At 41.1% G+C, this 144179-nt stretch overlaps 1 protein-coding gene and 1 long non-coding RNA gene across 10 annotated transcripts; one reads left to right on the top strand and one right to left on the bottom strand.

The window, feature by feature from the left end:
• The first annotated feature begins 25583 nt into the window (after nt 1–25583).
• Nucleotides 25584–57791, top strand: LOC309706981 (serine/threonine-protein kinase pim-2-like). 7 transcript variants are annotated; one of them, XR_014276844.1, is made up of 11 exons: nt 50105–50194; nt 50288–50361; nt 50847–52323; nt 52714–52950; nt 53076–53201; nt 53325–53419; nt 53558–53908; nt 53998–54178; nt 54265–54435; nt 54525–57499; nt 57583–57791. XR_014276844.1 is itself a non-coding variant. In XM_082534042.1 (11 exons), the coding sequence occupies exons 3-11, from the start codon at nt 52263–52265 to the stop codon at nt 54614–54616; spliced, it is 1230 nt and encodes a 409-aa protein (XP_082390168.1). In that variant the 5' UTR covers nt 50106–50194; nt 50288–50361; nt 50847–52262; the 3' UTR covers nt 54617–57791. The 7 variants fall into 7 exon arrangements, 3 of the variants coding, with proteins under 3 accessions (XP_082390167.1, XP_082390166.1, XP_082390168.1); XR_014276845.1 differs by having other exon boundaries at nt 54525–57488; XR_014276846.1 differs by having other exon boundaries at nt 54525–55646; nt 57367–57791.
• An 87-nt stretch (nt 57792–57878) lies between these two features.
• Nucleotides 57879–94326, bottom strand: LOC309707241. Of its 3 annotated transcripts, XR_014276964.1 has the most exons (5): nt 93993–94326; nt 92987–93160; nt 90353–90477; nt 67543–67675; nt 57879–58775 (listed from the first exon to the last, which is right to left on the bottom strand). It is a non-coding gene; the product is annotated as an uncharacterized lncRNA (long non-coding RNA). The 3 variants fall into 3 exon arrangements; XR_014276963.1 differs by lacking the exon at nt 67543–67675; XR_014276965.1 differs by lacking the exons at nt 57879–58775; nt 67543–67675 and adding an exon at nt 85326–86894.
• Between the last annotated feature and the right edge of the window lie 49853 nt (nt 94327–144179).

The following is a 144179-nucleotide window of genomic DNA, read 5'->3' on the forward strand; positions in this document are numbered from 1 at the left end:
GAGCACTAATTGAACATGATTATAAACTTCTTTCCTCCTAATAAGGAGGTCCTCAGAGATAATTAGGATCACAGGACAAAAGTGCCACTTAAGAGAAACTCAGAGGGAGACTCCTCATTACCGTATTAAAAAAAAAAATACAACAAGAACACTTTACTACAAATAACTGTCAGGTTCACATTATCACAAGCAATATTTTTCATATTAACACTTGATCAAATTACTCGGTGTTTTGTGAAAGGGCTGCAGAGAAATCCATTTGCAAACAACCTGCAAAATTGCAGCTTTGTTTCACTTTTGTGTTGTTCAGCCTCAGCACTGAAAGCACAGGCTGCTCTTTACCTACAGCACCGGTTCATGATGCGCACCGGTGAATATTAATTCAGTAGTTATTACAGCAGCAGGAGGAGACCAAAACAGGAGCTCACACCGATCGGGAGCCTGAAACACAACATCCGTCACATAAACATGTTTCTTTATGTCCACAGCAGCAACTAAACATTATATCTGCCAATTTTCTCTCTGTTGATTGACTGGACTGGAAAATATCAACATTAATGGGGTGCAAGCTGTAAATATTTGGCATGCTTACTGGAAAAAAATGACTGAAATCAGCCATTTATTAAAACAGCACCCAATTAATTTTCTGCCAGTCGGCTAATTATCGTTTCAGCTCTAGTTTACACAAGCAACAGCTTTACCTGTGTGTGTATATAACTCTTATTTCTGTCAACCATACGTATTTAAAGAAAACACCAAATTTTAATGTAGCTAATATATTACATTTAATAAACTGGATTAGCTGAGACAACTTAATTCGCTTGCAGTAGAGTTCACAGTCCCAGCCAGAGCTCAGCTCAACAAAACTCCTCTGTATGCCACAAGATCAACATTGTAGTCTTTCATAGTCACTACGTATATGTCTAAATGTACAGTCATGTGGAAAAAAAAGTTTTCACATGACTCTCTGCAGTCCTTTGAACAACTTCCATAGAAATTAAGGGGGTAAGTAGCAGCCTGGTGCTGCTAATCAGGCACGGGCCTGATTAGCAGCACCAGGCACTCGGGCACTCGGGCCTACAGGACTACTACGGAGTAGTCCTGTAGGCCCGAAACTAGGTTATGTAACAGGACAATGATCCTGAGCAAAACAACTTTTCTATGACAAGTGGAAAAAGATAAGAATCGAGATGTTCCAGTGACCCAGTTAAAGTGTAGATCTCAGACTGTTTGAAATGCTGTGGAGCGACCTGAAGAGAACTATGCATAAACAGATGCCCACAAACCTCAATGGACTAAAACAATGTTGTAAAGAAAAGTGTGACACTGATGTGAGACACTGATAAAATCATGCAGGAAAGAATTAGTGCAAGTTACTGCTGCTGAAGGTGGCTCTACAAGCTACAATCATGTTTTTCACAGGCCTTCACAGTTCTGTCAAACACACACGCATGACTGTACGCATTTGGCAAACTAGAAGATGACACATTGATTACTGGAAACTGACTGCATATGTCTAAATCAGGGACGCCCTACTCATTTTACATCGAGGGGTGGATGCTGAAAAACAGGAACTTTTCTGTCATTATTGTTTATTGTCATTTATTTATTGTTTATATATTAATTAATTAATTGGCGTAGTATGAATGAGCATGCTGGAGAGTCTTTGTGAGCAGGAAAAGCTGTAAAACCCATGAAAACACAGATAAAAGTCCAAAAATTGTGGCCCTGGGGTCTTATGTTTGACACATCTGGTCTAAATCTTCACTGCCAGCTGTTATTGTAAATAGTTAATATTATTTTAATCACATTCATCCAAAACTAGATGAGTTGGTTCATAAAGCATAATGAGAAATGAGCTGCTGAAGTCTCTTTGAGAGGGAACACGTCTGATGAAGTGATGGATCTTTGTGATCAGTAACAACTTATTTATAGAAAACAAAAAGATCACATTTTAACAGATGCACACAAAAGAACAAAAGATTGATCTCTCCTCGACAATGAGCCGGCCCTTAAAGTATCCTCCAACATAAATGAAGGTAAAAGCTTATGATGAGGGAGGAGTCAGACACAGGTGTTACAGTGTGTGTTCATGTCGCTTGAAGATGACGACGGCAACCTTGATTTTGTGTGAAACAGACCGCATTTGTCCCTCTAATGGACTTTTTCTTCGTGGCAACAGCAACTGTGTGATCCAACAGATAGGGCCCACTGCCCCACTGCCTCCATGTATATACCTCGACCCTCCATAATCACTACAATTAATCACTACAGCGGTGTGTCTGTGTGTGTGAGAGAGTGAGCTGCGACTGAGCACAGTGGCCGTCTGTCCTCGGTGTTTACTTGGCCTGTGTGACCACTGATATATCAGAAAAGCTCGACCTTAACGCACAACTGACAAACACACTCACTCATTGCATTCCAAGTAAATAAAGTGAACGCGGTGCGAACACACACAAGCTTCCTCAGTCTGCCCTGCACCTGCACTCGTCGTTTCTCCAAACAGCAGTAGCTGTTGCATGCCGTGTCGGCCTCTCATTAAACCCAGTAAGCTTTGTGTATTTACTGGAAGGTGGTAAATATATCTGCCTTTGTAGTAGTTATACATGGTATCATTCAGGTGTAACCGGTTAGAAAACTTCTCCGAGCTTTTCTGCATATAAGTTGTTAAAAAGGACATTTTTGAAAGAAAATGACAAAAAATGCAGGAACATCTTTAAAACTATGCTTTGATCTTTGATTTATATGGAGTTTGCGTGTGTTCTTCAGGTGAATGGGATTTATTTACCACCTTTCACTGCACTGGACTGGAGTTTAAAAATAAAGTGAGTTAGCTGTCATAAAATCTATGCGAAAAAAACATAATTAATTACTTTTAAGTACTGAAGTAACTGCTAGAAGAGAACAAGGGAAACGAAGGCTGAAGGGAAGGTTACAAGAGGTTAGAAGAGAAGCGAATTGAGGCCGGAAGGCTGACGGGGAGGGGAGGAGGCTTTGTGCTGAATGAACAGGTCATTTGTTTGGGTGGGTCACAGTGGTTAAAGAGCCAGAGGAAAGTGAGGTGCCAAGTTAATGTGACAGGCAAATGACTGGGAGCCTGTTCCTGGGATTTCTATGGGCTTTATGCAAAGTGAGAGGCGAAAGGGGAAACTACCCATTCAGTGTGGCTGTCAGTGGGGCGGCAGAGCGGAGGGAGGAGGCTGCGACCGACACCAATCCAAAGCAGCGGACGCAGGACCACACTGAATGCATTGCTACTTTGAAAACTCGGTTTAATCTGTGAGATCAGTCACATAATCAGCAAACTCTGGTGCTGATAACCAAGCCTGGCAAAGTTGGATGCTGTTGCGTTGAATGCTTATCTTTCAGCGAGTGTTAAAACCGCCACGATTCCTGAGAAAATTCAAAAAACCTTATGAGTGGACAGCTGCACGATCCACAGTTTGCGTTTAACCAACCTAACTTACTTGTGCAAATCTTTAGCTTAATAGAGGTGATGAGATTTGTATAGATTGTATAAATGCATCTCTCTCTTGGTGTTGTTCTTGCCACATCATAATCATGTTTGTCCAAGACCAACATTGTAACTGGCCAATCACGTATTTGTGATGTCAAAGCGTCAAAAATCCTTTTGTTTACATAATTTTCTCTTCTGGAACAAATGGTAAGCATTTCAAGTGTTTTCCTTACCGATTTATGCAATATAATGAATATATTATCAAGCTAGTTTTGCTGTTAGCCAAATTTATTCATGTTAGTTTGATTTCGATCATTTTTAATAGCAATAGCCAACGTCTTGGCTAACGCTAGCTGAAGGCTCAGACAACGTGAGTGGTCTGTTACACTGTCGAGCCTGGGCCAACACTGTTATGATGATGATGCAGGAACAACAGCAAAACGGAGATATTAGACCTCTTTTGAAAAGCGAGGGATGATGCTCAGGCGCCTGGATTTGGAAGCAGGGCTTTATTGACCACGTCCAGCATGTTTAACATATAACTGAATTTGTAGTCATCAAAGAGAAAAATCTTTATCTCTATGGTGACGTGATGATGAGATTGCAGGAGAAAATATGAGCCAGTTTTACTCCGGTTGTGGGCCGAGAAGCTTACAGCTAGCGCCTTGGCAATGGAGCTAGCTGTTTAGGTAACAAGTGCGCCTGTTATATCTCCTCAACCATTTTCAGAAATGAAGGAAATGCTGCTGCGACTTAAAAGCAAAAGAATTCACAGAGATTCTTGGAGAAATCTGGGCATTTCTAAGCGTTCAAGTAAGCACTAAAACACGCTATTAGCTGTGCTCGTGAAAGAAACTGCCACATGCTAACATGCAAACTGGCAATTTCAGGAACAGCAGAAACACAAGCACATCCACTCTCTGCCATGTTTCTGAGCCTGAGTTTATCCCTGTCACACACACACTCACAGACACAGCATATTCCCTCTCCCTCTCTCGACCTGTCTCACACACCATTACCCCTGTGAGGCGAGGAGACAACCTAGCCGCGGGGTGGAGGGAGAGGAGGGGCAGCATCATGGGTAATGTCAGTAGACACATGTCAAAAGTACAGCCTATGTCCTGAAAAAGCTGTGTGTGGTGTGACAGCGGTCCGCCTGCTGCAAGCCCCGCATCCCCACCACCACCAACCCCGACTCTATCCAGCTGACACAAAAGCTTCCTGTGTAAGCCCGGAGGGAGAAAGAGAGCAAGAGAGAGCAGGAGAAGAGCCAGCAGGGAGGGTCATCAGCACTACTCCGCTAGGATAAATGCTTTTCCTCTTGCAGTCTCACCTCGCTGCACAGCTATTGTCCTCAGGAAGAGTGAAAAAGGGTTTTGTGTGTCTGTGTGTGTCACGGAGAAGCAAAGCATGAGGGAGTAGTTGTGTGTGCGTCACCAAATAAAGCAATTCATGTATGTGTGTACGTGCTGTGTGTTCGTGTGTGTGTGTGTGTGTGTGTGTGTGGGTGTTAGGGTGGCTCTCTACTCGACAAATCTCTAAGCCTTTCTCTATGACTTTCACACCGATGAATCAAATAAGTGGATTTTTAATGAGATGGCACGTCCCTTGTCGACACATCTTCCTGGAATTTACCCTCAATAATTCACTCGTTACTAAACTACACGACAGGACATCAAGCACCTCATGATCTGCAGGCTTCTCGTTTTTCACAAGCTTCTTTCGACTGCATGGATAAGTCCGGATTCACTGTTGATTTGTCTCAAATGTGCCTCAGGTTCTTACAGTTTGTCATTTATCCAGCAGAAACTTGATTAATAATTTTTCCTCTCATACAAAAAGACAGTGGACTTTAGATTTATAACAGACTTTGTTTAGTGTTAAGACAAAAAGGATAATCCCCAAACAGCTTGGCAACACAATATAGTTAAAGACCTATATTGTGTTTACTGTGGTTTATGAGGATTATGATACCTTAAAATTAAATTAAAGGTAATCGGTTCTTCCTTTTGGCATAGGTGCCCCCAGTCCTACTTTATTAGAGCTAAAAAGCGGCTCAGTTCCAACTTTATCCCATGAGTGGTGGTAGAGTGCTTGAGGTGCAGATATCTAGAACTCCTGAATCAGCGCGACCAACTTCGAAACTGATAGCACACAGGTCTAGAGGTCGTGACTTCAGTGGCAGAAGAAATAAGAAGCAATACGGGGTTATTGCTACTGAAGATATCAATGATTAGCAAACGAACTTTATTCCAACCTTGTGGAAAACTGCAATTTTGGCCTCCATTATTCTTTAGTAGCAGAAGTTCTCAAACATACAGCCTGCCCAGACAGTTGCTGTCATGTTTCATTTCATGGTCTATCTCTACTGCTGAAGTTGGATTTTTGGAAGCACATTCTCTATAAGGCAGGTGAATAATTGTTGTGCCAGCGATGTGTTGCTGTACCTAGTCACAATGCAAAAAAGGGATATGATCAAGTTTCATCACAAGACTTCTCAAGAAGTCTCCCCTCCAAAAAACACAGGGTACTTTCTCAAAGCTGAAGATATTCAGATTCTTGTTCTTGTTCAGTTCCACCAGAAATACTGCAGAAAGAATTCAGTAACTTTACACATGTAACCAAAATCATAAAGCATTTTTTTTTTTTAGCAAAACAAAGAATAAGCAGCCCCGTGGCCCCCACAGAGTCCGGATATGAAGACCATGGAGTCATTCTGGGAATACATGTAGAGCCAGTGGGAGATTCCAAATCAGTGGAAGTGCTGTAGCAAGTTCTCAGAGAAAAAACCTGGCATCAAAGTACCATGAAAAACAAGCATACACAGATGAACTGGTGCTGTTTCGAAGGAAAAGTGTGGTGACTACAAATGGCAACTTATTGGCCCTTTGTTGTTTAGTTGTTGCTTTGTGTTTAGTGCATAAAGCTTTTGTAAGCTACTGTGTGTTTTTATTCTAGTGACAGAGCCGTGCGTAGTAGTATGACAGGAGCAAAGGCCAAGTGATATAATATGGAGTGAATGTCGGGAGACAGAGGAGGTTAGAGTGGATGGACTTGTCAGTAAAACTTCTGACTTTAATATGAGAGACAGTGTTGGGGTCCATGCTCAAAAAGTCATGTATTACACATGACTTATTACTTATTTAAAAAGTAACGCATTATGTTATTTAATTATGTTCCAGACAAAGTAATTTGTCACACTACTTGATGCATTACTTTTATGTTTAATAGTATAATTACCAATTGACTATATAAACCTTAGGCTCCATAGTGGCACTAATCCCTATCCTAATGAGGACATAAATAATAGGCTGTTTTAGTGTTCATAAAGGAAACAACACAAAGCAAAGTTCAAATTGTTCCAAAGAGGCGTCGAAGCTCACTACTGTGATTCTGCTGTAAAGGTAAAAAACAAGGCTACAACCATACAAGCGCAACTCCTCATACTGTCTTGTTTAGCGGTTAAAAAAAAGGCTCTGGCTGCAGGGCCAAGGTCAGCATGCACTCACCCGTAACATCACTCTGGGTTCTTTGCTAGCTTGGTGCTAGCATGCTGTCTGAGCAGATGTTTGCACAGTTCATGCTCCGTTAGCAGGGTTGGGCGTAACCTGTTACACATGACATTTTTCTTTACTAAATTCAGCAGTTACATCACAGCCACAGTTATGTTGTTACTTGCATTACAAAGGTTCTTTATCTTCTGATGTTATCTGTACAGCAGGCAGGTAGAAAGAAAGAAAACATCAAACATTCTTGCTACAATCAACTGATTTCAGTTTCTGTGCAGGCTGAATGACACATTGTCTGGTCTCAGGCATGTTTTGTACATGTGTTATTGTTTGGAGGAGTTGATGGATGGAGGACAAACCTGCTGTACAAGGAAGGCTTTTGTTTCAGATGTTCCATGTACATAAGCTAATAGCACTGCCCCACTGTAATTGCAGCATGCACGCAGTACAAAGACTAATATTTACAGCGCTCAGATTGTGAAGCACTTTTTCAAAACTATCAATGACTGCTAGCAAATCCTGTGAAGGATTTTTTTGGACTGCAAACACTTTTGCACATTTACCGTTTGCAGCAGCTACACAACCGTAGCCTATACAAATGACTACAGGTCAGTGCTTTAACAACACCAGCCTATGAAACAATTTCCGCAGGCAGCCAAAGAGGAAAGAAAGGGACACATCAATGTTTAAATCCTCAGCTGAGGATCACCTTGATCTCCATTAGTCTGCCGCGACCAAACAGAAAACTGCTTCATGTCGTGATGGAGTTTGGATGTGCTTAAGTAACCCTTCATGTTTTCCTTTCAGCCTCTCCACAGCAAGATTACAGAAGATGGAGAGCATTATAAGAGGCACAGGTAATTGCCCTCATTTCTGCTGCAGACAAAAGCCAATGTTCTGACTGCTCTTATGCAAACTGTCGAGTGTCATTCAAGAAGGCTTCAAGGCTGGAGAAAATGGCATGGCTCTTTTTTTTTCCATGACAACTACCAATCTGAGGATATTATGAGTTTTTCGTTCGGTAGTCTGCTGCTATTTCATAGACAGAACCCCCCCCCTTCTCTTTCTGAAACAGCCAAATGATGATTTTTTGCCTAATTTTTGACAGGGCTCACATTGACGTCAAAGCGTTGCACTGGATGATTATAATTTCTTTGCCAAAATGAAAAGGGAGATGAGCCATTTTGTTGACTCTTGTGGCCAGAACGCTTGATGAAAACAACCTGGAAATGCTGGTTTGGATGGAAATCATTTTCACATGTAAACAGTATTTTCCGGATTGATCCACCTTAATGTGTAAACTCAGAATAAAATGGCTGTTTGGGAGGCTGAGCTCTTGGTAACTATAGCCTTGAGAGAGCAGAACCGTCTGGTGGCTTTCCACTTCACACCAAAGTCACCACAGATAGTATGCCTGTGCTCTGAGCGTGCAACCCACTTGGGAATATAGAGGGCATTAGTCGGTGATTTACGCCTTAATGAATGAGTTGCCACAGCTCGCACACACACATAGCTGTGTCCTCATCAAACACACTCTCGCACACAAACACGCTAATCCTTCAGTGAACTGTAACTAAGCATTACTCTCACCACAAACCCTTCTTCCTGCTGCAACGCTAAACACCAGTTCATGGGACACCATCTGGTCTCCTCCCACCAAGAAGAAACGAGATCTTGTCAAACCAGCGTGAGTAAGCACACAATGCTAAAACCTGAAAAGGAGAATCTAAGGCTCCACAGGCTAACTGAGGATGAGAAGCTTAGATTTTGCCCCATTACTCATCCTCTAATCTTAAATGCGATGTCCATTATAGCACGCCGACCCACTAGGGTATAGAACCAATCCTAACCCAGCTGCTTTTTGCATATGAATAGCTTCAGCCTCAGAATATATCATCCAGAGAGGTAGCTCTGGCTCTGATTTCAAGGGATATTTAGCTCCCTATTCAGCTATCAACAAAGAATGGGCATTCAGACAGGCAAGGAGGGAGGCAGTGCTTGCTGAGCCGTCACAGAGCTCATTTGTTCTCTTCTGTTTACTTTAGGCTCCTTCTCTTTTTTCCCTCTTTCCTCCAGAGGCTTCAAGCATGGATGGGTGGGTGACTGGTAACCCTCTTTCTGTCGCTCCAGCCCAATGGGAGAGATAAACAGCAATTCATAACGTAGTCAGAGAAAGGTTTTGATTTGCATGCATTTATCGGACAATCAGCGCCACTGACAATCATCATTAAACCATCAGAGGCCAGAGAATTATTTACAAATTTAACTCCTTCATCCTCTGTGTAGCTCTTCGTAGCCTGTGTCTGTGTATCTTCCCGGGAGAAAGACTGCACTAGTGTGTGTATGTGTGTGTTCCCTTTTAGTCTTTGCATAGTTTAAGTCTGTTTAGCCTCCGCTACGGAAAACTTGATGAGCTGAGAGGAATTCTAATCTAACCTGCAGCCTGTATTTGCTGTGAGAGGAGGGGTATTTGTAATTGTATAGGTGGATTAAAAGGTAGAGCGGAGGCCAAATGGACTAGCTTATCAGAGATGTGGGTGAGCTAGAGTCGAACTGCACATCCCTCAGGTATTGAACGACGTGCTCGTAGCTGGAGGAGTGGAGAGGGTTAAGCGGTCGGCTGTAGATTAGCTGGGTGTAGAGTAGCAGGGTAGGAGATGAAGAAGTGAAGAGAGGGAGACAGGAATCTGATGCTGCCAAGACACACGTCCTATTTGAAATCTATACAGAGGACTGCTGCAAAGGTAAATCCAGATAGATGAGGTTATAAAGGGACACTGTATAGAAACAAAGCACTTTTAAGCAAGGCTTCAAATACAGTAACAATCTGACCTCCTGAGACTTAAATTTAAGATGTTTTACAAATTTCTTGCTAATTCCCAGTTTATTAACATGTGGTTCAACCACATGCTGAAAAACATGCTAAATGTTTACAATGTTTTCTGTTAGAGTAAGACCAGAGTGATACCATCTTCAACTTATTAAATAAAGCCTGGAGATTTATAACAAGGTAACTCACTGAAAAGCTCTTTATTTCTGACACTTAGTAACTAGATCATGACACACAATCTTCACCTGGCAACTGTATTTGCTGCCTTGTCGTGACATGTGTCATACCATGCTAATATCACACAAGCTAAACTTATAGGAAAACACACACAGAGCATTTTAACCTCAGACGTGGACAGGAAAATGAATTGCCCACCTTTTATCTAGATGATAGCGGATTTAACATGGCTAAATCTGAAATATCCAGGTGCACGACACACTTAAAGTTTGTAAAAAAAAAATCATGTAAATCCACCAAAGTAAGAATATTGGCTGTTTTCTGTAAAAAATATATAAATGTCTTCTTAAGTTATCTAATATTTCTATTAGGCATTACCGCTGCTTAAATGTGATTTATCTGCGGCGACAGCAGCAGCAGCGTAGCCGCTGACTCTGACTCTTTCTGTGATACATACACTGCACGCTTTGATGCAAAAGCTCAGCAAAAGTGAGATGGAGTAGATTGTTGTTTATTGTTCACAGAAGGTTCTGGAAATTCACATCAATTAATTCGACTTCTACGAGCTGCTAAGACAGCTCATTTGTTTCTCTGCTTAACTGTCAGAAGGATACAAGCGAGCAGAAGACAAAGTCAAATCGTCTTCCTCTACATTTTACCTTTAATTTGCCCCCACCATCATTTACATCTTCTTTTCTTTAAATTATTGAAAGTGCAGCAGCTGCATGAGCGGTTGTGACAATTGTGACTTAAGCCATCAGACCTGCAGACATAATTTTGCCTGTTTGTGGGTAAACAAGTCACTTCACACGGTCACAGCTGATGCTTCTTGTTTGTCAGAAATGACACGTTACAAAGCATACAGACCTAACCAATGTCCATGGTACCATTTTGACTTTAGCATATAAATCCTTCAGCTTGTTGTAGTCCATACCGGTCCTTAGAAAAACCCTGACGCTGGTTAGCAAACAGCAGTTTGTTTCAGACAGCTCGGCTACATGTAGAGAGAAAATCAGTTTTCGTAGACTATGGCTTGGTTAGACATTTCAAATGTTTAAAACTGTGGGATGAAGTTAAGCACTTGTTCGGCTCATCTTAGTTTGAACTGGTTTTCTACAAAATGGACAAAGGGGGGCCCAGAGCGTGCACTTTCTGCACGAGCAAAAAGGGGTACTGTCCATGGTGCTGAATGAGGTCCTCCTGCTAAAGAAAAGCCTTCAGCAACATTGGCATTGTGAGTGTGAAAGAGCACATGCACTGTCTCTCTCAGGAATTATGCCTCGAAAGTCAAACATGACCTGAATGGCTCCAAAAATCTCCATAAGAATATTTCCTTAACACACAGACTGACAGAATAGTGTTGATTACTGTCAGTACCAACGAAGGAGTAAAACTTGTGTTTGCTTTGTCATCGTTTGTTTTGATATAAACAGTTTCTTAAGGCTACCATAAAGAAGGGACAAACCCATATTACGAGAAAAACTGAATCTCTTAATATGACTAACCTTTGCTACCTTCCTCTCTTGCACTGATGCTAAAAGTTAAGTTGCAGCCTCCCACATTAAAAAGCTTCATTTTTGTGGCTCTCACTCCTCTGTTATCAGTAAGCGTTTCATAGCAAGCACATTTGATTCCAGAGTACTCAAATAGAGTGCAAACAAGTGCAAATCTTGTGGCAAAGGGTAGAAGGTTTGTAGTCAAGCCTCTTGTCTCTGTGCCTCAATCTCTTTATCCCTGGACTGAGCCACCTCTGGCCCAGGGCCCGCTCCCAGGCTGTGTGTGTGTGTATCTTTATCCTCCCAGCAGGGAGTAGTCTGGGGGTAAAAGGCTCACTACTGTTTTTACATAAACAAAGACTTTGGGATGAAACAGAGAAAGTGCCATGGCCAAATCCCTGTGCCTGGCTGTGGTCCACTGCTCCATGCTGATTTCACCTTGTGGACACCAAGCTGGTCCTGGTAATTAAGCAGCACAGACAGGCACCGTGATTAAACTAAGTGACACTGAAGGCCGAGGCAGCGCCACCACACAAAGACGTCACTGTGGTTTTTTATTTGATCAGACTCTCCTTCAAAGAGCAGATTACAGTTACTAGGACTGACAGAAATGCAATATATATATGATATATTCATTCAGTGAGGGGCGGTAGCTTGAGATTAAGCACAAAGGTCAGATTCAATAAGCAATCAAAGCTCATATTGTTTTTTTTGTTTGGGGGGGGGGGGGGGGGGGGGGTCTTTATCCAGTGTGAAATTGATGTGCTATTAATATTTATTATTATATTTAAAAAATGATGGCTCTAACATCACTGATACACAGTACGAGATTAACACGAGACGAAGGTGAAGTCAGAACTTGGTGATTTGCCTTCACTCGGCTCCCACACGGAGTCTGGCCTAAAAACACTATAATGTTCGCCAAGTCCCAAATGTTTTACTTTTGCAGTCAGTCAACGTATTTATGTGATGCTGAACCAGATTGTGACTTCCATCTGCAAGCAGGAAAATAACTTCTGCTGAACTGAACTGTGTAAAATGGGACCAGCACGGTCAGATAAACGCAGTTTAAAACTTCATACTGTACAGATGGATCCAAATATTCTTGGATGCCGGCACCAGTGTGTACAAAAATATATACAGTTATAACATAGCAACACGATGTGCAAGGGATTAAGTTGGAGATTTTCAGATTTAATTCCAGAGGGTGAACAAAAATATACGACTGCTGCTGAATTACACTATTTATTTTTATAAGCAGTGCCTGAATTCTAAGAGGCTCAAACAGTGTGGCTGTAAAGAGACAACAATTTGGTAGGCTGTGGAGGTTAAATGATGCTCAGTCATTTCTAAGGGGCCCAAAGTGTGCCAAGAAAATATCCCGTACACCATTACACCAGCAGCAGCCTGAAGTGTTGATACAAGGCAGGATGGATCCATGCTTTCATTAAGTTACAAGAGAAATCAAGACTGATCCAGTCCAGTTTTGTTAAACCTGAGTAAATCATAGTCTCAGTTTCCTGTTCTTAGCAGACAGGCAGGCACCCAGTTTGGTCTGCTGCTGCTGTAGCCATTCTGCTTCAAGGTTCAATGTGCTGTGTGTTCAGAGATGCTCTTTTGGATAAACAGTAATTAATTTTAACTTAATTTATTGTTGCCTTCCCATCAGCCTGCCTATGACCTCCCTCATCAACAATGTATTTTGACCCAAAGAGCCCTTCGCTCACTCTGTATTTTCTCTTTCACAAACCAGGCAGTGACATCGGAGTGACGTCTTTTATGTTATTTTTGGTCAACAGTTTTGGTCCACTGAAGGGGCTGTTTTGTAACGGCTAGCAACGTCTTTTTTTCAACGTCTGCTGAACATCTAGTGTTGACATCCATACCTCCGTTTACGGGCTATTTGTAGTCCAAATGTGGTCCTTGTGGATGTCTTCTCAATGTCAAACTAAGACTTATTTTAGACTTCGTTTTTATACGGTTCAGTAGTCCCATGTTTCCAGAGGGTTCGATGACATGTTTAATATAGACTACAGCTTTGTTTACACCTTTGTATGCGTGTCCAGTTATCATCTGACAATCAGATTAAGTGATTGGAACATGATCTGGAACAGTATGCCACCCTCTGAAATGGGATTAGATGATAACAGTTATGTGTGAACGAATGCAGAGTGATCAGTGGACATATCCAAGATGTTGTGGGCTCTAAAACATACTTCCCGTCTGTTCCTGGACACCCTCATGTACTGAATAAATCAGACTAACACATAATAAATCATGTTTGCTTATAAATAATCTGTATTCACAGGTATCATGTTGATAACAACAATGTTGATGTTTGTAAATAAAAAAAGGCACCGTGCAGCAGTCCTACATTTATTAATCGTGTAAATTTCCTGGACTTGTCATAGATGTCCACAGTTCGTCTAAAAAAAATTACCCAATCCAAAGTCCAAATGTTCAACTTCATTATGACGTCCAGGTTGGGTCGTGGTTGGACATCTCTTTTCTCTGAAAACCTTTGAGATGGTTGTGTAATAGATCAGTAAATCAGTAGGTAGTAGTTTCTGAATTACTTACACTGGTCTGTCTGGCACCAACAACCCTGTCATGTTCAAAGTCGTTTTCTTGTTTCTTCATTTTTCTGATGCCCAGTTTGAACTTGAGCAGCTCACACTGAACACGCCTACATGCTTTAACATGTTGGGTTGCTGTCATGTGATTGGCTGGTTAGATATTCATAGTCTAACAGTTAAGGAAGTGAGCGTACTACTATATTTTGCTAAATATATGTTTCCTGTCACTTTAGAAAGCTTTTACTCTTCATGATTTCACGATGACAGCATATGCTCTCTACTACACTCAGTCCTATCTCCATGGGAATTAAAGCTATTTATTAAATGGCGCATCTATTTCCAGTAAATGCACCAATTATTATAGCGAAACACCTTAATTATTTAGTGAGATTCAGTGTGAACACTCTCTCATTTCCCCCAATATGTTTATAAAATTCCCATTTGGATATGGAAATTTTCTTCTGTAAGTTTGAAGTCAAAATCCTGTCTGAAAAAACAAACTTATCTTTCACCTCTGTGTGCTCACCCACACACTAAATACAAGCACACACACACACACACACACACACACACACACACACACACACACACACACACACACACACACACACACACACACACACACACTGAGCTGTCTGTCAGGATGAAATTGTGCCAGCTAGCTCCCACTAAGGAAATGGTAGATGATTGACAAACATGGGTGGGAGCCATGGAAACCAGAGACAGATTATTGAACCACTAACAGCAATGGCAGACATGAATGACTGTTAGTGGGGTTATTGTGAGGTCTGCATGCACTGTTGGAGACATTGCACTTCTCAGTGTGCTTTCAAAGCCTGGGTTTCCCACTGTTTGCTCATGTCTGTGTGTGTGTGTGTGTGTGTGTGTGTGTGTGTGTGTGTGTGTGTGTGTGTGTGTGTGTGTGTGTGTGTGTGAGAGAGAGCATGTAGCTGTGAAATGTTTATTTGCAATACTTCCCGTCTGTTCCTGTAACAGTGTCAGCTACATCCCGCTGTATTTAGTGGCCGTTTATGTGAGAATCTACCAGCAGCCATCTGTCACCTGCTATCTATGCAAATAGGAGACCAGCACCACCTTTTTCATTTTGCATTCAAAGCACCGTGTTTGCATTTGTCACTGATCAAATAAGTGTGACGTCATAACTGAACATCCCATAGGTCTGGGGTCTGGAAAACAACACTGGCCTTCACTTACACAGCACACGTGCACTTACAAGCACTTCAGAAGATTAAGGCAAGAACGTTGTAGGTTCCTCTTACAGAAGAAAAAACTGCAATAGATATTTTATCAAGCAAGTCTTTGCATGTCGATGAGAGGGCGTGTGTGCATGTGTGTGTTTATATAAGCGGGACTGCTTTACCTGATCTAACTGCCAGTGCTGAAACAGAGGATGCAAATGATGTTAGGAAAACTCTGCAACACTAGATGTTTGCAATAGTTGCTGTTTGTGGTCTTTGTAGATGCTTGGTTTATTGGACACACCTAATACAATGAACTGAATTCCACTACAGCAGTCCTATGATAAAACTGTATCTTCAGTCTCTCTGACGCTGAGAAAAGTTTAGTTGGTACTGTGGTAATTTAGCGTCATCATGAAACTGTGGTCTGTGGTTTAGCTGTGACAGCATTATAATGAACGACGTGAAGAGTAAAACCAGTTTTTATCAGAAGAAGGCATATATCTTTCAGAGATAATAAAAACAGTCAGTCTCTGTTTAGGTGCACATACTGAGGGCAGGAGGAATGTGCTATGGATGTTTTATAGTAAAATCTCTGAATAAGATAAGCTTTAAAAAAATGTGGCTATATAACCCACATTATTTTCCAAAAAGCAGGTGTTAAAGCAGTTAAAATAAGCAAGGAGCTGGTCTTTGAATATTCATTAGACTTTATGATGCATTTCAGCAAAAGATGGCCAGTTATTACCAAGTTAGTCATTTAATATCGGGCTCCTTTAAGAGCCTTTTATCTTACTTCGGTTTAAGTTCCCAGTGGTAGTGCATTTTATGTGTTTTTGATTTTCTTCTTGTAACCAAGCCACAAAGCACAGGAAATGATTTGATAGGTTTAGTTCACCCTGCTGTGTGCACAACTTTGCCCTAGAGATGATAATGGTATGCTAAAACCACTTTGCTTAAAGCCACAATAACACGGCCTCCCTTCACATCTCATAGATATACAAAAAGATCACGTTCAATATGACATTCATTTATCAGGCTGTACTACTCAAGTCTTGGGTCAGGAATCATACTTTCCTCTAATTCCCTTTTGGCATCTTCAAAAATCCCCCCCACTTTTTTTCTTCTCGCTGATCTTGTTAAATTAAGTATGATGGCTCAGGGTGAGGAAAAAGGAAAAGAATTGAACTGCCACTCAATTTCCACCTCTTTGCAGCAGAGAGCTCTGTGTGTGTGTGTGTGTGTGTGTGTGTGTGTTTGTGGCTAAATGTGTGGCATGAAATATGCTTCTGCAGTGCTCTCTGATCGAAAGCAAATGAACAGACATCACCAAGTAGTTGACCTGATATCCTGTAAATAGAGGCTGGATTATGGAAGGTACACACACAGAGGACCTTACACTGTGCAGCTAAAGTACAGTAAATCCTCTCAGCAGCTAATCGCTCACAGACTGCTTGTCTGTAGGCGCTCTCATCCACATTGTAGGATGCTACTGACAAGGGGTTGCCTGGGAACAAAAGGACGGGATCTAGTTAGCCAGCTCTGTATGGCACAGTCGTACTGGACAGAAAATACCCGACTATTTGGCGAGAACACTCTGCCTCCGTCTGCCTGCTTCTGTCTTTTCCCCCCCTCTCCACTGAGTTTTTTCAATCTCCAGCCGACTCCTCTTGTCTACAAAGTGAGAGACAGAGTGAATCATCCAGGGGATTACTTCCCTCTCCACAGAGTGCCAAAAATACCATCTTTCACATGCAGTCATTCTCTTTCACTCTTTTGTATGCTGCATCATCCATATAACTAGACGCCGTCGCCGCTGGGGAGGGGGGAGGGATATCTCGCATTTCCAAAGTTTTTAGAGGCAGAAAAGAGCAGCTTAATTTTTTTAGCTTCACACAAAGCATTATTCACTTCATCAAGTAGAGGATTAAATGGCTGCGTAGCAGAGAACTGCTTGTGAACGGCCACGGCTGGTTTTATTTGACCGAAGTGAACACTACATACACCAATGGTACATCAGCTTCATTCACTCATAAACACTATTGTAACAAACATTGAAAGGAGTGTTAAAAGATTTCTGAAATTTATAGTTGCAAAGAGCCTTTTGCTTTCCAAAAGTCGTTACACTGTACTCGACTGATTCAGCCTCACAGTAGAATCTCTCAAAGACATCAATGAAACGACACAAGGAACAATCATGAATAAAAGTTTGGGACTGTAGCCTGAAAAATAGTGCTAAATCATCCTCAGACAATAGCCAGTTGTTTTGATATTGCATTTCCTCCACTGCGATCACCCTACGTGGACTGTTTACCTACATGCAACCAAATCCTGCTCAAACCTGATTGGTCAAGGTAACAGGCAGGCAACTTGCCATACTAAAGAAAAAAAAGACTGAAAAAAAATCCTGCCCACTGCCTACAGACTCTGTTCATATGCAGAAAGATACTGAAGTGCGACATTCCTCCTATGACGTGGATAAGTTGTATCATGGAGCTATTACCGGGATCAAAGCAATCGCTCTAGATGTGACGTCCTCATATAAACCAACAAAAACACTTGGAAACGGAGGCCGATTTTCCAAAATGTGCGTATTCCATTCCTCATCAGGCAAGACGAGAAGATTTGGCGGGCATCAGCGCTTAATCTCGGGGTAAAATAATCTGTCTCAGAATGTAATAATTCACATGGTATGTCTTTTGATTTGGATTAGTGGCCTGCAATCCTCTTAGCCCAATAGCTCAGCAGAACTTCTCAGTGACAAGTTCACAAGTCCACATAGCTCGCACAGACTCCCTCTCTTGGCCATTAACTCTCAGAGCTTATTGGTAATCTCCTTATATCTGGCTCTGACAGTTTTTACATACATCCTGGAGTGATACTGTAAACACGTCCACTTGTATGCTGAGTAAAAGGAGTCGATGGACACCGTGTTGTTCTAGATTGCAGGATTTTAAGGATCTGGACTGGTGCTTGCTGGTTGAGCGAGAGCACAAAACCCCCTCAGCTCGTGCTCTAAATTTAATTTTTTCCTCATGTCACCATTTGAAAGTTGTCTCAGGGATCAGTGACACTCAGGATTACTACCATGTGGGAAACGCTTTACACATTAATACCCAAGAATCAGAGCCCGGCCGAGGCTGAGTCCGTACTTAATGCAGGTTTGCACTTAGGAGAGAGAGAGAGCTCCATTTGTAAAAACAAAGTCTGCCACAGCTCTCGCCTGCTGCCATCTTTAAACATGATCCAGTGCTATCAAATAACTCGCGCTAAGACAGGAGGGGAAGAAAATAACCCCGAATCATTTAAATCCACGACTCAATATTCTTTATCTTTATCCTTTAAGGTTCTTTATAATTTAATAAACAGGATTAAAGTCATTGGGTAGAACAGAGCTAAGCGAGGCTCGTTCCACATTTTCTGTTTTAGCCTGCACTCCGCATACTGAGTCTTATTAAGCCCTTGCAAGATTACAGGGCCTTAATCTCTGGGAACACATGTTGTGAAGAATAAAAGCAATTTTATTTGGGAAACCAGAGTCCAAGTTTAGCAGGAAATGAGCTTTCTCTCCATAATCTCATCTTTTTGCGTTTTTTCCCTCCTTGGAGTAAATGAAAAGTCGCCTGTTACAGAACTGAGCTCTCTCTCGCCTTCTCTCTCTCTCTCTGAATGTGTGTTGAGGAATTAACCGTGTATTGTGTGCAGTATGAATCTGTATTCCCTTTCTCTGACTCTTTCAATGCCCGCACACACACACACACACACACACACACGCACACACACACGCACACACACGCTGTGTTCACTAGTTCATAAATACCACAGCAGTAGGCCAGGTTTTACCCACCAAGACAGCTTTGATTTCTGAGGAATGTAAATCCACCTGTTTCCGAACAGACGGGTTTTCAGATGAATGTGTTTATTGTCGCCATTCTCCCCCAACCACCTCCCTCCTCCTAATCACCTCCCTCCTCTCCCCCTCTCCCATCATGCCCTGTAAATTCTATGCAGATTGCTGGCCCATGCTTACTGCACTTTGCAGAGAAAGCTTCATGAAGATGACGATAAGCTAAAGCTCTAAATCCCAGACTTAGCTTTCTTATCAAGAGCTGCAGGAGCGAACGGGGCGCTTTAATAGAAGACGTGTGCGGCTGCAGTTTGTGTCTGCATGAGAGTGCATGCGGGTGTGTTGTCTGGGTAGTAAATGCAAATGCATTAAGACTTCTTTATTCTCCCCTCCCTCCCTACACACCAGCAGAATTTCATAAGCGCTGCAAAGGCCTTGTTAAGCTTAAACCATTTTAAAAGAATTAAGACACTCGACTCTAATAAATTTGACTGAAGATGCACTGCCATTCTGCTGTCAGTGGTGGAATTGCACAATATGGAAATCCATCATTCCCAGATTCAGAGTCTGTATTTACTCATTTTGAGCTATAAATGGATGTTTACACAAACTTTATATGACTTAAGCGTATATTTTCTGGACAGCACCTAATGTCTGTCCTTGCACGGATGAATAATTTCGGGACTATTTTTTCAATAATGCATAAGAACTTTTTTCCTTTTTGTACCCTGTGTTGAATAATAGGACTGAAGGATGATGAGTATATAGGACTTGCTGCACAATGCTTTTTACTACAAGCCTCGTTCACCTAATCATATTAGCACTTTTTGCTGTACCCAGGCTTTGCCTCACATTCATGCACAGAGACGCATTATTGGCAATTTGAGGTTGACAGGAAACCGTCAAAGTATCCTTGACAGTCACAGTTAGCCGGGGCAGTCTAGCCACCAACCTTCTGACTGGTAGCAACACCTCCTCCTGAGCAACGGCCACACCTGAAGAGAATAAATATCTCTGGTAATGGGTAGTTCTACTTTTGCAAGAACCAAGGCCGTTAATAATGCTGGACTGGTGTATGTTTTTTACTCCTTGTCTATTGTGGGATTCCCTAAGTATAGAGGTTGTGGAGGTACACTTGCACAAATTCCTCCAAAAAGCCACCAGCATGCTACCTGACAGAGATGATACTATGTGCAGGTGTAATGCTTATTGGCTGAATAGTTTGTTTGGGCAGAAAAGGAGCAGACAGAGATCAGTGCAATTTTCCTTGTTTTTAGCACTTGGCTTCACATCACAGCAATGATCTTTGTATATATTATCACTTCTGTCATCCCCTTATTGGAGGTTAAGCTAAAGGACCAGCAGCACAAACATAAACAGAGAAAGCCCACGCATTTCATGCCCCACATAACTTTGACACCGTCCTCTGATCACAGTAGACACCTTCAACTTTACTTCAAAGCAGACTATAGACATTCAATTGTGCCAGGACGTTACATCTTCAAAACTAGCACACATAAAATATGCACATAATCCAAGTGCAGTTTGACATGTAGATGTTTTCTTAGCAGCAGTAGCAATCCTTGAATAATTTGATTAGTAATACAATACTATACTAAACTATACTTTAAGTCATTTTCAGTTGTGGTAGCAGCAGTTGCAGTAATATTTTGGACACTAGTTGTTTAAGCCTTCATGAGCAAAGGCAACAGCAGCCATAATGTGTAAAACAACAGTGCCAAAAAGAAGTACCAACATTACGAATTTTGCTAGTTTCAGTAGCATTTGTAATTGCTGCTGCAGTACCAGTAAAAACCGAGTGGTAGAAACAGACGATCTTGTCTTGATCAACAACACACGAGGGAAAAAAAGCCCTGTTTTAAAATTATTATTATTAATAAGAAATAATGTTTTATCCTTCTTAAAATGAGCTCAGCAGGCTCAGCTGCCTCCAATGTCTCCAAAGTCTACTTGAACAGTGAGCTTGTGTTATTAAGTGATGAGTGAGCAGGGAGGTTTGCACGTCCCCGTCCCTTGTGCCGTCTGCAGAAATGCGCATTAGAGCAGATGCCTTTTCACTTGTGGATATTGTTCTGTGTGTTTGTGTCGTCTGCATGAGCCTGATCTTAATGCATATGGGATTTGATACTAACATATCAATTATTAATGCCTACACAATTTATTGTCAATACATCATGCTACCTTATCAGCTGCTAACAGGGTTCCTGAGATCAGGTGCTGCAGAAAGGCGGCCGTAAAGAGTTGGGTTTGCTTACTCTATGCCCTGTACACTCTTCGTATTGTAGAAACAGCAAGTTTATAAAAAGCCCCGGTACATTTTTGATGATGTTCAAGTCATTGATGAACATCTGCAAAAGCCACTTCCAACAGGTTGAGCTTGTGTTTCCTCTAGAAGATCTTTGCAGATTTGGAAGTCTGCTTTGTGCTTGTATCCTGTTGTGGCATTTCATGATCCTCCCTCTATCCACGTGGCATTTCCTGGGCCACTATCAGCACCATCACAACACCAAAGCAGAGTATTTCCTACTCCCACACTTACAAGCGGACAGTAATTTCTTGTAATCAGATGCTGCTCCCTTCTTCTGAAAACACAGCTTTGATGTTGATCTACCTTAGGCTCCCGATATGCCTTCCACCATCTGCATGTAACATCACATGATCAACAACTGCATGTAAACAGCTGTTTAATGAAGTTCACATTTGAAACCTTGCTAACATATACATATGTTGTTTATATGCTTAAACGCATGAACAAAAGAAGCAGTAACTGAGACGAGAGGGAATGACGTCAAGTTCATCTTATAATCCCAGTACATGAGCAGATAACTGAACTAAATCCAGAAAACATCAATTTATGTCGGATTTCTTTCTGCGTATCCACGGGCAGATTCTATACAAGCCATGCTATTTAAAGTGCTTTAGCCTGCATAGCATTGCTACATCTCATTTGCAAGCCACTTTGCAACCCACCTCCTCCTTTTATGATGTGTCTGGATTAAACAATGTCATTTGTTTTGTGTGCACATGGAAGTCCAGAGATTTAGCAGAGCAGAGTCATACAGCAAAAATACAGTGCTTTAAATTTATTGAAACAGCTGTCACAAAGTCAATCAAACAAACAAAAAAACAAAACACACATTTCATTCACATATTTTACTACTTTTCTTCTTTTATGTAACACTTTAAATTCAACAATAATTATATTTTTTGCACTAAAATATTTTTCTTAAAGAGTTTGTGCATACTGGTGGAGTAACCATTAGAAAAACATAAAAAATATTTTGGTGATTATTAATACTTTTAATTCAGGGCAGCTGTGGAATAAATTGTGCGCTGGTCTACATCGAGTAAGCATCGTCTAACTTGGCTCCCACACGTGGATATAAAAGAAGACGTGCTTGTGGTAGATCAAAGAAGCGTTATACACTTTGACCAGCTTATTCCAGATATAGTTTTTCCTGGTGACCTGAATGGACCTTTCCCTGTTTAGTAAATCTGGCCCTATATCTACATTACCTGTGTTGTGTTGTCAGGTCAAAAGAGCTTCTTCGCATTGTGCAAAACAACCCATTGTTTGTTTTCTCAATAATTCAACCTTTGGCTTACAGGTTATGATGTGCTACTTCTTTTCGGGAGACAATGATTTTTATCATATCCACTCAGGATTTCCATTCTTGTTCTTTTTGTTTGTTTAAGGACTACATACAAGGAGAAAGGCATCCTTTTTGCCTTAGAGAGTTTACAAACCTACTTTGTTTGGAAATCACCTGTCATCTGATAAATGATTTACCATGTGGACTCTCTCTCTTGCTACCTCACACAGACAGGATGTCATCAGTTGTTTTAGGATTCACTGCAGTGGAGCATACACCTCTGCATTATTTAAAGGTATTCATTATGTATTCTTCCTCTTAATCCTTCTTTATTCCTTCATACTCATTAAATGGCATTTGTATAAATATCCAGGGTTGATTGTGGTCTGTGCGTCGGGGCCAGAATGATAAGATTTTTGTTCCAGCCAAGCCTCTGAGTAGTTAACGTTGTGATCTGGCTCTTTTTGCACTAAAATGCTCAAATGGAACTTTTTCATTTAATTTTTTTTTTTACTGAGCACTCATCCTTTCTCATTAGAAGCCATTAATGATGCTTGTGTATCTTCTTGCTGGGAAAGATTTCCAATAGGTCGGCCTGTTCCCTGAACAAAAAGACTGTCAGACAGCTGCAGCTTAGCACTTGGCACATGTTGGTCTCTTAGCCTGGCAGCATCTCAGGGGTCAAAGCTTGTTGCTCTGCCAACCAGCCAGTTAGAGAGGCAGCCAGACAGCACTGATGTCCGCTGCCATGCTATCTGTGCTGGCACACATGGCACCTCCCTGTGCCCCACACCCCCCACCTGGGTTCCTGATGCCTGTCCTGTGCACTCAGGTGCACGTACATCTAGCATAATGAACTCCAAGGTAGACTTTACCACTTGACTGGCTCCTTACAAGACAAAATGCCAAAACAAATCTTGTCATAATTAGGCATAATCCAGCTCATTACCGTCTGCTTAATTATCCTATTAATAACACTTCCTAGGAGAGCTTGTTTGCGGCAGCAGCAGTGCGCTCGGGCAAATGTTTGTTCCTAAATGAGCAAACACAGAGAAGACAACAGCACTGTTCAAACATGGCAGCTCTGACAATGGAGGAAAAAAAACTGGGCCAGGATTAATAACATAGCAAAGGGCTTATTGTCCCTAAGAGCCCTTGCTTTACCACCAGGGCTTTCCAGTGCAGGTAACAGGCAACTTCAGGTGTTTATGGATATGGATTTTATAGGCTTTTATGTGTGAAATGATTTCAGGGGAACTAATGCAGTCTAACATGGAAGCAGAACTCATTACTTTATTCAGCTAAATTCATAACCAATCAACACACAGTTGAAATTCACAGCAGTTAAACCTCGCTATAAACTATACGGTCTTTTTTAATCTCATAATGAAGCACACAGAAGGGATTTTCAGATGGTAAAAGGCACATAATTATTTCAGGTCACTGCCTGCATTTAGACCTGCATTCAGTTAGAATTGCAGATGGAATACGTTAACGCTGCTTTTATAGTTGTGTTCGGCTCAGATAAACAAATCCTTGTGAGAAAATAAAAAGTATAATGGTGTCATTAAGATGGCATTATGCTCGCTTGTGCTTCATGCTTACGTTTTTTAAAAAGTTTGCCACAGTTTGTCGTATTTTGATGGAGTAATTCGTCACAAGTGTTGAGCAGTTCATTCAGATACAGTTTATACTGGTAAAGCAATATTTTAGGGTTTCCTCAGTCTGTGTCTGTTCTCTCTTTCAGATTTTACACAGCTCAAATTGTAAAAGCTGTAAGGTAGATTTGAAGTATTTGTAGTTTGTTTGTTACTGTGTCACCAGCGTCGGTTTTTAGCCTGTTCAGATCTCAGATATGTGGTCATTTACTCAAAGCCTGCAGCTCATGTCCCCAGCCAGTCAGCCTACAGAGCCTTCATATCACATAAGATATAATTACTTTTGGAAGGTAAACTTAGGTCTCAAGTCAAAACTGGTTCTCCCAATAAAAATCTTCATCTTTTTAGGTGAATATCTCTTTGGCAGAGTGAAATAACAATGTGAAATGCTGTTACAGACTGCACTTTAGGCCTCTGTGTTGTAGCCGTAATTTAGAGGATAATTTTCGTCATAGTTCAATGACTTTCTTTTTTCTGACTAAAACAAGAAAGATCATAAACTGTGGGATGAGTTTATGATCCAATCAGACGTAATCTGCTCCTGAGAAACAGGGTGGTGGGGCTCAGCTAGCTGTTACGCTCGTCTCATGAGAACACGACAAAATGTCAACGGTTTGGAGGAAGAAGAAGAAGAAGAGTAGACAGGAAAATAAGGTGCTTTGTTAACCGTGTGGAGCAACTCTCACACAAGCTTCACACTTCATCTTTTAGTCAACTGAATCAACTTCAGATTTGTACTTTTTTAGTACTCTGACTAAAACCAAAGCTTAATTTGCTGACAAAAGCAACGCTGCTCTGTTGGTTACATTGCCTCACTGTTAACTTGAAACAAATGTTGTCCTTTTCTCACAAGTTCTAATTTCCAAAAGGGAACAAGTTTATACTTGCTGCTGTCACCATTACTAGATGTCATTTCTGGTAAAACGTCTCCGTCTTTCATAGCTTTAGAATCATATTGTTGACACATAGTTAGCTAAATAAACACCAGTCCTTCTTTGCAAGTCATTAAATATAACTGATCTCAACGTCTCGGCCCGGGCTTGCATCTGCAGATTTTAAAAAGGCACCGCTGGCACTCGTTTTCCTGTTTCTCTCACTCGTCTTGCTTTCTTGCTGAACTCTGTGCACACCTTGCAGAAGCTGTGTCAACAGAGTGAGGTGAAAAAGTCTGCCAACCTCTGCAGGCAGATGCCAGCTGAGGCAACCCAGACCACATCCTGCTTGGCTACGATTGATGTGTCGGTGTTGTCTCTCAGAGTCTTCTGTGTAAAGAATTTATGCAGGTAGGCTGTTGATACGCACAAAATCCAGCTGTATGTGCACAGACTGAAGGGTAAAAGAATTTCTCAAACGGTTTATACTTATCACCAAACTCCACCGTAACACACACACAGGCGCACAGAGTGGCTTCTCTTATCATCGTCTCGAACTCTATCCTCAGGCTAAAGTTTCCCCTCTTTGTGTGTAAAGCTATAGTTTGCCCTCTGGGAGCAGAAGGTGGAGACAAAGCCCTGGCACACCAAACCATCCTGTCTCTGAGCACATAAACCCACTTTCCTCATCAACATTTAAATGCACTTATCACAGCAAAACAAGCATAAAACTCAAAAAAAAAAAAAAAAAAAAAAAAGCAGTTAAAAGCCGAGTTTTCCCAAAGTATACTCGGTGATGTTATCGTTGCCAGGCTGGAAAACTTCCATCACTGAAAAAGGGTATTCAGCAATATCTGTAGGAGATCATCTGTATTATAATGTAGCACGTTTATGCTTTTGATGTAAACTGAATGGGAAAGCATGACAGGATGCTGTGTTTGGGACGCCTGCTTTATTTTTTCCCCTCTGATCTCTGGAGAAAGAGGGGAAGAGAGAAATGGAGGCAGACAAACAGCGAGAAGAAAGAAGGCTTCCAGTGGATACAGAAATGAGAGATTGGGTGAAGGGAGTGACAGCAGTGCCATATCAAAAGAATAAAGAGAATGAGTTATCAAGGAAAACGGATCAATGAATTCGCTTCATGCAAAAAACAGCAAACAGCAGACGCACTGAAATCCTATTATGGGGAGAAAAGTGAATAATTGATGCCTTCTTCTCTTTTTTAAATTCTGATTCAGAGATTTTTCTTACAGATGGATTTACAAGTGGTTTAGAAGCACATTAATGATTTATATGTGAGTTCGAGAGCTTGCTTACCAAAAAAAAAGAAAGTATAATCCATCGGCACTGAGCGGCACAGACTCTACAGGTTCTAATGGTGTGCAAGGAAAACAAAGGCATATGTAGTAAAATAATCACAAAGGACGCATGTAGTCGCAGATTCACACTTGGAAGCTCCAATTTTTAACTTGAAGTTCTATCCCGTCTTTTAAATTTGAATCTTTTCACTATTTACAAGCAAAACAATCACAAACTTGCAAAAAGCTGTTATTAAAAGTAGTTCTGTCAAATTAGATCTGCAACCAGACTACAGCTGCAGAACAGACCAGAAAACAGATAAATACAACTTTAGGACCTGGACCCTATGTCAAAATGATTAGTGCAATAAAAGAAACAAAAAGCAAAGGTAAAGAACAAATCACACACACACACACTCCTAATAACACCAGTGGAGAATTTCCAACAGTTGCAGTCTGGTCACATCTAAGGTTCAACGGTGAAGTCCTTGCAGAGGACACATCCTGGATTGATGCCATGTAGCGCACTCTCTTCCCCCTGTTCAGGAGGACACCATCTTCACGGTCAGATGTATGAGAGCAAGGGGACAAGAGCAATCTGACACCATGAACATTGCACTCCAGTCATCTACCGAGTTAAATATATTTTCCATGAGAAACGTAACCATCCATACATCCATTTATTTTCTTCAATTCAGGGTTGCAGAGCGGGTGTGGTCTGTTGCAGGGCTAATAGACAGACAATCATTCACACTGAAATTCCCATGTATGGCCAATTTAGAATCACTTATAAACCTAACCTCACTAATGTCTTGATTCTTGCTCAATGAATCAAGGAAATCCCAAAAAGTTGATTCTGTTCATGTGGCCGTAACGTTTTCAGTGAGAGAAACGTTTCATTACTTATCCAGGTGACTTCTTCAACCACATGGATGAGGGACGAAATGTGGCTGACTAACTGCATGTCTTTGGACAGTGGGAGGGATTCAAACCCACTGTGCTGTGAGGAAACATTGCTAACCACTGCTGCCTGTTGCTTAAATCCATTAAATCCATGTTTATCCACTTCACAGTGATAAACATGCACACTACAATTGCACATTGGCACAAAGTTTTCCTGGCATATCACCAGCTTATTTGTGTTTAAAAGGGTGAAAGGGGGGAGTAGGTGTTTATAGCTATTGAGGGATACGTGGACTAAACAATGACTCCTTGTTGCCCTTGGTAGCTGCCACCAGAAATACTGGTTTCTTAAACTATTGATCTGTTTATTGTTGACTTAGCCAGGCGTACTACCCAGGAGTGCAGTTGATTTTGCACTATGTTGCTACCCCTGCGCTAAGAGCCATAATGTAAGCTGTAAACGAGCAGAGTGGAAGGGGACATCTCAGGAAATTAAATTTAACATTGCATGAATGCTGTGACGGAATAAACTAACATAAAACCCCTCGACCACAGCGCTGCACAACCACGCTTCGTAAAGGCACATGGATAATAAGCCACTACCAGCCCTGCTAATGTTAATGACATTTTGTTTTCTTAGCTTTAGACATGGTGATTAGCCTAAATTTCGGTTCACAGAGCGTAGCTGGAGGACTCGCTGGCACTGTTGCCACACTGGACACAGACACGTCACCAGTAATCCTACGCAGTTAGCTTCTTACTATGTTTTTTTTACTAACAGTCGTCATGTTTCACAGCTCACTGAGCTCATTTGAATGTTCCATCATCAGCAGTGACTTCCCTCTCGTAGTGTTTTTATGCAACACATGACATCAGTAGATCACTTAATAAAAGAAAATTATGTTAGAGACTGGTTACCACCAATAATCCATGTGAAGAGAAATGTAAAGTAAGAATGCGATTTCGAGGAATGTTTAGCAAAACTATAAACAACGAATAACTCACAGGTTTCTTTTTAACCACATTTTAAAAAACAGAGTATTGCAAATAGGTTTATGTGCACGTGCCTTTACGAAAGAAACTGACCAAAACATTATGCAACGCAACTATATACTTCCTCTGAGCAGGCAGGTGGCAGACCACACAAAACAACACTTGGCACCAAGATAGCAGTGAGTTGCTCACTTGGCATCCCCACCAACCTTAACTGGCACAGTGAAGAAAATAACCTCCACAGGCCAATAACAGCTCACGGGTCTAACACTGCATTTGGCACCCTGACCCACACCAAAATAGCTTCCTAACTTGTGCTGTTGTTATACAACTTTCTTTCATCACTCTTGCCTGTTTTTTGTATGCATGTAAAATGTATGATATTAATAAACTGTATTTTTACATATTAAGAACTTCAAGTAATTTTTTTTCATTATCTAATGTTATGAGAATGTCAAGAGGATTCTGTCTGAACTTTTTAAGGTAAAGAAAAATGTAATTCAAAACTTAAATAAACAAGTTAAAATCAGAAATAAAGACCCGACCACATTTTCATGCTTTCCAGCATAATTTATTCACTTTTGCTGTTTTACAGACATGGCTGCAGCTGAGACCACCACCAACAACAACCTGACATGAGCCAGTTAAATCTTTTAACCCGGCGAGGCGTGATTGCCGATGCCCTGCAGGTGCGTTCGCCTACCCTGCAGCGGCACTGCTGACCACGCCCCGCCACAAAAGTGCTGTGCAAAAGTCTTGAGCCACCGCTCATTTTTTGCTTCTAAAGACCATCTTGTGGTCTTGAGCATTAGCTCTCCAGTTTTTCTTTCTTTCTTTCTGCTTTTTCTGGTCCGAGAGATTCATCCAACCCTTCCCCTAATCCATCTGCTGTTCACTTGTTATGGTCTGATGAATCCAAATTCAAGATTTTTAGCTAAATTATCATCACTATGTACGGAGGAGATTAGGTATAAAGTCAGTATCTACAGTCATCTCTAAAAATATGGAGGGTCTGTGATGGTTTAAAGCTGTGGTGTTGGGGATCTTGTCAAAACTGATACGATTACCCAGAAAAGTACTGTCAGATATTAATCTATGTGAAAAGCATCTGTTTGACAACAGCTTCACTTTTCAGCATGACAACGACCCCAAAGACGCTGCCATTGAAGTAAAAACACACCTGGATAGAAAAAAACAATCAGACACTATCAATCGAGGTCTAAGAAGATAAGATAAGATAACCTTTATTAGTCCCACACGTGGGAAATTTGTTTTGTCACAGCAGAAAGTGGACAGTGCAAAAGTTATATAGCAAAAATTTGAATACAATACGAATAATATACTGTACACAACTGTACAGAATAGAATAGAATAAAATAAAATACTATATACAGTAGAATAAAATAGAATAAAATATACAATGGGATAAAAATAGAACACAAATTCTATATATAACTGAGTAAAAATACAACTTTGTCAGAAGAGAGTATTGCATTCTAAGAAGCTTGGAAAGAAAAGCATCTGGACCTCTTCAAGTTGCTTGAAGACGTTTCACCTCTCATCTGAGAAGCTTCTTTAGTTCTAAGGTCAAATGGTGGAGAGTCCCAGATTTAAGCCCTCTGGGAGTGTTCTCCCCCCAAGAGGGACAGTGGACCCCCTAATGATCCTCTACCTAAGCACACGAGTGTGAAAACGGCTATAGGTCACAATCAGTCAAAATTTTGGGTGAACTTATTGTGAAATCTAGCCCCACCCTATCATTTGATTTCCTGATATCAGACGGCCCAGATGCTTTTCTTTCCAAGCTTCTTAGATTAAGATGACTGAGAACCTTCACAGACACTATCAGTCATGGATTGGCTGATAGATCCCACACAGCTTTATTGAAGCTGTGTGGGATCATCTTAAATCATCAGAGAACAGAGCAAAAAGGCAGCCAACATCTAAAAACGAGCTTTGAATGTCCTTCTAGAAGCCTGGAGAACTAGTCCTGAAGACTACTTAAAGAAATGACAAGAAAGCTGCAAGAGAGTTCGGGCAGTTGAAGAGTAAAAGTAGCCACACCACATATTGAATTTCAAGCTCATTAGAATTATATAATCTCTGTTTTTGCCCAGTATATTGTATGTTTGTACAGGTTTCAATAAATCACTGTATCATGTATTTTCCATTTTCCTAGCAAAATACAAACAAGTAAGGAGTGACTCAAGAGTTTCGCACAGTACTGCATGTGCTTATTTTGGACTGCTTTAGCTATCATCAAATGTCATTAATAGTGAATGAAGACCCCCAAAAATGACAGCCCTTTATGTGGGTGCAATTTCCAGCACATCCTCAATCTATTAACTGCACATCATTAAAATATCCCCTCCTGCTATTTCAAGCCACGCAAGTCGCTCACGCTAACAACAATTAGGCCCCTGAAATTACTCATCATAACGCTGCAGCTCACTGGGCAACAAAAATAAATGTGGTTATGGATCAGCTTACCCCAGTGAAGCTAACATTTGCCAAGTGCTAATGATAGCAAGACAGTGTACATACCAACAGACCGCAGTCTGCCTTCATAATGACACACATAGAAAAGGAGGCTAAAGGAAGCGATACAGTCTGCCAACAAAGGATAACAAACTCACAAAGCTTGGGCAGGATCGCCACATGCAATTTCAGGAAACTAGGCTTTAGTACAACATGTGCTGGAAGATATTAGTATGATTTATGCACTTGTCTTCAAAACTATTTGTTGCTGCAAGTGAAGGGGTGAACAGTTGGACAGAATTTTAAGGACTCTAATAGCCCAAGGAAGTAAAAAGTCATTCTGCTGTGTTTCATACGTTCAGAGAAGTGTGAAGGTCAAAGTATCTCTCACACCCACGCATGAATGCACCTTCAATTTTTTTCGCCAGCAGATTGAAAATCACTTCATCTTCTGTCTCTTGCTCTCCACGTCAGCCACAAGTTATACGGAGCAACTGGAAAGAATTTTAAAACCGACCTTATTGCACAATAATGGCAGAGACACAAATGCCAACAATTAAGACTTAAATGAGCTTTGTTGACAGCTGATCTGCAAAGGTGCTAAACAAGAGTGTGACAGGATAATTTCTGGGAAATGGCAAGGAAAGATTGTGATAATGGATGCATTTGTATTTCCTTTCTTTATGAAGTGCAATATGTTTTGTGTATGTTTTGCAATATGTGTCCAATGTTCAGTGTTCGATAATGAGTATGCACCGCTGTGCTGCTGATACCCCGGCATTCTGTGGTTGCTCGTACATTAAATTTTGTGCTACCTTGTAATACACACTGTACATAGTGACACAGCTACCACAGTTCTGCTGAAGAGGTACTGCTAATGCAGAAGTGCTGATACCCCCGCTCTCATCAGATACAAAACAGGCTGGAAACTGAAAATGCACGAGAGAAATAGCCAGACCCAGAATGCACTGGGTCTGGCAGGGAGGAAGCAGATGGGTTGGCTGGCCTTACCGGATAGCAGGGGCCCAATAGTGGCACCGGTTGTTGTTTTTGATGAGCTATGCACATAAGAAACCAGAACATCTGGTCTGACCATGTGGCACCTCCATTTGTCCAACGCCCCTTGAAACAAGTCCTCACATTGATACACAAGCACACACACACACAAAGACACACACCTTCCACTGCCAGCTGCATGCAAGCAAATGTGAACTAAATCCAATGAATGATGCATGTTATTTACAGCAAGGTGGGGAGAAGCAGGGTTGCCGGTGGTGGCGGGTGGAGGGGTTTTTTGGGGTTGGGGGAGAGGAGGGTCTCCGCGTGCACGTCATCCTTTTCTGTGACTTTGATTAAAAATCACCCCACTCTTCCCCAAACAACTCATGAATATGCAGCAGGGTAATAAGCCCTTGCTCAAAGCAACTGATTTGTCAATTGTCTGCATTTCATCAAGATTGAGTAACACCTCAAGGGTGCTATAATCGAAAGCTGTAAAAAGAAGAGGGAGGAAAGAGCCTGCTCACCATTAGATTGCTGCGTTATCTTAATCATTAGGCACTTCGGGAGCTTAATTAACGACCTGACAAGAGCCGGGTAGAGGATTTGGAGTTGATTGGTTGTCGGAGGTGTTGAGCGAGTATACAGAATGCTAAGTCAGGGGAGGAATTCTAGGGAGAGAAAGGAGCGGCTGATTCGCTTTCAAAAACCAACTCAGCAGCAGCAGCAGCAGCCATTAGACGGTTTTAATTAAGCGTAATTAGAGATGCGATTACAATGATGGGTTTGATAACCAGTATTAAACCATTCATCCATAAATGTTATGCTAAAATAGATGAGGGGAAAAATGGGAGAGAAAGGAGGGGCGGAGTGGAGGAGGAGTAAGATGTAAGGAATAAATATGTGTGAAAAGAAAGAGTGTCTGTAAGAAAGAGAGGGAACGAGAGAAAGAGAGAAAGAGGGGCCTGTCTGGCAGGTTGCCACCAATTAGTTGGATGTGCTCAATTGCAGGAATTCTCTGGTGTCGTGACTCATGTTGACAGGTGTTCAGGGTGAATTATTTGTAGTGGGGAGGCAGGGTGTGCGCACTAAACACACACGCGCACACACACGTACCATCCCATGGCACTGCTCTGATATATATCTAGCATTTATTGCACTGGTCGGCAGGAGAAAATGAGATTGGACACTCTTTCCTCTTTCTCATTCCTCCTCCTCTTCTTCCCTCTGCTGACTGGCTGACTGGGTCATTTTTAAATGCCTTGTAAATTTGTCAGCCATATTAAGTGCCCATTAAAGGGCACCAAGCTGGAAGAAGAAGCAGAAAAGAGAGGCTCATATGGCAGTCCCTGACTGGCGCTGCTCCCACATCCATCCAGCTTAATGGTGCCCGCCCACTGTGGTACTGGGGAGTCATAACTGTGATGTATTGTGGCACAGACAGACACAAGCTGAAAGAGGCAGATTAGCTACTGCAGGCCAGAATGCTTTGAGGTAACCTGGCTCGGACTGGCCGCTTGGCATCTGTTGCAGCGTGCGTGATGTGGCGTGGTGATCTGTGATCCTCGTCAGATGACAACTAACACTTTGAAAAGTGTAAAAGTGAACGGATGCAACAAAAGGCAGAGGTGAAATGGGCAAAGCGTGAACCGGTGGTTACAGCATGTTCAGTCAGCTTTGGTTTCCGGGTTGATCGACACATCTCATTGAAACAGTGAGCAGTGTTGTGCAGCGGCCTTTGAAGTGTGTTTTCCCTTGTTTGGTGGGTGTGTCCCAAGTACTACATACTATATGCACAAACCTGCGCTAATAAAAGGGCAGTGTACACAGCGAGTTAGTTGCCATTGTAACATAAGCGGCTGTTCAATGTAACGCCACTTCTATTTAAAAAAACAAACAAAGGAAAACCAAAGATATTCTGCTACGCTTTGTTGGAAGTGAACACACCCCAGCACTGTGAAGAAGACGGGTGTGGCTTGAACAAAATGACTAAGAAGGAGTAAAATTATTTTTTCAATCCCCACCCCCAAAAATATCTAAAATGAAACAAAAACAAACAAACTTTACAATTCTGTTCAAAAAACACAGGAATCATAAAGCATTCTGGATTAGAGCAACTAGTCTGTTTTGTAAATCTTGGTCATAACCATGTGTCAATGACGTGTGATTGGCATGCTATTAGCCAATGAGCAGGCAGTTTCACAGTCAGTCCTTCTATTCTGGTCACATCCTTTAAACCAAGACGGTAGCAGTGAAAACGCTAATCTCACGGCTTCGAAACAAGATTTCAATGAACAACAAACCAGTGGATGACATCACGGTAGCTTTATCCATCTTTATTACTAGCTATAATAACAAAGTACTATATCTGGCATCCAAAGCTTCAGCAGTGCTCTCAGCTTTGATAGAAACAACTTTTTATATTGTGTTTTTTTCCACCGTCCTCTAACACTTTTCCATCTCAGATTTCCTCACTTTGCTTCATTACAAGCAAGGCCTCTTTGCATGTGCATGTCCTTTTAAATCCCCCACATTTCAGTGTGATTAAAATCTGACTGGGCCACTCCATTACCCTCCATTTCTTCTTTTTAGCCATTTCTTGGTGACATTGCTGGTGCGCTCTCTGCAAACAGAGGGGAATACAAATGGATATTTACCTATAATTCCTCATCATGTCAGCATTACTGTCCCTCGATATTCTGGTAATTAACAAAGAAGAAACGGGCCTTAATCAATTCAGGCAATTGCCGTCTTTGAACTCTGCACTGCGTGTTTTGTCAACCTAGCTGCAGTCAATAAATCTTTAGTCTTATCTAAAACGAAAAAGCCCGAGTCCATTTTCTGATGGACACGATAAAAAGCCACTCCGCTCAATCAATGAGTAAGCCCCGAAAAAAACAACTCCTGCATCGAAAGAATGCTTTAAAAAGAAATAATCATGATGTCATGTTCAATATAAACTCTGTGCACACACTGTTCAGTCTGGGTCATGTCGTGTATGATTCAGACTCTACACATGTGAGTAGACATGATTCACATGATCACTGTCATCAGATTTTCTCATCCAGTGTGCTCGAGTGGAGCAGGATTCACATCAATGCGCTTTGTGGCTTTGACCCCACAATCTCTGGAGCTCAAATCAGAGAACAGACGGTCCAGATTTCACTATGGAGGTTGATGGAGAAGCTCATTTTGTGTATACTCTCAGGTAACATTGGACTTAAAAATCCATATTTTATTTACTGGGCCCAGCTTCTCTGCTGCAAGCATTGTTGCCTTACTTCATCCTGTGTAGGTGAACTCTCTTTTATTTTTGAGCTATAATGAAGCCAAAACATTCCCACAAAGTCATCACCTTCAATTCTAGGAAACATTATTTTCTGGAATTTTGTGGCCAGACCATTAAAACAAATCTTACTAGCTGCAGTAAACAGTATCAGAGACAACAGAGCAGGGAAGAAAGATGCTGTGGATTCTAGTATAGAAGGCAGAATTTTTACATTTTGATCCCACTTCCAAAGCTTTCCTATCCAGTCTATACACATTTAGGCCTTCTAATTATGCATGTATTGTTTCGCATTCACTAATATAGTAAATTTCAGCATTTTTCTCTATACCTTTAACACCCACCCTTTTTCCTCATCCTCTCCTCCCTGCAGCTTCTTTAATGAAGTTGTATGGAGTAGAATTTTCCCTATGCTGAGACTGGATATGAAAGAGAGTCCTCAGAGTCATGGCGACACAGGGCTCTCTCCCTCCCACTAATGAGCTGAGCTTTCAATGCGCCTACTAATTAGTTCATCTATAACTCTAAGCACTCAATTACTCTCCACCAGCACCAGCACCACCACAGAGAGGCGAGAGAGGCGATAAGACTGACAAATGCCTTGGCAGTATGTTCAAGAGCTCACTCACACAAACACACCAAATCGCTTTGAGCTGTGAGGCCCAGGAGAAGTTTTTCTAAACTTCCCACGCTCAGACATGCTGTTCAGGCAAAGCACATTGATCTTCACTTTCACCCTCGTTCTCTAGTGTTTTTCCCCGTCTCTCTCTCCCTCCCACTTCCTTGATGCGTGGTTCACGGATTTACATAGATGTGCACACTGACAGATGTCCACGACGAGTGCAAGGCTTGTTAAAATACAAGTGCAGCAAGTAAGAAATGACCTCATATAAATGATATCTGTCGAGATTTATCCTGTACCCACCACTTTCCTGTATCGACTGCAAGCAGCCACCAGTCTTCACATGGACACCTACACCGCCAGGCTTCGACAAACCTTGTGGATAAAGCGTAAAATAAAACGTAGTCCTTCACACCCAACACTGAAGCACTTCTCTGCACTGACTTAGCTCAGACTTTTAAAGCTGTATTGATCAGGTTTTGGCCAGAAAACAGGAGAAAAGTATAAAACTAAGCTGCTACCACATATCACTGGATAAGCAGGTTGTTATGACTAATCTGTGAGCATATTATTGCCTCCCTTTACACATGCATAACGTGGCAGAAATTAGCCTCCTCCAAAGGGTGGCTGGCCTCTCCCTTACAGATAGGTTGAGAAGTTCAGCCATCCGGGAGGGGCTCAGAGTAGAGCCGTTGCTCCTCCACATCGAAAGGAGCCAGGTGGTTCAGACATCTGATAAGGATGCCTCCTGGGCGCCTCCTAGGCGATGTGTTCAGGGCATGTCCCGCCAGGAGGAGGCCCCGGGGCAGACCCAGGACACGCTGGAGAGATTGAATCTCTCGGCTGACCTGGGAACGCCTTGGTGTTCCACCAAACAAGCTGGAGGAGGTGGCCGGGTAGAGGGAGGTCTGGGCTTCTCTGCTTAGGCTGCCATGCCACTTATCTGGGGCCATGACCTGGCCCCAGATAAGTGGAAGAAGATGAGTGGATGGATAAAGAGAGTTTATTTAATTTTTTTCTACAGCCCTGCCGCTGTAAAAAAAAAAGAAGAAGTGCAGACTGCTTTTAATTTGGAGAACATATTCTCTGCTTTTAAAGTAATTTATTGATCTTCTACATCCTATTGTATTGTTTTTCTTTTGTTTCACATCTTGTCCTAGTTGTCACATAGTGGCGAACAGGTTTTTTCTACATCATAATAAAAAGTCAATTTTAGAACCAAAGCTTTATGAGGACGAATATTCTGCAAAAAATATATCTATAGACGATAACGTGATAAGTTTGTGTTCAAAAAATTCTGAATTTCATGTTGTTTTTTCACAACGCACTCGGTGTGTAAAGGCCTTAACTCTCATGTTTTTTTTTTAATTATAAAGTCATTATAGTAAACAAATCAACCATAACGAGTCATTACCTTTGACCTTTTCATTCTCCTAAAGAAGGAATTTCTTAGAGGACTGTCCTTACCTCACCCCTCTATTGATATCAAGCCTATAGTCAATGACCATTAATAGTCCAATGGGAACTTTTGTTGAAAACTTCCCTAAACCTATGCAAATATATAACAGGTGGAATGACCACCTCATTTGCACAGCCCAGTACCTTCCTCCTAATGCATGCACAGTCGTTTCAACAGCAAATACCCTCCACCCACAGACACACACACATCACGAACTCTGTACCGACATGCAAATCAGCGACATGGTCACCACTCTGTAAAATAATTACTAACCTACTCCACTGTATTCAAATATTACCTAAAAATGAAAGTACTTTATTCTTTATAAACAAAACTTTATTGTCTCAATACGAGATGTAGAAGCCCTCTCGTCCTCCTGACACCTGTTCTTTGCCAGCAAATATATAGCAACCAGTAATAAAAGATTAATCCAGGTGCGTGAAGGAAGCATCACAATCAAAATTCAAATTTGCTGATACAAATGTTATTATGCAAACAGATGCAAACATGTACACACATGCTTATCGCATCATAGGCAAATGTACAAGCCTCATCTTTCATTTTCTTTGTCTTCCGAGTCCCGTCCAACAAACAGGGTCTAAGTAAAGACATCACCCGGGGGCTCTGCAGCACCTCCATAAAAGAGGGCGCAGCTCAATTACCCCACCTGTCATGGACCAGAAACAGACTCAGCATGGCCACTGCTGTGGCTGGTTAGTTGAGAACTCAGTAACGCGGGTGTTAGTTAATACATACATAAACTAGTTTCACTGCATAGGAACACACTGCGTGTGCAACAGTAGTGGTAGTTAGTTGGACTTTATAGTGCGTTCACGGCTGAATCGTTTGATGCAGTCTAAAAAGTGTCAGCTGGTCGGGCTTGTTTGGACAAATGCCGGATACAGATGAACCCTAGAAAAGTTGCTCAAGCTATGAGCCAGCCACTTCATTAGGTACACCTCTGCAACTGCCTGTTCACTGAAACATCTTATCAGCTGATCACACAGCAGCATTTCAATGCATTTAGCCATGCAGACAGTCTGCTGAAGCTCAAACATCACCATCACAAGACAGGTAATTTAAGTGACTTTTAGTGTGGCATGGTTGTTTCTCCTGAGTGGAAAATCAGGATTTACACAAAATAATGGAAAAAAGAAAAAATAGTAGCAGTCATTTGAGGGAAATGTCTTGTTGACAATGGTCGGGATAGGAGCTAGCCCATACTAGGGCTGATAGGAAGGCAACAGGAACTCATATAACCACTCATCACAATCAAGATATTGCAGAAGAGCATCTCTGATTACATAACATGTTGAAACTTGAGGACTACAGAAGCCAGGTGCTAGTCCTATCACTTAAAAACAGGGAACTGAAGCTACAATATGCACAGACTCACCAAGTTAGACAAGAGAAGATTGGAAAAATCGTTGGCTGGTCAAGTGAGTCTCAATTTCTGCTGTGACATTCAAACAGTAGGGTCAAAATTTGCATAATCAAATGAAAGCATGGACCCATGCTGCCTTGTATCAAGCGTTCATGTTGCTGCTAGTGGTGTAATGGTGTGAGGTATATTTCCTTGGCACCCTTTTGGGCCCTTAGCACCAGCACCATTGCTTAAAACCCACAGCTTTTAAGCAAGTATTATTGCTGACCATGTTCATTCCTATTTGACCACTCTGTATCCATCTTCTGATGGCTGCTTTCAGCAGGATAATGCACCATGACATGGAATTCAAATAGTCTCAAACTGGTCTCTTGAACATGTATGTAAGATATCTGTTATCATGTGATAACACACCAAAGTCGCTTCCATGCCTGGGCTGTTGCAAGACTTTCAAGATTTTCCACAGGAGGTGAAAGTGAAAAGTTGATTCTTAACAAAGGTCTGCCCAATTGCTGTTTAATACTTTTATATTAACTAACAGGAGGGGCAGGGATAGCTCAGTAGGTAGAGTGGTGGCCCCATGATCGGAAGGTTGGGGGTTCGACTCCACTGAACGGTTACCCTGAGGTACCCCTGAGCAGGTCCCTACACACTGCTCCCCAGGCGCTGCATTGGTGGCTGCCCACTGCTTTACTGGGTGAATGGGTTAAATGCAGAGGAGCAATTTCCCTATGGGGACTAACACATACACATTATTATTATTAACACTTAATGCCTTGACAGCTACTGTTTGTTCAAAAGTGGACCAAAATGTATCAGTGGATAAGTGTGATTTCATGCTTAAGACTCCTAATTCATCTGTCACATGCAGTGCTTTGGAAATATTATCCAGAGGTTCCCGTGAAACTGAATTTGTTGTCATTTGAATCCAATACTCAATGATCTGAATATTTGTCCCCTTTTTTCCTCTTGTGTATTTCTTGGACCCGTGAGGCAGATATCATACCTTTCTGTCTTCAAATCATCCTGTTCTACCCACTTTAAACAAACAAAGTGCAAATGCATAAACAAATGAAAGCATGAAAGATTCACAGCCCATTTCAAGTAATTTGCCATGTTTGTTGTCATAGAACGAGACGCTGGTTTAGTTTATAAGACTGAATTGCTGCTCATGTGTTTCACTCTATTGTGGCTCGATAGCTGCTAATCTTTCCTGTTTGGACCACCTCTCCAGCAGTAAGTGAAAGAAAGAGAGAAATTGCAATGTTGAATTAACAGAACCTTTATTTCCTTTCTTATATTGCAGTAACAATGATGCACTACTTTTGGTTTTAAATTGAAGCTTATAAATATCTACATATCTATCCAAACAAAGGTTTGTAAGAATAATTTGATCACATTGTTAGCAAGCTGCTTTTCACTTATGTCATAAACTTTGCAAAACAAGGCAACTACATTACACAGTAGCAGTCACAGAGTAACGGTCTACTTCAGATTGCTATGTGTATAAGAAAGTCTACTATTTAAAAAACCTCAGTCGAATTAGGGAGCTCAGCTCATGCTTCGACTTAGGGCTGTTCCATATAACGATATATATGGGATAACGATATAAAAAGGTCTATCGTTTCATTTTACGCTATCGTTTGTTTTGTCGTGTCGCAAAATAAACTGTTTACGACAATATGTTTTTGATGGTCACTGTAGTGGCTATATTCATTTCTTAAAGTTCTCTCTTTCTCTTATATTTAATATAACCACACTTTTTTTATGCGTTGTTGTTAGCAACAACGACAGTAAGCCCATCGCGTGTCTGCTTGTTTATCTTCCACATACACCTTTCACAATAAAGCTCAAGATCCTGTTGAGACTTTTCAAAATAAACTTAATCACGTAAAAGAGTATGCAGAGTGCCAGAGAGCCGCCAGGTGCTAAAAAATAAACCTTAGACTCAAACGTTAGAACAGGCTTTTCCCCGCAGCACGCCGTGTAATAAATACTCACAAAGGAAACAACTTATGTCTAAAAATGTATAGTTTCATGCTTCGGTTAAAACACTCGACTCCAGCTACACGACGCCCAGCTGGAAACACTTTATGCAAGTCGAGCTGCCTGCGATTCTCAGAATGTACATAAAATGTAAAATTTTTGTGATTTATATCGTTATCGGGATGATAGATGTCTTATATCGGGATATGAGATTTTGGTCATATCGCACAGCCCTACTTTGACTTGAGCTTCCAAGGAGCAATCCTATTACTTTCCAGTCAGCTATAGTATCTTAAACTTTCAAAGAAACTGTTCTCTGCATACAGTATGTCAATTCTTATTCATTTCAGGTCAGTGCAGACTTCAACAATGCAGCAATGTTAGGATTAGTTTTCATATAATAAAAATTAAACATAATTTTTACCACATTCTATCACTAATAGTTGTCTGACACAGTGATATTTTTGGCCACTGTAATTACAGAATAAAAATGGGATGCCAGCACCTCTGCTCACCAAACCAAACTACAGAGTAATACTGCAAAGGATAATCCTTTTGGTGTGACCTGCTGTGAAGTTAGGAGTGTGGACCATGAAGCTATTAAACTTAGAGGTCTGTCATCTATAATAGTGTGCAGTGCATTGCATTGCAAGTTATGTTTATGATCTAAAGGCTACAAACTGCACTGTTGTTTCCTTTGACTCTAACTATAGACAGAATAAAGTGTGTGTGCTGTGTGCACATGGGATCAGTATTACAGTGAGAGTGTGATTGTTCTTGTGCGTGTAAGTGTGCATGCACATGCACTCAACGCACACACACACTACATGGTGTAATGGGCTACGGGGGTGGTGTTCGTAGTCTTAAGCAGAATGGATGCAAAATCCACATTACACAACACATTCCCATTCCAGAATAGAGATCCATCAAGCCCTTGCACTAAGCATCTGTACATAAACCTCAATTATGCTAATGCTAATCCCTGGGACATTGACGTAAGTAGGCAAGAAGGCTAACAGCTAAAGACTTTGATGTGTTGTGCCATTTGGCTGGGCCTCCTCAAAGACTAGCATTGGACCCCAAACTCAACCAGAGCTTAAGGAGGAAAAACCAGCCCGGCCTTGTCTGTTCCTCTGCTGATTACAAGGGCTTAGGGGGCTTCTTTTATTTACCTCTTTGGTATGGACCCAATCATGGGTGTCAGTTCTCTCCACTGCTGCTTGGCAGTCCTCCTGCATTCATTTCTTGGTCTTACTCACCCCTGTACTGTGCCAGACTTCTGCTTTCTTTTGTTTTGTTTTTCATTTTCATCTTGTGGTTGCTTGCCATGTGACACGTTATGTTGCATTTGTAGGGGAAAGAAAATACACAATGGTGTGCACTGTACCATTTTTGACATTTTATTGCTAGGGATTAATAATTTGATAGAATATAAAATCAGCTATTGGAGTGTTAATCCCCATTCATGCTGGGATCAGAAAAAAAATCCATCCTACCTGTCTTGGGCTTTAATCAAAGAGAGAGAAATGATGAACAAAAATGGGAACCGGCTCCCACCCATCTAAAAAAAAGCATCCTTGGCTTTGGTATTGTCTTCTCGTTGCCTATTTGCATAATGGGACTTGTGTGATTACAAGTTGCTTTTTGGAAATTGAGCACGTAGCTCTAATCTCCTCCCTTATAAAAAAGAAATGGGAGATCAGACATTGCCTGGCAAACAGAAACATTGTTAGTAGTGATTTAGTTCCATTAACAGCAAGTGTTTTTTGAAGTACTGCCCTCTTTCTTACTCTTATGTTCTAATTTCTTTGAGCTTTCAGGGAAAACCCAGCCACAAGAGAAGGATTAAAGCTTATTTTCAGTGAATGAGTCAACACATGAAAATGGGAGGAAAAAACACTGCAGACAGTTTGTGTAACAAAAGAGATTATGAACATTTAAGAGGGATTTGGGGAAATAATTGCGGCTTGTTCTAATTTTAGGGGTAAGGACTGTAAAATGGTGGCAAAACCTTTTAGGTTTGGATTGAGAGAAGCAAAAGCAAAGGCCAAGCACTCAGGTTTTATGTGTATAATCTCAAACAAGTGATATGTTGAAATAGCATCAACCGGTTCTACTTGTTATATTCAGTCTGAGTGCCCATTTGTATAGTAACAAGCAACTTGAAACGTACTTTGGCAATAGCCAGCATTAACATACAATGCATCCTTCTGTAGATGGATTTGATAGTTATGACTGGTAAATATGGTGAGTTATAGCCCCTTGAATACTTGCTAATGCTGAGAATATGAAGCCGGCATATTGCTCACAACAAACATGTTCATATAAAACCAGGATCTTTCTGTATACAGAAATTTGGTCTTTCCTTAAGAGGTTTTGGCCTTCCCCCAAATCTCCTGGGGACAGACTCACTGCCAATGATACGTATTAGGTAGATCAAACCTACGAGGTTGGAACCCCCCCCACTCGGAACTTCCTTCGAACTGGATTAACTCTTCGTGTTCATAGATTCAACAGGGTGATGGAAACACACCTCAGAGATTTTGGTTAGAGTAAGTACCAGCTAAAGCATTAACTGCTAAATATTAGATTTTTTATTGTTAGTATTCGATTTAATGAAAGAAAAGTTATTCCTATTTACTATGTACAATAGGATTCCCCTTTTTCAGAAGGAATTCTTTCATTTCTTTAACAGTATGAGCTCAGTGAGCCCTTCTCATAGGTTTCTTTGGTATACTACAACAGCATTTCTTTGTAATCTTGAAAAAAAAACTGTATAATGTTAAGACTCTCAAGGATTAATGATGTAGTTAATCTCCTTTACACTGAAAGTAACAACTTGGAGGTGTATTTAAAAAAAAAAAAGTTTATTAGACAAAATCTTCACTGGTCTGGCCGACTTAAGATGAAATTGAGCTGTATGTGGCCCATGATGATAAATGATTTTAGCACCACTCCTCCACACTGTCCACGCATTGAGTTGACAGAGTCAAATCACATATTGCACTAAGGAACAAAGGTATACCTACTCACCATACATCAAACATTCTTCTTCAATTTCTTCATCGCATTTGCCGATTTCTGATTTCACTGCAGGTGTAAACTTTGCATGTGACAAATAAAGGTTAGACTGATTGATCGATGTCTGATGTGAAAAGCAAAGACATTACTTTCTGGCAATTTTTTGAGATCGTGAGAAAATTCATCTAAGAATCCACCCATGTGACTGTTTTTCATAATCTCCAAGCACAAGCTTTGAAGCGCTAAAACAAGTAAATCACAACCAGAGGAAAACGGCCCTACACAGGCAAAGGTGTACAACTTAACAAAACCAGAGGGTGGTAATACAAGTACTCGCTGGCGAGAATCTAAATAGCACTCTAGGTATTACACACATAGTATTGCACATTTTGACATTTAGAATATTGGCGGCTTTCCTGTGCAGCCGAATGAAAATAAGGCTTTGCTGGTCTTTTTTCACTTTTGTGTTAATGTTGAGAGTACGGCTCCAGTATTAATTCCTTGGTCTTGTCTGTGTTGAGGATGAGGTCATTCTCCTCTCCATATTCAAGAACGTTGTCTACCAGGGTCCTGTACCTGGACTCGTCCCCCCGCCTCCTTGATGAGCCCCAGGATGGTGGTGTCGTCAGCGTATTTGATGACCATTGAGTTGTCCTGGGTGGAGACACAGTCATAGGTGTACGGGGTGAAGAGTTTGGGGCTGAGGCAGCAGCCCTGTGGAGCTCCTGTGCTGAAGGGGGGCTCAGCAGACACCCGTCCTCCCATTCTCACCACATGTCAGGAAGTCCAGAATCCAGTTGCTGATGGGAGTCAGTATGCTGAGGTCTGTCAGCTTCTTGATCATCTTGCCCGGGCGGATGGTGTCGAAAGCAGAGCTGTAGTCCAGAGTTTTGAAGGCCTAGCTGGTGCATAAACTGATATCTTCAACCTGTCACTATCCCAGGCAGTAGTCCCCCACCATCATACCAGTCCTCAAAAGACTGGACACATCCGCCCTGAATGACTTCGGGCCAGTGGCACTCACACCAGTCGTCATGAAGTGTCTAGAAAAAATGGTTCTCACACACATCAACCACATGGGTCTGGACACTATAGACCAGTTTGCATAACGCACTAACTAATCAATGGATGATGCATCAGCAATAGTCCTGCACCACACTCTGCAACACCTTGACAAACAAACACCTGGACAAACTTCCTGGTCATGTATGACTTTGTGTCAGGGTCTGCGGAGGCAGACCGTGCGGAAACGTGTGTGGTGGACCCAGGTGCGAACACAGGCGAGGATGCAGGAGTGGATTTAAACAAAAGCGAGCCGTTTATTATGGCTGATGAAAAGGAACAAAACAGAGTGAAGGCAGCATAAGAGTAACCGTTCAAACGAAAACCTAAACTGGAAATAAACTAAGGAAAAGCTATGGCTTGGAATACGGAACACAGAGGTGGTAACACAGACGACGCGACACAGACTGTATGAAACACAGAGACTAAATACACATGAGGGATGATCAGGGGAAGTGGATGCACACGGGGAACACAGGTGACACTGATAATCATAACAAGACACGGCAGGAGTGAACGTAACACTGATGGGAGATGGGCAAAGTAAAACAGGAAGTACACAGAGGTTCAAACAGGAGGGGAGAGAGCACGGGGAGAACGCAGACATAACGGGCTGGGGAAAACATAGAATAAAACACAAAGAGAGACGAGGGCTCATAAATACACAGAGGGGCACACAGGGGGTGAGAGTCACGAAGGGAAAACACATAAGGAACAACGTAACAGATCAACCCAGGAAGCATGGCCTAAATAAAGAACAAAATACAAAAATACATGAAAACTAAGAATACTGGGCCCACATGGCCCAGGACCATGACACTTTGTGACTGACAGTCTTTGATATTTAAGTGAAGGCTACACTGAACTTTTGTTGGCAGATGCTTTATTTGCTAAAACCAAGTTCAGTTTTACTCAGGACTCTCATCAGTGAACGTCACTGAATTTCATTGACATTTCATGGTGTCTACATGGCTGTAAGTCTGTGTTGATGCCTTTCAACAGTTGACACAATTAGAGATGGACCGATCCGATATTACGTATCGGTATCGGTCCGATACTGACCTAAATTACTGGATCGGATATCGGAGAAAAATAAAAAATGTAATCCGATCCATTAAATATCACGAAAGCACCTCACAAAACTTGCAATACGCCGTAACTCACCTCAGAACGTTAGCACGTCGGAGCAGTATGCATCACGTGATAGAGCGGCTGTGGCATGGGGACCTGTCGGTGGTCTGGATAGCATTTGGAGCTTCGCTAGCAACCTGGCATTTCATCGCCGACAAAGCTATCCCCGAGAGAAGTAAAGCAAGTGTGTAAGTCCATCTCTGAATGTTTGTAAAGCATTCCTGCGTTAAGCTTAACAAACGATATATGGAGCGACTGCCTCTTCTTGCTGCTACTTCAATCATGAAACTGCTTAACGATCAGCTGATCGGCTTTTCTGTCGTGAGTCCGTGTCTCTAGTTTGTTTTTGGCCCACTTTGCACCAGAAAGAGGAAACCATCGGCTGAACAACAGAAGCACGTTTAAGCTTGATCAGCTGTTGTTAGAATGTATTTAATATTACTTTCTACTCGAGGATCTTTTTCTACGTAGCTGACGCTGGTAACTGTGCAGGGGCGGATCTAGCAAAGTTTAGCCAGGGGGGCCGATAGGGCATTAACAGGGAAAAGGGGGCACAAAGACATACTTTTCTTTCTTATTCTCATTTAAAATGTCGAGCTTTTAATAAATAATTATCTGACACCCAAAGTTTTAATTTGATGCAAAATGAATAGAAGTCCATTACTGTATATAGTAACTATTAAGTCTAATATATATACCCTAGTAAGCTATAGTACTTTTTCCTTTGGGAAGGTACCATCTGTGCAGTCTGCAATTTTGTTGAAGAAAGATGTTGAATCTATTTAATATTTCTTGAAAAATAATTGATTTCTGTGCATTTTTTTTCACACTGCATCAAATTAAGGTTGATTACGTCGATTAAGCATCATGAGGTGGAGCGTGAGGGGTGGTTCCCTATTTTTTATTTATTTATTTTTGTTGTTGCTGGGAGTTGGAACCCTATTAGTTAGGTTGCTTAATATTTATGCTAAGTACTCTTTAAAATACCAGAATAGGGAGGATGGTGTAGGTTTAAGTTTATTAGATTGATCAGTATTGCTGAACTATGAAACATTTTTTTTGCATACAGGTATAACAGAATAGCTTTAGTGTAGTTGTTGTTTTAAACTTGAGTATGAACTTATACAAAATGCAGCAAGATATTTAAAAAACAGTTTTGTTGATTAAAAAACACTATATCGGATTCATATCGGTATCGGCAGATATCCAAATTTATGATATCGGTATCGGTATCGGACATAAAAAAGTGGTATCGTGCCATCTCTAGACACAATCACGATTTCTTCAAAACCCTCCATCAGCCCATATTACTTATTACGAGGGGGGTGGGGGTATTTAATATATTTGGTCTAATTCAACACACAACAGGTAGGTAAATCAATAGGCACTTTGTCAAGGGCCTAATCCCCCCTATGTAACGACAAGCCACTAAATCCTAAGCACCAGCTCAGGCTTGAGAAACAGTGCTGACAGCTTTAGTGAACTGGCTAAATTCCATAATTTGTCTCCATGTCTCTGCTGCTCTTGTTTTTAAACGCTGTCTTTTCTTGAAAATGCAGAGACTTTCTGTCCAGACTGTTTTCAATTCAGACAACTTCAGGATGGACGAGCAATATTAGTGAAAGATGATGGTGACCTCCTTTTTTAGAAAATGTACTGTGAATACTGTACGCACGCACGCAGGCTGATGGATGAGGAGACTGAGGTGGATCTAATGAAAGAAGACATTTGTGCTTGGGTCTTTCAGAGGCGCTGTCACATCTCTCTTCACCAGCAGCAGTTTGTGTACCACCTGACTGACTGAGTAATTGCTGATTGACAGTTTGTCTGTGTCTGAGTCTCCATCTAATTGGTTGGCTGGCTTATGTTCAGCTTCCCGATGCGTTGGCAAACAATTATCCTCGACAACAGAATCACATTTGTCTAATTAATTAGATGTGTTTGCTACAAGAGCAGGTAGTTAGCGGTGACAAGAAAAGCGAGTTTAAGGCCGAGGCTGCTAGTCAGATAAATAGAGCTGTAATTGTTCTCAGTGTGAGAAAAGGAGAGGTGAAACTTGTGATGTTCACATGCAGTAAAGTGACTGTGTTCTTTTTTGGGTTTATATATATATATTTTTTAGCTCTTTAGCAGTTCTTTTGAAGACAGACATGAGGGAAACAGAACAATTGCTTAAAGCGTCTGGTCTGTCAAATCCTTAGTATGGGAAGAAAGAAAATACCTTTAGCGAGACAGCGGAACTCAGTCATTCAGCCGCTGTTGGCTCAGTGAAGCAGTGAATCAATGCAGTCAGACAGGCGGACAAGGCAAGGAGCAGGTACCTCTGTTGTCAGCGGCACTCTCCTGACACTTATCTGCCTGGACAACCACTTTCAAACTCCTTCTCAAACACTCCTCCTTTCCCGCTCCCGTGATCAGCTTCTCAGATGTCCACCTATCACAGCTATTTTCTTTAAACGTGTCTTCAAGCTACACAAATCTCACACATCTGTCTCATCTCTTCCTCGCCTTTCTCTCAAATCTCTCATAACCATCTCTTTACGCTTTGCTTTGTATCACTTCAACCAGCCGTGGCGGGAGGAAAACGGTGAGGAAGATTGTGTGCGTTTGTGTGCACATGTGCACGTCTGTGTGTATGTGTGTGTCAAGAGGGCCTTGTATAGCGGTCCCAGCAGCAACAAGCTGTCATTAGAGTGGGCAGGAAAGAACCCTTGTGGCTTGGTTCCATCAAATTGTAATCCCCAGCACATTATTACCATAGCAGGGTCACCTCTCCACTACTGCTCTAGGGCAGGAGCAGGTGGAGCGCACAACACACACACACACACACACACACACACACACACACACACACACACACACACACACACACACACGCACACACACATACACACCTTTCATTTGGTACCATTTCCACTGTTTTGCTAGTGTTTTTCTTGACAGTCCTTATATTACCTGGCCAGCCCCCCATAATGAATCCATCTGAGAAGGCCAGGCCGAGCTAGCCATCATGCATAATTCATTATTTACCCCCAATCCCCCCCGCACCTCCAAACAGACTCTCTTCTCCATGTTCCTCATTCCTGTCATCCACTGCCTCTCGTGGGGCTTCTGCTTCTGTATTGCCCAGCCCGATGGACTTCGAAGATTGCATATGTCTATAGTTGAATGTGTGTGTGAGAAGTGTTTCTCTCTCTACACCATTAAAGTATAGGACTCTGTCTGTGTGTGTGTGTGTGTGTGTGTGTGTGTGTGTGTGTGTGTGTGTGTGTGTGTGTGTGTGTGTGTGTGTGTACAAAGAAGAAATGCATTCACCCAACTTATGGACATCTATTCTAATTTGGGCATCAACTACAAAGAGAGCCTCCTGTGACTCCACAACTCATAGTACATGCAAATGATTTTAGGTAGAGCTCCCAGAGCGGATCTTCACTCTTCATTTTAGCTGTAAACTATACAGTTTACAAAACAGGGCATAAAAGAATGTTTGCATTGCTGTGATGTAAGATTAGAGGTTGAATTTGAAACCAAGAAGCCACAACTATAAAGTAAACATCTTAGCCCACTAAGGGTTTGAAACAATGGTTTATTACTGCTAATGATCCACTAATGATTTCATACTTGATTTGTGGCCTTCAAAAGCCCAACAAACAAAAACAAACACAATTACAGTACTGTGAAAAAGTCTCGAGTTCTCCGGGCTTTGCCTTTTGGCTGTTTTTTCACTCATTTCAAATACAGCAACTGAAGATTTGAGTGTTTTTTGTTCCTTAAGCTACTTAACAATGACCCACGAATCATTCTAGCATAAGAAATCCACCAAAGTCAAGGAACCAGTATTGTGTCTACACAAAACACACAACTTGGAAAAGAACCAATCTGCAAACAAATGCCAAAAAATAACAGTTTGACAAGCCTCAAGTCTGTAGGAATTTTGCACCAGCAAAGTGATTCCCAATTAGCTCAAAACTTGGAATATATCTGCGATCTGTGCAGTGAGTCCTTAAAAAATTTGAGGAAATTTGACAAGTGGAGGACAAGAAGTTGCAGGCCTAAAAACTGTCTAGAGCAGATGAACGGTATCTGAAAGTCACGTTCTTAATATTTCACGTCACTGCAGGCCTTCAAACAATGAGATTTGAGCCTAAACAGTGAAAGGCAGTCGTGTTTTAATCAGTAGAGGATGTCGCATAAAAAGAGATGAAAGAGCAAACCATGTACCGTAGTTTTGATTTATTTATTTTTAGCACAACACCAGAACAACCCCACGTGCCCATAATTTGCGGTACTTCAGAAAAAAAGGAGTGAACATAAAAGGGAGTAAAATGTTGTGTCAGGTAATTTCAAATGCAGCATTTCTATCACCTCAACAAACACTAACTGTGTCACAGTGTGTTGCTAGCTAAAGCTCCACTTGCTGTATTTCACAGGAAGAGAAAGAATGAGAGCTAACTTCACTCAGAGATATAGAAAGAAAGAGAAAGAAACCAGGCTGTATTTAAAGGTAAGGACTGCTTAGTGATATTTGATAAAATGTAATTGTATTTTAACGGGGACATAAAGTGCTTGTCTTACTCCCTTCATCTAGCTCGAAATTACTTGCCAAGTGGTAAGGACCGTTCATGGTCACACGGTGAGAACATTGGTGTTGACTATGAAGAGATAGGGTCAGACAGGGGAGGGGCCAGTCAGATTTATCAACTCAACCTCCTTAAAGCATGGAGAGAGGCTGAAACCAGTCTCTGGTGAGCCCGGTTAAGGAAAGAGATGAGTTGGTGCCTGAGATGCCAAATTCCAACGTCCTCATTCCCGCCATTGAGATAACACTCTCACACAGGCCCAGTAGGCAGATGTTGCTACATTGCAGATGTGTTATACCCCATGCCCAGCCGAATGACTCTCAAAAAGAAAATTTTGCAGAAAATCAATGTGATCGCTTGGATCACTGGAATTATCATCTGGATATCTCTTGTCCTTCTTTCATTTCAGACGTCTTGAAAACAAGTTTTAACAAAGTCCTGGAGAAGTGCCCAAAGCTGGAGGACCTCCTGCTTTACCCCTGGCTCAGATAAACTCCTCTCTGACACAAACACACACATGCATACTGAATTCACATCTTGCCATACAAATGTGATACAGTAACCAACTTTCTTTCTTTCAGAAAAAAAGAAAATTGGGAGATTCAAAATTTTCCTCACCGTAATGTTTGCATCAGTCTATCAGATGAATCCCCTCCAAGTCCAATATTTACATCAGTTACAGTGATAATGCTTGGTGTCTACTTTCAGCCACCGCAGTATGCCAGGAATGAATCTCATTGAAATTGTAGTTGCATTTGCTATTTAATTTAATTGTCATGGATGATACACAGACAACCCAACAGCAAACAGAGGAAAACAATGGGCTTAAATACACAGAGGGATAAATGAGGGAATAAGACACAGGATGAGAGCACAGCTGCGAGAAATCACAAACAACAAGACCATGGGGAAGGAAAACTGAAAACACTAACATAGTCTAAGGAGCTTAGAAAGAAAACGTCTGGTCTTCTTTAAGTTGCTTGAAGACGTTCAAGCAAAGTTTAAGTTCTTTCTCATCTTCAAGCAACTTCAAGTCCAGACGCTTTCTTTCCAAACTCCTTAGACTACGATGACCTAGATGACTGAAAACCTTCACAGACATGAAAAAACTAACATAGCACACATGACTATCAAAGTAAAACAGCAAACAAGAGACTTTTACAAAGACACAGAGTTGACACAGAGACATGACTGACTGGGGAGAAATTGGGGAACATGGAAACAAGAGTGACTAGACATGACAAGTGGGACACAGGGGCAAGGCAAAGTAACAGAAACCTAAAGCCTAAGAATATGACACAAGAAGAAAACAATAAAGAGAACCAAAAACATACATAAGAATAATCAATGAATATAAATGAACAAACACAAAACACTGGGTCACAGACTCAGTACCATGACAGTTAAATGTACATAATAAATACTTTAAATCAGATGACAATGTAGCTGACACTGTGTTTATTAGTGTGTGGTCAACCACAAATCTTCATACTGTCATCCATACATGAGGTCTTTATACAAATGATGAAAGAAAATGAAAGAAACTGTTTAATTGATATGAAATGATTGAATCATATGAAATATTATGGCTTTGTCTGCCAGTGTTTTTCTGTAAACTACTTTGAACTGCTGGCAGTCAGTGAAGTCACTGAAAGGCAAGATTCTATGTTGTGTTGCCGTAGTTTCCAGTTTACTTATAAAGCTCACTTACAGAATTCAGTTAGAAAAGTCAAGCATTTGAAAGGTGCACATTTGAAGGAATATTAAGTCAGTATTAACTCATTACGGTTTACATTTTCGATTTTAAAGGGTCTCCGAAATTACAATGAAAGAGGAAACAAGAAAAATGACCACTCCAGGCGATAAGAAAGATTCAGGAGATCAAGGTAAGTAAAATAATAAAATAAAATCCTGGTAAAATACAAATCCTAGAACTGTTGACACTGTGTGAATCATTTTTACAGCAATTGAATCATATGTTTGATTGAAAATAGCTTTAATACAAGATGTCTAATCAAAGAAAGGTTACCGGTCTTTTGGTAAAATAAGGTAATAAGTTTATTCTTGGACTCAACAGTAAAAACAGACCAACAAGTGTCATCAAGATCTAAGACTTAGTGAACCTAGTATCAATTCGCACTGGTCAGTTTTTTTTTATCCCAAGAATAAACTTGTGATAATTTAAGCAAAAGCAATTTCAAATTCTTTGCCATCAAACTACTTCCAGTCCTGATGTCGGGGACTCTTTTTCACCACTGTGTTGTTGTCGTTTATAGATTGTAAGAGCAGGACTGCTAAAAGAAAGGCCAGTCCTGAAAAGAAGACCCCAATAAAAAGGAGGAGGGTCGCTGACCAGGCTGGTCCTTCCACCAGCTCAGATGTGGTCAAAGGAGTGAAACGCAAGGTTGTGCAAGATGAAGAGGGCACAACAAAGAAAGCAAAGAGGGCTAAACTGCTTGATCATATGAGCGGTGACAAGGAGCAAGCTTCCTCCTCGTTGGACTCTGGTAAAGGTAGGCTAATTAGTTGAATAAGGGGGTAGATTAAGTGTGGTTGCTAGGTTTAAGATATTGGTGTTTAGTGTTTGTGTCTATCATCCAGTGAGCTGATGTGCTTTTGGTGTTTTCCACATCTCCAGACTTGAACAACAAACAGGTGTGCGCAAAAAATGGCAAAAGAAAGGCCACGGGAGACAACAGAGAGTCACCCAAGAAAAAAAGAAGGAATGTGGACCAGGGCAAAAAATCAGTGGCAGACCAAAAACGTAAGTAGCAAGCAGCTTGGGTTTTATATTCAGGGGAAGGGCAAAAGGAACATTTAGGCTACAGAGGAGAGTAATTTGTGTCACAGCTGTAATAAAACAAGATTTGCTGTTTTGTCTGTTCAGGTGAATTCCAAGCCAGATATGTGGAGGAGCACCAGCTCGGAGAAGGAGGCTGCGGAGCAGTGTTTGCGGGCTACCGGATAGAAGATCGTTTTCCAGTAAGTGTTCAGATGATGGTAGTAAGACAGGCAGTAACGCAGATAATGGATAATATCGTAAACTGAAACGTCTGCTGTGTTTCCACCTTTCATTATGTCATACTGAGGAAATGCTCACCAATGCTCTGTGTCTTTTAGGTTGCCATCAAACACATTCCCAAAAATAAAGTCTACTGCAAAGTGGCGGTAAGCGTCCAACACTTGAATCAGTTTTACATTACTGGATTGAATGCGGCGTTCCTCATCATCCACTTTGTTGTAACATTTCAGGATGAAAGCGGGAAGAAGCTCTCGGTGGAAGTGGCCATTATGCTTAAACTTGCAGGTGAAGCAGAAGGGTCAGTGGGAATATCAGCACCTGTGTCCTTGCTGGAGTGGTTCGACATTGGCAAAGAGCTGATCCTGGTGCTGGAGAGACCTGTCCCTGCTGTGGACCTGCAAAAATACAAAGCAGAAAAAGGAAGAACTTTACCAGAGGACAAGGCCAAGGTAGGTTGACTGGGAGAGCCTTGGACTGTACAGCGTTCAATCAAGGCAGAAAAGCATTAACTCATTATTGTGTTTTTCATCTTTTCCAGGTCATTCTGAAGCAACTAGTTGATGCTGTAAAGGAACTTGAGGATAAACACATCTTTCATCGGGACATCAAGGGAGAAAACATTCTGATTGAGACCGGCTCAGATGTGCCTCGAGTTCGCATCATCGACTTTGGACTGAGCTGCTTTGTTAAACAGCGATCTCTGTATCGCATCTTCTATGGTAACATATTCTGCTCCTGCTTTTCACAGATGTAACAATTTGTGTCTTTTGTTTTAGAAGAAATTGTAATTGTGTCTGTTTGTTAGGCACGCCTCTTCACACCCCTCCCGAGTGGTACAGGAGGAGCTGCTACAGGTGTGGACCCACCACGGTGTGGCAAATGGGAGTGGTGTTGTATGAAGCGCTTCATGCACGGCACTTTAGTACCGAGAGGTTCCTCGCAAAGAAACTGAGCATCAAAAAGCGTCTGTCCGCAGGTAAGAAAACTTCACACTTCCAGATTCACTGATGCCTTGGATCACTAGAACTATCATCTTCATCTTTTTGATCTTTTCTTTCTTTCAAGGATGCCGGAATTTCTTGGAGGCATGTTTAACTACAGTCCCGGAGAAGCGCCCAACACTGGAGGAGCTCCAGCTTCACCCCTGGCTAAGATAACACACACAAACACACAATTCACACCTTATCATGCAAGTGTGATACATTGTGGTAACTTCCTTTCTTTTTTCTGTTGGACAGGAATAGATAGGATGGGTCAATCTTAAAAAATAAATAAATAAAAATTTAGCTTTTTTGGAGCTCCTGTAACCCCCCCCTCCCCCAGCCATCCCAGGAAAGGGGATCTCTCTTTGAATGGGCTTTCCCGAGGTTTCTTCCCATCGATCTGGCCCCCTGGGGAGTTTTTCCTCGTCTTCATAGAGAGCTTGGGCTGGGTCAGGAGCTCCATCAAAACTGTCTTTATTTGATGACTTTAATGTCATCAAATAAAGATGTGTTTTACTTAAAGAAAAATTTGATCAAAATAAAACTTGTTTAATTCATCTTTGCTGAGGATTCTCCTTCGTTACTATTTTGTTTTGTTTTTGTTTTTGTTTTGTTTTTTATTACCCATGGTGCATTTTGACAAATAAGAAAACTGAATCAGGTCAAAGTGTGCACAAAGACAGTCACACTGCAAATGATCTGAAGACTTGCATCTGTTGCTCTAACCCCAACTAGTTTAGACAGATTTCCTGGTTCTACCAGAGGTTTTTTCCTTCAAGAAGGGAGTTTTTCCTTCCCACTGTTGCTGAGTGTTTGCTCATAGTGGGTTGTAAAAGCATAAAAGTTAATAAGAGGCATTCAAAACAGAGTTATCACAGAGGGAACTATATAGCTTAAATGTACAATTTCTACAGGACAAATTATAACTTCATTATGTATAAAAGCTCCTGTGGATAATTACTCCTATTTGTAACTTTACACAAGAGAAAGTTTGCTGTCACACTATTTATAACAGGTTGGGTTTTGTCCTCTGAGTTGAGCCTTTGGTTGCAGTTTATTGAAGAATTTCCTCTAAAGTAGCTGTTGATAAAGATTTAAAGTCCTGTTTATATACAGAAATATGCTTTAGTTCATGTTTTCTTACATGTCTGCCTCAGTGGATCAGTAGAAGATCTGGCACAGGAAACTAGATGATGAAAAAAGGGTACGAATACACATATATATCTATATAGATACAGATATATATACACACACACACACAGGTTGCAACGTAGTATTTTCATTTTTTCTTAGCATTTCTTTAACGTCTTGGTGCAAAAGAATACCTGCATTTGTGTGTAAAGAAATGTTACATATATACTAAAAACAGTTGGAAAAAAGAACTACAAATTTGGAAAGGAATTCATTCATGTTCTTACTCATAGATGGAGTACATGGTTTAAAAAACACTCAGGAAACAGATATGAGGCGGCTGTATCAACATAAAAACATTAATACAGTTAAAAATGAATAAAAAGTTGCACGCTTAAACTTATTTCTCTACAGTTTGTACAATTAATCCATGTAACAATAGGTTCTCTCTTAATATAGTAGTTAATTAAAATATCTTTACATAAAAATACATTTTTAAGTACTCTCCGGTGGAAGTCTGTTGTGGCTTATGTTTCTAAATGACACAACCATAAAGCAGCCCACAGAATATACAAATATGTCTTTGATAAGTGAATGTTGGCTCCCACAATGGCCTGTTAAGTTATTGCAAAAATAATTTACTGCATAATATGTCAGATTAGAACATGTTTTAAGCACAAAACTGAAGGGGAAACAATAAAAACAAAAATTAAAAAACAAATACTAAATTAAGTTAAAGGATATTTCTTACTATACTATATAATTGTGTAATGTTGCGTTTGATTGCAAAATAAAACCCACCAAGAAAAAAAGAAAGAAAAAAAAGAGAATAGAGTTTAATTTATTCAAAACACATTCTTTTCTTTTATTTAAGCTGTAGCGAGATTCAAATGGACAAAAGAGAAAGAAAAATATTACAGATTTGTTTTATTAATCAAGAATAAACTTTATTATACACAACTCTAAATTTCAGTTGGTCTTAGTCAGATGTGTTTTTAATTCAATCCTGCAACACTGTGCTCGCTGCCATCACTTTATATCTTAGTGTGCAATTCAAATATATACTTATTACAATATTTTTCCCCCTTAACTCTCAACTCGTGTTTTTAAAATGTCTGTGATCATGTTTGTCCGTTGACTTCTGTCTGGGCCTCGAACGATTCATCAGACAGGTTGGCAGCCTCCAACTGATGCTCCAGACTTTCATCATCGCCTCTATTCTGATCAACTCTTATCTTAAACTTAGTGATGAACTCATTACTGGCCAGCGCGCCCTCCTTTTTAGGGCATGTGGGCTTTGATAGTCGCTCTGCAAAGAAAATTCACAAAACATTTCTTATTTGGTAAGCTTGTTAACAAATTTTAGTTCAGTTTTGCTGCAAGTTATAGCATGCATCAGGTAAGAAGCAATTGGTTCTTAAAAAGCATATACATTCCCCAAAACATTTTTATTATGTGCATTTTGGAGAATAAAAGATTGTACACAATTTCCCTTTTTGAAGTAAAAAGATTATTAAGTCTAATTCTTACTTATTCAGTAGATTAAAGTATTGAAACATCATTATTCATAAAATATGCACATTACAAAATTAAAGTTATTCAAAAATTACTCAAGTACTTACTCCAATACTCACATTATTCAAGTAAATTTAATTTTTGCCAATGTAATGTCACGTAAAATCTTAATCTGAATAAGGGATTTGAACCCCACTGTCACGGCCAGGGGATCAGCAGGCCGCTGACTAGTAGTGTTCTCTCTCTCTCTTGCTCTCTGTCTCTCGCTCTCTCGCCAGGGCGGAACTCATGGTGGGTTCACGCCCTCGGCCCACGCCCCTCTGAAGAGGAAACACCTGGGCCTCATCAGTGCAGCCAGCATTTAAGCCAGGGAGTGGCTTCTACTCATCGCTGGACCGTTGTGTGTGACTCGTGCCAGTGCAGCCCGGCTCTGAGCAAGTTCTCTTTTGCTTCCCTGTGCAAAACCTCTAACGTGTGTTTCCTTCTGTACATAGATCCCCTGGACCCGACTCTGCATTCCCCGAGCGGATTCCCTTTTTGTGTGAGTGTTTGGAGAGAGAGTCAGAAGAGGAGCAAGTGGCTTTTCCCTACCTGGATTTCCCCAGAGCCTTTTCCCTGTCACCGCTTTGTATATAGCACTATCCCCTGCACTGTTTGTATATACACCTGGTGGAACTGTAATAAATACTGACTGTGCCTCTGAGTCCTGCTTGTGAGTCCTCAAGCGAACCGTGACACCCACACAGATGAGAGCTTAGCAGTGAAGCTCTCTCTTAAAATTTGAGTTATAAAGTCAGAAGTTATCACTGACAGAGATCCATGTTCTTTTAACATAAGAAAGAATATTTGCTGAAATTGACATTAATCCAAGCCCTTAAAACGCCATTTTGCATTAAGCATTTCCTTTTAGAAAAGTCTTCAATGAACAGGAAGCTCCAGTACTGAAAAAAGAAGCCAACATCAACTGCTAAACGTGCTAAAAGTAAGTAAGTCCCTGTAGACTCCTATGATCAAAGCACATACAGTATAAAAGTTATAGGTTACAGATCTGAAAAGTAAAACAAATGTCAAAGTGCAAAAAGACTTATGGTCCCATAGAAGTCTATTCCATTTGCCTGGAATTAGGTGAACACCTTTGTGACAAATTTAATGGCTCAGTCATTTGTTCCATGTCATATTTAATAAAAGACCGACATGGTGGCATGTGGAATTGTCCATTTTGCACATATTTGGTCATTCTAAGCGTCAGAGGGGGAAAGATCATTCTGGGAATGCCTACTGGCGAAGGATGTGTGACTGACAAGTCCAGTGTGTGAAGTTTAACTACAGTCTAAGGAGCTTGGAAAGAAAAGCATCTGGACTTCTTTAAGTTTCTTGAAGATGTTTCACCTCTCATCTGAGAAGCTTCTTCAGTTCACAATTTCTTCAGAGAACTGAAGAAGCTTCTTGAATGAGAGGTGAAACGCTCTTCAAGAACCTTAACAGACAGTTCTTCCCTTCATTCATCATGCCTGATTTCAAAACACCAAGATGGCAGTCATGAAAACACTCATCTTGAGTCTTCATGGGACTACGGTGAGATCAGTTATGCCTCTTATGATGAGGCATACTTTTTTGCCCCACTGTACGTTGCTGCTCCTGGAGGAGCTGGAAATGTTTCCTCTTTTCATCTTCAGCCTGCAGCAACCTGAAGGAGGGGAAAAGGGAAGAAGCAACTGAAAATGTTAATACTTCTCATGGATACATCAGATCTCCATCACAAATAAAATAATAAAGGGCCATAATAAGAGTTAGAAATCCATTGTTACCGCTCAAGCTCCAGTCTGGCCCTCTCCTCCTCCAGCCGAGCCTGGATCTCCATATTAAGAAATATGGTGAAAAAAATCCAGCACAGACCTGACACAGGACCTGTGATCTGGCCCCTTCAGTTGATCCATCTACTGTTCACTGAAGCCTCATCAGAAATGGTGTCAGTGGATTCTTCAGGGAGGCAAAAATTAAGAAAAGGCCGAAGTTGCCCAAATTACACAAGAACTGTCACTGAAAGAATCAGTGAAAACAGGCCTGATGGAGTAAGGAATCCAAACGTTTTGCATTATTGGTTGAAATTACTGTAGCAAGTGTCTACAGCCATTTATAAAATGCAGATGGTGTTGCAAATGATGAAAATATTAACACAAAAAAGTACAGTCAGATTTTGATCCACCATGGAAAACTATGTGGAAAGCACTGGATTGGTATTTTTTCCTTATGTACTGTATTTTCATGTATGTTTGTATTTCAGTAAATAGCTGCAACATTTCTCAAGCAAAATATAAAGAAATTGAAGGTGGCTCAAGATGTTTTCCCAACACACATAATTAAAACTAATCAATTTGATAAAAATGGCACAATGAAATAATTTCAAACTACAGTGGGGCAAAAAAGTATTTAGTCAGCCACCGATTGTGCAAGTTCCCCCACCTAAAATGATGACAGAGGTCAGTAATTTGCACCAGAGGTACACTTCAACTGTGAGAGACAGAATGTGAAAAAAAAATCCATGAATCCACATGGTAGGATTTGTAAAGAATTTATTCGTAAATAAGTATTTGGTCAATAACAAAAATACAACTCAATACTTTGTAACACAACCTTTGTTGGCAATAACAGAGGTCAAACGTTTACTATAGGTCTTTACCAGGTTTGCACACACACAGTAGCTGGTATTTTGGCCCATTCCTCCATGCAGATCTTCTCGAGAGCAGTGATGTTTTGGGGCTGTCGCCGAGCAACACGGACTTTCAACTCCCGCCACAGATTTTCTATGGGGTTGAGGTCTGGAGACTGGCTAGGCCACTCCAGGACTTTCAAATGCTTCTTACGGAGCCACTCCTTTGTTGCCCGGGTGGTGTGTTTTGGATCATTGTCATGTTGGAAGACCCAGCCTCGTTTCATCTTCAAAGTTCTCACTGATGGAAGGAGGTTTTGGCTCAAAATCTCACGATACATGGCCCCATTCATTCTGTCCTTAACACGGATCAGTCGTCCTGTCCCCTTGGCAGAAAAACAGCCCCATAGCATGATGTTTCCACCCCCATGCTTCACAGTAGGTATGGTGTTCTTGGGATGCAACTCAGTATTCTTCTTCCTCCAAACACGACGAGTTGAGTTTATACCAAAAAGTTCTACTTCGGTTTCATCTGACCACTTGACATTCTCCCAATCCTCTGCTGTATCATCCATGTGCTCTCTGGCAAACTTCAGACGGGCCTGGACATGCACTGGCTTCAGCAGCGGAACACGTCTGGCACTGCGGGATTTGATTCCCTGCCGTTGTAGTGTGTTACTGATGGTGACCTTTGTCACTTTGGTCCCAGCTCTCTGCAGGTCATTCACCAGGTCCCCCCGTGTGGTTCTGGGATCTTTGCTCACCGTTCTCATGATCATTTTGACCCCACGGGATGAGATCTTGCGTGGAGCCCCAGATCGAGGGAGATTATCAGTGGTCTTGTACGTCTTCCATTTTCTGATGATTGCTCCCACAGTTGATTTTTTCACACCAAGCTGCTTGCCTATTGTAGATTCACTCTTCCCAGTCTGGTGCAGGTCTACAATACTTTTCCTGGTGTCCTTCCAAAGCTCTTTGGTCTTGGCCATGGCGGAGTTTGGAGTCTGACTGTTTGAGGCTGTGGACAGGTGTCTTTTATACAGATGATGAGTTCAAACAGGTGCCATTCATACAGGTAACGAGTGGGGGACAGAAAAGCGTCTTACAGAAGACGTTACAGGTCTGTGAGAGCCAGAGATTTTCCTTGTTTGAGGTGACCAAATACTTATTTTCCACCCTGATTTACGAATAAATTCTTTACAAATCCTACCATGTGGATTCATGGATTTTTTTTTCACATTCTGTCTCTCACAGTTGAAGTGTACCTCTGGTGCAAATTACTGACCTCTGTCATCATTTTAAGTGGGGGAACTTGCACAATCGGTGGCTGACTAAATACTTTTTTGCCCCACTGTATATACTGTCAAACTACAACCCTGTGAGTGCTTACTGTATTTGGGTCATTACAAGCTTGTGATTTTATTTAAACTGTCTCTTTAAATTTAACATGTAAACACATGTTACACACTGCATGTTCAGTCAGTAACTACAGAAATAAGGATATAAGGAAAATTCCTGTTGTTTATTAAGTGTGACAAAACTCATTCAGTCTGTAAACATTTAGTAAGCACGTTAGCAAGTGATTCATGGGGTGTCTCTGTGTATGTGCTGGGACGGCAGGGCGCATTTCATCATGTCATTAGCAGTCTAGCAAGCAGAAATGACTTTTTCTGCACCTTGGAGCATGTTTCAGATCAATGCCCTTGGCAGTTCTTAAATCAATGAGTGATGCTGTAACTAGGGGACTCATCTGTGAAACAGACCCCTGGGAGAGAGCTTGAGTGAGAGAGCGGCTGTCAAAGAAGAAAGACGAGAGAGAAAAAATCCACAGTTTAAATAAACAAAAAGACAACTGAGGGGACAGGAGGACAGGCGGAGGGGAAGTGTAGGTCATCTTAGTGGATATGCATGTAGTATGTGTGGTATGGATGTGTGCGTGTGTGTCTGTGTATTAAAGACCATAAAACAGAAACACATCCAGAAGCACTGACCTTTCTAAGTGCCTTTTGGTACAGCACAATGCAAACGCAATCATGTCTAAATAATTGGTTACTTGATGAGGCAGGTGAATCTCTGCACCTCCATCTTTCTCTCCATCTCGCTCTGCCATGTATTCCTGCAAAGTGTGCGCCTCATACGGGGTGGGGGAGCAAAGTAATGGGCAGGAGGTGGAGCATGAAAAAGGTTAGGGAGAAAAATCACATCACCAGAGAGAGAAACGATGAGAGTGCGCCCACCACCCAAGGCCAGATGTATTTACCTGGGTAATGATAGTCATCTGGACCGACAGGGTGCGTATATGTAGTGTATATATATGTGCATGTGTGTGCTTGTGCGCGCGTGTGTGGTACAGGTGCTGTGTAGGCTAGGTTTCTCTTTGACTGCTAGCTTGCCAATTTATTTGCTGGCGAAAACACAACAGTGTCTCTTGTTCGCCCTTTCCTCTGTTTGTCCTCCCCTCATCTCATTTTTGTTAACATTCTCTTTTTATTCCTCTCATCCCATCTTGCTTCTCCGGTATCCTCTCTCTCTTTCTACCACCATCATCTCCGCTTTGCTTGAAACGTTGCCTTTATTAATTCATAAACAACACACTCCACACACGATTGGGTTCCATAGGCACCGGAGCATGATTCAATCCCCTGCATGCACACATGCTCGCGCACTTTTTCCTTGTTTATGCACCCTATTACCTTGCCTTCCCTCACCCCTCTTCTCGCCGGCTACCTCCGCCAGACAGTTCCCTAATTCAGCAGGCATAAAGTGAAGGCTACAGCCATTTGTGTTCTGTTATGTACAAATAGTTGCCACATTGACTCGCCTCTAGCACAAAGGGAGAGAAAGCAAGCTGATGTAAATACTTCGTTTTTGCCTCGGTTGTCCAGCGCTCTTCGCCACGGGTCATGGATCTTTCTGTTTTGCTGATTTTCTGTATTTTTTATTTTTCTCGCAAACATTTTTCGTTTTGTGCATTTGCAGAAAAGAGAAAAAGTCTGTCTGCGAGTGCGCGTACACGCACATTTGATTCATTTCTTTGGGGCATGTGTGTGACACTTGACTGTTCTTATCGAGGGTTGCCAGATGTGAGCCCTGAGGTCAAAGAGGGGTCCCATTTATGCGCGTGCACGCACACACGTGCACACGGATACATAAAAACATGTACATGCCCTTTCTCAAGCCTCCCTCCTCCCCACTGGAAAAGAGTAGGAAGGAAAAGGAATGGGTGCTTGGATATGGATTGCTGGGATTGAATTAAAAACATTAGCTTGAGGCTGTACGGCTGAATTCTGATGATGAGGCCACCGGGGGAAAATGGAGAAAATGGGCTTTCGCTGCCAGGGCCTTGAAAATCCCTTACTAATGGAATGAGAAAAGGCAGATAGCAAGAGCGAGGGAGGGGAAGAAAGGATATCACACATATGAGTGTGCGTGAATGGTTACAAAGACAATGCATTCTGTTTGTGTGCGTGAGTGTGTGTTCATGTGAGAGCAAAATGGGCTGAAACAAATGGAGCAGAGCCAGAAGGCCTCCAATGAAACATCATTACAAGTAGCTCCAGAAATATTATGCCAAAGGCATAACTAGCAATGCTGGGGAGGGCAGAGCAGATTATTTCCAAGGAGCACACAAGTCACAGCACAGGCACTCGAGCGCTAACACTTGGACACAACATTCACACACGAGTTTGATGTTGTTGAGTAGTCTCAGCTTCGGACATTAAATCGATCCAGCTCGGTTTAGATGGTTAGGACTTTTGCCAAATATGTTTAAAAGATGTGCTTATTTTGTTCATGGCGGACGTTTCCATTCCTGGTGCCAACCACACCAGAGTTAAACAAAAGATCGTATAGAATAGAAGGAAAAAATGCTGAAGGCATGAAGTAGCAAATGGTAACTGCCTTCTCTTAATCGTTGTCTTTATTCCTGTTATAAACAATTCTGGACTGTAGTCTGAGAAATATGGGCAGATGGTTAATTAGAAATAAAAAGCTCTGAGTGCACACTGAAGAAATGCCTGTTTCTTTTCCTCATTTTGCCTTTCTCCACCACCATCACGGTTAATTCTCTGGTAAATTCTCCAAGCGGTGGGCATTTCAGCCCCCTCATTTCTCTGTAAAATGAATAGAAGCATCTGACATGGGCTGCCATGGGCTTTAAATGTACAATCTGGCTGTTTTTATAATGGGAACAAATTAATAAGTGAATGTTATCTGTGAGTAGCAGCGCGGGGTGGCTTGCCAGGCCCTTTTATTCCCGTACCACTTCTTTTCATGTAAAATGACAGAAGACACAAAACAGACAGAGCTCTTGGTCTGAACTGGATTTTGACACGGGTATTGACACACTTTTTGTGTGCATGCACGTGCAATGTGGCACGCATTAAAGTGCACACACCGAATGCGGATAGGAATGTGTATTGCTTTGTTAGTGCAGCGCTATTTAAATGTGTTTGCGCGCAGTGTTTAGGATGAGACTAGTTTCAGGTTTGATGGAGAACGTGCGGCTTCCCTGTGGAAACATGAATTTTCTGAGCATAAACAGGCGGCCAGAGCAGGAATGAAAAATAAGGTGAGGCTGAATCAAGCATAGGTGGCCAGCAGCGTCTCGCTCCTCTTTCTCTCTCAATATTGGTATTGCGAAGTCACAGAGATGGCAATCAGCAGGAGATGTGTCTCGAAGATGAAAGCAGGGAGAAGAGAAACAGAAGGAGAGCGAGAGAAAGGACAGCCTCTTAAGGCACCTCTATCAGTCTGTCGTTAGGAGGGTAATGAACCCAGCACCAGTGCTGCCAAGCAACCAATGACTCACTCGCACACACACACAGCACATGCACAGACTATACAAAATAAACACACTAACAAAATGGAAATCTCTCAATAACCTGAGACGTGTCCCTGCTACTCAGCCATTATCAGACCATCTTCCCAATTACACAATGTTTATGCAGAAAAGAGAGGATGCACACAGTGCATCATACGAGCAGGAGTAACAGATTGTTTCCATGTTTACTCAGATCCATCGTTCTCTTATATTTTTCCTAGGCTGCTCGGCTTTTGCCATATGCTGTAGGTTTTACTCCACTTGATGTGTTCTTCAAAGATCCATTTATCTCAGACAGAAATATGCCTTAAAGGATAATTCCAATCATTTTACTCCTGGGGCGCACTTATCTAGATTTTACCAACACGCCATCTAATGATTTTTTTTTCAGTTACCACACTAAAGAGCTGTTTTGAGCTGTTTGTGAAGTGTTTTGTAATTCATTCAAGATTTTTGAGTCACCCCTGATTTCTTCATATTTTGTTTAGAAATTGGGACATCGCCATAGTAATTTCTTAAACATGTGCAAAACCAATAGAAAAGCAATATACAAGTGTTCAACTCTTGTAGCTTGAAAGTCAGTATTTGGTATGACCATCTTTATTCTTCAGCACAGGTTGGACTCTTTCAGACAGCTTTTTTGTCATTTCTTTAAGTACTCTCCAGGAATAGTTCTCCAATGATCACTGTTGTACCTCTCTCCTGACGTCCTCCATATGTATTAACAAATATATGAATACAAATTTCATCACTCCATAATACCTGCTGCCACTGATTTTCAGTCCAGTTCTTGTAGAACTTGGCATCCTTGTCACGCCATTTCCCTCCCTGAAGAATGGCTTCTTGACAGCCACCCTTGCACTGAGACAATGGACAAGGCCTCAGCGAACAGTAGATGGATCAATTGAAGGATCAGATGCATCTCTCAGGTCCTGTGTCAGGTCGATTGCTTCCATATTTCTTAAGGACATGACTTTCAGATACTGTCATTTGCTGCAGTTTTTAGTCCTATTGTCCTCATTGGACACCATACTGAGATATGCCAATTTTTCAGCTAATAGCTCTTTAGTAATCACTTTGCTGGTGCAGAAATTCTATCTAATGCCTGTCAAACTGTGTTACCTTCGGCATTCTTGTATATTCAGCTAAAGCAGGGGTGGCCCACTCCAAGCCTTGAGAGCCAATATCCTGTAGGTTTTAGACATCACCCTGGGTCAACACACCTGAATCAAATGATTAGTTCATTACCAGGCCTCTGGAGAACTTCAAGAAATGTTGAGGAGGTAATTTAGCCATTTAAATGAGCTGTGTTGGATCAAGGACACATCTAGAACCTGCAGGACACCGGTTCTCGAGGCCTGGAGTTGGCCACCCCTGATCTAAAGAATACTATGTATGTGTTAAGCAGCTTAGCAAACAAAAAATACTCATCTAAAAATGTTCAGGTCCAAGGACTGGACTGAAAAAGCAGCTAATGTACAGTGAAACACTATGATATAAACTCACTTAAGTGTAAATGATGCGTCTGATCAATATTCAAAGTCAACCCTACTCAACAAGCTTACACTTAATTTGCCAAATGCAATATAATGTATTCCTCCTGCTCTAGCCACTATTTAAGTTCAGCTGCCAGGAATGTATTTGTGCCTCATGTCACAAAAATCTGAAAAATGAGTAAATCACACCCACGTGGATTGGCTGCCAGAGTTTGGGCTTGTGATTCTGCCCAATGTGAGGCAAAAGAAATCTATCATCACAAAACTGAAGTGAATTCCTCCTGCTGCTGTCACTGGTCACTAGCTGAAGCTTTAAATAATACAATCTGATCAGCTCAAATCCAGGACAGCTGATTTTTCAGCCGAACAAACGCTTAAAGGAATTCCCTCAAGCTCTGCCTACGAATCTGAGGCACTGCTTCTGTTAACGTAAAGTACACAGCACAAGACGAATGTTCACATATTCAACTGTTGTATGCGCATCCAAAGCAGTGACGAAACAAATGCACATTTTAACTTTAGGAAGCACATCATGCAAGGTTGCAATCTAATTACTCAAACATCAATCACATTACTCTATCCTTGCTTGAACTCAGCCCTGCTCACTTCTAGCTCTGCCTGCACAGATGCATGTTGTGCATTTCTGCAACACTGAACCAATGTGTTTGTTTTTGGCTGCTGTGTTTACATGTCAGCAATCGTCATCAACAAGCCACCCCCCCTGAGGACATGGGTTTAACTGTCAGCCTCAGTCAGACATCACACACACACACACACACACACACAGTTTTTGATGTGTGTCATCTTCTCTTAAGATATCAGGCAGACATATACATGGCTCAATACCTCCATCATCTTCCACCAGAGTGAACCTGGACTGGGCTCTCCATGAAAGCGAGCGTGAGAGTTAGAAGTCAATCGTCCTCAAAGCTGGGCCTCATAGAGTTCACAAGCAGTGCCGGTTATGGCTGAGCCAGAAAGCTCCCCACAGTAACAGTGACTGGGTTAGTAAGTGACTGACCTAGTCCTCTCCCCATCACCCTCACTATCACAGACACTCAGGCCGACTGTGGTTTGTCTTATTGTCACTATGTGAGATTGCCAACGCTACATTACCAACACTCTGATTTATATATTCCAGTGACGTCTGGTACGCTTACAGGCCTTTGTTGTTCCTTTCACTTAAACCACAACAGTACTGGACGGTATCAAACCTTCATGTACACAGGCTAATCAGAATGAGCCCTCATACAGTTATTAATGTAATTACCGACAGATCATCCGTTCCCATCCTTTGTAATGTCTTGGTCTCTTGTTTATTCCCGGCCTGTTTGGTCCAGCTGAAATGGCTGTCATCTTAATTGACCAAAAAAAGGGGGAGCCAATGCCACATTTAATCGTGTAATAGTGTGAATATTATTACATGCCTAATTTCCATTAGCCAGCATTAATCCACTGAATGAAGTGGTGCTCACGGCCCGCTCACCTCTATTCAGGGACAAATTGCACGAGTCTCTAGGCTTGTTTCTGTGTCTCCACTGGTCGTACTCGCAAGTCAGCTCGGTGGCCAGACTGTGGTGCTGATTATAGGTGACAGGGACACTGCTGGCCAGAGGGACCTGGGAAAGTTGGCATGGCAATGGTGAAAGGTCATTACCACAGCACTGTCAGCATCATCACTGTGACACTGTGACAAAAGAGCCAAAGAGAACAACAAGGAGACTCCAACACATTCACACCTCCCCTTTTTGGGAAAAAGGTCTTTGCTAAATAAAAGTAAGGGTTATTTAAAAATGAAAAATGTTTTTCTCAGATTGTTACAAAGCCAATAAAACATAAAACACTGCTGAGTTAAAACAATATATCCTACAGCTTATTAAATGGCTTTAAAGCAATTATTATCCAAGCAAGGATCTGCTCTAAGTCCTCACATGACTTGCATCTAAAACTGCTACATGCTTCAGCTATATATTTATTTTTTGTCCCTCTAAGGGTGAAGCATTACCTCATTAATAAAGAATTGAGCGAGGCTTCTCGATATTATCATTCCAAATAACTTTCAGCCTCATTTGAAAGTAATGTTGCTCCATTACTGGGGCAGTAAACTCTATAAACACACATATGAGAAGATTTCTGGCAGTAAAAGCTTTCTGTTTGACGTTGGTACTCCGATTCATGGTGACTAATCACATTTAAGCAGGCTTTAGTTACATGCGTGTAAACAGCACATGTGAGGAGCAAAAGCAGGAACGCCTTTGCAAAGTACAACCTAAAAACCATTGGCTAATGTCTGACAACAATGGAGCTTTTTATTGTCTTATTAAAATGTGTGTAGAATTTAAACAATGACAAGGACAGGAAATGTTGATATTCGAAGCTACGACAGAGTAATCCCGCCTCCTCCAGATTTCTACATGCATATATATATATATATATATATATATATATATATATATATTAGGGGTGCAACGATACTCGTATCAGTGCTTTCGGTTCGGTACGCATATGTATCGAACAATACAACATTTTTAATTTATTTTATCAGCTTTCCTTCTGACAATGCTGTCTGTGTTGAGCGCTCAGTGGATCTGCGCTCGACAGTGCAGCCTAGGCGGAGTAGTCGAACGCAGATTCACTGAGCGCAGGGCAAGCTAGCGAGACAGAAGTTAAGCTGTCGTTGCAACATGGCAAATTGAACCTCCCCCACCCTCATTCAGATCTGGCGTTTGGAACTATTTTGGTTTTCATGTGACGTATGACCCTGAAGTAGAGCTGGGCGATAGAACGATAACGATATGTATCGCGATATAACTTTTACTCGATAGAGAAATTAAGCTATCGCGATAGACCTCGCCGCTCTTGTCCTCTTAAGAAAAAAAAAAAAAAGTCAGCCAATCCAAATTCAGTAGCGCAGAGCCGAACCAATCACAGCCGCAGCGTCACGTCGCGTGACTTGTTATGTACAGCACAAGTGCCAAGCCGCACGTGTGTTTGTTTGGGAAGCAGCCAGCGGGTAATGGAGCCAGCGCGTAATGGAGGAAATGAGTGTGCAGACTAGAAAAATCAACCGAGCGTGACCGAAGAGAAAACAGATGATGGTTCCAATGCCGGAGAGATTGTCGAACGGAAGAGCCATAGAAGTTCCGTAGTGTGAAGGTATTTCGGCTATTTCAAGTCTGACAAAAAACAGAGTAGCGTGCACTGTAAATTGTGCCGAAAGCAAGTCTGGAAATACAATAAACTGGTGCATGCGTCACACTGTGCGCCACGTTATTGTTTCGGTGAAATGAATTTCTACAATACTGTTACTGTTAATTCTACTCTCTGCAGTGTTTAAATGCTTACATATACACACAGTTACTGTCCGTCCACACATATGACTCGGTTCTGCTTCTATGCCCCAGCTTTGTTTACTTTTTCCCACCGAGGCTTCTAGACTTCTGATTGGCCAACATTTCTGCACGGTTAGGAATCTAGCGCCACCTGCTGCTTTGGCATGTTCATAGCAGCGTTTTCCTTCATTTCTGCCTTTACGTGTGGACGGGATTATTTTTTAAAACGAAAACGGAAAATCTCCGTTTTCAAAAATACCCGTGTACGCGTGGACGTAGCCTCAGTCTCTGACTGGAAGCGCTAATTCGTCATTCGGCTTTTGTCAGACTAAAGTAACTGTTAAAACTGTTTGAAAAGCTAAGCTATACAACAAGGAGAGATTGAGAATTTCCTTTTAGTTCTCAGTTTATTTGATATTGACAAAAGTTAGTCAGTTTTGTCTGTTCTTCTGTAAAACAAACTAAGATTTATTTTTAGAATTAATATTTTGTTTCTAAGTGGAATTGACAATTTAGTCTGTTTCGTTTGTTCTATTTTGAAACTTAAACGCTTTAGCGGCTGCCTTTTGTGTAGTTTGCAATATTTGCCTTTATTTATCTGAAAAAGTCTCATGTTCCTTAAGTACATCTACCCTGTTGAACTTATTATGGGAAATAAATATTTAAATAAAAACAAGCTGCTGATTATTTCACATTTTACTTGTGAGCAACGGCACATTTAAATCTTACAAATATAGTTATTTGGCTTATATCGTGATAGATATCGTTATCGCCTGAAATGAAAAAAACATATCGTGATATGAAAAAATTTCATATCGCCCAGCTCTACCCTGAAGGTAAGCGCGTCATGGACTAAAGTAAAACAGTATGTCGGATGTGCCACGCAATGCTCAATTACATTGGTGGGAACTAGTGTGTTAGCGCAGTTAGCTCGTTAACGTGTTGACCGTCCAGCTCTACGCCCGGGGCGATCCGGGGTCGCTCGTTAACGGAGATTTACCGCGTTGTGGCGTTAACGTCATTTCAACGAGATTAACGCTGACAGCACTAGGGGGAACACAACGAATATGACTGCACATTTACTCCGACATCATCCTAGTGCAAAGACAAGTGGAAGCAGACAAAAACAACAAGCACGCATGCTACAAACTTTACCCGAGTCATTTAGACAGCCGAAAGAAGAAAACAAAAATATTCAGGAATTAGAAAAAAACATCAAATCACTAGAAGAAGCCTACGCGTCCCACCAAGATCAGGAAACATTGAACAAAATATGCAAAACAAAACTAGAATTAAATGAAACTATTAATAAAAAAACACAATTCCTTATACAAAGACTTCGCTTGCAGAATTTTGAACACAGTAACAAATCAGGTCGATTTCTAGCTAACCAGCTAAAAATAAATAAAGAAAAAACAACTATATGTGCTGCTAAAGATTTATCGGGGAACACAATATATGATCCTGGAAGAATAAACAACATTTTTAGGGATTTCTATGAAACTTTATACTCACCACAAATAAACCCATCTAAAAATGAAATTGATCTGTTTCTTGACAACGTAACTCTTCCAAAATTACTAGACAGTCAAGCAATGGAACTGGATTCGCCACTGACGCCAAGTGAACTCCAGGAAGCCCTGATAAGTATGCCCAATAATAAGGCTCCAGGTCCAGACGGCTTCCCTGCAGAATTCTACAAAGAATTCTGGACAATTTTGGCACCAGTATTCCACAGCATGTTGCAGGAAATCGAGGAAAAGGGCAGACTACCACCAAATATGAATTCTGCCAACATTAGTCTCCTGCTAAAACCAGGCAAAGACCCTTTATTTCCCTCAAGCTATCGTCCAATTTCTCTTTTAAATGTAGACCTTAAAATAATCTGCAAAGCTCTCTCAAAGAGATTAGAGAAAATGACCCCCCTCTTAATTCATCCTGACCAAACTGGTTTCATAAAAGGTCGGCACTCCTCAACAAACACTCGTAGATTACTTAATTTAATAGACTACTCATACGATAAAAACATCGAAGCCATAATATTATCTCTAGATGCAGAAAAAGCATTTGACAGAGTTAATTGGAAATTTTTATTCGCAACTTTACACAAATTTGGTTTTGGAAATTCTTTCATAAACTGGATAAGAATATTATACAATTCCCCAACGGCTCGTATCAGAACAAATGACCAGACATCCTCCAGCTTCTGTCTCCTGAGGGGCACCAGACAGGGATGCCCACTCTCCCCCTCACTTTTTGCAATTTTTATCGAACCTCTAGCAGCAGCATTTAGACAGGCTACAACAATTAAGGGCATAAAATGTAAGAACATAGAACATAAAATCAGTCTCTATGCGGATGATGTGTTGCTTTTTCTGCAAAACACACAAACCAACCTCTCTGAGGTAATTACTTTAATAAACTGGTTTTCAAGAGTTTCAGATTATTCAATTAACTGGCCAAAATCTACAGTTCTCCCCATTAACTGCTCCTTCCATAATTCTTCCTCTGCCCCACTGCAATCCGGAAATATTAAATATTTAGGTATTAATGTCTCTCCCAAGCTTTCAGACTTAACTAAACTAAACCACATCCCACTTCTAAAGAAAGTAGAAGGCGATCTGACTAGATGGAAATCTTTACCCATATCACTCATGGGAAGGGTCGCCACTATAAAAATGATGATCTTGCCAAAAATAAATTACTTATTTTTGATGATCCCTAACAAACCATCACAAGATTGGTTCAGATCTCTGGATTCATATATTTCCAAATTCCTTTGGAAAGATAAACCCCCGCGTATTAGCTTAAAAACGCTACAAAGAACCAAGGATAGAGGAGGATTAGATCTGCCTAATTTTCACCAATACTTCTTAGCCAACAGGCTTCAGTTCATCTCAGAATGGTTAAAACATACCTTCTTAGTTGAGCCCTGGCTAGATGTTGAACAGGCACTATGCAAGGATCTAGAGATTTCAGACCTACCATTTATTAGCTCAAACATCAAAAGACATGAATGCTTTAAAAGTATCAACATCAGCTTTTCTCTAACAGCATGGTGGGAGTTTCTAAAAATAACGGAGTCTTCATTAATCCCATGCAAACGTACACCTATCTGGAATAACCCTGACATATTACAAAACAATAATATGATTAATTTCCCAGAATGGAGTTGTAAAGGAATTAAATACTTAGAACATATATTAGAGGGAACAGAATTTATTCCATTTGACAGACTAGTTGAACAATATGGGATCAACAAGACAAGGTTTTTAGAATATCAACAAATTAAATCCATAGTAAAAAAGAAATTTAACCTCAGTCAAGTTGAATTACAAACACCACTAAGTGCGGCACATTTTCTTACTCTTAAATCCCCCAAATTATTATCTAAAATATACAGAACACTTTCTAAATTAGATGAATCAATATCACTTCCTACTGCAAAGTGGGAAGCAGATTTATCAGTCAACCTAGACCAAAACTTCTGGTCTCAGATTTGCTTAAAAACTTTTAAATTAATTAAAAATCCCAGTCTGCAATTAATACAATACAAAATACTTCATAGAGTGCACTATACAGGTCATCGGATGTTCAAGATGGGCTTTACATCTTCCAACAACTGCTCACACTGTCAAGGCAATACACCAGACAATTACATCCACGCTCTTTGGTTCTGTCCACCAGTGCAAAAGTTTTGGCACGAGATATGTGAAGACTTATCAAAGTGTCTGAAATGTAACATTCCAACCTCCCCCTTAGTGTGTTTGTTGGGCAGCTTAGATAATATCACTTCAGAAAAGAATATAGCCCATATGATCTTCACCGCCCTATGCATAGCCAAGAAAACAGTCCTCATGAACTGGAAAAATAAAAATAATCTTAATTCTAACCAATATAGAAATTATCTATTAGATTACATTAGTCTTGACACAGCCTCTGCCACCACATTAGATCAATTGCTCTGGGCCCCTTTTATCAGCTCCATCACCTAGTGGGGGTGGGGGGTCATAGTTTGGTCCCGCCTTCACTGTTGTGATTGGTGAGGGGGTAGGGACAGGCTTAGGGCGTCGGGGGGTTCCCCGGAGGCATCTTCCTTGGGGGGCTCAACCCGGGGTAGCGGTCACGTCCGGTTGAGGGCTCTGTTGGCTCTCAGGTGACTGTTTCCTCGCGGCTGCGTGCAGCGGGGCTAGGGGAGGGTCTGTGCTGACGGACGTGGGTTACTGACCTGGCAACCTGGCTGCCCCTGGGTGGGTCCGGGATGGGCGTGAGGTTCTGGGGGCGCTCCGTCTCTGGGCTGGGGCCCGGGCCGGGCCTCGGGGGCTTGGGTCCTGGTTGGTGTGTTGCCGGGGTTGTGGGCGGGTGGGTGCATGGGGGCCCGGCCCTGGAGCAGGGTGCCGCCGGTGCGTCGAGCCGCCTGGGGGGCTCTTCAACTGGTGGGGGAGATTGTCACATCTTGCAGGAGCTTTCCTCTCCTCAGGAACTCTCTGCAGGAGGGGGAGATACAGGAGAGGTGGAGGAAGATCTCAGCCTGGGCGTTTACCGTCTTATGTAGTCTGGAAGATGTGTGGTTGGTGGGGTGGGTGCAGTTTTCTCTGTGGTGGGGTTGGGTGGACTGTCCAGGGCTCTGTGGAGCCGGGGGGCGCTACTGCACTGGGCCCCGGTCTGATGGGCCTGGGCCCCCCTTCCCTGGCGGGTCGCGGAGGGTGGGAGTGCCTACTGGGGTCAGCGGGGGAGCTGGCCCCAGGGAGGGGTTACCTGCCCCTCCCTTCCTTCCCTCCCCATCTCCAGCTGCCTCCCTCTTCCCGCTCCTCCACAACCACCCACACATGCAGGGCCTTGGAGTGGGGGTATGTCACCAGGGTGCAGAGGAGGCTACCCCCCCCCCCTGTCCCCTTCTGGCTGCCTCTGCCTCAATTTTATCCCACAACTTAGACATTCACATTATTCACACTCTCATTACACATACATATAGGATCTTGGGGGTGGGCACAATCACGGAGTCCAAATCACCATCAGGGTGTATACCTCACCCCTGACGTCGTTGCCCACCTCTCAATTTTAAATACACTTAGTCATTGAGGGTTAGCAGGAGGGACTATGCGCTTACCTGCTGCTCCTTGGCAGGTAGCTCCATGCCCTCCTGGGTTTTAATTGCACCTTAGAACACATATGCATCAACACTACAATGAGCGGGTGGAGGGAGGTTTGGAGTCTTCTCCCACCCCCATTCTCTGCGGCCTGCTGGAGCGGGAGGGCTAGTAGGAGGAGTTGGCCGTCCGACTGCGGTCTGGGGTGTGGGGCCTCCCTGCTGCTGCGGAGTCGGGGTGGTCTGCCTCTCCCCACCGCAGGGAAAAGGGTAACACCACCTGGGTCTGGGTGCAATTCCCCCCTCCAGGGGCAAGGGTACCTAGACCCGGTTTGTAGAGTACGCTTGGGGAGTGTGATTGTGTGTACAGCGTCTCTTTATGTCTGTCTCCACGTTGGTTGAGTGTGGAGTGAGTGCATATGAGAGCATGAGGGTGGGAATGGATGTTTGTGTCTGTGTGTGCCTGTATGTCTGTGTCTATATGTCAGGTTGGGTATCAGACGCCACCTCTCTGGGGACACCTCAGGCCCTCCAAGGTTTGGAGGCCTATCTCCACCCACCACCACTTCCCCTGCCGGTGGCGGACTCCCTCAGGTGTCGGTGTGTTGGTGGTTCTTTGTGTCTGGGGGTGGGCGTCCGGGTACACACCGGCTCACTCCTTGGCGGCCGCTTGTCGGGGCCTGGGGCTCGCTCGGGCCCCTTTGGAGGTGGGGTGCCCCCGGCCTCTCGGCCTAGGGCTCGGTCACTCAGGCGCAGCTGGGGGCCGGCGGAGCTCACGGGCGCGTCACTGCAACTCCCCCTGACTTCTGCTCCGCGGCTGCTGGGCGAGCCCTCATCTGGGACTCTCCTCAGCTCTTACTGGGACAGTGGCGCGGCTGCCCCTCTGTTGGTCTTCCATGGTCTCTTGTGTTCTGGGGGCCTCTGGATGTCTGGAGTTTTGATCTCCTCCATACCCGCTTCACACCCTGGAGGACGGGGCTGTGGCCCCCCCACACTCCCTAGCAGATCATTACATGGAGAAACCTTTGGAATGCAAGCATGCTGATCCACACAGGTATGCACACATGGGTATTCACAGACACGGACTAAAGCTTTCTTGGCTGCTGCCTCAAAGCACACTGTGCGCTGTCTATCTTGCGTGCTGCACAATATCGTTTATTATTTAGTAAATATTGATATCTATGACTAGCTAGTTTATTGTGATGGTGCTTTGTTTTCTCTATTATTATGTTGCTCTTTGTTGTTTGCTGTCTCCTCTGTTTGTTTTTTTTGTTTGTTTTTTTTTTTTTTTTCTCCATACAGGTGACCCAGGAGTTCTTTTTTTTTTTCTCTCTCTTCCCCCCCCCCTTCTCACCGTCTCTTCTCCTCTTTGGTTTTCTTTCTTTCTCTCCCCCTCTCTCTCTCATTCATTCCCCCTGTCCTATTTATTAAAAAAAAAAAAAAAAAAATGACAAAGGATGAACTGAAGCTCTGCCATCACGTAATGTCGCATACTGCTGTTTCTGATGTCATTTAAAAAAAAAAAAAAAAAAAAAAAAAAAAATAGACAGCCGTTAGCACATGATTCTCCTTATGGGGACCTGATATGTTTAATATACTGCTGAGAATATAGCCCAGAAGAAGCGTATAGTACAGCTTTTATTTTGGAAAGAGCCATTTCTCTGTAATAAACTCTCTTTTCCAAAGATGAGTGATTTCTCGATCAGATAGATTTATTTTTTTATTACTTTGTTGTTTCAGCAACATTAAATTTAAAAACTGTGCTTTTGAGTTAAGATATATATATATATATATATATATATATATATATATATATATACACACACACACACACACACACACACATACATGTGGTTCATCTCTTAAGTACTATATTTTTACCAATAAATAGCTGTAGACTGGCTTGTCATTACAGTTATTTTGAGTCGTATTTTTTGTTCCCCATTACTATCCATGAAATCCATAGAATATTTTTGTTAGAGCTATTTTTGAATTTTACTTTCAGACATTTTTTTCAGGCTCAATTCTCTGCGTGTGATTCTTTTGCTAAACACTTCAATCCCTTGGACTGCACGGCCTCTTTGTCTCTCCATTCGGCACTCTCCTTTTTATAACTTCTCGAGTACAAGTGGGAGCAGAGGGTAGGAGGAGGGAGTGATTGGAATTCATTATGGTCAAATGATTGCAAACTCTAGAAGCTGAGAGGCTTTTCTAATCACAGCTGAATGGGCTGGAGAGTTAATGTGGGCAGGCTGTGGAGAGTGGAGAGGAAAGGAGGAGCGAGAACTCCATCGTCGGTGTAGCGCTTTCAAGGGCTCTTCACGGGGCTCTAATGGTGGAATTGTTCTGACACTGAATGGATGTTTGAGATGTTGTGTTTCATGGCCGTGACTCACTCTAAAAAATGTAGTTAGGTTCATTTCTGTGCAGAGGTTTTTATAGAAATGTTTTCACAGGAAAGAAAATAGACAATTTTCCTCATGACAGCAGGTCGGTCGCCAGTCGGGTATTGATGCGTGCCCATAAGGGTCCTTTAAATCAGAGCCCATTTGGTTGGCTGCTGAATCAAAAAATAACGACAACAAACCAGGTGAGATGCAGAACTCCAGTGAACATCTATGCATCTGCACCTCAGTCGGAAACAGAAACTCCGATCTGACCCAGATTTCTTCTGGCGATTGTTCAACTACAGTCATTGTATATGCAAGAATACTATTACCTATAACTGCAGTTCAGCTTTTCATCTGTTTTCGCAAATACTGACTGATCTGGATGACTTGTATGGAATTGCTCTTTCTCTACAGTGTGATTTCATTTGTTGCTATGAGAAGAAATACAAGGACGACAAGGTCTCTGTTGAATTCATTTAACTCTGCCCCTCGAAAGTGTATGATGAGTTAACCTTGAAGCTCTTTTCAGCACTGAGTTGTTTCTGTCATATTTCTGCCTGTATATACAAAAAATGGGTTTGCAACAGAAGTTAGTGAGGATGGTCTCTGCCTGTGCAGCTACCCCTGGAAAAACACAGAAACTATTCTAATGGTCATCAAACCAGATCTTTATTGAAGGATACTGAGGTGTCCAAACTAGAGATGGACCGATCCGATATTACGTATCGGTATCGGTCCGATACTGACCTAAATTACTGGATCGGATATCGGAGAAAAATAAAAAATGTAATCCGATCCATTAAATATCACGAAAGCACCTCACAAAACTTGCAACACGCCGTAACTCACCTCAGAACATTAGCACGTCGGAGCAGTATGCATCACGTGATAGAGCGGCTGTGGCATGCGGGACCTGTCGGTGGTCTGGATAGCATTTGGAGCTTCGCTAGCAACCCGGCATTTCATCTCCGACAAAGTTATCCCCGAGAGAAGTAAAGCAAGTGTGTAAGTCCATCTCTGAATGTTTGTAAAGCATTCCTGCGTTAAGCTTAACAAGCGACTGCCTCTCCTGCTGCTACTTCAATCATGAAACTGCTTAACGATCAGCTGATCGGCTTTTCTGTCGCGAGTCCGTGTCTCTAGTTTGCTTTTGGCCCACTTTGCACCAGAAAGAGGAAACCAGCGGCTGAACAACAGCAGCACGTTTAAGCTTGATCAGCTGTTGTTAGAATGTATTTAATATTACTTTCTACTCGAGGATCTTTTTCTACGTAGCTGACGCTGGTAGCTGTGCAGGGGCGGATCTAGCAAAGTTTAGCCAGGGGGGCCGATAGGGCATTAACAGGGAAAAGGGGGCACAAAGACATACTTTTCTTTCTTATTCTCATTTAAAATGTCTAGCTTTTAATAAATAATTATCTGACACCCAAAGTTTTAATTTGATGTAAAATGAATAGAAGTCAATTACTGTATATAGTAACTATTACGTCTAATATATATACCCTAGTAAGCTATAGTACTTTTTCCTTTGGGAAGGTACCATCTGTGCAGTCTGCAATTTTGTTGAAGAAAGATGTTGAATCTATTTAATATTTCTTGAAAAATAATTGATTTCTGTGCATTTTTTTTCACACTGCATCAAATTAAGGTTGATTACGTCGATTAAGCATCATGAGGTGGAGCGTGAGGGGTGGTTCCCTATTTTTTATTTTTTTATTTTTGTTGTTGCTGGGAGTTGGAACCCTATTAGTTAGGTTGCTTAATATTTATGCTAAGTACTCTTTAAAATACCAGAATAGGGAGGATGGTGCAGGTTTAAGTTTATTAGATTGATCAGTATTGCTGAACTATGAAATTTTTTTTTTTGCATACAGGTATAACAGAATAGCTTTAGTGTAGTTGTTGTTTTAAACTTGAGTATGAACTTATACAAAATGCAGCAAGATATTTAAAAAACAGTTTTGTTGATTAAAAAACACTATATCGGATTCATATCGGTATCGGCAGATATCCAAATTTATGATATCGGTATCGGACATAAAAAAGTGGTATCGTGCCATCTCTAGTCCAAACTTGTCATTAAGGGTACAGGGGTGGTCACGTTGCACTCAATTTTGTCTCCATCAACGAGGCAGTGCAACATCACACTCATTTCTGAAACTTCTGAATGTTCAGATGATCTGCCAGTGTGCTAGTGTTAGACCAATACACAGGATGGCTGCTGCCCCAAAACATTTGGCTCTGCTGAGATCGCTGTGCCCACTTCCTAATATCTAGGAGTAGAGCACTACTGCTTTTCAAATCCTGCTTGGGTCTCTGCGCTCCTCCTCTACCCGTCTGGGCATGTTGGCACCAACTACAAAGGAGCTGAATAGTTGGCACACATTGGGCATCCGAGGGCCGGGGATCAGAGGAGAGGAGATCACTCATCCTGCCATCAACTTGGCGCAGGCTTTTGGGACAGACTCACTACAGATTAGCCTGCAGTGCTAACCTGTGCGACTGCAGACCATTGGCGAAGCACATCAATGGCTGAGAGACTCCCCGCAGACTTTAAAGACATATGTGCACATGGCAGATCAAATTAAAATGCTGACACTGAGGTGGTTTCATCTTTTGGCACTATCTTCCAAAGAGCCACCTGGCCAGTGCAGCGTGCCTGTGCTCATCACAGTCCTCATTGCAGATAACTGCTGGTGTTAGCCTGGAAATTCCTAGCACTTGAATCCAAAGCCATATGTCTCTGTTAGCCTGCGCATAATATTGAATATATTATTGCCACTTGCTGCTGTGCCTCTTTTTTTCCAGATTCATCAAGATCCAGTCCTGTGTGGCCCTATAAGACTGAGTAATTTGTCTCAGAAACAGAAGATAGGCTATCAAGCAAAACAACATATGCAGGATAGTTAGCACCCTTTTTTTCCAACCAAAAACCATATGCACTAATGCTAATCCAGCAGGGTTTAAAACAAAATCAAATGGCTTCAAGCTGTGAAGCTTGAAGAATGACTGTGTAAGCCCATAAGGAGAAACAACTGGATTGGGGTGACAATTATCATTTAATATGTTGTTAGTTTGCGCAGGAAAGATGGAGTTGTGACGAACCATTTTAAAAGTGTCTAATAGAGTCGACAGGAGGTCATGAAGTCCTGGAGGTTTTCCCAGAATGCCTCAGCAAACGTAGATGGACATCTGCGGCGACACAACAGCGGCCTGAGATCATGTGTCTGACTTCATTACGCATTATGCTTCCGACACGTTGGCAGTGTAGGGGCTCAGGGTCTGCACAGTGACATGCGCGCGCATGCGTGTCCAAACAGACGCACATCCTACTTTTACTGACAACACAAAATGACCCTGGACTATCTGCAATATCAAGACTCACGGATAGGTTGGTGCTTGTTGGATGCTAAATTAATAACGCAAACATTACTTTTAAAAACAAAGAAGAAGAAGAAGAAAAAAGAAAGACATGCAACCCAAGGCACTAATCTGGCCAAGCAGACAGACTGGCTTTAAGTGTAAATCTAAACGGTGTTAAACTGCGCTGCAAATATGAGGTCCCCTGTTGCTAATGAGTCGGTTTAGCCAGAGGAGGCCAAACATAGCTGGAAAGCCTTTGACTGATCACAGTGCTAAGAGGCATTTATTGAAGCTGGCGGATCTTATTTTCACACTCCCAGCAAACCCTGACTCCTGGTGTGAATGTGCAGGGGGTGTGATATGTGCATGTGTGTGTGCCAGCTGCATTTCACTGTTGATGGACAAGCAGATTTATGGGAGGCCAGATGGGTCTCAGGGTATGCGAACTGAAATTAGGTTCATCTGGCACTCCGCTGTCCTGTGTTTGCCCAAGTAAAGGTTAGTGTCCAGACGCTTTTTGTTATCAGCCTAGTTAGTTTTTATAGTGATGAAGCAAAATGAAGTAAAGAACACGAGGAGAGACCGCAGTTAACCAACCATCCACTAATTAACAGGAGAACGCGTGGCAGGCTTCCAGAACACACACTGCAATGACTGCTGATTTAATCAGGGCAACAAAAGTGAGATTATTAGTAACCCCAAACACCACCCAAGGTGACCGACAACATGGGATCCCTATGCTGCATCCTGCTTTGTCAGCACTGCTACACACAGTTAAGCTGCAATGCACAGCATACACTGTGTGGCACTTTTATGGGTACGCATCATAGCCACGAAACCGAGTGAAACAAATCGCATCTGAGTTGGGTTGGAGCCTGCACGCTCACTATATATAGAGGTGTAAATGCCTCGCACCGGTCCACCTCAAAACATCTGACGATGCAAATCTAATCTAAGCAAACATGCCACAGTTATGTCGCGCCTCATTTTAGGTTTGTAGCAGTGGCCTTTAACTGGATTGTGGAGTACAGCCACCCTTACGCTGCTTTTCTCTAAAGGGGAATAAGGGGTGGGGGCTGGGGGGGAGTGCAGATTGGCTAAGAGGAAACGACAGGTGGACACTTGGGTCATGAAACCTGGATTGCCACTGGGGGGCCTGCTGGTTGCTTTCAGCATGGTCATGTTGTCATCCCCCCTTCCCAACTGTTTGACTGCCAACCCCCCACTTTCTGGCTTCGTCCACTCCCCCTGCAGCACAAGCACCTCCTGTTTGCCCCCTCTCACCCACACGACAGCAGAGACCCCCAAGCAACTGGAGCCGATGACACTTGTCAGCAAAGAGATAGAGTGCCTGACTCCAGCCTCTCAGACTCATGCACACACTTACAAGCTTCATACATGTCCATGTTCACACACACGCACACGCATTTTCTGACACCTCCTGACAGTATATGTCAAAGATCATTCTAGAAAGTCAGTACGCGTGAGACGAGACTGAGACAAAGCCGATGCACACAAATGCACACACGGCTTACTGGGTGGTTATACAGACACGACGCACTGTACAAAAGCTCGCTCAGACACTTTCACTCGCACTGCAATGTGGGCACACCACTGTGCTGACATGGTTTTAAACTAACGCTGGGAATTGCAAAAGAAGTCACTACACTATCATGATACGTTACCCACAATAATGATGTATCACAATGCAATTATACAGACACTGCCAGGCAATTCTGTACAGCAGGGAGACACAAAAGGAAGAATGCAGACATAATGTGTGCAATCAGTCCACACTGTGTCGACGTGTGTGTGCGCTATCAAGTCAGTTCAGTTTTTAGCTTTTTGATAACCCTCGACTGACCACCGTTTTCTTCCTCTTCTTCCTGCAAATTCACGAAGAAGAGACCATCAACACCTTTTGAGGAGTCGTGAGGTGCTGATGAGCATTTGGTGAATATGAATCTGTTTAGTGTGCTCATGTTTTCAGAAAAATATCAATATTTTTTGCCAATGTGTTGATAAATGCATTGCAAGAGAAAGGAATCCACTATATTGCCATATCAATAGTTTGTCCTATCATATACATATTAAAGGCATAAACAAAAACTCCTGGGTTTACATCTTGACTGTGCTGAGTGCTTTAAGGAAATCTGTATTCATTATGGAACGGTTTTTAAATGACTCAATCTTCAGATTAATGAGATTTAAATGAGACGGGTGCTGTAAACATAGTGGTATTAATTGAGCCAATCAACACTTTTCAGTCTTTCTCTGCTATATCCCTAATGTTATGTCATAGATCATTCCTACAGCCACAGCAGCTACACGTTGCCAGCTGCAGCTGTTATAACAGTGGTTTGCAAAGACTTCATAGTCTTATTTATTCTCTCGCATGTAATGATTAGCTTGCACCCTGGAACTTTTGCCGTGTTTTGCATTAAGTGTTTCGGGGTTAAACAGCGGCAATCAATGCACTCGGTGAACACATGCTCGACAAACCATGTGCTGACTGAGAGGACTGAAGCAGCACGCAAGAACAAATACTTACGCACTGGTTTAAGACTGGATCGGCAATTTTACTCTGCAGATGTATCCTTTTATTGCAAATGCAAAAATGAATGACAGTTTCATGCAGTAGCGTTTAGTATATAAAGCAGCTCTCATAAAAATGTAGGTGCTGTGCTGCTTCAGCTCTGACTCTACCCTTTCACTTCTGATCTATGCAGTATTTTAACATGCTTATATGAGCTTGACAGCCTATATCCGTGTCCACCCTGCTCCCTCAGAGTGGAGAACCAGGCACAGTGTCAGATGGCAAGCTGAATTAAGGCGATGTCAACACATTCACCGTGGCATGGATGAGTTTCAGCAACTCACTGACCGTTCTGTCACTGTCATCTAAAGGTATGCATGTACTCTATGCATTAGGAAGCCGCGTGTTGAGATGCACGGACTGCAATCAAATTGAACCGAACACAAATGTGAATATTTTCAATTATGTCCGATTTTCTTGATCACCACCTGTAATGCTCACCTGTGCTTTGACAATATCAGTCAAAGAGTCTGGGCTGAGGAATAAATGACAAAAAGCTTTGTTTAAGGTCTGCTTTACTTTAATCGTTCACCAAACATTTTTGGCTGCAGTTTACACCAAATGTGTATTCAGATGCGTACTCTTTTAAATGTATGTGTTTAAAACTGTGATCACCTTTAGGTCCTTCTTCTTCCTACAACCTACTGTGTATATAAAATGTAAAAGGAAATGAAATGTAATGTTATCATCTTGCCCTTTTTTTTTTAGCCTGAAATAAAATACACTGTTTTAGAAATAAGCATCTGCATATTCAAAGCAGGAATGAGGTTTTGGTTGTCACTTGAAAAATGACAATTTTAAAAATACGTGATTTTGTTTTCCTAAAAGAAATTCTTTGTCAGTAATTCATAATGATTTGTGTCAAACACACATGAAAAGATGCTGACACGAAACAAATGTAGACAAGACCAGTAAACACCCGAGCACTATGTTTATTAATGCATGGAGGTTGCATGGATGTAGCCCAGCATGAATGAATTATTGTACATCTCTGGTTTTTATCCATATACCGTCTTATATGTGGAGTAGAAATAAAATGAAAGCAGTTGGACGTTACAAGAAAGTGTAATAAAGTAAAAAGCAAAATATGCCAAATTGTAATTTTGTCTGTTATCTTAAATAAAGATTAAAACACTGGAGCTGCATCCTTTCTGTTCAAGCTGCAGTGCTATTATTAGGAAATATACTGTGAAGTACACACATGACTAATATAACCAGCACAGGTTTCAACAGAACTTGTGAGGTCAGCGATGGTTTTGAAGTTTGACACATGACCAACTTTAACTGGGCTCGGAGTAGGAGTATGGATATGTGAACAATGCCAAGTTGAGTCCTGAGCCAAAAGCTCCTTTGCTCAAGCCTCAGCTTCCTGACAAGCTTATTCCACTTGTCAGACAGACCTGAATTATACTTTGTATTACAGACGCCTTCAAAGGAGAACTCTACCATTTGGGCCAAAAATATCTCTGTCAAAGGAGATGATTGAAAATGTCAGGATGACGCCTCGCGACAGTGACAGTAGCTATGGGGTTTTTCTTTAGCATTGAGAGGAACAAAGCTAGCTCTTTGTGGAAAAATAAAAGTTTGAGTCTGTTATGTGTGTTTGTCTGTGGGTGGTATCTGCATGCGCTGTGTTGTTTGTTCACTGTTCATATGTCATACTGCTGTATTCATGTTAGCCATGCTTACATGAATTCTATTTTTATCCTCCTCTCTAATGCACTTAGTTCAAGAGTAAATTTCCTTTTAAATCTGTGCATGAGCCCTATACATCCGCACCTACTGCGAGTCCAGCCGAGAGGTTCAGGTGCTATGTCACACCCTCGCGGTCAAAGCCAGAATCGATCATCTCCTTCCCATCCATCATCAGACTGCAGCTTGAAGGAAGGAACGCGACACTCAGAGCTGCGGCGAACGCAAACTGCTTCACCTCCTAAACAAACTTCTCACCAGGAGAGGTTTTAATTAACAAGCGAGACACCAAGGAGCAAACAAGTCAAGTGGGGAGAAATGTAAACACATTTGATAAACTCTGGTTGTTTGCATCGGCATCCCTGGCTTCCTTTTACACACAAGCCAGAGACACATGTCCTCCACTGCCCCACTGTCCCTTCCCTGTGCATCCACAGCACTTTGCAGCTTGTTAGTGGGGCAAGATGTTTGGTGCAGTGTCCCAAAGGCAGCGGCGTGAAGGTGACATCTATCACTTAGAGCCCTGGCATGCTATAAATACCAACCGGCAGGCTCCCTGTGGTTCCGCCTTGTGACAGCTATAGCTTGGAGTGGGAGGGAAACAGCTGATGGGGGGGAGGTTGGGTGATGGAAGGTGGGGAGGAGAGTTGGAAGGGAGGATTTACAGCTGAAAGGGAGGGGCTGGTGGGGGGGGGGGTTATGCCTCCAGTGGATGCTGTCACTACCAGGGGTATCTTAATTATATCCTTCAGACACAAATCTAAAAAGCAGTTGGTTCGTCATGACAAATCACATACACAAAGAGCTTAAGGAGACTGTTTTCATTTCCGTGCATACCTGCATACCTAAATACCAGTGAGAGATGTTCTGTGCTAAAGACTTTGCATTCAAATCACAACAAAGCATTTTACGGTGACGCAAACTGAATACCAACAAAACCCAGGTATGCGTTTCAGGGTTAAAGGACTTAACATTAAAGCAGAAGGAAAGAGGCGATGATATGGATCCACATTTTTTGGTTATTATAGGCACACACTACACAAACACAAGGCTCATGAACTCTCTGCAACACCCTTAATCTGTTTAAATGTTGGGTTTTTGAGATTTAAATTGTGTGATTTCAGTAGATTATTTCCCTTTGCTTGTCATAATCCATTCGCTATAATACCTCGGCTTTATAACAGCGTCTGACAGATGCTGAACAAAAGTGTTTTTCTCATACAACCACTTAGAAATGTGTTGCTCTGTGCCACCTTCTGTCTATTCAGCTCTGTTTGTACGCTTCTTTATCTCAAGGGCTTGGCCATTAAACAAAAGATTATTGTCATCTTTTCAACCGGCGAACCAGAAGAGAAAGGCGTTTCCCAACCCGACAAGCCAAAAGTAGCATACGCATAAACCTGTCTATAAGAAAATGTGCTTAACAGTCTATCGTAGCTATGACTAACAATCTACCCATTCTTCTCTACTGTTTTCCTTCTGCCTCCTGTAAACATTATATTCACCTGTCATCACACGAAAAGCCACAAAAACCACAGCAGCTGGAAATCAGCCACAGGTATTTTCCACAGAGCAACACGTGACGCTTGTATTTACCTTCTGAGTTACTGAATTCTTTAACGATGACTCTGTAAGCCATAACTTTTCCCCCCCTATCGCACTGTCACACTGTTTGGTAACATAGCAGCGGGAAACTGTAAAAACAAAATTAAGCCGTCAAAACATTTAATGATTAGATGACATTTACACTTCCTGTTAGGTAAAATGCCTTGACTTTCTCACGAAAAACTGATAATGGCCATTTGGCAAATATAAATATTATTTAGCATTATTATGTCTCCTAAAACAACGTTTTGAGAATAATCATCAGGGTATTACAGACTGTACATGCCTTGCGCTAAACTTGCTTGGTTAAAGGGGACCTACTGAGCTCAAATCCAACATCGTATTTTTTTATTCTTGGCCATTACTGAATTAGCATTGTAGGATTTACAGTTCAGTATAATTATTATTACTACCTCGCCTTTGTACATGCACTTAAATTCCTCCCCAGTTTGAAAAATCTGAAGTCTTCCTCCCTTTAACTCTGATTGGCTGCCCTTGATAAACACAATGTTTGAACAGCAGGTGGGCGGGCCTTCTGCGTTTCTAATTTGAGCTGTTTGATACGAGCTTCCACAATTGTCAGAGTACAAACACTCACTGGCTACTTGTTTAACTGCTTGTTATGACAAACATCTACACATCTAAACATCTACAGAATTTGCAAACAAGGTGATTTAAGTGTGATTTACCATCCCTAGGGTTTATATTCGAATGGTCCAAAAATGAGTGGCAGCTTTCAGGCAGAAATTGCATCAGAAGAGAATGGCCAGTCTGCTTTGAGATGACAGAAAAGCAAAATTAACTCAAATAACCACTCGTCCCAACGAAGGTATTCTTGAAGGAGATGGGTGACAGCACCAGAAGACTACACCAGGTGCCACGCCTGTCAGTTAAGAACAGGAAACTAATGCTACATTTTACATGGGCTCACCAAAACTGGACAAAAGAAGAATGGAAAAACACTTCAAGTCTGTTGAGTCTCCATTTCTGCTGCGATATTCAGATGCTAAGGATCTCTGATGAATGTTTCCAGCACCTTGCTGAATCTGAGCCGTGTGTCCAAACTAATACCAGCAAGATACAGTGGGGCAAAAAAGTATTTAGTCAGCCACCGATTGTGCAAGTTCCCCCACCTAAAATGATGACAGAGGTCAGTAATTTGCACCAGAGGTACACTTCAACTGTGAGAGACAGAATGTGAAAAAAAAATCCATGAATCCACATGGTAGGATTTGTAAAGAATTTATTCGTAAATCAGGGTGGAAAATAAGTATTTGGTCAATAACAAAAATACAACTCAATACTTTGTAACATAACCTTTGTTGGCAATAACAGAGGTCAAACGTTTACTATAGGTCTTTACCAGGTTTGCACACACAGTAGCTGGTATTTTGGCCCATTCCTCCATGCAGATCTTCTCGAGAGCAGTGATGTTTTGGGGCTGTCGCCAAGCAACACGGACTTTCAACTCCCGCCACAGATTGTCTATGGGGTTGAGGTCTGGAGACTGGCTAGGCCACTCCAGGACTTTCAAATGCTTCTTACGGAGCCACTCCTTTGTTGCCCGGGCGGTGTGTTTTGGATCATTGTCATGTTGGAAGACCCAGCCTCGTTTCATCTTCAAAGTTCTCACTGATGGAAGGAGGTTTTGGCTCAAAATCTCACGATACATGGCCCCATTCATTCTGTCCTTAACACGGATCAGTCGTCCTGTCCCCTTGGCAGAAAAACAGCCCCATAGCATGATGTTTCCACCCCCATGCTTCACAGTAGGTATGGTGTTCTTGGGATGCAACTCAGTATTCTTCTTCCTCCAAACACGACGAGTTGAGTTTATACCAAAAAGTTCTACTTTGGTTTCATCTGACCACATGACATTCTCCCAATCCTCTGCTGTATCATCCATGTGCTCTCTGGCAAACTTCAGACGGGCCTGGACATGCACTGGCTTCAGCAGCGGAACACGTCTGGCACTGCGGGATTTGATTCCCTGCCGTTGTAGTGTGTTACTGATGGTGACCTTTGTTACTTTGGTCCCAGCTCTCTGCAGGTCATTCACCAGGTCCCCCCGTGTGGTTCTGGGATCTTTGCTCACCGTTCTCATGATCATTTTGACCCCACGGGATGAGATCTTGCGTGGAGCCCCAGATCGAGGGAGATTATCAGTGGTCTTGTATGTCTTCCATTTTCTGATGATTGCTCCCACAGTTGATTTTTTCACACCAAGCTGCTTGCCTATTGTAGATTCACTCTTCCCAGTCTGGTGCAGGTCTACAATACTTTTCCTGGTGTCCTTCCAAAGCTCTTTGGTCTTGGCCATGGCGGAGTTTGGAGTCTGACTGTTTGAGGCTGTGGACAGGTGTCTTTTATACAGATGATGAGTTCAAACAGGTGCCATTCATACAGGTAACGAGTGGGGGACAGAAAAGCGTCTTACAGAAGACGTTACAGGTCTGTGAGAGCCAGAGATTTTCCATGTTTGAGGTGACCAAATACTTATTTTCCACCCTAATTTACGAATAAATTCTTTACAAATCCTACCATGTCAATTCATGGATTTTTTTTTCACATTCTGTCTCTCACAGTTGAAGTGTACCTCTGGTGCAAATTACTGACCTCTGTCATCATTTTAGGTGGGGGAACTTGCACAATCGGTGGCTGACTAAATACTTTTTTGCCCCACTGTATACCTAGTAAAGTATTTGGTGATTATGACAGAAAGTAAGGGAAAGCATGATAGGGATAGGTAACTCTTTACCCTTTGAAAGCCAACTATGAGCAGCTCTTGAAGCTCTTATCATATCATTTATACTGATAACTACTGTCAAAACTTGTCATTTAGGTTATGGGGGAGGACATCATAGGGGAAGAAGTTAAAATGACAATTGGATCAGAGATATGGGAAGATTTCATTGCTGCAGTCGATGTTGCCTAATAGAGTTAGGTATAAAAAATCTAAACTCTTGTCTGTATGCTTTATATGAAAGAAAAAGACTAATAAAATACAATTAATTTACTTAATGTTTACGTTAACAGAAATCTAAAAACCATGTGGTTAGCCAAGATGCTTTTTAACATATAAATAGAGCCTTGTTAAATTCTTTAACAGCTTTTCTAATAGCAAGACATTAAGGGCTTTACGTTTGCTATGGTAACAGTTTACAAACTGACATGTTCATTAGCTGAGGCTGGCTGAATGTAGGTTACAGTGCACCACATCAAAACAGCCAAAACCACTTTCACAGATGCCTCCAGAATGTCAATCTACAGTGCAAACACATTTTTTCCTGAATAAAACTATCTTTAAATGCAGCTCTTATGAACAATTTGAATCAGCTGCAATGTTAATAAATGACATGAACAGCCTGTGCTGACAATTTCTGTGTGGTGAGCAGTAGATAAATCTCAATCCTCATTCAAAATAATTCAGTTCTGGCATAAGTCAAACTCTGTTGTGTATGTATCCTTTAAAACCCAGAAATAGAGACTCCAGCATTGTGACAACTTAAGAAAAACTGACTTGGACAAAGCAGGGATTTGTCTGTAATGTTTTTCAGTGTCCCGTTGAGTTTCTTCCCAATTCATCTTTCTTGAAAGTTGTTTAGACATTTTATAACCAAGTTACTGGACTAAAGAACAGTTTGTTCCCTAAAGTTTTTGTTGAGTACAACCAACCATTAGTTCAAAGAAGAGAAAAAAGAGGAAATGCCAATTCTAACAAGCCTCCAGAAAAAAAGTCCATGTTTATGTTCCACTGTGCATAACCCAACTGTGTTTTGTGGTCGGGTTTTGAATAACAGCGGTCTGGCTCACAATGTTGAGGATATAAACCCCATGCCTCCACTGTTTTGGCTGAACTTAATGTAAACACATGCAGTAAAATCCATTTCATTGGCAAGCCAGCCCTTACTGTGGTTACCAAACCTGTTTATGGTATTGTCCCGTAAATGCTGGAAAAGTCACAGCATTCTCCCACAGGCTACAGTCCAAAGTATTCCCAAAATTTACAATCTACAAATTATAAAATAGCCAGTGACTAATGGGAGATTTTATTCCTCTGCTGTGTCAAATCTGTTTGTCTGACTGCTTGTCAGCAAGATAATACAAAAGCTACAAAGCTGAATTTTACAAAGCACGATGGAGAGATGGAGTTTGTGCAAATAAGAACTCATTGCAGTTTGACGCTGATCCAGATTACTTTCTTTCAAGTTGTGAGAAAGGACACTGACCTTGGCAGAGGACGCACTCTCCAAATGTACTTCTAGTTACATTTTGGCGTTGTTACTCTGCCAGTCGCTTCCGCTCGCTTAGTTGTATCCATGGGCCAGTAGAGGGGAAAGAACTGGCAGAAAAGCTGCAAAGAAATAAGTCCAAAAACAGGGTTTTTGAGACATAACTTTATGTGCATGATCTTTATCTTTAAGTGTAGTCGGTTATTCTGGCATGGATGACTTTTAAATTGGCTGAAATGAAAACACCAGACTGCGTTTGGCAAATGGATGTGGACAAGCCAGCAGCTCCAAAATTCAAAAGTCTGAAGTCATAAGAATATATTTGAAAAAAAAAAGTTGTAATCTACATTTGACATTGTTGACTGAACATCATTAAATATTCAAATCTTTAGATCTCATAGTCAAAGCAAGAATAGCAGAAGGCTTGTTTTTTGTGCTGCTGCTACAACAGCGTTATTATTTTAGGATATCTCATCAAAAACATAAGTGTCCTCATATACTTGGCTTCTCTGCCTGACAGATTTAATGCATCACAGATACAGTCAAAAACTCATAGCAACATGAGTCAGGCGCTGCTTATGTGTCCCTATGTGATGAAAAGTGAAACAAACTGATACTTACTGTATCTGTGCATGCAACCAGTGAACACTCAAACAATTACTCGGATGTCTTAACGCAGCGGTCCCCAGCGCCGATTTATGTCCAACAATATTTTCATGGACGGGCCTTTCAGGTGTCGCGGATAAATACAACAAAATAAAACCAGTACTGGTACCAAAAAAAAGGAAGATTTATTCATAACACACAGGAAAAGACCCAGGGAAACTGAGTTAATGATAAAATCGATTAAAAAAATAACGATAAAAAACAATAAAAACCCTGAAAACATTACATTTAACACATAAATTCAACTCTCTCACAGCCTGGTACCAAACGTGGCCCGGGGGTTGGGGACCGCTGCCTTAATAGAAACCACAACTACAAAGACATCTGTAGCCACTGCATTGGTCATCACTTATAACCAGCAGCAGTTATTTTTTCCAATGAAATCCATGTAATGGATCATGAGAGACATGCCAAGAACAAAGCTGTACCTTTAGCTTTGTGCCTCTACTTTGACTCTAGAACACTTTGGTATACAGAGGAGTTCAAGGTCAACTCAATGAGTGCAAGGTGCTCACTGTGTATCTGTAAAACAAGCCTGAATCACCTCCTCCACCACCGTGCTTCTGGTATGAGGGTTGTGGTTATGCCGAGTTTGTTTTTTGCCACACGTGATGCTATGCATTACAGCCAAGCATCTCCATTCCCGTCTCATTTGTCTAAAGGACCATTGTTCCAAAAGTCTTGTGGTTTGTTCAGATGCAACTTTGCAAACCTAAGCTGTGCTGCCATGTTCTTTATAGAAAGAAAATACTTTATTTTAAACAAGCCATACTTGTTCAGTCTTTTTCTAACTTAACTGGCATGAACTCAAACATTTAACATGCTAACCGAGGCCTGGAGAGTTTGATAAACAAACTCCATGAGAGACCAGCAAACTGCCAAAACGTTAGGCTTTTATAGAGGTGTTAACACTTGCTGATGATTGATTAATTAATAAAGTGCATTTGATTAGCAGCACCTGGCTGCTATCTACCCTCTTAATTCCTGTGGCAGCAGTGAGGGTGTATAGTTGTGGGAAAAGCAACTTTGGAGTGCAACCAGATATACAGACAGCTTAGTAGGACAGGGCACTCATACCATGAGCTGGAATAGTCACGGTCCCTTTAAAAAAAATGAAATTAGCCATCCAAAACGTCTCACAACATAAATACATTTATTCTTCATCCTCAATTGTAATTGAAGAGAGATTTTCATATCTGTTTGATTGGCTTAACAAAACAGCCAAGCCAACTCATCCTCCTAAATCTCTGTTCTGGGTCCCGTTCAATAATTCATCTGCAGTGGAGAGCTCAGGATGTCACCGCCACTGCTACAGGCCTCTTGGCCAGGCTACAGTCTGGTTGGGAGGGCTGCCTTCTGCCATTAGAATGGCTCTGATCAGATTAACAGTTGGCCTTTTGCCAAAGGAGAGGAATTAGTGGGGGGAGAGCTGTGCCTGGCATGGCTTGGATATAGCACAGCACATTTAGCAGGCTGGAGTTACCACTACACTTAGCACACTGCCATCATGGTGACACAAGTGGTGTGATACCCCTGCCAGGAAAGGGAATCAGTGTAGGTTAATCACAGCAGCAGTGCTGTTTATTTGGTTTCATTACATTAGCAGTCACCACCCCGGTAACTTTATTCATTACTGTATATCATTTGGTATGCTTTCTATCATACGGCAATGTTTTCTGATGACTCTGAAATAGCAGTGCTAGAGCCTGCTGACATACAAAAACCCAGTAATGGAAAGAGGCGGCTACGAAAGGTTTCTCAAAAGAAATTCAATATTAAAACAAAATGTCAAAGAGAATAAAAACTGCCTAAAGATAGAAGAGGGACAAAACCGTTGTAAAGGACAGAAGGTATAAAAAGAAGAAGGTGAGGAGTGACAGACAGTGTTACAAAAGGATGAAGTGGAGAGAAGGAATAAAGAGTATGTGTGTGTGTGGATTGATGGCCGCCCTCCCACAGCTCTACCTGTGGTGAAACAGATTGGACCCGCCGCAGAGCTTTCTGATTGCTGTGTCGACCAAGCATCAGCTGACAGATGGCTGCCTCCGAGCACAGGGCACCAGGCCGTCCACGGCTTGCACTGATTCGAAGTCCATGCACACACAACACTCCTGACACCCACATGCACAAACTGGTGGCCTACGAAAATGGAAAGGGGGAATGGAGGACACGGCTGTTTTGATCTTGAAGATATTGGGCATTTTGACTCTTGCCATTCTTGTAAACAAGGATTGACCACCTCCAAAATAAACACAGACAAGCCGGGTCATACATTGTTCACAATCAGGGAAGGGAGAGAAGCAATGAGTGTCATTATATTTTTTCCTTTAGAGTGTCTATTTTGGGGGGGATTAAAATCTATGCATTAAGCACTGAGCAATATAGACAGAGACTGGATAAATAACCACAGATCCATATCAATGTGCATGAAACCTAGAAGAAAACATTCATATAGCTCCCAGAAACAGTCTTTCCAAGTTACTCCTGTTAATGTGTGTCAGTGTGTGTAAAGGACAACTGCTTTCAGATACCTACAGTAAACCCACAATGATAGAAATATCAGGGTACTAAAGCATTTACAGCTGTGCCTCAAAGTACAACAGTATTACATATTCACAGGATATGCTCCTCTACTTTAAGTTCTGATGAATCTAAAATCTAATTTAAAAAACTAAAAAGTTTCCAGTACCAAAATATATGGTGGCCCTGAGAGGCCAAACGGACTGCAACTTAAGAAAACACCAGCAATAAGAAAAACGCTGCAAAAGCACACAAGGCACAATGGAAATAGGAAAAAGCTAAACAGAAATAGGAAAAACTGATTTCCAAAAGCCAAAGGGAAGTGTTTCTGGGGAGGCATTAACCCGACAGACCAGTTGCAGGAACCCAAAACATGCTAGGTGTCTTTTATCATGATTCATATAATACTGATGACGGATTTTTAGGCTAATAGTTAGGCTAACACACGTACCTCTCATCATTTCTTTCCTAGATCCTCTACTTCTTTTAAGTGTCTCCCAGTGCAATTCTTAGCATGTTTTGGTTCCTGCAACTGGTCCGTCGGGTTATTGTCTCCCCAGAAACACATTTCCCTTGTGCTTTTGGAAATCTGTTTTTTGCTATTTCTGTTTATTAACAGCCAACAACGGGAAAAACGGCAGCTTTTCTAAAAGAAAAGTTGAGCATATCCTCTACAACTCACTCCAATATCACTATCATCAGAATAAAGTGAGCTTCACTGACGTATTGTTAGATGTTAGACTATTTTTACAAAGTTTCACAGCGTCCTTCATATTAAAAAGATGTGGCTGCCTCTTACCTAGCATTGACAGCTGAGGTAAATGGTGAACTGACCGCAAACCCAGAAAGGAGTTGGGCCAGATCCAGTCCAGAGTCCTTTTGCTATCTAGCTACAGGTGGCTGGCTGATGATATTATTCGAATATGTTGAAATATTATGTGTACACAAATATTTTTTATATAAACAGTAGAAGGATCACGTCTGTTTGGGGTCTCATCAAGCCTCAAGCCCCCCCCCCCCTCCCCCCCATATGATCTTGCCTACATTTTTCAACCCAGTCAGACTTGTGTTAAAAACACCCTCATACAAGCCAGTCAGCAAAGTCATACAAGTGTGAAATAGACAATAATACAGCATATCACAGCAGCCATTTCCCTACGCAATTCACTTTCTTTCCGCACCATTTACTCTCTCTCTCCTTCTCACATACACACGGGCATTGGATCTCTGAGGCAAATGGGTTGCGTGTGTCTCGCACCTCCTGTTGCCATAAATATCTTGTTATGAAAGGCAGGTAATGAAAAGCGCTGCCTTGGTAATCCGTGACGGAAGGCAGTTTCATGCTAGTTCAGCTTCCATCACCCCCCCCTTGCTCCCTCCACAGGCCCAATGACACAAGTCCTTGTCTTTGGTACACTTGTCCTCTCTCATCTCCTCTTCTTTGTCCCTTTGCAGAGAAACGTCACGGGTTATCTATCTGCAGGAGCATTTATGAATATCATATGTGCATTCTGTGTTTGTTTTTATTTCGTTTCTTGGCCCGAAATGGAGCGCGAGAATAACAAAATTGGTTTATTGATCCACCCTGCTTTGTTTCACTTCAGGATATTTGAGGCCCCGCCCCCACATATGATGATGGATGGATGATGATTGTTGTGATCTTTTTAAACTAAGATTCTATGATTATGGCTCAACCATGTGCATTTTGATTACCTTGATTACACATTGCTTTGTAAAGCTAAATGAGCCTGAATTTATATGTTGAGTCTTTGCACATAGTGTATAAGTGTAAACTTAATTCTTTTTATTCTAAGTATGAGGCAACAAAAAGAGCTCCTTTTTTGACCTTGTTCTCTCTGCCTCACAATCAGTGAGGCAGTTGGCTCCTGAGAGCAAGCAATTGATCAGGCTGGATTGCAGGAGACAGTGGCTCAGAGCTGCAGTCCTAAGAGGAAGACCCTCTCATACATGCTGGCAGGCCTTCCAACAGAATAGATAATTCTGCAGCAGCCGTTCCCACTTTCACCTCGTGCCAACAAATTTACAATTCAAACATGGAACAAGGTGTTGAAGAGGGATGATCGAAAACACTTTGATTTGTTTTTATAAGAGATTTGACAGAGGTTGGACAAAGGAAAGCCCCAACAGTGCAGGTCCTGAAAGGAATTTAAATCACCCTTTACGGTGATTTTATCTGGTTATAGTGAAGTTTTGATGCACATGAGCTCAAGATCAAAAGAGAGCAAAGCACGGTTAAAATGTGTTTTAGCATTTAAATCAGCATTATAAGCACAATGTTAGGAGTAGAAGTCCATTCACCCACCCTCAACAAACAGTTGGACCTAATGTTACACAAATATGGTTGCATTTGAAATGGACAAAAGTTTGTCCCCAATATCCAACAACCCGAATCAACAGTCAGGCTACAGCAACATTTAAAAACGTATCACTTTCTTACAGAGCCACTGCTTTCTTTCTCACTTCTCATGAGTGAATGAGTCACCCTAACTTAGTTATTTTAAGTAAGCTTTGCATAGTTATTTTACATCATTTGTTTAAGTTCTGGGAACAAAGATTTTACAGTGCCTTTTCTTTACTCTTACTGAGCACTCAAAGTGGTATATAAATGTAAATACGTTATATTATATTATTATGCAAAACATAAAATTGAACCATGAATAGCTCCAGTTGACCTTAAAGTTGGTTATCTTGTCCTTCATTTCATCAGGAGTTGAGAGGCTTTCATGAATTGGATTTTCTGCCAAAGTTGTCATGTTTTTCAGCTCGTGCAGATGCAGATTTGTCTCTTTTGGCATGCTGAGATCTTACGTAAGAGTAACTTACCAAACCTTTCCTTGGTGTTAAAGCGCCATGAGACAGGTTGACAGTCTAACTTACTTATTAATAATTAATAAACCATTTTTTCCCTGTCATGCACTTAATTTAAAATGTAAATGTTTTACTTCATTTTAGAGTCCAAGCCAGCTCTAAATTTTAGTTAATAATTCTATGGGAAACATTTGAGTGGAACAAGTTTAATTTTTAAACATTGTTTTCTGCTAAAAATGCCAGTATGCCAAACACGTCCAACCTACACCAGTAGATACCGAAGCATATTATTGTCATTTCACATAGTCGTGAAGTGAGCTGGTACAGCTCCAGAGTCTGCAGTGTTTTATTACTATCCCAGTACATTAGCAGAAAAACAGAATAGCATCGCACAAGTTTTTTTGATATACAGACTCTTTATAATATACCTTTTCCATAGCTCAGACATGTTTGTATTTGCATATTGTTGCACTATGTTTATCTTGGACTCTGTGCCTCACCGCCTTTAGGCATGATAGCTCAAGTTCCACTGCCCTCAAAATTAAAAACCTCATCAGGAGATAATTCTGGGAGCTGCCACAATGTGCGACTGTCACCTTATCTTCCAGGCCTTTGCGAGCTGCTTCCCTTGTCTGTACCCTGGGGAAGACAGCTTAGTACCCGTTCTGGCTGCAGCAGAGAGGAGCAGGGCAGCGGAGATCACTCATTTTAATAGGCCTGTCACATCTGTTTTTAGAACCTGCAGAGGTCTCCTGCTGCAGGCCTCTGAATGAAGTGACCCCAAAATGATGTGACAAGCTGTGATGAGCTCAGGGAGGGGAGCTTTGGGGCAGAGGACTAGAAGAAGGGATTAGATACAGGGTGAAAAAGTAAAGGGATTACATCAGAATCATAAAATCTACCACAGTACTGGTTTTGTCACTTTCTAACACTGAAACATTTTATGTTTACTGAGAATTCACTATCTTAGGAGTTAATCTGTACTAGTGGATTCTACATTTTGTCATGATTGTTCTTCATTCATGCAATGTTTCATATGTCTCAATCAAACCTTTCATTTTTCTAGAAATCTATGTTAGAGACTGCAGTGTTTCATCCTTGGGCAAAATGTGCCCATACAGACACTGGCAGCAACATGCCTGACTCTGCTCTCCCAAGTATAGTAAAGCGTGTAAGCTCTCAGATATCACCGCAGTTTAAGTGTTAGCTGAGCTGTGTTCAGCCACTGTGTAAACAGCATTTACTGAAGTCTCGGAGGACCCCCTTGTTCTCGATGCAAAAGAGCCAGATGCAGGTGCAAACTAGACTCAATATGTTACAACAATACTGTGATGTTGCAATGCCGTGCTCATTACCCTCACAATAAGGTTATTTTCCATATTTTCAGGCACAAGTGGCCAAACATGCCATTATTCATTTGTGCATGGAGTGGCCATCAAAATCAAACTTCCTGACACTGGTTTGCAAGTGACCCTGATTAACAACTCAGCATCAATGCATATTCACCTGACGTGGCCACACAGAGGAAAGCACGTCACAGAAAAATGAGCCGACATTTGCACTGTAGAAATGAATGCAGGAAGAACTGCTAAAAATCCAACTTCATTGTGTTGGCCGGGGTCAGAATTACTCTCAGAATTGGTTTGGGCTTCTTTTGCTGCTAGCTTTGTGTGTAAAAGAGAAAGGAATGATCCTTTTGCAGGTGTTTTGATGATGCATGGGGTTTTCTTCTGCCCATATGGCCACTCCTCGTAACTGATAGATGCCACCGCCTCTTTTTTGGTCCTGAAAATGTCACACTTGCTTGACCATCATGAAGATAGCTGAAAAAAACTGTCCAACGCAAGTAGTAACATTGTTGTTATTCTGTATGTGTAAAATATTTATTAAATGCAATGTGATGAACATATTAGGTAAGGGAGTGCTACAGATAAATGTAGTGTGTTTTATTTTCTGATTTTGAGAGGAGAAATAAGAACGAAAAGAAATATTGCACATGGAGCAGAAAAAAATCAAACCCTCTCAGTACCATATGAGACTGTAGTTGGATGGATAGCCTCAGGCAGAGGTGTTATCTGTTCCAGAGGCCTGGCTGACAAAGAAAAGGGAGGTCAAGACCGCCGGGCTCTGTAACGACCTGCCTGAAGGAATCAGCTTGTCAGTAACATCTTTTACATCACATTTAACATCCTTTAAATAAGATACTTTTAAGCTTTCAGATTTATTTTGACAGCTTTTATTTACTTTTACTTTTTATTCGGCCTTTATTCTAACCAACTTTCGTTATGTCTGATTTTGTCTGGTGCCCTTACTTTGTAACTGCACAGACTTCTTTCAGCACCTCTTGGCAGATTATGGCAGTTCATGATTTTAAAAAAATGAGTTATGTGCTCTGTTAATGTGTCAACACGTGCCTAAGGTAGCCACGCAATATTATGACAGACGGTTTTGTGCACTTACAAACTTCCTAGTCAGTAATTTTCACATTTAATGTCATTTTGATTGATTGTTTTGAAGAAATTGAGTGGTTTTAACAGAGTGTTTTTATATCATCTTAAAGTAAATTAATTGCAGTGACATAGTTACAATGCATATTTAATTTCGCCTACCCTTTAGCATTTAATTTTCTTTTTTCAATTTTTTTTTTACAGCTCCTCGTTTTAAAAATCCCTACTGTAGCTCAGTTGTCCTTTTGCCCTTTAACCTTATGTTCTCTACAGACTTTCAGGTTGTTGTCTGAATGCACCCACATTAGTGCATGGCTTCAAAACATCAATGAGAGTGCTCTTGCATGAAGGGTTATGCAAAGTGCATAAGAACATGTCTGAAGAGGTAGCATGCTTTCAAGCATGCAGGAACCAAGAAGAAAAAAAAATTAGGCACCTGATGCAATCCCATATTGAGTCCTTGTTTTCCACAGAAACCTGTGTAGTGCCAGTATTTTCTATTGCTGTGTTCAGTGGGTGAAAAAGTTATTTGACCCCCTGCTGAATTTGTAAGTTTGCTCATTTACAAAAAACAGTCTCTAATTTAAATGGTTGCTCCATGTTAATGGAGGGAGCGAGAATAGCAATAGTGCTGTGTCATTATGAGCCCTTACAGTACTATGGGTCCTTCTCATGTTTGTGCTGTTTGGATTTAACAAATGTATGAAACATTTTCAAAAACAGAGAGCTGACTATATACTGCAAAAAAGATTTTCTTAGTTATAAGACAAATGTAGTTTTACTGGAGCTCATACTGCGCAGATGTACAAAGATGCTGTTATGGCTACCATTAAGGCAGAGAATGAAACTGGATGAGACGGCTAGCAATGTCAGTGTCCTTGAGTAAAACACTAAACAGACTCATTCAGCTGTGAACAGTTTTACAAAGCAGCTAAATGCCTGACACTGATGGCTCGTTACAATGGATATTCAATGGTTACAATGGATGCTTGTGTTGATCTAACTACTCAAAAAGTATAGCAAACCTTTCCAGTGTGTTTTTACACTGTCAGTTCACCATGTTTGTATGTGTGTGTGTTTACCTGGTGGTGACAATCATGTGGGCGAGTGTGTGATCTGCTTCTTTCAGGGTCAAGTAAACAGCCATCAGATAAGGGCAGCCACTATTTTGGTCCCATCTGCCATACAAGTGGCAAAACAACACTTGCTTAATCATAGGAAACAAAAAATAAGAGGAAGGGAGTGACTGCTGATGTTTATCTCTGCATGTGAGGCACAAACCCAAGGGCGCCGACTCATCTGTATCCCAAGCTGGAATTTGACAACAATGAGACGTATTCCAGCCATTTTGTACCATTTGTGGTTTAGCGGTAGCTAACTGTGTGGGCAGCAATGGAATCTGAGATTCCCATCTCTGAGATTCCCATCTCTGAGATTCCCATCTCAGATGGAATCTGATGGGAATCTCAGATGATGGGCAAAAAACAAACTACAAATCTAAGATTATAAAAACATTGGAAAAAAGAAAGAAATGGTAATTACAGTATCTTACAGTTTAATGTCATCAATTGTTTTGCTTTAATGTATAATAATAATGTATAATAATAATAATAATTGAATAATTGACCCCAGGAGGGAATAAAAAACAACAATTTCAACTTATATTCGGTTGGTTAGCTAAGCATACCATGAAAACCTATGAGTTATTAATAAATGTATATTTTATAATAATATTAAAATCTACATTTTCAAAAATAATTACTTACCCAACCTCAAAAACAATGACTTGAAATTGAACTAGCAGTTTAAATACAGATTCCCTGTTTCCATTTAAAACATACCGGAGAAAATGAGCTTCATCAATAAGCGTGGCGAATGGGTACGTTTGCTGGAACATTCCTGTTTGCTTTTTACCAGTGAAGATAAATGGCCTGTAATTATATAGCACTTTACTAGTCCCTAAGGACCCCAAAGCGCTTTACATATCCAGTCATCCACCCATTCACACACTGGTGATGGCACTGGGGCGCACTGACAGAGGTGAGGCTGCCGGACACTGGCGCCACCGGGCCCTCTGACCACCAGTAGGCAACGGGTGAAGTGTCTTGCTCAAGGACACAACAACCGAGACTGTCCGAGCCGGGGCTCGAACTGGCAACCTTCTGATTACAAGGCGAACGCCCAACTCTTGAGCTACGATCGCCCCACCACACACAGATGTCTGGTCAAGCTTTCTATAGAACAAAAAAAGGAGATATTTTGTATCAGTTTTAATTTGCATTTCTTTCTAAATCAATTTCACAGTTAGCATAAAGCATTCATGTTGCAAAAAGTGAAACTTACATATGACCATCATAAGCTTCCTGCTGTTTCCGGAGCCTGTAAGAACCTCCTCTTTGCTTTAGTACTTTCACACTGTTGATATGAAAGCTATCAGGATAAAATATTGATCGCAAGGGGGGGAAACCTACTCAATAGAAAGTTGAGTTCACATCTCAAATACCCAAAGTGAGCTCAAAACAATAAGTCACACAAAGGAAACAACCAGTTCATAAATATTTGTCACCTAACGTGTGTTTATCAAAAGTTTGTGAGTAATAATGCCACACCATTGTACATACTGTGGCTAACAGAGAGACAGTATTGTGTACAGCTGCCTTCAAGTGGCTCTTTGGCTGGGGTGATGTGGTTTTGATGGCAGTGTGTTCAAGGTGTAGGCTAAAGCAAAGCTGTTAGGAGAGCTGTCATCTTGGGGACAATAGACCTATAAACTCAAACCAATTCTCTCAGCAAGAGAGCAAATCTTTGCCTGTCAGGGTAACGCAGGGAAGAGAAACTCCATCCAGCTGACAGCCAGTGGGCTCCTTAATGGCTCTGTCCCGGCTGAAGACAACAGAATAGAAATACAAGGACCACACTAGCATTAAAGCTTTCTGGTTAGATTGACTTGAGTGTCTATTTTTAAGACGCTGAGCTCGATTGTGCACCTGTGCCCACAGTCCTAAACAACAGAGCCCTCCGGGGTATTAAACTGTTCTGAACTGATTGGAAATTGGTTTTGTGAAATATAGTAAAACAAAGTATTGAGAATCCAAGGTCAGATCATTTGGATTTAACTGACCTGCCTCATGCATAACAGTAGCTCTGAAAGTACAATGTCACTGATCTGTATGTGAAGAAACGGTTTCAGTGGGAAACGGTACGTAAAGGAAGTTTAAAACCTGGACAAGCAGCGAAACACTTTAAATCACATGGGAAGATTTACAAGTGTTGGGTTCTGCCTGAAAATGGGTTGGGACTTAGTGTTATTACAAACTAGACAATAGATAAAGAATCATAATTTAAAGTGTGGGGTGTTAACTGACCACATTACCACCATAGAAGAGGTCAGGTTTTGAGCCATTTCTTTAAAAATAAAAGATTACTTTCCACCACAGCTCATTTCCACTGTTGCCTAAGAGTGGTGCGGCCACAGACTGAAAAAAGGTTACTGATTTAAATCAAGAAATGAGTGCAAAACAGAAACGCTTTTAAATGGCTCTGTAAAACTTTATCAAAACACGAGGACTGCGTGAAAAGCATGTCAAAGCAGCCGAAAAGGAAAGCTACGCAATTAATCAAATGACATTTTAATGACACACTCGAATTTTGCAAAGGAAATATGATCCAAAGTCATTTCACCCTAGATTTCAGTCTAACCATCCAAAGAAAACAAAAGGATAAGAGTCAAGTCCCACGGAGAGTAACACCATGCATGCAAACACCATTTCAGCCAAGACGTGGTAACTGTGATACATATGCACATTTAATCAGCCTCTTCCTGTGGAAACCACTAATAACATCTAAAAGTCTCAGCCATTATGAAACCCAACACACTTTCCACAAAGAATGAAGGAAACAAAATACCCAAAGCCTGATTGCTCAGACATTTATGTATAGAACATACGGAGCAATGTAATTTCCATTAGCATGCCTAAATTCTCTGGAGAATGTACAGTTACAGCAGTTAACAATGTAATGGCAGTTGTAGTTTTGATGGTCATATTCAACCATTAGTCATACAAAGAAAAACACACTTCCCACGGTGACATCAGATATATTAGCAGTTGAATCATTTTCAAGTTGGTGCACAGTAGTCAAAATTTAATCATTTTATCAAGCAGTTTGTCAAACAAGATTTGAGGAAATGGCAAAAAAATAAAATACAATTCCATATGAAATGATTAGTAACAAATAAACAGAAAGAGGCTGAAAATTCCAATTTATTAAGTAAAATGAACTGCGAAATTTCTAGATAATCCTTTATTATTATTATTTTGACTATCTGGGGTTTTTATTCTGACAGTTCAACAAATTCTGAAGCACAATGCTTTTTCATTAAGAAACTTTGGCTTTTATTTTGAAGGTCTGGCGCATATCTTATCCCTCTTACTGGTCACTCTCAAGGCCTGGGACTATTATTTATTGTCCATGATTCTGTGCATGTGAGAAAAAAATTAGAGCAGAGAATCTTGAAATGATTCAGCTTGAATACTTGAAACTACGCTATCATTTGAGATGCAATTAAAATAACTTGAGGATGGGCATGCAGTTCCACATACTGCATGCCCTTACTCAAAATCACAAACTGCCAATGACAAACGGGCCTAAACAGAATGAAGGGTGTTCAAATGCAGTTCCTGCTGGTCACTATGGTCATTTGTCTGAGATAGAGACAAATACCTGGAAACATCTGCAGACCCAGAAAGAGAGTGATAGCAGTTAACGCTACCACAGTGATATGATTCTCTGTAACTGATGGTGAAAGCTGTGTTCACTCTGCACTGCTCACAAGAACGAGACAACAAATTCAGATTAACAACCTGTATCGGCATATTTTCAAAACCCTGATTTTGTCTACAGATCATGTGGTCAGGGGAAGCAAGCAGGAAAGAGGTAATTTCTGCTTAAGTCCAAAAATCCTTGAAAAAAATTTTAATGGGGCAGTTAGACGGCACTCCTCTCACTCAAATAGCTGTAGATAAAATTCTGCATCTGCCCGCACTGATTAGAATTTGAAAGAAGACAAATTTTCCTTCAGTTTGGTGGTAAAATAATGTCTGCAGAGTGAAACCTGTAGGCTTACCAGCAGATTAGAAGCACATTTTTCTTTCTATATTTTCTTCAGATTCTCCCGCTCTGTCAGCTAATTAGCCCACTCTAACTCTACCATTCACTTGAACCTTGACGTGCATGCCCGAAAAAGTAATAGCAGTCATCTCACCACTGACTTGGTTAATTTGGTGTCTGTACGAGAAAAACGGCGTGGGAAGAGATACACGCTGAGGCCGAAAAATAATCATAACAACGAAACTTAGCCGAGCAAAACCTATACTGGGATTGTTGGCTCTGAAAGAATCCCACCAATTAGAATTAATTGCTATCTGCACTGATTGCATATTTCAGATACACACACAAGTTATAATTTTACTGATAGGTTTGAAATTGGCAACCAAAATATTAGTTATTAGCTCGCTATTTACGCCCATGGCTTCAGAGTATATTTCTTGCTGCTAAAGAGCACATGACAGTAACAGCTGCCATGCTAAAACTTAGCATAGAAAAAAAGAGTAAAATGATAACAAACTGAACCTACAATGATTAGTAAAATGCATCATTTGTGCTCACTCACTGTGAAACCACCTCCTACACACAAACATGTTGGGAGGGTCCTAATTCCCTGTGTGATACAGCCCCCTGAAGAGGCTTTATATTTATATCCGTTGTCAGTGCAGAGCTGGAGAGACTTGCTGGCTCATAAATCTGACCGTGCTTAGCAAGCACAAATTTCCACCTCATTAGCGCTCCACACCCTGTGGAGAGACCTGAAATACACACCAGTTTCGAAATTTTGCCAATCAACCAACAGTAGGATCGCTCTGCTGCTAGCTATGACACCTCCTCACGCATCTAGTTTCAGTAGACTGTGTCATTTTAACATAAAACTATTTTACAGCATAAGATTGTGTGTTAATCCGGGTCACACAAAGACCGCAGTGAGCACCTTTGAGCAGATTTCTAAATGCAAATTGTTCCCAACAACCATCAAATGATGAACCACTGAGTTTGCATCCATCTGCATCCTAATTCCTTCCCTTCTTTTAAGCATTGTGAAAAATTCACACCTCTGTGATGTCCACTTTGATTATCGCACACCCCTTATGGCTTTATCCCGCACTCGTGTTGCCTGTGGGTGGATACACCCCATCTTTGAAGCCCAAACTAGAGCCACAGTGAGGTATAAAATAGGCTCAATACGCCTCCCCCTTCTCCACCTCCCACACTAAGCCTTAGCCCTTCACTCAAGCTTCAGTCTCTTCTCTCGGGGGAAACATGTATGTCAGAGACAGCAGGTGTGAAGTGAGATTAGAAAGCACAGGATAAGGAGGAGGGGATGGAGGATGATAATGGGAAGGGAAGGGGAGAGAAACACAAGGATAATGTTGACGGTATACGTGCCGGTGTCTCACTTTGTATGCAACCAAGTTATGTGAAGTTAATTTCGTATGCTTGTGCATCAGCTGAGCACATACACTGCTAATAGCCTTTGTTTCTCTTCGGAGAATGTCACTCGTCAGGCCCATATGATGGACAGCTTGGTGGCTGGCACCGGTATGTGAAGAAAGCTCCCAGGCCATCCACTCCTCAGAGCAGCAATTATCTCTTAGCCTCAGCCCCACACCATGGGGCTGCATGAGAATGAGCCCAGGGCCATGCCTCGACGTCTGGCGTTCTCTCTTTGGAAATACAGACCACATGCACATACAACACTCACAGTGATGGATGCGTGGCCTAGCTCACACATACCAAAGGAGGGAGGCGGACGAAGCTATAGTATGCTAGTACCGTCCTCCAGTGCTAGTTCCTTCAAACAGAGACACTGGAACTGTTGAATATTTAAGAAACGCAACGTGTCAGCGCACGTTTAAGCAGGGAAGACATGGGCTGGAAATGAAGCTGCTGAAACTGACAGGTGAAGCCCTGTGGCCAAGATCAAGACCAGGTAGCATTTCTGCTGCAGCCTGAGGGTGAAAGAGTGCAAAGTACCTGTGTCAGGTAAGTTCTCAGAAAAACCTGATCTGGAAGTTAAATTCCCAGGACTGTAAATAATCATTCAGGTGACATTTGTAAGGTCAGTTTTAGATAACAATTATATAAAACAAAATAAACGCTAGCTTTTTTCTGGTGACACAATTTTAGCTGTGGGAGTAAAGCCAAACACTTTGATTGAAATAAACATAAAAATTGCTCGGCTTGTTTGGCATGAGCAGCAGACACATATGGCCCACGAACAAACAAAACTTCTGTCAATATTAGGCCGTTTGTTTATTTGCTTGCATAGCCCATCACTTACACTGGTGTTTAGTGTTTGTGCCCAGAACAAACACTAATTCAAGAGAATGCTTCTCAACCAGCTGAAGAAGCTTGTACATCCCGCCCACCTCCCCTGAGATAAAACTGTAAACATTTCGCAGCTGCTCTTTCTGTTTCCTCAATCTGATAGCAACAGCAAAGTTCTCCAGTGCCGTGATTCTTCTTTTAATTTGCATGAAAGCAGGTATGAGCCACGGTGGCAAGGTAACTCATCAGCATATCGACAGGCAGGCATTTTATTCAAAACTGGCCTTAAAACACATTCATCATTCAGCACAGAGGAAAAAGCAAACGCTGCTTTTTGTAAGCATCCAATTATTCACCCAGTAAACACTGGCGAACAATAAATGGCTAAGACATTTTAAAAATGAGTAGTGCCAACAATCATACCGCAACACACTTTTTAGACAGAAGTTGTTCTAAAAAAATGTTTCCTTTTAAAGTCAGCGACTAATTTGTTAGGCCAAAACAGCATATCTCAGAAAATCTTTGTTTATAGCAGTTTTTTTCTACATAAACAAACTAACTAATAAATTGTTCTCTAGTAACACATTGCTACGTTTAAATCAGGTTTTTTAGAATAGTTACAAAGGATATGGATATATTTATATATGGAGAGAGAAAATTACATCAGAGAAGAACAATATACTTGTCTTGTCTATGGGGAAATTATATGGTGATGAAACTCTGTCAAACATATATTTTCTGTACTGTAATTTCTTTGGGTTTGTCAGCTGCCAAGTACACGGTAGCAGTGCAGTTGACCAACTCTGTTATGTCTTTAAGACAGCTTTCTTTATGTGCAATGCAAAATCTTGGACATCCCTGGTCAAAACTGGTTTGACTGAAGAAAGCAAAAGACAAAGTGAGTCTAAAACCACAGTCTGGACTGCATAATCCACACTTAGTACAGACCATACATGAAAACAGCTAGCTTGAGGTCCTTCAGTTCTTGCCTTAGGGTTTTTTTTTTTTCGATTGTCCCGGCAAGAGATGTCTGTGAGATTCTCGGCCTATCTTCCATGCTCTGCTCTTTTGAGATCTATCCGCAAAATTCAGAATTATGTTTAGTCCAGGGGACTGTGAGAGCCTGGTCAAAAGCTTCAGTTTGCCCCTCTTGAGGATTTCTGAGGTGTGTTTAGGATCATTATTCTGCTGTAGGAGTAATCCTCATTTCATCTTCAGCATTTTTACAGAAACTGTGATATTTCTCAAGAACCTGATGGTATTTAATCGAATCCACACTTCCCTGAACAAAGCACACAGTGTGATTCACCAAAACCTGGGTATAACTGGAGAGGTATTCTTTTTCTTAGACTTTGTTATCTCTCCAAACTTACCTTTGCTCAGGGCAGCCACTGTTTCTACTCAGTCCATGAGAGTTGTTTGCAGAATGTGTCATGCTTATCCAACTGCTCATTTGCAAACTTCCGATCCTGTATTTTCTGGTGAAATTGCAGGAAAGCTTTTCTTTTAAAGACTATACCACAAAGATTGTATTTATGCAGGTGTCACTCCAGAGAACAGTGGACCACCTCCTCTGAGTCTGCTATTTTTCTTCCTTCGTTGTGTTTCCTACAAGCATTCCCTTTAAAAGGTTTAAGTTTCCCATTTGGTTCTGATTTCAGCTTGACCTGTGCCAGTTATTTCCAAAGCTTTGAAATTTGCCTCACCTAAACCTTCCTAATCATAATCCCCACCTTTGAGGGCTGAAATGATCCAAATTCTTTCAAGACTTCCATTGTAGTTGTTCTCCCAGGTGTAACAATCGGGCAGTATTGTGCAGACCTCCATTATGTGGCACTGGAGGTTAGCAGAACCCAAGAAGCAAGCTGTCAACTAAAAATTACATGACATGTTGTGGTACAGAGATTTCTAAAAAGACCAAAACAAAGTAAGATTTTGGAGGCTTAGTGAAGTTAGGCTGCCACCTTGCCACTAGCTTTTAGGCCAACAAAACAAAACAAAGAAACACCAGTAAAGGTTATGGGTGTTCTTAGTAAATGTTCACACTTAGTAATTCATTGAGTCCAGAGGCAGTGGTGTACACTGGGAAGTCTTAACAAGAGTTTCATACAACAGAGCAGAGGGTTAGACCTGGGAACAGAGTTTATACATCAACATTTAATACACTAATCTTGCTTTAAATTCAAATTAAATTTAAGCTTATAAATGAACCTTTGATTCAAATTTTTGAGACTGTACATTTGAGAGAGGTTTGGCAGAAACATCTAAACAGAAGCAAGATACTACATGGGTACGTCTCTCTTGTTTCTTCTTGAATGCCGTACTTCACCTGTAGCTGGCTCTAGAAAACCGTGTATATACCTGGCTTAAAGTACGAGGTGCACAGCTCCTAACAGCACGACATTCTATCATAAATACTAGGTTATGTGCAGAAAATGGTTTGGGCAAGGTTTTTCCCCCAGGCGTATCATTTATAGATATGAAACTTTTCCCTAGTGGAAACAAGGCCAATTTCTCCATTTGTCATTTGCAGAGCACACAGTGCTATGTAGACTCAGTGATCAGAGTCCTGGACTTTGCTGTTGGACAGATGGTCAGTGAACTTCAGTGACGACAGCTTTTGTTTACAAAGGTCAGGCCTGATCTTGTTTATGTAAGCTAACAGGTAAAGATACACCCATTGATCGGCAGTAACCAGACTGCTCTAGTTTCCTGCTGATCAGCCATGACTGGTGACAACCTGATAAGCCTGTTGCATTTTATTGATTTATCTGATATATGTTTCATTCTATTTGGCACGGCACATCTTTCAGTGTAGCCAACCTCTGGTTTGTATGTCTCTTCCAGCTCCAGTAGGCTCTGTTGGTTATGATGTTGCTGCTGCTGTTTCACATGAATTTGCTCCATCTCCAAAGGCTTGGTTTGCACTACTGGAGTACAAAAGGAAGCTCTGCACAGCACAGTGTCCGCACCGCTTTTTAGTGTTTAGAAGGCGTAATCAGAATGCAGCACAGACATGTTGTACACATAACGTGTGGCTGCACAGCAGTTCGTTTTGATTTGTACACACAAACTGGCCGAAACTACTGTGGGATTTGTTCACGTGAAAGCAGTTGAAGGTCCTCGTGGAAAGTGTAAGAGGGAAAACAAAGAATAACCTCCAGGTGAGCAACATCAGGGAATAAATGTACATGAAAACAAAGCAATAATTATATTTCCCAGCAAAAAAAAGACTATATATGCAATAAAAATATATTTAAAGTGGTTTTTGCAACAGGTTTACGATCTCTCTCAAAAAACAGTGCTTGGCCGTGATATGAGGGACTGCAGGTGAGCGAGGTCAGCAATAAGCAAATTGGAGGCAAACAATGGTTTTGACTAGAATTGGGCATATTGATCGAAATATTGACAGCATCCATAGAATTGTTGGCATTGGCATTGTATTTATTCACTTCAGCTTATCCTTAGCAGGGTCACAGAGGGGCTGGAGCCTATTCCAGCTGCCATGAAGGCGGGGCACACGCTGGACAGGTCGCCAGTCTGATGTAGGGCTAATTCAAAGAGACAGACAGCTATTCACACTCACATTCACACAGCTGGGCAAGTTAGAGTTTCCAGTTAACCTAACCCCACTAACTACATGCATTTGGACTGTGGGAGGAAGCCGGAGTGCCCGGAGAGAACCCACACAACCACAGGGAGAACATGCAAACTCCACACAGAAAGGCGTGGCCAAGCAGCAACAGCACTAACCACCGCGCCACCATGCTGCCCGACGTTGCTTCATCAAAAAGCAGACACATCTGTGCAAATACCACTCCTCTTACGTCTTTGTCGTGCAATCATGTGACTCGGCGCCATCAGCAGACACATGCAGACTGCACTGATTGCATGATAGCTGTAATTCAAGAGAAGCATCCTGTGGAGATACTATCTGTAAATGAAAGCATTTCAAACTACAATCCAGGTAGGAAGATTATACACTACTGTGGCAACGCCAACAACTCATACCAACACATGAAAACACCATGAAAAAGAGAACTCTGAACAACAAAAGAAGCAAAGGAGGAAGAAGAGGAAAATCCTTCAGATACACCCAGACCCCCAGCACAAAGACAGAGGCAACTAGAGACCTTTAAGAGGAGCAAAAAATAAGCAGGCAGCTTATACAGTGGTAAAAAGTTCTATTAAAAATGTTCTTAACATGGGTGTCTACTGTCTTGTGCAGTCTGGGGTCGGGTGGGCTGCCCCGGGTCCTGTGGGGCTGGGCGGTCCTGCTGCCGTAGGCCCCGATCTGGATGGGCCTGGGCTCCCTTGCCTTGGTGGGTGCTGAAGGACGGGGGTGCCTACTGGGGTCAGCGGGGGAGCTGGCCCCAGGGAGGGGCATCTTGCTCCTCCCTTCTTTTCCCGGCTGCCTCCCTCTTCCCGCTCCACCACACCCACCCACACAAGTAGGGCCTTGGGGTGCGGGTGTGTCACCAGGGTGCAGGGGAGACATCCCCCCCCCCCCCCCGTTAAACTTCACAGTTCACTAGGAACAGACTAGCTCCGCGGGGGTTTAAGTGTTAATAGGTTACCTTCCCTTTCACTCTAAATAACAAATATATTAACCATTTTTGTGGGTTAAGCATTCAGCACAGGCTAAAATTCAACAGGGATGAGTTGATTTGTCACTCGGCGAGTAAATAGTAAGGATAATGGCAGCAATTTATGATCCACAATGACTGAAGCAGAAGAACAAACAGCTAATAATAGAAAAATGACATTTTCTTTGACAGACAAGGAAGTGGTTTAGTCCAGATCAGCCCAAATACCTGCCTCTTTGTTTTCTCTCGGCCTTTATTTTGGTCTCCACCGACTTCATTGTTGCTGCTGTGTACTATGCAGACAGAGCTGACAGGGAGAGGACATTTAGCACGCAGAAATACACATAGCAACTCCAGCTTCTCTGTGTGCTCTGCTAATATTTACATTGCCAGACTGAACACTGCTACTATTGAGTTTGGCCATTCAAAATAATGTTTGACTAGTATTAGAACAACAGTGAGGGTGCGGCCCAGATAGAAAGAGGAAGACGGAGGGGTGTGAGCTGATGGCATCTTTTCACACCAGTTAAACATTTAGTGAGTCAGTATTTTTCGTTGTTGGCTTTTCTTTGTTCTGGCCTTTAGTGCATGTGGAGGTGTGTGGATTGATTCATGTGTGTAGTATCTTTCTCTTTTTTCTCTATGCTTTTTCTTGCTCGCCATGAAAAGCTATGAATGGAATACAAACAATGATTGCTAACTGGATTCATATGTTGTCTTTAGTATAATTTACAGTCAAACTCCAAATTTATAAACTACTGGAAATTCAACTGAGTGACAGGAGAACAGTTCATCTATATAAGCACAATTACATCATGTCAGTCGTCTATTTGAGCAACTGGAAAAGTGAAGGTTTGTGGAACAACCCGAGCTAATAGGAACTGCTTTGTCTCTTGTAAAACATTAGCCTGAATTTGTGTTTGTTCAGGTTAAGTGTTTGCTGTTTTTGATAGCCAACAGGCAGAGTTCACTGTCCACAGGTCTGTCACCATTGAGCAGGTCACATGAGGCCTGACATGTAAAGAAAGAAAAGCTAACACATCAAAGGGTGTGTGGTTTTCTTTATTTTAAATTATTTCTTTTATTTTACATTTTTAAAACAGTCGAGAGAGAACCCCAGAGGTAGGTGGTGGGTGGGACACAACAGGTACAAAGCATTACAGACCAAAGAAAGCATCTTTCATGGTTAGTACTGCCATCTAATGGTGACTAATTTACTGTATTAATGTGTGAGTTTACAGAAAAGTCTTCATATTTTTGCTGAGGTATTAACTAAAAATTATTATTATTAATAAAACAAAAAAACATCAAGCTCTTCACTTCACTTGCTGATTTAACAGACTCTGATGTGTGTAGTTTTGTTCATAACTACTTAGGCAAAACAAAAAAAAGGTTTAAAAAAAAAAAAGAGTGATGACGACAATAGTGTAACCGTAAATACTTCGAGTTAACTTTAAGATGACTTATTTTGAAAGAAAACCACATATTCAGTGTGGTAGTTGAAACAATCCAAAGTGCTGCTTTGAAAAAAACTGAAGAGCTGTGTACTGAATCCGGTTCAATCTAATAACTGAAAGCACTTGAACACTCAGTTTCGGCGCTGACAGATTTTCTATGAAGGACCTAAGAGTAGCTGAACGGACAGTGAAGAGGTGAAAGTACATACACGAGTTGTCTGTTGATGTCTAAGCTGCGAAAGCCACTGCAATACGAGTTGATGGCTAAGCCTCACAACACAACCTCAAGATTTCCTTCCAGGCTTCTGATGTTATTTGGGTTTGGACCGAAGCAACTGAATCAATGGATTCACTGCAGTAATTACTGGCAGCTTTCTAAGGAATGTCTGGAGTCACCGTGCCTTGCGGATGAGATTTCAGGTTGGTAAGGGGTGATCTTGCAAAGTTAAGCCTCACTTTCCTCTGACTTTTTCAGCACTGATAAAGCACTGAGCTGGCAGCAGATGGCCTGGGCTGAAAAAGATTTACATTGTGCCTGAAGGTCAGCTTGAATCTGCTTGGCAGTTCCCTAAGCTGTTATCTCTGGTATTTCAGCAATATTTGATGTCTGACGAAGTATATTTTTCTTCCTTGTGGTCTCATTCTGAGAACCGAGCTACAATGCCACAGGTCACAAGCATCACAATAACATTAATTTTTTTATGGAAACATGGACGCAGTTCTCTGGAGGTAAACTTGTAGCTTTGATAATGTCCCTGAATTCAAACGTATCGTTTTCTTATCTACCTCTGTCCACAGTTATCCGCTCTATAATCATTGATACACACAGCGATGGCAACGTTAACAGTTACTTGTTTTCAAAACTGGTAGAACGAGTGTTCGTTATGCTGTGAGCAACGAGAGGCAATAAAAACAATTCAGAGAAATCGTAAGCATTTCCAGTAACACTGATGATACAGTCGCTTGAAATAGGACATTATTAAAAAAGTGCAAGGATGCAAATATTACCAGCAGAATTCCCAGCTTCTGAGTAGCGCAGAGACACGCAAGATGTCTAATAAATGGAAAGGCAATTTAGGGAGCTGTAATCAAATATGTACTTGACTTGGCTGTTAAAACCATCTGCATCCACTTCATGGTATTTGGAAAAGCTGCAACCAAATAAAACCTGGCCAGCAACTACAATGTCACTGTTCAATATACGTCTGCAGTATTTCAGTTAAGGCATTTATTTTTTCTCTAGTTTGGGAAAGCATAACAGTTATTACTTGCAAACCTTTTTCTAAAAGAATATTATTTAACAGTGTAACGGCACCATTTCAATTTGCCGCTGCTAACAAAATCTTAAACAAATATTAGCTCTGGCAGGACATCACGTCAGAAAACATAAAGTCACTGGCCTTAATGAATAGTTTATAGAGTCGCTTACTGCATATAAAGAGTGGACAAAGACAATGGGAGCACAATGGAGGGTGGAGCACTGTGTCCACTAATAGGAGGTATTTAGTGTGTCCTTATATATCAGTGACCTCTGTGAGTAACATAAGGGTTCTTTAAAACAAACTCACACAACAACTGCACCATAATAATTGGATCTCGCCAGAATTTATTATGACTCAGTTTGTATTTGCATATCTCTGTTTGTATCTGCATAGATGCACTGGTTTGTATTTCCCCTGACAGATAGCAATTCCTGATATTTTAAAGGTCTGACCTGCCAAATCAATATCTTTGCACAAATCAATATGCCATGTTTTATTGATTTCTGTGTTTGCACAGGATATTGCTGCCAAGCGGAACAATCAGTGGCTTTATTCTGCTCCTCAGCAACGTGCCGGTACGTTTCTGGAGAGGTGAACGTCAGGTTCTGGTGAATCGGCATAGAATGGGATGAATCTAAGGTCGACTTTTATCTGAGCAGTGACCTGCTAACTGATTCTGCCTGATCGATCGGTGCATACCTACGCATTTAAAACTACTTTTTAATGATGGCAGTATGAGGTTAGATGAGGCCAGACATAATTAAAACACACTTTCAGGTTAGCCAAACTTTATTACTCTCAACTGCAGAAATAGTAATGATCGTTTGCTCACAAACACATAGGATTGAAATACTGCCCATCTAGTAGCCAGAACTACAATTCCTTTCCATATAAAAACACTGTCAAAAATACAGTTTTGCCGAAGTGATTAAACTACTAAACTTTTTTCTACTTCCTGGATCCAATGTTGTTATATTTATGTGTATATAGGTTTTTGGAAGCATTAAACAAAATCACAGAAGAAAGCAGGTAGCTAACATTCGAGGCCCTACCTTCAAAATCTCTAAAAATATGGCTACAGTGCACGGCAGCTGTCTGGCTAACGTAGTTCACGACGCATAAAGGTGAAAATGGCTCTTTTCATTCCAGAACGGAGCTCTGAACTAAAGCCCACCACGCTGCATAGTGCTACTGAGCCAAAATCAAATCAAATCAAATCACTTTTATTGTCACATCACATGTGCAGGCACACTGGCACAGCACATGCGAGTGAAATTCTTGTGTGCGAGCCCCACAAGCAACAGAGATGTGCAAACACAACAACACAAACGAGCAAAATACAAGAATGGCCAACCTGAAACTAATAAATATATGTACAATATATAATAGTGTATGCATTTCTGGATGTGTATACTAAATATTTTCCTACGTGTGTGTGTGTGTGTGTGTGTGTGTGTGTATACACATTTTTACAAATTAAATAGTAAAAAATAAATAAATAAATAATAATAATAATAATATATAAAATATACAGAGTTGAATATGTGCAAAACAAGTGGCATTTATATACAGTGTGGAGTGCATAATGTTCAAGTTCCAGTAGTGAAGCTGAGGTGTCTATGACGTGTTCAGCAGTCTGATGGCCTGGTGGAAAAAGCTGTCTCTCAGTCTGCTGGTACAGGACCGGATGCTGCAGAACCTCCTTCCTGATGGAAGCAGTCTGAACAGTTTATGGCTGGGGTGACTGGAGTCCTTGATGATCCTCCCCGCTTTCCTCAGGCACCGCTTCCTGTAGATCCGTTCAGAGCACCGCACTACTCGCTGGAGAGCTTTGCAGTTGTAGGCGGTGCTGTTGCCATACCAGGTGGTGATGCATCCAGTGAGGATGCTCTCAATGGCACAGTGATAGAAGGTCCTGAGGATGCGGGGGCACATGCCGAATCTTTTCAGTCTCCTGAGAAAGAACAGGCGCTGCTGCGCCTTCTTCACTGTTTTGTTTGTGTGTACTGACCACGTAAGATCCTCAGCCAGATGTACACCAAGGAACCGGAAGCTGCTCACTCTCTCGACAGCAGCGCCGTTGATGGTGATGGGGGTGTGTACTTCTCTGCACCTCCGGAAGTCCACTATCAACCCCTTTGTCTTTGCGACGTTGAGGGTGAGATGGTTGTCTTGACACCAGTGGGTCAGGGCGCTGACCTCCTCCCTGTAAGCCGTCTCATCACCGTTGGTGATAAGACCCACCACTGTAGTGTCGTCCGCAAACTTCACAATGATGTTGGAGCTGTTAGTGGCCGTGCAGTCGTAGGTGTAGAGTGAGTACAGGAGAGGGCTCAGTACACACCCCTGTGGAGCACCAGTGTTCAGTGTGATGGCTCCTCAAAGAGCTGTGGCATCTGTCTAAAGAGCTGCACTTTTCGTGTTCCAAATTTAAAAATATATCTGCAAAGGTCTTAAGTATGTGAAATATAATGAATATTAACTGTGTGGCTTTTACTGGGCTAAGCCTCAGTTTATATATTTTTTAATCTGAATCATAAATTGTAGAGCGTGTTAGAAAAAACAGCACCTGACATGAAAGCCACGTTAGCGTGCTTAAAACAGAAGTTACAATGTGATTTCTCCTAATCACATCCAATGTGACAATGCTGGCTTCTTTAAAAAGAGCTTCACTAAAACACACTCTGCAGGGGGATGAAAAGGCTTGGTATGCCATTTTCTTGTGTGCTCTGCTGAAAAGAAAAGCAATTATGTCTCTTTTGAAAAGCCACTTGGACAGCTCTTGTGGCATCCTGTGAGTAGCCCCACTCATACATGACTCATTTCTACTCATTTTCATCCAGCGACTGAAAATGCACTACACTACTGCTCCTGCCAGCTTTTGGTGCAATTATACTCGCACTCCTCCACTCTCATATCTTCTCCATGTGAGGTCAACTAAGGCCCTAATATCTGTGTGATTTAGAATAGAGCATCTAGCACTGAAAAAGTCCTTTGCATTTTAACAGAGAAAACTGCACCTATGTACTTATAGTGGGACATTATCACAATCTCATATAAATCTATATATTGTATACATTTAGTTTTGCAACAAGCATAAAGCTTTTATAAGCACGATCTTGATTGTTGGTTCCTCTGCTCTTGGCTCGTCTATAGACGCACCCATCTGGCACAAAATTAGGTTCCCCAAAAAGAACAACATATCAGACAAAATTATGTGCCAAGATACAAGATATGGAAGACATGAAAACAACAATTTGAAGTACCACAATCCTTATTAATAATTTTTCCAAAAGAGTACAAACCCACAATACACACACAGTGGCACCCACACTTGTAGCCATATACCAACAGGTCACTTGTTCTTCGCTGTGACTGAAGACATAAAGTGAACCATGAGAAGGCCATGAAACACAACAAACCTAATCGAAAACTTAAGTCATCCTCACACAGCTAAACATGCACGTTTCAAAGAAGCCTGACCTCTGGGTAGCTAGCTTTAGCAAAGTTCAGCTATTCAGAGGTCAGAGCCAGACTCAAGCCAGCAGTCTTTGTATGAGCAAAGAATCAAAACAGTTATGAGGAAAATTACAGAAATGACTAAAAAAGAGACAAGTGTCAATATTCTGATATCCTGTGAAGTCATAAATGTTGTAAATACCTGACATTTGTTTTGCTATAAATCTGTTTCACCTGGCTTTGTTTGTCAGGGTAAAATATATCAAACAAAGATGGCTGTACACCATCTGATTTTCAGTTAATTACTTGTACCTGCTTCGAGTAGAAGATCACTTTATATTCAAATATTTCAGCGACAAAAAAGCTTGATATGAAGTTTAATAATTTCTTTAATCATGAAAATAATAAATGGCAATAAAGTCAAGCTTTATATGGGCATTTATATTAATTAGAGTGATTTTTATTGATTAGAGGGATTGATTTATTATAACCTACCTGGAATATACTTTGTAAGGGTTTATTTTTAATATATGAACTATTGCTACACTTTATGGACTCGCTGTCAAACCCATATATCCTTTTAGTAGTTATGAGCTGCTATCAGGTCATGCATCCCTTGTAAAAATAGTTACTCAAAACAAGCAATATAACTTTCCAGAAAATGCAATTTGCACTTCCTTGAAATCAGGGTGACTATGGTATGTATTTGAGTCTCTTTCAATAGGCCAAGTTAAACATTAATTTCAGCCATCCACACCAAACTGTCATTCACTGGATGTTTACAACGATGGTGCTGCCACATGACTTATGATCCGGCACTACACAAAGGGTGGAAAAAACTGTGTATAGATTGAGGTGGTAGAGGGAACAAAGTTATTTAATAGTTATGTTAAAAAATAGAAAAACCTGCATAAATCAACCTGATATGGTAACATAATCTCGCACATAAAAGTTCAGATTTTAAAAGTTAACATTCATTAGGTGAAATTATGATATATAAGTAACTAGAATTCAAATAAGTGGGAAGAAAGTAGGGTGTGGTTAATTTGAGTGCAGCACGGTGCTCACTGCAGCAGTGTCCTGACCGTGAGTCCACCATCTGCCCGCGCCCTTTATGTGTGATGTTTCCTCCGTGGGTTCCAGCTTCCTCCCAAAGTCCAAAGATGTGCAGTTAGTGGGGTTAGGTTAATTGTTAAATTGCTCATGGGTGTGAATGTGAGTGTGAATGATTGTCTGTCTGCCTGTCTATCTGTGTTAGCCCTGTTTCAGACTGCCTCTAATCCTGTGACCACTCAGATAGGCTCCAGCTCCAGGCCAAGGGGCTGGAGCACTTTCTGTGCAATAGTAAAAAAAAAAAAAGATCTTAATCCTCACTAATATTTATCTTGAATTCAAATAAATACAATAAAAAAAATGAAAACAAAACCCCCCTCAACACAAGAGCCATTTGCATTTGCTAATTAAAATGATTCATCGTTTTCTGTGTCATGATTACTGAAACTAGATTATGTCAGTACAAACAGCAGTGTTGTTCCACAACACAGGTGTAACAAACTCGGAGCCTAACAATATAATGTAAGTTGATGAACTCTAATATGGACAACTTTCCATTTCCAGAAAGGCTGATCACTGTTAGTTCAGTCAGCTTGTTCACCCTGAGTTAAGAACATGTGTTAGAGAAAGCCGTCATATGTGGAGCTCCAATACTGCAATTTACTATGGCAACAAACAAGTAAATAAATAGCACCAGGGACTAAATGTAGGTAATAGTAACTTAAAATAAAAATACTACTCTAACAAAAAGAACTGTTTATTCTTGGATCTGTGATATTATTTAGTGAGACTGATTAACATGGATTTTACTGGAAAAGAGATCAAGGATTTTAAATTTTCAGACAATGTAACTTGTAAGTTTTGCTTGGCATCATTTAATGACTGGATTTCACATTTCAATTTCAACATGAAATCAGGCTGTCTGCAGTCTGCATTCAAAAATGTACTTCAAACTAAATTTTATCCAAATTTAGGTCACACACACTCATTCATATATATATGCACACACAGTGTACTGTATACTGTATATGAATATGACAGTTGAGTATTGGGAATCAGACAACTTCATGGGTTAGTTTGTTCAGCTCTAACGACCAGATTTGGTTAAACTGAGCAATTTTCTGTTTCAGGGCCTTATTTTTTTCAAGGATGTATAATTTGTTTGAAGATTATTTTATTGCCAGCGTTCAAAATGGTTTTCAATTTCAGTTCAAAGAGATGGCGAGGACCAAGAAGGCCATGTGGAGAGCGTTAGGGCTGTAAGGAAATTACTAGCAGAGGGAATTTGCAAATATAAAGGCAAGTAATCTAAGAGAAACAATGTTTGGATGTATGTTTTTTCTAAACTGCTTAACACACTTCTTGTTGCCATTGCCCTTGCCACTGTGTGCGTGTCTGCATGTGTTGGACATATTAAACCATTCTTAGTGTAATCAGATATGTGGTACAATTACACAGCCCCATTATCACTGCAATTAAAAATGATTGGAATACCATTCTGTCAGCTTTGGCAACCAAACACTGGTGGCTGGCCGCCAGCCTGGCACTCATTTCTGAAAGCTACTTTTAGGAACTGGAACATTTAGCACAAAGCCATTTTCTCAATATTAAGAAAACCAGGAACACTGTAAATAATCTCACCATATTGCTTGTTTCCACTGACCACCGTTTCCTGCGTATGGGTCCCAGTCCTGCTGTATAATAAAATGGCACGATTTCCCCAAATCCCAGAGAGCTGAGGGTACCATAAGGCTTGTGCTAAGATGAAAGATGGATAATTTGCATTGATAATGTCATTAAATGTAAAACATCATGAAAAAGCTTCTAAACTTTTTGTAGTGTTGTATGAAGTCAACAAAAGCATCATTAAAAACTCAACGCTTGAAAGTAAAAGGAGACTGGGAGTTTAAAACCAGAGCGGGAGTGCGATAGAAAACCATGCATACTAGCCTTTAATGAGTGTGGGCGGATGGGCATCAGTCTCAAAACTGTCATCATAAAGACAACCACAGCCAGTGAAAAGTCAGCCTGGGATTCACAGCGCCTTAGCAAAACCACACCACTGACAGCTGCAGAAACTAAAGGCTGTGCCAGGAACACAAGGAAAACATCCAACCCACTTTGGCTGAGAGTGTTTATCCCTCAACAATGCCTTCCAATATTTTCTGTGGATGCAAAAACCCAGAGCTTTCATTGTTCTTGGCAGGGCCCTTCGTGTCCTGGTTGGTGTTGATGAGGAACCAGCTTAACAGCAATCACTTACAAATGTATTTATCTTTTATTGCTCACGATTGCTAAATGTTTTCTACAGAAAGCTGAAGCCAGTGTTTGTCAGTTGAGGCATTTATTTGAGATTCCTTCAGGAAAGTTACATTTAGGGCCCTTTTCACGCTCGAATGTCCAAACCAAAGTATATTTTTGTTACATTTAATCTCGTTAGTTTTGGTTTCACAAGTATGCAAACATGATAAAAACTTCACATATTAATGCACTGAAAAAAGTGGCTCGGCATTCAGCTTATAGCACTGCTGAGGATTTATTGAAGCCCAGGTTGCTTTAATTAATCTCATCACTATTTTTGGGTCAGGTGTTTCTCCATATCCCATAAGTTCTCCAAAAGGTTCAGGTCAGGCTGACTGGCCAATCAATGATGGACAAAAAACCTTTTGGTAGTAGATATGGGACTGTGGACAGAACAGTGAAACAACCACCACTAAAACCAGTAGATGAAATGGCACCCCACAGAAACTTCATGCTGGACTTTGGACCGCATGTGCTTCTCTGCTCTTCCTCCAGACTCATCTAAAAAGATAACTTTGGACCACTGAGCAAGCGTGCAGGTCTTTTCCTACTTAGCCCAAGTAAGGTGTTTCTAATGTTTTCTGTGGGTTAGGACTGGCTTGATATGAGACAATTGCAATTGTATTTATATAGTGCATTTAAGTGCAGTGAGAACAGAAAAATGAAACTAAAACCATACATGCAAAGCGATTGAGTGTAGGCCTGTGTGAACAAAAAGGTTTTGAGGCAAAGATGTAAATGGTCTCAGGTCAGCAGGCAGCTTGTTCCAAAGAACAGGACCACAGTAACTGCGAGCATCTTCAGTACACTTCAGTCTGATTCTAGGAAGATCTGTACCCAATGACCTGAGAGGTCTGACCGGGTTGTAAACAGGGAGCAAGTCACAGTACTTGAAAGGACTCTGGTTGGAATGAAAGCACGGAACAATTTCTCAGAGCAAGTTCGGGATAATATTTTCTCTCTTTTTATATATTTTTTAAATGATAGAAGGCAGTTCTGGTGATGGGATTGACATGATCATCAAAACTGAGATCACTGTGCAAAATAATCTCAAGGTTCCTGACTTGCTTACTGTGTTTCATAGACAGAGATGATCTAAATCAACACATTTTTCTTACTCTGACTTTTTGGACCAACAACCAGTATTTCCATTTTGTCTCTGTTCAGTTCAAAAAGTTTTGAGACATCCAGCAATCAATGTCACCAGTGCAACTCAATAGTTTGTAAACAGGGGTTAGATCACCAGAGGTAAATGATATATAGAACTGTCTCTCAAATGCATAAGAATGGTAGGATATGTAATGATCTTTATGATAGTACAAAGCAGGTACATGTAAAAGAATTGGTTAAAGAGTAATGGATCAAGGACAGACCCTTGAGGAACCCCAGATTGAATTTTTAGTTCTGCAGATCTGAAACATAAAAAACTAAAAATTCTACCCTTTAGATAAGAGCCAATCAAGAACCTGACCTGTTAAACCAACTGCAGGTTTGCTTTTGATGTGCTGATACCACCCTCAGTCCAATCCTTGCCAAGTTATTTCTAGCTCCCGAACTGACTATTCTTGACAATCCTCTGATTGTTGTGTCCATCGCTGTTGCTTCTTCCCCCTTTTTCTTACCACACTTTTCCTTTCCAGTCAGTACCATTAACAAGCTTCAGTACAGCACTAGATTACAGCAATAATCTTCTGTTGCTTATCCTCCTTGTGGAGAGGGTCAGTGATCATCATGTGTACAACTGTCAAGTCCGCAGCATCGCTGTGACTGTGTTTCCATCTGCTGAACTAGACCAAGAGATACAAAGTGTTGCAACTGTTTAAATAGTATCGGAATATTTGAATCATCGGAATAAAAAGAGGTTTGATATATTTTCACGTATTTGCTCTGAAAACACACGTGTAAAGTGTTGGGACTTAGATTTCTCTTCTGTTAATTGTCAAAACATATATCCTAAATCAGGCGTCCCCAACCTTTTTTGCGCCACAGACCGCCGTCCTGAATAATAGTTTCCTCATCTACCATGTGCTACTGCAGCTTTTCTTTCCAGTTCTGATAATAATCTGCTATACTTCCTATTTACATTGGCACATTTATAGGTCCAAAAACCCATCCAAAAGGAAATACATAAGAAATGAACCAAACCACGATTCCAGTTTGATCAGAACGGACCCTCATTCATCTGTTCGATCAGGACCTTGACCTGGGGAAGGCTTCACACTTAACTGAAAGAATTAGGTGTGAAGCCACAGTTGCAGATGCTTTTACATGATTGGAAAACAGCTTAGGTGACCCATTGCATTGCAATGAGCCATTTTACCAGTTGGTGTGCATTTGAGCCAAGGAGTCATTACCCAGAGGCAGAGCGAACGGATGACAAATGAGGCCTCCAAGTGAAACAAAGCCAGATTAGAATATTTTTTTTCTTCTCTGAATAAATACAGAGAGCATCTTTTTGTGTGGATAAAGGATAAGTCCTTCTGTAATCTATTTATAGTATTTGTATTATGGTTGTGCTGTGGCAGATGGTGTAGCACTGCTCAGCAGTGGTAGTCCTGAATGGGATTTATTTCAGTCAAATTCAAAGTTATGGATATGGTATTATGAGGGTGCCACAAGCGGATGCATTTTAGAGCAGCTTTCATTTCATAATGTTACCAATATGGTGGTGTATAAACCACAGCACATTCAGTAATGTGGGGATTATGGCTACAGCAGGGTTATGGGGAAATCCAAGGAAAATATTGTCTCTGCTCACTGTATCGTCCCCATCTTTTAGCTTCAGCCGACACCGTTAAAGTGTCAGCTGAATCTAAGAGAAAAACACTGGGCACAAAACATTTATTTAAAATGAGATTTTAAGCAAAAATGAAAAGGTTGCATTGAATGAAAATATGCTGCTATAACAGATAAGGCTTTTCTCATGTTTTATCTGCATTCATCCACTGCATTCATCCAGACTGGCCAACAGCCTGTATCCACAGGCTGTGAGGCTCCTGAACTCTCTGCCCCCCTCTCACGGACAATAACCATATCCAACTTCTTAATAGCAATGAACTGGTCTGCATTGGTGCATCATATCTTTATTCTCTTCCCCCTCCTGCCCCCACCCCCTCTTTCTTAAATAGATAACTATCATATCTGATATCATATCTCACAGTACAATAATATTGTTGTATTTTGTCATGTTTCTCAGGTCTTTGTCTGAATTTCTACGAACATTATTGCTAAGGATTGTCTTATTGCATTGGAGTCACACTGGGTTAAATATGTACACTTGGGTTTTAAGGGGTATTTATTATTTTCTTCTTTTTTTTTGGGTTGTATGGAAGCCCCAAACGCAATTTCATTGTTCTTGACAATGACAATAAATAAATAAATACTAAATACTAAATACTACCATTGACCTAAGAGTTGCTTCGTTGTGATAGTTTGCAAGTAATTGTTGTAAACCAAAGTACTGAACACATTTGTATATGGTTTGGTTGAAACTAAGTAAAAATTAAACAACCATCTGTTAGAAATTATCTAGAAAATGTAATGTTTAAAAATAACTCCTAGAAAATGTGAGCTTCGTGGTAATGATGGAAAATTTCTAAGGTAATAGAAAAGGTCTTTCAACTAAAACAAATCCATCATATACCCTCATGCAGTTAGGTCCACAAGTTCTTTTGTATACATACATTTAACATTTACACAATATGCGTTAATCTTGGTCTCATCTGTCCAGAGATGTTTTCTTTTTTTAGACCTTTGCAGGGTCGTTTAGATTGCTGGCAGAGGCTGACCTATCCTTCTTGTTCTTGAATGTAGATGGTTGGCACCTTGTTGTAAACCTTCTGTATTTACATTCATGAGTGCGTCTTGATTGTAGACCTTGACGATGTTATGCCCAACTCCAAAAGAGTGTTCTTGGCAAGATGTTATGAAAGGGTTTTTCTCTTCATGAAACTGCAATCATCTGCTTTAGTTGATTTCTGTGGTCTTTCAGTCATTTTTAGCATTGCTGAGCTAGCCAGTCCACTCCTTCTGTCTAAGAATGTACCAGATTGTTGATTTAACCACTCATACATTTTTGTATGATTTTTGGTTGGTTTATTTTGGATTTTCAGTTACTTGCTTCGCTTGAATCGACATCTCTTTGGACCTCATATGGAGACTTTCATTGAAAAGCTACAAATCTTTTATCTGTTCAAAGTGTCATTTAAAACGAGGCAACAGACGGGTGTACCCTCTAGTGTGTATGTACTCGCACACACATATTCACTCACACACCCATATTCTTAAGCCTACATACACATACCTACTTACATATGTGTTCACTTGTAGTCTCATACATACTAACATATACATATAAACACATAACGATTCAGAAATGTGGCATATATAGTTACAGAGATTAAACAAGATCGGGTCTCCTTAACCGGATGTAGTGTTTTTCTTATTTTTATTTTTTATTTTTTTTTTATTATTTACGTCTGTTCTTGATTATATGTTTATTTTGGATTATTTGTGTTTATATAGGTTGTTTAATAAAAAGAGAATAACAATAAAACGAGGCAACAGGCCTCACCTAGTCATGACGCTGTTTATCAGTCAATTGTCCAGTTACACATCTTGATGGTTTGATTTAAAATCAATCATGATCATGAACTTTGCGCAGAGATACTTTACAGGCGAAGGCGAGTTTGATGAATTACAGCTGGCCACTAGTGGCAGCTTCAAAGGTCATGGGCAAAGCTGGGAAAACCACCACAGCCTAAGCTGATTTTAAAGGAAACTTGCCTGTAACCACTGTAATTACATTTTACAGTGTTCACGAGGCAAAGTGTGGTGTACGAGACAACTTTTACTATGCATGTTAATAGCTTTTAACTAAGAAGCACCCCATTTTTTGCACAGATAATGCATGCTCAGTCTTAGGCAAAGTCTTTCTCTCTCTCTATGTATATCATAAGGAAATGTTGATCTGATGTCACAAACAGAAAGCAAAGTACATGGCATAAGCATCTATAATTCCCGAGCATAGTTAGAAGGAAACTAGAGAACTGAACTGCATCCAAGTCGAGAAACAGTACAAGGTTTGTAAGCTGGAATCTGAATATGCTCTCTGAATAAACAAAGAGAAATTTGCATTTTAAACAGCAACACATTATGTGCTGCAGCTTTGTGGAAATCATTAGTTACACACTTCCTTGCAATTAGTTTGCAACTTCACCCCACACATTGCATATGATAGGAAGACAGAGAAAAGCTCTAGTCTTTATGAGAATCACTCACCCAGAGCACAAGATAAAGCAGAGCAATAACTTATTTCAAAAAATCCCAACCGGCTAATTAACATTGTGAATTCAACCAGAAAGTCAGTATTCCTCTGACGAGTTTAATTGCATTGATGTGTGAGCCACAATTAAACAGCTCAAATAGAGAGCTGCTTTGGCTCCCATAAATGACAGTATTTTCTCACCTCAAAGACGGTAACAGGATTTTTTTCCTTCCGAGCATAATCAAGTTTAGCTTTACCTGAGCTCATTTGATGATTTAAGAGACTTAAATGAGTTTTCCTACCAAGGTTAATTATGAAGCTCTGAATTTAATTTGCCACTGCGCTGATTGCTTATTTATAAAAACGTCTTCAGCTTCGCTCAGAGGTAATGTGATTACTGGATTGGACTGAGCACCAGCCAAATAATGTTGTGCGCATAAGTTTGCTGATGAGTTCGAAGGGTCACTGAAAATCAAGATCTTCTTTGGCAAGCAGTGAATGTAGAGCAGGTGAAACTCTTGGTCTGCACCGTAGTATAAACCTGCTTCAGAGAAATATGTAAATTAAAACAATTTTCACTCAAATAAGGTACGGCCACACTTTAAATTGTGTATCATATGTCAGTGTAATTATTAGAAATGCTATTTTAATTGGCAGCCTGTTAAACGCTGCATTTCTTCACACATTGTGAGAGCTTTGCTTTGTATTTAAAGAGCTGCTGTCCAGGTTTGCTCAGGATTTCCAAAATCCAAATCACAAGAGCAAAAGTGTGAGCAATCCCTTACACGGTGCATTTCTCTGCTTCAACATGAGCCACAATCATTAATATCTCCAGTTACTGTCTTACTAGTGTCTAAGTCTAGTTTCTCTCGTTCTCACTTTTATTTATATAGTGCCAGATCACAACAGTTTCCTCAAGGTGCTCAAGTGACCTGGATGGAGTCAGAGTTTAGGTAAGAATTAGCAGTTCCCTCCTGCTCGTCATCTCCATACTGCTTTATTTATTAAACACAGTCTTTCTGTGTAATATCACAGATGTGGCCTTGGAGTTTATTTAAAGAGCCTTTTACAGAGTTCTCTTTAAGCATAACTGCAGCCAAAGTTAACGTTATATAACCTGCTGATGTGATCGTCTTCCTCCGTCTGATTTTAAACACATTTATAACACTATAAAAGGTGTAAAGCTAAAGTGGTAAATCTGCCATTGTGACTGTGCCATGCAGGAATGTTAAGATCGGCAGGCACACCAACAGTAACCAAGAAGGGTGCGGCTTGCTGCACAATTTGATGCATTAAAAGTCAATTATATCCCCACAGAAAAAAAGCTAAATTAGCAAGATGCATTCCAACAAAACCATCAGATGATGCAAGAGCACTATGGTCTCGTTCTTTTCTAACACGTTTTCAGCATCCGCACTCATCCTCGCTATCCCCCTAACAACCTACAAGCTTTAAAAAAAACTATTATTATTTAAATTTTGCAAATTTATAACACCTCTAACATTGTGAAGCGCTGCTCAGAAAGGCCACCGTGGCAGAGGGAACAAGTGATTATACAGTGGTACAACTCATCAAACAGGGCACTTGATATCTCAGACAAGTGAATTTAATAGCTGCCAGTGCTTGACCTTCTTCACAGGGCCTCCATTTTAGTCATTCTCCAGCAATTCCAAATTGAACGAGTCACATCAGCCAGTGAATGTGTGCAGAGAGAGGCGAACGAGAAAGTACACATAAGAGAGAGAGAGGAAGCACTTTGGAGATTTCACCCCCCTCCCTTAGGGTCTCTCTCTTCAGTCCACCCTGGTATAGCCGACCGATTTGGGAGTGGGTTTCCCAGTTGGGCGATAGTGTGACAGCGTCTCTGAGTATTTCACCGCGTAAAGTTTGTGGGCAGAAAGGAGAGCTGCAGACCACCCTGCTTACTGGATGAGTCTGAAAGCTGCATTAGCCGCTGCCAGCAATAACATTTTGGCACAAAGGGCACGAGTGTTGCTGCAAACTGGGCTAAATATCCACGATAACAGGACTTCCACTCTCATTTATATATGTAATATTCTTCTTGTTCAACCAGGATCTGGCGAATCAAAATGTTATGAATATGTCTTTTTCGAAAGCTTAGCACGAAAATTTAAATAACAAAAAATAACACGCTATTTGTGACCTAATTAAACCGACACACAGTACCAAACGGTGGAATTTCACCATATGTCCAGAACGGCTCACAATAAGCCTCCATCGGCTTCACATCAGTGACCCACGGCTCCACCCCTGAATGGCCCTGCCATTACTCTCATCCTCCTTATGGACGTCCTGACATTCATAAGTGAATCTATTGACGATTACAATTAAGGAGAGTGATGGAGCTCATCCCTCAAGTTCCAGCGTCGCTGGTGAAACATGCAGCAGGTTCTGTGAATGGAACAATTAAGATAATTGACTGTACAAGCCCCATTAACAAAGCCTGCTCGCAGCTAGAAGCTGCGATTAGATTAATTCTCATAATGGAGAAGCCCTTGTTCCTCTATTGTTCACCATTTGCCCTCTTCATTCCAGGTGCCAGTCATATCCTGTGAGGGAGGTTTCATATTCAACTGGAATCACAGCGTTTGGTTAGACACACAGGATAAAGGACAATGCCCGGTCAATGTAAAGTGACCGGTATTTAATCAATACTTTAGCAACAGATACGCAACTCTGAATTCGATTTCTGTCCCTGCGATTCAAATACTGTGTGCTTTAGAGCCCTGGTAAATAGAAATGCATCCATATAACAACATTAGTAACATTTCTTATGATAAGCCTCCATCCCAAATAGACATGATCTAGGCCAGAGAGGAGCCCATTTCAAGCCAGCGAGTTTTGCACGCTTCATACAATTGAACTCTTTTGGATAACTGAGGCAACAGTTCAGTCCTGTGGGATGCACATGCAACGGTTGTATGTGCAAGTCGAGCATGCAGGAAAAAAGGAAAAAGAAAAGACTAATTACTTTAGTAAGTTGTTATCCACTAATTCAACTCTAAATTGCTGGTCTTGAATCTAAAAGCCGGATTTCACAATCCTGAAATACTAACCATATGTGAGGTTAGCTTGATGGATGGTTTACACAAGTTAAGCACAGCTGGTTTATTGTCAGTTCAATTCAGTTTTATTTGTTGCTAAATCACAACAAGTTGCCAGACCTACAATAACACAACATAATATTATATTTCAATATCAAGCCAAAGAATAAGACATGCTTTTACTTGGAATTGAATATAATAAAAATATAATTAATCTAATAATATAATATAACAGGGTTAGCCCTGCATCAGGTTGGCGACTTGTCCAGGGTGTACCCCACCTCTCGCCCTATGGTAACTTGGATAGGCTCCTGTGTTTCTGGTGAAGCAACTCCATTACCAGTCTTTCCAGTCTTATGCCTGTCTGTGCTCTTGCCTCTTGCATGCTTGGAACATGGAGGTCAGGACTGAGGCGTCTGCTACTGAATTTTCTTTTTCTTTGGTTGTTATTCTAAAGAACATGATGTTCTCTTTTATGTCTGTCCAGCTCAATCAGCTCATTCAGGAATGATATGGATTCTTCAGCCACTTCAACCCACCTGCACCCCAAGCCACGCAGAACAGGTTGCACTGCCTAAGTCAAGAATGCTGCAAATACAGATGCAGTTATTGGACAGGGGTTTGTGGAAAATAAGAATAAAAAGCTATAGACACAACACCACAGCAGCAAATGTTTGAACATACTATATGGCAGAGAGATGAGAAGATTTTGTTCTTTCTAATAAAACGAGAGCACACAGCTGCTTCAGATTCGTCCCATCTCTGTCCATTTGCAGTAAGAGCCCCTTCACGACGTCTGTAACAGAAGGCAAACCAAATACCTTCTGAGTCAACACAACCTTGATCCAGCCTGCAGTTGGAAAACAAATAAACACGGGCTCACGCTAGGTAGCCCCAGCGAATCCACTCAGGAATTTCAAATACTCTTGAATTTATTTTCCATGAAGTCTGTGGGGCAATCAAAGAGGTCAATTTTACTTGGAAAGAGAAAACTATGAGGTAAATATTTTCAGGGAAGCTGGTCCTATTTGAAATGAAATGGCTTCTCTCTTCACCCCTGCCCTCTGTTTTTTCAAGCACACGCAGTGTACACACAGGGAGACGCACAAAGCTGCGCTGGAGACACATGCATACACAAACAGCTTTTCTTTTAGACACGGTCCAGTTTTTTCCGAACGATCAGCTCCCCTGCCGCTGCACCGACTGACACGCTTGTTTATTTTTCCCATGCCCACTTTAAATTCCAACATCCCCCTCCACCCCACACCACAGCCGAGAAGATCCATGCGCCTGGCCAGGAGGACAAAAAAGGTAGGAAAATATCAACAAGTCATCATTTACATCAGAATAAAAACAAACAGAGCCAGGAGAAAGGAGCTGCTAAGGAGGTCCAAGGCTTTCCCCCCCCCCCTTTTTTTTTGCTCCAGGAATCCTTCTCATGTGGCTTCAGGCAGCCTGCCAGCCAAATCTAATATGGATTTATATACAAAGAAAGTGCTTAGTTTAACATAATGAATATTTAATCATGCATGGACCCTGTAAAGCAATTTTGCAGAAATAATTGAAAGCAGACTTTGTCTTGAGGCTTGGAAAAAAAAGAAGAAAGAAGATGAAGAACAAGAAGGAAAAAAACAACAGCTAAACTGTTGACCCAAAGGAGCCCAAAAATCTCACGCTGGATTAAATGTCTACACTGCTGGCATACACTCTGATAAATGAGGTTAGGAATCTGGGGTGGAATCAGCGGGTGTTAAATCTGCTGATTGTGTAGGGGTGAGAGAACACACAGATGCCCTGCTATGCATATAACACATGCACAGGGCTGAGCAGCTTCAACCTGCATCCCTCAGCGGTCTATGCATCAAGTATGTAAACTCTTTCATTCAGAGAGTGATGACTTAGTGAAGGAATACAGATGTCGATGCACCTGCATGAGTCCGAAAATTCACGTTAACCGTCTCTTTAAATGAATCGAGCAAACACATTTTGCATTTTTTGCATGGAGTTTGTGTTTTGCTCTTCCTACTCTAAACATCACATTGTACTCCTAATGTGACGGTCAGGATGACACTGTCTCTGCATATTTTAGAGTTTTTAATTGAGCCAGCATGTCTATTAGCAAAGAAAGAAAGAAAAAAGTCCACCAGGAGAAAAGCTTGATTTTCAGCAAGAGAGTGCAGCCAAAGCAGGGACAAGATAAAGTACAATCAATCACAGGAGAAAAATTACATCATATAAAAAGCTTTTCACAGGCATGTCTCATGCAATTCACTCTTTTGTGATTATTACTCTCTCCTAATAGCATTAACAAAGAGACTGTGACGATAGCATTGCACAGCCTCAGGTCACAGAAAAATACAAGAACAGCTAAACTTGTATTTTTTTTTTTTTAAAAGGCAGGACGGGACCACATAAGAGGATTTGAGGGAAAGTGTTCACTTATGCAAAATAAAGCAGGTTATCAGGTCTATTTGGTGATTCCCTGGCACCCTTAATAAATCAGCTTAGGGTGCGGCCCAACGGCTTCATTCACCTCACAAATCTCTGCACTGCAATAACATGCGCCAGCGAGCACAGATTAATTTAATAACTCTTTAATATTCTCCATGAAAAAAAGAACAGGAGACCAACGAGTCAGGAGCATATGGGGAGGGTGGTGAAGGTGGCTATCTGTGGAATAGGATATTGCTGCAGCAACAGATTGAATATTACGTAATGATGTCATTTATATTCCATTCAAAGTGCTCGCTTTCTAGACTGGGGACTCAAACAGAGCTGGGGATTTGTCTGTGATCAAGTGTAATACTGAGAGAAAAAGTTTGCAGGTACAGTCAGCGTGAATGAGGACAGAGGTGAACAGGTAGTGAAAAAATGGTCTTATTACATGTGAGAGTGTGCGCGACTTGATGTAAAGAGTCAAGTGTAATGTACGTATATGCATTTGAATACATTAAATAAGAAACATTTCTCAGTCAAAAAGCTTAATATGAAGCACCGTCTCCAGTCATCTTTTGCATGTAAGCAGCTCGATCAAACCTATATAATCAAACGTATATATTGCATAAGGCTAATTGTTTTTTTCTTTACAATAAAGCAGTTGTGATTAGATTTTTTTTTAAATACGACATGGCAAGATTAAACTTTTTTCGGGAAAATTGCTGCACAAACACACATAAGACTCCTGATTTTTAGCTTAAGTTCCCAATGGATAAACTTCTGATAATTTCATCACCATGGCCTCTAAACTAACTCCCATACTACTGAGGTCATGGTGTTGTAACATATGCAGAAATGAGGTTTGGCAGTGTCTTGCTGAAATCAGTAAAGGCCTGAAATACATATCAGTTAGCATTAATGAAGCCTTCAAACATATGCACGTTACTCGTGCTATTTAGACTTTTGCACTCTAATACCATCACAAACTGTGGCATCATTGCTTAAAAACAAGAAATCCTCCCTCTCCATGATTCAAAGAAAACTGTAGCCTTTCTTGTTTAGTTATGATTCATTTATATTTATATTTTGGCTGCAGTGACGATATGTGTTCACTGATAACACATTTTCAGAAATACACCTATGACTATGCAGTTATATGTAGAAAATGATGTTATTAATACAGCATCACCTGACAGTTCAAGGGTCACAGCCATTCCACACTGGTTTCCAGTCCTGTCCTGCACACACAGATTTTTCTGAACTCTCTGATTCTTTTAATCATATTAATTTTAGTTTAGTTTTCATATTAATCAATGAAAACCACACACCATCTTCTGGGTTGCTCTTTTCATAACCAGTCCTTTGTTGGTCTTTTAAGTTTTAAGTGGCTGCAGGTCTAATGCTACAGCGCTGTCATCCTAAACTATTTCCAAATCAGTAATGGTGTCTGACCACATTTCGATCTCTCCATCTTGTGCCAACGTCTGACTCTCCTCTAACTGTTCGTTCACGTTCATTACAAATTACTCCATTTATTAGCGATACTGTGGGAACTTGTTCATGATAATTATCGAGATCATTTTATTACCCAGCCCCAGCAGCGATGAAACAGATCACTCTAAACAGCCCCACAAAACAAATGATGTCTGTTTTTGCCATTCTGTGCTGAGGGTGATAAATATCCTGTAATCAGCAAAACGAGGCATAGCAAAATGACACGTCTGCATCGGAAACAAGTGTTGAACACATCAGATGGCAAAGTGGTGCAAGGGGTGGAGGTGAGGCTTGGAGAGAATAAACAGAGCTTGCAGACGTTGTAATGAGAATTTGCTCCATTTGGCAGTAGCCCACAGCAAAGGTCTCCCATCTGTTTCCCATTGGAAAGGGAGTCAACAGTTTGAAGGGGGGGAAGGTGGAAAAAAGGAAATGAAAGAACGAACAGGCCACAGTGACATCGTGTGGCAGCAGCTGATAACGCAGGGTAGGGTGGGGATGTATGAATCCAAGCTTCATTTTTAAATGAATTGAAGCAGTGCTGGAAAGCATTTACAGCTGTTCTTCTTTGCTTGTGTTCAGGTCGTAAACACACACAAGTAAAGTGTCCAACATGGCGCTTAGGCTGTTCCAACGTAAACAGTGGATTCTGTAGGAAATGAGCTGAACGTGTTCTAATATTTGAAAGGTTTGATGGAGAACACAAGTGGTAAAAAATAAACTGAATCTCAGGTCTCGTCTGTCCTTCAGTGGACAAACATTGCACAAGAGCGCTGACTTTAACTAATGTTAGCTTGAGAGTCTACTATTTTAATTGTCTCGGGGGACAGAAGGGTCTTGGCTTTGTCCTCATGCTCACATTCTCAAAGAACATGGGAGTTGGCTGACAGTGACTAAAGATTTGTTTGCATGTTAAGTGACGGTCGTTTGTGCAGGAAGATTAAACACTAGGGTCAATGTTGAACCTGTAAAAGCACTCGACAAAGAATGGCATTACAGTTGTTATTAATGTGTGTGCTTAAACTGGGTACACACACTTGTGTTTAGTGTCTGTATCCATGGGGTGTGAAAGGCTTTTAGCAAGATCAACAGGCAAAGCGGGTAAACAGGCTCGACGGTGGCTATCACCTGTGGAGGATGTTATAGCTTTACCTAGCACACAGGCCCTGCCTTTAACTTTCAAACTGTGAAAACATGATATAAGAGGACTTTCCCAGGCCTCACCAAGCCGTCACTCAGCTACTGTCCCAAACGCATACGTAAAGATGTCCTCGACCACAAACTCGTGGCTCGCGAGCACATCTTTTGGTTTCGCTTTTGTTTACAGGTATCAAATCTGTGGTCACGGGGAGACATTTTTGTCAACGTCCCCATCAGTTTTTCTCTGATAATACTACAATTCACATTCTTCCAAATGATAAACGCTGCCAGTCACACAATAATGGAACTTAACAAACCTCAAACTTCGTGACACCAAGCTGGATTTAATGCTGCCTTTCCTAAACACTGACAAAAAAGTGTTGAGCCACTGCTCGTTTCTTCGATTTTGCTTGAAAAATTGAAAATAGGTTCAGCCATTTGTTAAAACTTGTGCAAACATAAATCACAATACAGTATATGAGGCAAACAGTTTTTTTCTTTTGTCCATCATTTTTCCCATTTACACAATTTTTAAAGGACGCACTGCACACCTGCTGAGATATGCTAAGGTTTCAGTTCATAGCTCATTGAGAAGCAGCTTGAGGTGATTTCCAGTGGTCAGAAACAAGGACTGCACTGAAAATTAGTGAAAAAGCAGCCAAAGAAAACCTTTGAAAGACCTTCAGAAAGACTAGAGAACTATTACTCAAGAGCACTTTAAAAAGTCTGGCTGCTTACAAACAATATAAGAAATTGGCTCAAGACTTTTGCACAGTACTTTAGGTCAGCGATGAAACAAAAAAAAAACTACCTTGATAAGTTTGTGAAGTCACGCGTCCTAAAAACTACATGAAATGTATTTATTACTTTTATTGCTGTAACATTATTTATATCATATAATTAGGTTCTGCTATAATTTTATTTAATGCCAATTAAAGTATAACTAACATTTTCAGGTTTTTTGGGGGCACATTACAAAGAGCATCATTACACAACCTGTGATGGGTTCACGCTACAGCAGGCCACATCCATGTTTTTCTGAGACAAATTCTAAAACAACAAATTTTCAATTCATATTTTCATAATCGATGCATCGTATTAGCTCCAACCAATCAATACAATGTTATTTACAGTTGCTACACATTTGCCTCACAATCGATGTGAGATAAATGTGTAATAATTGTAATAAAATGTAATAAAACTGTGTTAACATTTACTCAGTGTCACGCAGTGGACATGGACACCAACTTGGACATTAACTGAGAGACGAGGTGGCCCTTGCTTGAATGGCCATTGTTTACTCTGATCTCTCACACACACACACACACACACACACACACACACACACACACACACACACACACACACACACACACACACACACACACACACACACACACACACACACACACACGGCTGTATAAACACTCTTTGCTGACTCGGGAAGAGACAAAGGAAGTAAGTGGAAAGAGGAGGGAGCTGATGTGGAAGAGTGCAGTCATATATTTTTAAACACTGGTGGCAAAGAGTGCAAGAAGGATGTTGGAGCTAAATAAACACATTTAACTATTACAATTTTTTTACTCTCACCCCTCTGTTACACATACACACATATCAGCAATTGATATCAATAACTAAATACACTGATCATGGCTAGAGACAGTCCTATTAACGCACACCACAACATAAGTACAAAAACAAGGGGAAATACCGTGCCCCGACCCTTTTTTTTTTTTTTTAAATCAAAACAGCATCAGCCAAAAACTACCTCATCACCCTTACCATTGTGTTCATTCAAGACAAAGCTAAAACACAACACAGAGGGACTGAAAAGCCAGTAGGCAAAACATGTTCTTTGACTTCCTAAATGCACCTTCAGATCAAAAATACCACCACTAAAAGTTGAGGTTATCACATGAATCTACATACAGTTTTATCGGAGACCAAAACACTGAAAAGCAGTTTATAATGCTACCAGGCAGGATTTCACAAAGAATATATTTTATCTTTCGTTGCTATGATTGCAAGGCAAACAGCCGAATAATACGCCGCACTTTACAAAGCAATCACCCAGGAATGTTTTCATGCACATACTTGACTGACAATGATTGCTAGATATTGCCACATTGTGTCAGGGTAAAAGTGGAGCCATGTTCTACCGCTTTGGCTCCCCCACTGTGCAGTTTTTGAACTGAAAGGAATCCATGAGCCATACAGTAGTACCGTGCAGAGAGCATAACAAACAACTACAACATATGGACATCTAGATATGACCCACAGCTTCATCAGGAAATCAAAGACCTGGCTACACCAATGGGCTACACGTAAAAAACTTAAATAAAATGCAAGGCGTTTTTCTACTTCTAATAACTGTTGGAACTGCAGGAAATCTTAGATCCTAAAACGCTGTGTGAGGGGTATTTCTTAGCTAGTTTTTCAATCTAGGTATTCTCCCAGCATTGATGCAGCTGCACAGTTAGCTACATTCTTTTATTAGCAGGCAGAAAAAAATTCCCTGGAATTGATGTTGTTCTCCCAGTGGGTATTTACACTGGGGAAGTCCCCTGAACTGTTTGGTCCTAGAGCAACATAACAAAGTCAGAAACTTCCTAAAATGGCCTTAACTTCCTTTTCTTTCTTTCTTTTTTTAAAAAAAGAACTTGTATATGGTGGGACTCTGTACCCTGGCCAACAGGTTGTTTGTAGTATTTGGTTAGTAATCAAGAGTTGTTTTTATTTTAAAGATTTAATGTAATCTTAAACCCTTCTCTGTAAAATGCAAACGCATTTGAATTTACATGTTCATACCTGGTTCTTTAACCGTCAAACCACCTTTAACCGATGGCAGTTGTAAATGACTTCAAATTTGCCAAGGTGTTCAGCTGCAGCTGTGTACGCTCGAGACTATAAAATTCAAAACTAACCACAGCTTAGCTAATTATCCTCATGTTCATAAAGCTCCTGTAGAATTTGACAGTTGTAAGCTGTCAGGTGGGGTATGTGCTGTGTCTGTGGTCGTTTGATGATAAAGTGCTGTGAATTTGGCTTGAAATTTGCATCTAATAACTACTCAAATTAATCTATAGAGCAATCAACCCCTGCCTTTGCTCCATCCATCTATTGCTACTCTGAACTCCGACTCCGAACTATGTCTTCTGGGTTAGCTGCAGTTCAGCAGGTAGAGGAGGTAACCTACTAATTACCAACTAAGGTTGGAGGTTCAATCACTTGCATCTCCAGTCTGAATGACCAAATATACTTGGGGAAGATACTAAACCTAAGTTGTTCTCTGATGCATCCATTGGAGTATGAACGTTAGCTAGAAAGCATCTAAGTATGGAAAAAAGAGCTTGTGTGAATGGATGACTGAGGAAAGTTGTATAAAGTGCTTTGAATGCTCAGAGTAGAAAGAACCAGCCCATTTATCTGCACATGAACTTTAAAGGTGCAGTGTGAAAAATCTGACCACTAGATGTCAGTAGATTGTAGTTTGCAGTGAGATCCTTACCCCTTCCCAATTGAAGTGTACAATCCTAGCATAAACAACTCTAGCGGCTGTGTATATGTAGTGAGAGCAGGCTGCCAGTCTGCTGTTTACCTCAGCTGTCAATATGTGTGAAGGTTTTTGTTTGTTTTTTTAGTTTGTGGGATTATGCCCTGATTCATTTTTGAATTTTTAAATCAGATATTGGATCTGTGTTGCAGATTATTGTCTTGCAAAACAAGCTGTAGTTTGCTAATTTCATAATATTATGTTATTCAAAGGTTGTGTGAAAATATCAGGCAGTTTATTGCAGGTGACACTAGTCAGTGTGTAATACTGTGAGAACAGTTCTACCCTTGGTGTGTTACTATGTTACAGAAGACATCAATCTTTAATTAAGGCGATGATGCTGATCGTTTAATTCTACATTTATACCAGTTTTTAAGAGTCTCAGGGCTGTAAATAAGCCTGTCAATCAGTTTGTGAAACATCTGTGAATATCTTGTTGAATTTACTTGTAAATCCACAAAGGTGCAGTAAGGAGTGTATGTAATGTGTGTGTGAGCATGCGTGTGAAGGAAACGCGGGGAGCTAAAGAGGAAAAAGAGAGTGAGAGAGTGTGTCATGGGTAGAGGGCGACCGGGAGCAGCGTTCTAACGGGCTACAGGCTATGCAGTGTGTTTCCAAAGTGTGCAGTACTGTTATTAAAGCCTCATCTCTTCAGTACTCTCCGGTGCCTCGGCTGATTTCTGTCTGCCTCACTACTCCACAAAAGTGAAGGGAGTTAACCCCGAAGGAGGACAAACTTCGGCCCTGGAGGAAGCATCTCCCCTCGTGTCTCCCGACCACGGTCAGGGGACTGACGGCGAGGAATGGTTAACACAGTGAATACTCGCGTAGCACCACAGGTCAACTGAAGACAGTCTGCAGACAAAGAAAAATCTTTTGGAGGTTTAAAAAAAAAAAACTATCATGGCACTTGTTTCGAAGTAATTCTTTTTTTCCTCACTTCACTGCTACATCTGGTCTTAGGGTTCCCACAACTACGCCCTTCAGTTTCTGGCTGCAGCTAGCAGAAACAAGTTTTGCCAAAGTCAGAAACTCATCAGAACTAACTAACACACCTAGCTCTAACCTCCTGATCTGATAAACATATAGAAGAAGCCACTGTAACCAACTCATTTTAGACTCGCCGTCATGTTGGTTTTCTGAAGCCAGAAATGTTATGATGGTTAAATCAATAAACTTTATGGGTGTTTTGCACAGACACACATATTAGCAATCTAATAAAATGTTCGACTTTCTCCCACCACAACTGAGGTAAAAACTTGTTGGGTAGTCTGTACTAGACACCAAACCAGATGGAATTGACCAAGGTAGACATCAGGTAGATGATTTTAGTTGAACATTTAGACACTGCAGCCTTCTTCTTATTTTCAGGGCTTTAAATACATCTGTACGTGTTGCATAACTGCCTCCTGTCACATTATCCAGTCATAGTTTAATCTGCAGTCCAAATGAACTGTATTCTTTACAACAGTCCCACTGTTTTCACTACCATTCCTCCCACTGCTGAGTTCTCACAGACACATATCGCTAATGTATGCATGTATTCCCTACCCTTAATATTTGTATGCTGGCACTTCTCTTTCCCCTTGTTTCTTTGTACCCCCTCTTTATGATATCAATGCATGCTCCTCTGACTCTCTTTCATGACACCAATTATAACAACCACAACCAGTCAGATGTTTCCTCATAATAAAAAAATGTGTGCTATTTAAATTAGCGAGTCCTATTCTCAAACTACTAATGATGACTTGTTCTTTCTTACCGGAGCCAGTGCTTCTTTCCTGGTAATCTGGTAATACTTTGTTTTTACATTCATCAGGTCATTCATCAAAGAGAAATTAAAAACACACACCATGGAAGAGTTCGGGTCTTAGGAGGTTAATCATTTCGTGCCATAATATGGACTTTTTTCAGTATCTCTGTCTCATTCATGAACAGATTCCTCTGCTAAGTTATCTGCTTTCTCACCTTCTCATTGCCAGGAATTCTCTTCAAGTCCTGGAATTTCCCACCTGGGGAGGACAAAAACAAAACAAAACAAAACAAACAACAGTTCCTCCAATAGCTAGTTGAGGTTGGCTCCAAAAATGAGTCAATCGAGACAGAAATAAGAACACTCAGAGAACATAACTCCCCCCAAAGGGCAAAGGCTATGCAAAAACATCGATGTTATTTAAAAATCAATTTTAACCCCGCTAACAATGAAAGTAAAGGTCAAAAGGTCAATTGCTTAACCAACCTAGGTAATCATTTGCCTCAATTATTGTTGTGAAGTATGAAGACAACCCATAGAAAATTGTGGGTAATATAAAGGTTTTACTGATTGATCCTTGACACGATTTTCATCAAAATTAAATCCACTCAAGTTGTCACTGGTATCGATCATCACACAAAATTTGAAAATGATGTCTTGAAAACTGTGGATGCTAGACTGCGAACAAACAGACAGATGGAACCAAATACATACTTCCTCCCTTTGGGGGAAGAAAAAAAGATTATTTGAACAACTAATAGGGTTGCAAATATTAAAAGGCAAGGAAGTTCAGAGAGGCAAGAAAAAATAAAACACAAACACATTTTACAGTCTTGAATAAAAAAATTAAAATCAAGATTCATAAGACAATGCAAACAGCACAAAGTGTCATTTTTAAGTAAATGTTAAATTTAAACAAAGTAGTGACCATAAAATAACAGCAGTCTTAAATGATCCCAGGTATTCTATGAAGAAAACTATTACACATCACCTAAAGAACACATTGAAAAATGGCTGTTGGGCTTGAATCACCACTGATTTCAGATCAGGTCACAGGTCTTGTTGTCTTGCACTATAAACAAAAACATATCTAAAAAGATTTCCTACAGTGACCTGACCTACAGTTAGACGCACGAGCACATTAAAGTCATTAAAGTGAGCAAGCTGCAGTTATTACCACGGGTCTAACAGAAAGTCTACACGTATCAATTACCAAATATCACTCACATAAGCCAAGTCAGCGTTTGAACTTTATGGCTTACTGTATATTTAGTCTGTCACGCTACAGTCTTTACTGAACAGCGTGTTTGTTTTTCCAGCCTTCTGTTTACTTGAACATCACGTCTTTGTGTGTACACAGGCCAACAAAACCCACCAGCCGCTGTGTATCTACATCATATTTGTGCTACACTGGAAAGAAAATTACCCAGAAAATAAAAGCCTCCAACATCAAATACATGGTTTGTAATCTCTCGCTTTCACACGGCAGTGCACAAAAAGGTGACCAGTCTAACACAATGAACCAAAGCAAACACAAAGTCCACAACGGATAAGAGGAGCTGTATTTAAGCAGCCATTAGCAGGTGTTTGACTTAAGGAAGCCATAAAGCAGTCCTGTCATATGGTATTTGCTCCCACACTGCTCAAAGGCTGACTAGTTAAACAACCAGGAAAGGAAATGTCAATGTTTTTAGATGCAAGCGTGGAAAGAGGTTGAGACTGGCGGAAAACCACGTACCATGTTCTTACCACAAAACCAGTCCACAAGGCAGGATGGACATCCTGTGGGCAACAGAAATCACCACAGGATCAAATAACTAAGGACCAATTAGAAAAAAACAATAGTTTAGTCCTGTCATAAGTTTTCCTTACACAGGTAAAGCTGTATGTAAGTAGCCATAATACTGTCAGGCCACATAGTATTATCAAGTCAGTACAGTGCAAAGTCACCTGGGGATTCACATATTAAAACAAAGCATTTATTTTTGATGTATTAATCATAATTATTTGATATAAGTTACAAGTGCTGGAGCCTATACTATGATGTGCAAATTATGTATAATGCTAAAAGCTCTGTTAAAAGATGTCATCTCTTTATATTTCCAAGCTGGAGAGCAACTGTTCTCCAGACTTTCTGGAGGTCTTTCGAAGGTTTTCTTGGGACACTGGCTGCTTTTTCACTCCAGTAACTGCACCAGACCATTTTCAGGTTCGTTTTTATTTTATGTCTGTTTGTTAAGCCACTTAACACAAATCAATTATTCAATCTTAAAAAATGTGCCTAACTCAAGAGTTAAATCTGTGTTGTCACTGCAGACAACATAAGAGAAAAAAAAAAATTAGCCTGTGTCCCTATGACAAATGCCAAATATAACAAAGTTTGACATAAAAATGAATTCTTTCACCAACAAGGTGTTTCCCAAAGAGCTATTAGCTGAAAACATGCCATATCTTAGCATGGTGTGCAGTTTGTCCTTTAAAATTTTAGAGAACTGAAAAAGTGGAGGACAAAAAAAAGACATGACAGGCCTTAAAAAACTATCTACAGCAGCAGAATAGGGTCTGGAAGTCCTGTCCTGAAGAAACAGGAGGGGGGAAAGCAGTAAAGACCTCACACAGGATCTAAGAGATGCATGTGCCCCTTCAGTTCATCCATTTGCTGTTCACTGAAGGTCATCAGAAACTGTCTCAGTGGAAGGGTGGCTTTCAAGAAGCCATTCTTTAGAAAGGGAAACAGGAAAAAAGGCAGAGATCTCCCAAATTACTCAACAACTAAACTGAAAATCAGTGGAATCAAATTTAAAGTTTTGGTTGAAATCTTTGTTCATATGTATGAAGAAGGTCAAGAGAGACACTGAACAGACAACAAAACTAAAGTCAGTCAAGAGAAGAGCTTTGAATGTCCTTAAAGCCTGGAGAACTATTCCTGAATACTCCTTGAAGAAATGACAAGATCGCTTGCCTAAGAGAGCTTTGATAACATTATACAATCTCTGTTTTTGCCTTATTTACTGTATTTGAATGCATGTTTAATTCAATAAATCGCTGCACCTATTCCCCATTTTCCTGGCAAAATATAAAGAACTGAAGGGTGGCTAAAGCCTTTTGCACACTTCTATACACTCACTTGAGTTTCCTGTTCACCAATTTATTTTTACACATCAAATGTTGTTAGAAACACTAACTATCAGTAGCCAGAAAATTTAAAATCCTATATCAAGAGCCTCCTGATGAAAGGGAACAAAATCATGTTTAGTTGAGCAGCCACTGTTTGTAACGTCGTGTTTTGTGTTAAACAAAAAACAACAACAAAGAAACCCCCTAAAAAGGCTCATATTCCATCAGCAAGTTTTAGTAACCAAATTGCCCTCCATAGTCAATTTGCCAAGTGCACATTAGCCATCACCACACATACTTTTCAGCTTCATTTCCTGTGAAGTGAAAATAAGGCAATTTCAATCTAATGACAGCTCATCATCCAGGCAGAAAAGTAGTTCATCAAATCAGTGACCTCATCATCCTGGTTGTCCAGGCATTCACTGTGAAATGATACCGCTGAGGCAGCAGGGCATCATGGGAGGCACAAGCTGTCTAATGTCAGCGGCGGTGAACGAGCAGGCAGCATTAAACCTCCATAAATGGATGACTGTCACACTCGTTTCACTCCCGGGTCATTTCAGGTCAAGCGAGTAACGTGCAGAAAGGAAAATGGATCATAAAGGCCAGATGAACATTTTAAGGTAATAATAGCAGATCAGATTTAGCCTAAAGGAGAATGAAACCCACAACTCAAGCATATCAGAAGCACACACTCCTCACTGATCTGCAATTAGAAATACTGGCTATGCCTTCTAAAGCGGTTTAGTTCCATCTGCTGTTCAGACTGTAAACTACAGTTAAGTAAGCATTCAGTGCAGTGAAATGAAAGAAGCCTTTTAAACAGCAGTATAAGAAAATAAAATGATTAATAAGGAGGAAAAGAATCAACTGTGCTCCATAAAGATGTCAAGCTTTAACATTTTGCAATCAATGACACGCTGCTCTCATAACCTAATCTGTCATCTGAAAATTCAGTTATACTCCGGTTGCACCGACTTTGCCAACGCAGTTAATAAATATTGATGGAATTTTATACATCCCAAAATGCAAGCAGAGCCTCAGTCCACGGGATTTTTTCCTCTCAGAGGTGAGGACAGGGCTGCTAGTGTGTACGTCTAGCTGGTAGTTTGGTTTGACATTTTTCACCTGCTGACAGGCCAAAAATGTTGCACAAACAAGCATAAAGTGTCTACTTGTCAGCAAGGCAATCTGTGTGCCGAGTCTAAAAGGAAGTCTTGAACTCAAGCTGAGAAGCTGTCAGGGAAATATATGTTTGAGTTTTAGCTTATGCAATCTCTCTTTACACAAGTTAATAACAGTTAGTCCCCCACCTTTAAGAATAATCAAAAGGATCATTCTCAGTAACTTCTTCATTCACACTAACCTGTAGCCATTACTATTATTTTTCTTGTTAATTTAATCACATTAAACAAAAATACTAAATACAACAATGAACTATGCTCACTGGCCACTTCATTAGGTTTAGCTGCTCATTAATGCAATCAGCCAATGGCAGTAACTCAAAGCATTTAAACACACAGGCTAACTCAAGTTTAAACGGAGCACTGTACGGGGGAATAAAGGGGATTTAAGTGACTTTGACATGATTGTTGGTGCCAGATGGGCTTGTCTGTGTTTTTCAAAAGCTGTTGACAATCCTCTCTAGGCTTTACAGAGAATGGGCAGACTGCTTCAAGCTGATTAGAAGGCAAATACTCAAGCATTCGTTACAAGCAAGTCATGCAGAGGAGCATCTCTGGATGGATAACACATCAAACTTTAGCAGATGGGCTACCAGAAGACTCTAACCCCAAGAAAAGGAAACTGAGGCAACAACGTGCACAGGCTTTTAAACACCACAGCCTGAGTAACATGAGTATTGTTGTTGACCGTGTCCATCAGTATGACCACAGTGTACCCACAAATCTGCAACAACTGTGCGATGATGTCATGTCAAGATGGACCAAAACCTCTGAGGAATGTTTCCAGCACCTTGTTTTATCTTTGCCATGATGAACTAAGAGAGTTTGGGAGGCAAGTGAAGTCAATCCCAGGACT

The sequence above is a fragment of the Aulonocara stuartgranti genome, assembly GCF_965226115.1.
Source record: "Aulonocara stuartgranti genome assembly, chromosome: 1".
Classification (NCBI taxonomy): Eukaryota; Metazoa; Chordata; class Actinopteri; order Cichliformes; family Cichlidae; genus Aulonocara; species Aulonocara stuartgranti.

Coding starts and splice junctions, on each gene's coding strand:
- LOC309706981 (XM_082534041.1), top strand. CDS start 52,263: ATGAAAGAGGAAACAAGAAAAATGACCACTCCAGGCGATAAGAAAGAT. Junction 53,420..53,557: donor GGATAGAAGATCGTTTTCCA/GTAAGTGTTCAG, acceptor TGTGTCTTTTAG/GTTGCCATCAAACACATTCC. Junction 53,909..53,997: donor TACCAGAGGACAAGGCCAAG/GTAGGTTGACTG, acceptor CATCTTTTCCAG/GTCATTCTGAAGCAACTAGT.